Genomic DNA, 144,179 nt, shown 5'->3' with positions numbered 1-144,179 from the left:
TGGGGACCGGTCTGCCTGCCGGCCTGAACCCCGGGGACCGGTCTTCCAGCCTGCTTGAACCCCGGGGACCGGTCTGCCTGCCGGCCTGAACCCCGGGGACCGGTCTGCCTGCTGGCCTGAACCCCGGGGACCTGTCTGTCTGCCTGCCTGAACCCCGGGGACCGGTCTGCCTGCCGGGCTGAACCCCGGGGACCGGTCTTCCAGCCTGCCTGAACCCCGGGGACCGGTCTGCCTGAACCCCGGGGACTGGTCTGCCTGCCTGAACCCCGGGGACCGGTCTGCCTACCTGCCTGAACCCCGGGGACCTGTCTGTCTGCCTGAACCCCGGGGACCGGTCTGCCTACCTGCCTGAACCCCGGGGACCGGTCTTCCAGCCTGCCTGAACCCCGGGGACCGGTCTGCCTGCCGGCCTGAACCCCGGGGACCGGTCTTCCAGCCTGCCTGAACCCCGGGGACCGGTCTGCCTGAACCCCGGGGACTGGTCTGCCTGCCTGAACCCCCGGGACCGGTCTGCCTACCTGCCTGAACCCCGGGGACCTGTCTGTCTGCCTGAACCCCGGGGACTGGTCTGCCTACCTGCCTGAACCCCGGGGACCGGTCTGCCTGCCGGCCAGAACCCTGGGGAACGGTCTACCTGCCTGAACCCCAGAGGACCTGACTGTCTGCCTGAACCCCGGGGACCTGTCTGCCTGCCTGAACGCCGGGGACCGGTCTGCCTGCCTGAACCCCGGGGACGGGTCTGCCTGAACCCCGGGGACCGGTCTGCCTGCCTGCCTGAACCCCGGGGACCTGTCTGTCTGCCTGTCTGAACCCCGGGGACTGGTCTGCCTGAACCCCGGGGACCTGTCTGCCTGCCTGCCTGAACCCGGAGGACCTGTCTGCCTGTCTGCCTGAACCTCGGGGACCGGTCTGTCTACCTGCCTGAACCCCGGTGACCGGTCTGCCTGCCTGCCTGAACCCCGGGGACTGGTCTGCCTGCCTGCCTGAACCCCGAGGACCGGTCTGCCTGCCGGCCTGAACCCCGGGGACCGGTCTGCCTGCCTGAACCCCGGAGGACCTGTCTGCCTACCTGAACCACGGGGACCGGTCTGCCTGCCTGAACCCCGGAGGACCTGTCTGTCTGCCTGAACCCCGGGGACCGGTCTGCCTGCCTGAACCCCGGAGGACCTGTCTGTCTGCCTGAACCCCGGGGACCGGTCTGCCTGCCAGCCTGAACCCCGGGGACCGGTCTGCCTGCCTGAACCCCGGAGGACCTGTCTGCCTACCTGAACCACGGGGACCGGTCTGCCTGCCTGAACCCCGGAGGACCTGTCTGTCTGCCTGAACCCCGGGGACCGGTCTGCCTGCCTGAACCCCGGAGGACCTGTCTGTCTGCCTGAACCCCGGGGACCGGTCTGTCTGAACCCTGGGGACCGGTCTGCCTGCCGGCCTGAACCCCGGGGACCGGTCTGTCTGAACCCCGGGGACCGGTCTTCCAGCCTGCCTGAACCCCGGGGACCGGTCTGCCTGAACCCCGGGGACTGGTCTGCCTGCCTGAACCCCCGGGACCGGTCTGCCTACCTGCCTGAACCCCGGGGACCTGTCGGTCTGCCTGAACCCCGGGGACCGGTCTGCCTACCTGCCTGAACCCCGGGGACCTGTCTGTCTGCCTGCCTGAACCCCGGGGACCGGTCTGTCTACCTGCCTGAACCCCAGGGACCGGTCTGCCTGCCTGAACCTCGGGGACCGGTCTGCCTGAACCCCGGGGACCGGTCTGTCTGAATTCGGGGACCGGTCTGTCTACCTGCCTGAACACCTGGGACCTGTCTGCCTGAACCCCGGGGACCGGTCTGCCTGCCTGAACCCCGGGGACCGGTCTGTCTGCCTGAACCCCGGGGACCGGTCTGCCTGCCTGAACCCCGGAGGACCTGTCTGTCTGCCTGAACCCCGGGGACCGGTCTGTCTGAACCCCGGGGACCGGTCTGCCTGCCTGAACCCCGGGGACCAGTCTGCCAGCCTGCCTGAAACCCGGGGACCGGTCTGTCTACCTGCCTGAACCCCGGGGACCTGTCTGCCTGCCTGAACCCGGAGGACCTGTCTGCCTGCCTGAACCCCGGGGACCGGTCTGCCTGCCTGCCTGAACCCAGGAGGACCTGTCTGTCTGCCTGAACCCCGGGGACCGGTCTGCCTGCCTGCCTGAACCCAGGAGGACCTGTCTGTCTGCCTGAACCCCGGGGATCTGTCTGCCTGCCTGAACCCCGGGGACCGGTCTGCCTGCCGGCCTGAACCCCGGGGACCTGTCTGTCTGCCTGCCTGAACCCCGGGGACCGGTCTGCCTGCTGGCCTGAACCTCGGGGACCGGTCTTCCAGCCTGCCTGAACCCCGGGGACCGGTCTGCCTGCCGGCCTGAACCCCGGGGACCGGTCTCACTGAACCCCGGGGACCGGTCTTCCAGCCTGCCTGAACCCCGGGGACTGGTCTGCCTGCCTGAACCCCGGGGACCGGTCTGCCTACCTGCCTGAACCCCGGGGACCTGTCTGTCTGCCTGAACCCCGGGGACCGGTCTTCCAGCCTGCCTGAACCCCGGGGACCGGTCTGCCTACCTGCCTGAACCCCGGGGACCGGTCTTCCAGCCTGCCTGAACCCCGGGGACCGGTCTGCCTGCCGGCCTGAACCCCGGGGACCGGTCTTCCAGCCTGCCTGAACCCCGGGGACCGGTCTGCCTGCCGGCCTGAACCCCGGGGACCGGTCTGCCTGAACCCCGGGGACCGGTCTTCCAGCCTGCCTGAACCCCGGGAACCGGTCTGCCTGAACCCCGGGGACTGGTCTGCCTGCCTGAACCCCCGGGACCGGTCTGCCTACCTGCCTGAACCCCGGGGACCTGTCGGTCTGCCTGAACCCCGGGGACCGGTCTGCCTACCTGCCTGAACCCCGGGGACCTGTCTGTCTGCCTGCCTGAACCCCGGGGACCGGTCTGTCTACCTGCCTGAACCCCGGGGACCGGTCTGCCTGCCTGAACCTCGGGGACCGGTCTGCCTGAACCCCGGGGACCGGTCTGTCTGAATTCGGGGACCGGTCTGTCTACCTGCCTGAACACCTGGGACCTGTCTGCCTGAACCCCGGGGACCGGTCTGCCTGCCTGCCTGAACCCCGGGGACCTGTCTGCCTGCCTGAACCCAGAGGACCTGTCTGCCTGCCTGAACCCCGGGGACCGGTCTGCCTGCCTGCCTGAACCCAGGAGGACCTGTCTGTCTGCCTGAACCCCGGGGACCGGTCTGCCTGCCTGCCTGAACCCAGGAGGACCTGTCTGTCTGCCTGAACCCCGGGGATCTGTCTGCCTGCCTGAACCCCGGGGACCGGTCTGCCTGCCTGAACCCCGGGGACCTGTCTGTCTGCCTGAACCCCGGGGACCGGTCTGTCTGCCTGAACCCCGGGGACCGGTCTGTTTGCCTGCCTGAACCCCGGGGACCGGTCTGCCTGTCTGCCTGAACCCCGGGGACGGGTCTGCCTGAACCCCGGGGACCGGTCTGCCTGCCTGAACCCCGGGGACCGGTCTGTCTGCCTGAACCCCGGGGACCGGTCTGCCTGCCTGAACCCCGGAGGACCTGTCTGTCTGCCTGAACCCCGGGGACCGGTCTGTCTGAACCCCGGGGACCGGTCTGCCTGCCTGAACCCCGGGGACCAGTCTGCCAGCCTGCCTGTAACCCGGGGACCGGTCTGTCTACCTGCCTGAACCCCGGGGACCGGTCTGCCTGCCGGCCAGAACCCTAGGGAACGGTCTACCTGCCTGAACCCCAGAGGACCTGTCTGTCTGCCTGAACCCCGGGGACCTGTCTGCCTGCCTGAACCCCGGGGACCGGTCTGCCTGCCTGAACCCCGGGGACAGGTCTGCCTGAACCCCGGGGACCTGTCTGCCTGCCTGCCTGAACCCGGAGGACCTGTCTGCCTGTCTGCCTGAACCTCGGGGACCGGTCTGTCTACCTGCCTGAACCCCGGTGACCGGTCTGCCTGCCTGCCTGAACCCTGGGGACCGGTCTGCCTGCCTGCCTGAACCCCGGGGACCGGTCTGCCTGCCGGCCTGAATCCCGGGGACCGGTCTGCCTGCCTGAACCCTGGGGACCAGCCTGCCTGCCTGAACCCCGGAGGACCTGTCTGTCTGCCTGAACCCCAGGGACCGGTCTGCCTGCCTGAACCCCGGGGACCGGTCTGTCTGAACCCTGGGGACCGGTCTGCCTGCCTGCCTGAACCCCGGAGGACCTGTCTGTCTGCCTGAACCCCGGGGACCGGTCTGTCTGCCTGAACCCCGGGGACCGGTCTGTCTGAACCCTGGGGACCGGTCTGCCTGCCGGCCTGAACCCCGGGGACCGGTCTTCCAGCCTGCCTGAACCCCGGGGACCGGTCTGCCTGCCGGCCTGAACCCCGGGGACCGGTCTGCCTGCCGGCCTGAACCCCGGGGACCTGTCTGTCTGCCTGCCTGAACCCCGGGGACCGGTCTGCCTGCCGGCCTGAACCCCGGGGACCGGTCTGCCTGCCAGCCTGCCTGAACCCCGGGGACCGGTCTGTCTGAACCCCGGGGACCGGTCTTCCAGCCTGCCTGAACCCCGGGGACCGGTCTGCCTGAACCCCGGGGACTGGTCTGCCTACCTGCCTGAACCCCGGGGACCTGTCTGTTTGCCTGAACCCCGGGGACCGGTCTGCCTGCCGGCCTGAACCCCGGGGACCTGTCTGTCTGCCTGCCTGAACCCCGGGGACCGGTCTGCCTGCCGGCCTGAACCCCGGGGACCGGTCTTCCAGCCTGACTGAACCCCGGGGACCGGTCTATTTGCCTGAACCCTGGGGACCGGTCTGCCTGCCGGCCTGAACCCCGGGGACCTGTCGGTCTGCCTGCCTGAACCCCGGGGACCGGTCTGCCTGCCGGCCTGAACCCCGGGGACCGGTCTGTCTGAACCCCGGGGACCGGTCTTCCAGCCTGCCTGAACCCCGGGGACCTGTCTGTCTGCCTGCCTGAACCCCGGGGACCGGTCTGCCTGCCGGCCTGAACCCCGGGGACCTGTCTGTCTGCCTGAACCCCGGGGACCGGTCTGCCTTAACCCCGGGGACCGGTCTGCCTGCCTGAACCCCGGGGACCGGTCTGCCTGCCTGCCTGCCTGAACCCCGGGGACCGGTCTGCCTGCCTGCCTGAACCCTGGAGGACCGGTCTGTCTACCTGCCTGAACCCCGGGGACCGGTCTGCCTGAACCCCGGGGACCTGTCTGCCTGAACTCGGGGACCGGTCTGTCTACCTGCCTGAACCCCTGGGACCTGCCTGCCTGAACCCGGAGGACCTGTCTGCCTGCCTGAACCCCGGGGACCGGTCTGCCTGCCTGCCTGAACCCAGGAGGACCTGTCTGTCTGCCTGAACCCCGGGGATCTGTCTGCCTGCCTGCCTGAACCCCGGGGACCGGTCTGTTTGCCTGCCTGAACCCCGGGGACCGGTCTGCCTGCCTGCCTGAACCCCAGGGACCGGTCTGCCTGTCTGCCTGAACCCCGGGGACGGGTCTGCCTGAACACCGGGGACTGGTCTGCCTGCCTGAACCCCGGGGACCGGTCTGTCTGCCTGCCTGAACCCCGGGGACCGGTCTGCCTGCCTGCCTGAACCCCGGAGACCGGTCTGCCTACCTGCCTGAACCCCGTGACCGGTCTGCCTGAACCCCGGGGACCTGTCTGCCTGAACTCGGGGACCGGTCTGTCTACCTGCCTGAACCCCTGGGACCTGCCTGCCTGAACCCGGAGGACATGTCTGCCTGCCTGAACCCCGGGGACCGGTCTGCCTGCCTGCCTGAACCCAGGAGGACCTGTCTGTCTGCCTGAACCCCGGGGATCTGTCTGCCTGCCTGCCTGAACCCCGGGGACCGGTCTGTTTGCCTGCCTGAACCCCGGGGACCGGTCTGCCTGCCTGCCTGAACCCCAGGGACCGGTCTGCCTGTCTGCCTGAACCCCGGGGACGGGTCTGCCTTAACCCCGGGGACCGGTCTGCCTGCCTGAACACCTGGGACCTGTCTGCCTGAACCCCGGGGACCGGTCTGCCTGCCTGCCTGAACCCCGGGGACCTGTCTGCCTGCCTGAACCCGGAGGACCTGTCTGCCTGCCTGAACCCTGGGGACCGGTCTGCCTGCCTGCCTGAACCCAGGAGGACCTGTCTGTCTGCCTGAACCCCGGGGACCGGTCTGCCTGCCTGCCTGAACCCAGGAGGACCTGTCTGTCTGCCTGAACCCCGGGGATCTGTCTGCCTGCCTGAACCCCGGGGACCGGTCTGCCTGCCTGAACCCCGGGGACCTGTCTGTCTGCCTGAACCCCGGGGACCGGTCTGTCTGCCTGAACCCCGGGGACCGGTCTGTTTGCCTGCCTGAACCCCGGGGACCGGTCTGCCTGTCTGCCTGAACCCCGGGGACGGGTCTGCCTGAACCCCGGGGACCGGTCTGCCTGCCTGAACCCCGGGGACCGGTCTGTCTGCCTGAACCCCGGGGACCGGTCTGCCTGCCTGAACCCCGGAGGACCTGTCTGTCTGCCTGAACCCCGGGGACCGGTCTGTCTGAACCCCGGGGACCGGTCTGCCTGCCTGAACCCCGGGGACCAGTCTGCCAGCCTGCCTGTAACCCGGGGACCGGTCTGTCTACCTGCCTGAACCCCGGGGACCGTTCTGCCTGCCGGCCAGAACCCTGGGGAACGGTCTACCTGCCTGAACCCCAGAGGACCTGTCTGTCTGCCTGAACCCCGGGGACCTGTCTGCCTGCCTGAACCCCGGGGACCAGTCTGCCTGCCTGAACCCCGGGGACAGGTCTGCCTGAACCCCGGGGACCGGTCTGCCTGCCTGCCTGAACCCCGGGGACCGGTCTGTCTGCCTGTCTGAACCCCGGGGACTGGTCTGCCTGAACCCCGGGGACCTGTCTGCCTGCCTGCCTGAACCCGGAGGACCTGTCTGCCTGTCTGCCTGAACCTCGGGGACCGGTCTGTCTACCTGCCTGAACCCCGGTGACCGGTCTGCCTGCCTGCCTGAACCCTGGGGACCGGTCTGCCTGCCTGCCTGAACCCCGGGGACCGGTCTGCCTGCCGGCCTGAATCCCGGGGACCGGTCTGCCTGCCTGAACCCTGGGGACCAGCCTGCCTGCCTGAACCCCGGAGGACCTGTCTGTCTGCCTGAACCCCAGGGACCGGTCTGCCTGCCTGAACCCCGAAGACCGGTCTGTCTGAACCCTGGGGACCGGTCTGCCTGCCTGCCTGAACCCCGGAGGACCTGTCTGTCTGCCTGAACCCCGGGGACCGGTCTGTCTGCCTGAACCCCGGGGACCGGTCTGTCTGAACCCTGGGGACCGGTCTGCCTGCCGGCCTGAACCCCGGGGACCGGTCTTCCAGCCTGCCTGAACCCCGGGGACCGGTCTGCCTGCCGGCCTGAACCCCGGGGACCGGTCTGCCTGCCGGCCTGAACCCCGGGGACCTGTCTGTCTGCCTGCCTGAACCCCGGGGACCGGTCTGCCTGCCGGCCTGAACCCCGGGGACCGGTCTTCCAGCCTGCCTGAACCCCGGGGACCGGTCTGCCTGCCGGCCTGAACCCCGGGGACCGGTCTGTCTGAACCCCGGGGACCGGTCTTCCAGCCTGCCTGAACCCCGGGGACCGGTCTGCCTGAACCCCGGGGACTGGTCTGCCTACCTGCCTGAACCCCGGGGACCTGTCTGTTTGCCTGAACCCCGGGGACCGGTCTGCCTGCCGGCCTGAACCCCGGGGACCTGTCTGTCTGCCTGCCTGAACCCCGGGGACCGGTCTGCCTGCCGGCCTGAACCCCGGGGACCGGTCTTCCAGCCTGACTGAACCCCGGGGACCGGTCTATTTGCCTGAACCCCGGGGACCGGTCTGCCTGCCGGCCTGAACCCCGGGGACCTGTCGGTCTGCCTGCCTGAACCCCGGGGACCGGTCTGCCTGCCTGAACCCCGGGGACCGGTCTGTCTGCCTGAACCCCGGGGACCGGTCTGCCTGCCTGAACCCCGGAGGACCTGTCTGTCTGCCTGAACCCCGGGGACCGGTCTGTCTGAACCCCGGGGACCGGTCTGCCTGCCTGAACCCCGGGGACCAGTCTGCCAGCCTGCCTGTAACCCGGGGACCGGTCTGTCTACCTGCCTGAACCCCGGGGACCGGTCTGCCTGCCGGCCAGAACCCTGGGGAACGGTCTACCTGCCTGAACCCCAGAGGACCTGTCTGTCTGCCTGAACCCCGGGGACCTGTCTGCCTGCCTGAACCCCGGGGACCGGTCTGCCTGCCTGAACCCCGGGGACAGGTCTGCCTGAACCCCGGGGACCTGTCTGCCTGCCTGCCTGAACCCGGAGGACCTGTCTGCCTGTCTGCCTGAACCTCGGGGACCGGTCTGTCTACCTGCCTGAACCCCGGTGACCGGTCTGCCTGCCTGCCTGAACCCTGGGGACCGGTCTGCCTGCCTGCCTGAACCCCGGGGACCGGTCTGCCTGCCGGCCTGAATCCCGGGGACCGGTCTGCCTGCCTGAACCCTGGGGACCAGCCTGCCTGCCTGAACCCCGGAGGACCTGTCTGTCTGCCTGAACCCCAGGGACCGGTCTGCCTGCCTGAACCCCGGGGACCGGTCTGTCTGAACCCTGGGGACCGGTCTGCCTGCCTGCCTGAACCCCGGAGGACCTGTCTGTCTGCCTGAACCCCGGGGACCGGTCTGTCTGCCTGAACCCCGGGGACCGGTCTGTCTGAACCCTGGGGACCGGTCTGCCTGCCGGCCTGAACCCCGGGGACCGGTCTTCCAGCCTGCCTGAACCCCGGGGACCGGTCTGCCTGCCGGCCTGAACCCCGGGGACCGGTCTGCCTGCCGGCCTGAACCCCGGGGACCTGTCTGTCTGCCTGCCTGAACCCCGGGGACCGGTCTGCCTGCCGGCCTGAACCCCGGGGACCGGTCTTCCAGCCTGCCTGAACCCCGGGGACCGGTCTGCCTGCCGGCCTGAACCCCGGGGACCGGTCTGTCTGAACCCCGGGGACCGGTCTTCCAGCCTGCCTGAACCCCGGGGACCGGTCTGCCTGAACCCCGGGGACTGGTCTGCCTACCTGCCTGAACCCCGGGGACCTGTCTGTTTGCCTGAACCCCGGGGACCGGTCTGCCTGCCGGCCTGAACCCCGGGGACCTGTCTGTCTGCCTGCCTGAACCCCGGGGACCGGTCTGCCTGCCGGCCTGAACCCCGGGGACCGGTCTTCCAGCCTGACTGAACCCCGGGGACCGGTCTATTTGCCTGAACCCCGGGGACCGGTCTGCCTGCCGGCCTGAACCCCGGGGACCTGTCGGTCTGCCTGCCTGAACCCCGGGGACCGGTCTGCCTGCCGGCCTGAACCCCGGGGACCGGTCTGTCTGAACCCCGGGGACCGGTCTTCCAGCCTGCCTGAACCCCGGGGACCTGTCTGTCTGCCTGCCTGAACCCCGGGGACCGGTCTGCCTGCCGGCCTGAACCCCGGGGACCTGTCTGTCTGCCTGAACCCCGGGGACCGGTCTGCCTTAACCCCGGGGACCGGTCTGCCTGCCTGAACCCCGGGGACCGGTCTGCCTGCCTGCCTGCCTGAACCCCGGGGACCGGTCTGCCTGCCTGCCTGAACCCTGGAGGACCGGTCTGTCTACCTGCCTGAACCCCGGGGACCGGTCTGCCTGAACCCCGGGGACCTGTCTGCCTGAACTCGGGGACCGGTCTGTCTACCTGCCTGAACCCCTGGGACCTGCCTGCCTGAACCCGGAGGACCTGTCTGCCTGCCTGAACCCCGGGGACCGGTCTGCCTGCCTGCCTGAACCCAGGAGGACCTGTCTGTCTGCCTGAACCCCGGGGATCTGTCTGCCTGCCTGCCTGAACCCCGGGGACCGGTCTGTTTGCCTGCCTGAACCCCGGGGACCGGTCTGCCTGCCTGCCTGAACCCCAGGGACCGGTCTGCCTGTCTGCCTGAACCCCGGGGACGGGTCTGCCTGAACACCGGGGACTGGTCTGCCTGCCTGAACCCCGGGGACCGGTCTGTCTGCCTGCCTGAACCCCGGGGACCGGTCTGCCTGCCTGCCTGAACCCCGGAGACCGGTCTGCCTACCTGCCTGAACCCCGTGACCGGTCTGCCTGAACCCCGGGGACCTGTCTGCCTGAACTCGGGGACCGGTCTGTCTACCTGCCTGAACCCCTGGGACCTGCCTGCCTGAACCCGGAGGACCTGTCTGCCTGCCTGAACCCCGGGGACCGGTCTGCCTGCCTGCCTGAACCCAGGAGGACCTGTCTGTCTGCCTGAACCCCGGGGATCTGTCTGCCTGCCTGCCTGAACCCCGGGGACCGGTCTGTTTGCCTGCCTGAACCCCGGGGACCGGTCTGCCTGCCTGCCTGAACCCCAGGGACCGGTCTGCCTGTCTGCCTGAACCCCGGGGACGGGTCTGCCTTAACCCCGGGGACCGGTCTGCCTGCCTGAACACCTGGGACCTGTCTGCCTGAACCCCGGGGACCGGTCTGCCTGCCTGCCTGAACCCCGGGGACCTGTCTGCCTGCCTGAACCCGGAGGACCTGTCTGCCTGCCTGAACCCCGGGGACCGGTCTGCCTGCCTGCCTGAACCCAGGAGGACCTGTCTGTCTGCCTGAACCCCGGGGACCGGTCTGCCTGCCTGCCTGAACCCAGGAGGACCTGTCTGTCTGCCTGAACCCCGGGGATCTGTCTGCCTGCCTGAACCCCGGGGACCGGTCTGCCTGCCTGAACCCCGGGGACCTGTCTGTCTGCCTGAACCCCGGGGACCGGTCTGTCTGCCTGAACCCCGGGGACCGGTCTGTTTGCCTGCCTGAACCCCGGGGACCGGTCTGCCTGTCTGCCTGAACCCCGGGGACGGGTCTGCCTGAACCCCGGGGACCGGTCTGCCTGCCTGAACCCCGGGGACCGGTCTGTCTGCCTGAACCCCGGGGACCGGTCTGCCTGCCTGAACCCCGGAGGACCTGTCTGTCTGCCTGAACCCCGGGGACCGGTCTGTCTGAACCCCGGGGACCGGTCTGCCTGCCTGAACCCCGGGGACCAGTCTGCCAGCCTGCCTGTAACCCGGGGACCGGTCTGTCTACCTGCCTGAACCCCGGGGACCGTTCTGCCTGCCGGCCAGAACCCTGGGGAACGGTCTACCTGCCTGAACCCCAGAGGACCTGTCTGTCTGCCTGAACCCCGGGGACCTGTCTGCCTGCCTGAACCCCGGGGACCAGTCTGCCTGCCTGAACCCCGGGGACAGGTCTGCCTGAACCCCGGGGACCGGTCTGCCTGCCTGCCTGAACCCCGGGGACCGGTCTGTCTGCCTGTCTGAACCCCGGGGACTGGTCTGCCTGAACCCCGGGGACCTGTCTGCCTGCCTGCCTGAACCCGGAGGACCTGTCTGCCTGTCTGCCTGAACCTCGGGGACCGGTCTGTCTACCTGCCTGAACCCCGGTGACCGGTCTGCCTGCCTGCCTGAACCCTGGGGACCGGTCTGCCTGCCTGCCTGAACCCCGGGGACCGGTCTGCCTGCCGGCCTGAATCCCGGGGACCGGTCTGCCTGCCTGAACCCTGGGGACCAGCCTGCCTGCCTGAACCCCGGAGGACCTGTCTGTCTGCCTGAACCCCAGGGACCGGTCTGCCTGCCTGAACCCCGAAGACCGGTCTGTCTGAACCCTGGGGACCGGTCTGCCTGCCTGCCTGAACCCCGGAGGACCTGTCTGTCTGCCTGAACCCCGGGGACCGGTCTGTCTGCCTGAACCCCGGGGACCGGTCTGTCTGAACCCTGGGGACCGGTCTGCCTGCCGGCCTGAACCCCGGGGACCGGTCTTCCAGCCTGCCTGAACCCCGGGGACCGGTCTGCCTGCCGGCCTGAACCCCGGGGACCGGTCTGCCTGCCGGCCTGAACCCCGGGGACCTGTCTGTCTGCCTGCCTGAACCCCGGGGACCGGTCTGCCTGCCGGCCTGAACCCCGGGGACCGGTCTTCCAGCCTGCCTGAACCCCGGGGACCGGTCTGCCTGCCGGCCTGAACCCCGGGGACCGGTCTGTCTGAACCCCGGGGACCGGTCTTCCAGCCTGCCTGAACCCCGGGGACCGGTCTGCCTGAACCCCGGGGACTGGTCTGCCTACCTGCCTGAACCCCGGGGACCTGTCTGTTTGCCTGAACCCCGGGGACCGGTCTGCCTGCCGGCCTGAACCCCGGGGACCTGTCTGTCTGCCTGCCTGAACCCCGGGGACCGGTCTGCCTGCCGGCCTGAACCCCGGGGACCGGTCTTCCAGCCTGACTGAACCCCGGGGACCGGTCTATTTGCCTGAACCCCGGGGACCGGTCTGCCTGCCGGCCTGAACCCCGGGGACCTGTCGGTCTGCCTGCCTGAACCCCGGGGACCGGTCTGCCTGCCGGCCTGAACCCCGGGGACCGGTCTGTCTGAACCCCGGGGACCGGTCTTCCAGCCTGCCTGAACCCCGGGGACCTGTCTGTCTGCCTGCCTGAACCCCGGGGACCGGTCTGCCTGCCGGCCTGAACCCCGGGGACCTGTCTGTCTGCCTGAACCCCGGGGACCGGTCTGCCTTAACCCCGGGGACCGGTCTGCCTGCCTGAACCCCGGGGACCGGTCTGCCTGCCTGCCTGCCTGAACCCCGGGGACCGGTCTGCCTGCCTGCCTGAACCCTGGAGGACCGGTCTGTCTACCTGCCTGAACCCCGGGGACCGGTCTGCCTGAACCCCGGGGACCGGTCTGCCTGCCTGCCTGAACCCTGGAGGACCGGTCTGTCTACCTGCCTGAACCCCTGGGACCTGCCTGCCTGAACCCGGAGGACCTGTCTGCCTGCCTGAACCCCGGGGACCGGTCTGCCTGCCTGCCTGAACCCAGGAGGACCTGTCTGTCTGCCTGAACCCCGGGGATCTGTCTGCCTGCCTGCCTGAACCCCGGGGACCGGTCTGTTTGCCTGCCTGAACCCCGGGGACCGGTCTGCCTGCCTGCCTGAACCCCAGGGACCGGTCTGCCTGTCTGCCTGAACCCCGGGGACGGGTCTGCCTGAACACCGGGGACTGGTCTGCCTGCCTGAACCCCGGGGACCGGTCTGTCTGCCTGCCTGAACCCCGGGGACCGGTCTGCCTGCCTGCCTGAACCCCGGAGACCGGTCTGCCTACCTGCCTGAACCCCGTGACCGGTCTGCCTGAACCCCGGGGACCTGTCTGCCTGAACTCGGGGACCGGTCTGTCTACCTGCCTGAACCCCTGGGACCTGCCTGCCTGAACCCGGAGGACCTGTCTGCCTGCCTGAACCCCGGGGACCGGTCTGCCTGCCTGCCTGAACCCAGGAGGACCTGTCTGTCTGCCTGAACCCCGGGGATCTGTCTGCCTGCCTGCCTGAACCCCGGGGACCGGTCTGTTTGCCTGCCTGAACCCCGGGGACCGGTCTGCCTGCCTGCCTGAACCCCAGGGACCGGTCTGCCTGTCTGCCTGAACCCCGGGGACGGGTCTGCCTTAACCCCGGGGACCGGTCTGCCTGCCTGAACCCCGGGGACCGGTCTGCCTGCCTGCCTGCCTGAACCCCAGGGACCGGTCTGCCTGCCTGCCTGAACCCTGGAGGACCGGTCTGTCTACCTGCCTGAACCCCGGGGACCGGTCTGCCTGAACCCCGGGGACCTGTCTGCCTGAACTCGGGGACCGGTCTGTCTACCTGCCTGAACCCCTGGGACCTGTCTGCCTGAACCCCGGGGACCGGTCTGCCTGCCTGAACCCGGAGGACCTGTCTGCCTGCCTGAACCCCGGGGACCGGTCTGCCTGCCTGCCTGAACCCAGGAGGACCTGTCTGTCTGCCTGAACCCCGGGGATCTGTCTGCCTGCCTGCCTGAACCCCGGGGACCGGTCTGTTTGCCTGCCTGAACCCCGGGGACCGGTCTGCCTGCCTGCCTGAACCCCAGGGACCGGTCTGCCTGTCTGCCTGAACCCCGGGGACGGGTCTGCCTGAACCCCGGGGACTGGTCTGCCTGCCTGAACCCCGGGGACCGGTCTGTCTGCCTGCCTGAACCCCGGGGACCGGTCTGCCTGCCTGCCTGAACCCCGGGGACCGGTCTGCCTACCTGCCTGAAACCCGGGGACCGGTCTGTCTGCCTGCCTGAACCCCGGGGACCGGTCTGCCTACCTGCCTGAAACCCGGGGACCGGTCTGCCTGCCTGCCTGAACCCGGGGACCGGTCTGCCTACCTGCCTGAACCCCGGGGACCGGTCTGCCTGCCTGAACCCCGGGGACCGGTCTGCCTGCCTGCCTGAACCCCGGGGACCGGTCTGTTTGCCTGCCTGAACCCAGGAGGACCTGTCTGTCTGCCTGAACCCCGGGGATCTGTCTGCCTGCCTGCCTGAACCCCGGGGACCGGTCTGTTTGCCTGCCTGAACCCCGGGGACCGGTCTGCCTGCCTGCCTGAACCCCAGGGACCGGTCTGCCTGTCTGCCTGAACCCCGGGGACGGGTCTGCCTTAACCCCGGGGACCGGTCTGCCTGCCTGAACCCCGGGGACCGGTCTGCCTGCCTGCCTGCCTGAACCCCAGGGACCGGTCTGCCTGCCTGCCTGAACCCTGGAGGACCGGTCTGTCTACCTGCCTGAACCCCGGGGACCGGTCTGCCTGAACCCCGGGGACCTGTCTGCCTGAACTCGGGGACCGGTCTGTCTACCTGCCTGAACCCCTGGGACCTGTCTGCCTGAACCCCGGGGACCGGTCTGCCTGCCTGAACCCGGAGGACCTGTCTGCCTGCCTGAACCCCGGGGACCGGTCTGCCTGCCTGCCTGAACCCAGGAGGACCTGTCTGTCTGCCTGAACCCCGGGGATCTGTCTGCCTGCCTGCCTGAACCCCGGGGACCGGTCTGTTTGCCTGCCTGAACCCCGGGGACCGGTCTGCCTGCCTGCCTGAACCCCAGGGACCGGTCTGCCTGTCTGCCTGAACCCCGGGGACGGGTCTGCCTGAACCCCGGGGACTGGTCTGCCTGCCTGAACCCCGGGGACCGGTCTGTCTGCCTGCCTGAACCCCGGGGACCGGTCTGCCTGCCTGCCTGAACCCCGGGGACCGGTCTGCCTACCTGCCTGAAACCCGGGGACCGGTCTGTCTGCCTGCCTGAACCCCGGGGACCGGTCTGCCTACCTGCCTGAAACCCGGGGACCGGTCTGCCTGCCTGCCTGAACCCGGGGACCGGTCTGCCTACCTGCCTGAACTCCGGGGACCGGTCTGCCTGCCTGAACCCCGGGGACCGGTCTGTCTGCCTGCCTGAACACCGGGACCGGTCTGTCTGCCTGAACCCCGGGGACCGGTCTGCCTGCCTGAACCCCGGGGACCGGTCTTCCTGCCTGAACCCCGGGGATCGGTCTGCCTGCCTGAACCCCGGGGACTGGTCTGCCTGTCTGCCTGAACCCCGGGGACCGGTCTGCCTGTCTGCCTGAACCCCGGGGACCGGTCTGTCTACCTGAACCCCGGGGACCAGTCTGCCTGCCTGCCTGATCCCCGGTGACCGCTCTGCCTGTCTGAACTCAGGAGGACCTGCCTGCCTACCTGCCTGAACCCCGGGGACCGGTCTGTCTGCCTGCCTGAACACCGGGACCGGTCTGTCTGCCTGCCTGAACACCGGGACCGGTCTGTCTGCCTGAACCCCGGGGACCGGTCTGCCTGCCTGAACCCCGGGGACCGGTCTTCCTGCCTGAACCCCGGGGATCGGTCTGCCTGCCTGAACCCCGGGGACCGGTCTGCCTGTCTGCCTGAACCCCGGGGACCGGTCTTCCTGCCTGAACCCCGGGGATCGGTCTGCCTGTCTGCCTGAACCCCGGGGACCGGTCTGCCTGTCTGCCTGAACACCGGGGACCGGTCTGTCTACCTGAACCCCGGGGACCGGTCTGCCTGCCTGAACCCCGGGGACCGGTCTGCCTGCCTGCCTGAACCCCGGGGATCTGCCTGCCTGTCTGTCTGACCCCCGGGGACCGGTCTGCCTGTCTGTCTGACCCCCGGGGACCGGTCTGCCTGCCTGAACCCCGGGGACCGGTCTGCCTGTCTGTCTGACCCCCGGGGACCGGTCTGCCTGTCTGTCTGACCCCCGGAGGACCTGTCTGCCTGTCTGCCTGATCCCCGGGGACCGGTCTGCCTGTCTGTCTGACCCCCGGGGACCGGTCTGCCTGCCTGAACCACGGGGACCGGTCTGCCTGCCTGCCTGAACCCCGGGGACCGGTCTGCCTACCTGCCTGAACCCCGGGGACCGGTCTGCCTACCTGCCTGAATCCCGGAGGACCTGTCTGTCTGCCTGCCTGAACACCGGGGACCGGTCTGTCTGCCTGAACCCCGGGGACCGGTCTGCCTGCCTGAACTCCAGGGACCGGTCTGTCTGCCTGAACCCCGGGGGCCGGTCTGCCTGAACCCCGGGGACCAGTCTGCCTGAACCCCGGGGACCGGTCTGCCTGCCTGAACCCCGGGGACCGGTCTGCCTGCCTGAACCCCGGGGATCGGTCTGCCTGTCTGCCTGAACCCCGGGGACTGGTCTGTCTACCTGCCTGAACCCCGGGGACCTGTCTGTCTGCCTGAACCCCGGGGACCGGTCTGCCTGTCTGCCTGAACCCCGGGGACCGGTCTGTCTACCTGAACCCCGGGGATCTGCCTGCCTGAACCCCAGGGACCTGTCTGCCTGCCTGAACCCCGGGGACCGGTCTGCCTGTCTGTCTGACCCCCGGGGACCGGTCTGCCTGCCTGAACCCCGGGGACCGGTCTGCCTGCCTGCCTGAACCCCACGGACCGGTCTGCCTGCCTGAACCCCAGGGACCTGTCTGCCTGCCTGAACCCCGGGGACCTGTCTGCCTGTCTGCCTGAACCCCGGGGACCTGTCTGTCTGCCTGAACCCCGGGGACCTGTCTACCTGTCTGAACCCCGGAGGACCTGTCTGCCTGCCTGCCTGAACCCCGGGGAACTGTCTGTCTGCCTGAACCCCGGGGAACTGTCTGTCTGCCTGAACCCCGGGGACCTGTCTACCTGCCTGAACCCCGGAGGACCTGTCTGCCTGCCTGCCTGAACCCGGAGGACCTGTCTGCCTGCCTGAACCCCGGGGACCTGTCTGTCTGCCTGAACCCCGGGGACCGGTCTGCCTGCCTGAACCCCGGGGACCGGTCTGTCTGCCTGAACCCCGGGGACCTGTCTGCCTGCCTGAACCCCGGGGACCTGTCTGTCTGCCTGAACCCGGAGGACCTGTCTGCCTGCCTGAACCCCGGGGACCTGTCTGTCTGCCTGAACCCCGGGGACCTGTCTGTCTGCCTGCCTGAACCCCGGGGACCTGTCTGCCTGCCTGAACCCCGGGGACCGGTCTGCCTGCCTGCCTGAACCCGGGGACCGGTCTGCCTACCTGCCTGAACCCCGGGGACCGGTCTGCCTGCCTGAACCCCGGGGACCGGTCTGTCTGCCTGAACCCCGGGGACCGGTCTGCCTGAACCCCGGGGACCGGTCTGCCTGCCTGAACCCCGGGGATCGGTCTGCCTGTCTGCCTGAACCCCGGGGACCTGTCTGCCTGCCTGAACCCCGGGGACCGGTCTGCCTGCCTGCCTGAACCCCGGGGACTGGTCTGTCTGCCTGCCTGAACCCCGGGGACTGGTCTGTCTGCCTGAACCCCGGGGACCGGTCTGTCTGCCTGAAACCCGGGGACCGGTCTGCCTGAACCCCGGGGACCTGTCTGCCTGCCTGAACCCCGGGGACCGGTCTTCCTGCCTGAACCCCGGGGACCTGTCTGTCTGCCTGCCTGAACCCCGGGGACCTGTCTGCCTGCCTGAACCCTGGGGACCGGTCTGTCTGCCTGAACCCCGGGGATCGGTCTGTCTGCCTGAACCCCGGGGATCGGTCTGCCTGAATGAACCCCGGGGACCTGTCTGTCTACCTGCCTGAACCTGGGGACCTGTCTGTCTGCCTGAACCCCAGGGACCGGTCTGCCTGTCTGCCTGAACCCCGGGGACCTGTCTGTCTACCTGCCTGAACCTGGGGACCTGTCTGTCTGCCTGAACCCCGGGGACCGGTCTGTCTGCCTGAACCCCGGGGACCGGTCTGCCTACCTGCCTGAACCCCGGGGACCGGTCTGCCTGCCTGAACCCCGGGGACCGGTCTGTCTGCCTGAACCCCGGGGACCGGTCTGCCTGAACCCCGGGGACCGGTCTGCCTGCCTGAACCCCGGGGATCGGTCTGCCTGTCTGCCTGAACCCCGGGGACCTGTCTGCCTGCCTGAACCCTGGGGACCGGTCTGTCTGCCTGAACCCCGGGGATCGGTCTGTCTGCCTGAACCCCGGGGATCGGTCTGCCTGAATGAACCCCGGGGACCTGTCTGTCTACCTGCCTGAACCTGGGGACCTGTCTGTCTGCCTGAACCCCAGGGACCGGTCTGCCTGTCTGCCTGAACCCCGGGGACCTGTCTGTCTACCTGCCTGAACCTGGGGACCTGTCTGTCTGCCTGAACCCCGGGGACCGGTCTGTCTGCCTGAACCCCGGGGACCGGTCTGCCTACCTGCCTGAACCCCGGGGACCGGTCTGCCTGCCTGAACCCCGGGGACCGGTCTGTCTGCCTGAACCCCGGGGACCGGTCTGCCTGAACCCCGGGGACCGGTCTGCCTGCCTGAACCCCGGGGATCGGTCTGCCTGTCTGCCTGAACCCCGGGGACCTGTCTGCCTGCCTGAACCCCGGGGACCGGTCTGCCTGCCTGCCTGAACCCCGGGGACCTGTCTGCCTGCCTGAACCCCGGGGACCGGTCTGCCTGCCTGCCTGAACCCCGGGGACTGGTCTGTCTGCCTGCCTGAACCCCGGGGACTGGTCTGTCTGCCTGAACCCCGGGGACCGGTCTGTCTGCCTGAAACCCGGGGACCGGTCTGCCTGAACCCCGGGGACCTGTCTGCCTGCCTGAACCCCGGGGACCGGTCTTCCTGCCTGAACCCCGGGGACCTGTCTGTCTGCCTGCCTGAACCCCGGGGACCTGTCTGCCTGCCTGCCTGAACCCTGGAGGACCTGTCTGCCTGTCTGCCTGATCCCCGGGGACCTGTCTGCCTGCCTGAACCCCGGGGATCGGTCTGCCTGTCTGCCTGATCCCCGGGGACCGGTCTGCCTGCCTGAACCCCGGGGATCGGTCTGCCTGTCTGCCTGAACCCCGGGGACCGGTCTGCCTGCCTGAACCCCGGGGATCGGTCTGCCTGTCTGCCTGAACCCCGGGGACCTGTCTGCCTGCCTGAACCCCGGGGACCGGTCTGCCTGCCTGCCTGAACCCCGGGGACTGGTCTGTCTGCCTGCCTGAACCCCGGGGACTGGTCTGTCTGCCTGAACCCCGGGGACCGGTCTGTCTGCCTGAAACCCGGGGACCGGTCTGCCTGAACCCCGGGGACCTGTCTGCCTGCCTGAACCCCGGGGACCGGTCTTCCTGCCTGAACCCCGGGGACCTGTCTGTCTGCCTGCCTGAACCCCGGGGACCTGTCTGCCTGCCTGCCTGAACCCTGGAGGACCTGTCTGCCTGTCTGCCTGATCCCCGGGGACCTGTCTGCCTGCCTGAACCCTGGGGACTGGTCTGTCTGCCTGAACCCCGGGGACCTGTCTGCCTGCCTGAACCCTGGGGACCGGTCTGTCTGCCTGAACCCCGGGGACATGTCTGTCTACCTGAACCCCGGGGACCTGTCTGTCTGCCTGAACCCCGGGGACCGGTCTGTCTGCCTACCTGAACCCCGGGGACCTGTCTGTCTGCCTGAACCCCGGGGACCGGTCTGTCTGCCTACCTGAACCCCGGGGACCGGTCTGTCTGCCTGAACCCCGGGGATCGGTCTGTCTGCCTGAACCCCGGGGATCGGTCTGCCTGAATGAACCCCGGGGACCGGTCTGTCTGCCTACCTGAACCCCGGGGACCTGTCTGTCTGCCTGAACCCCGGGGACCGGTCTGTCTGCCTACCTGAACCCCGGGGACCGGTCTGTCTGCCTGAACCCCGGGGACCGGTCTGTCTGCCTGAACCCCGGGGATCGGTCTGTCTGCCTGAACCCCGGGGATCGGTCTGCCTGAATGAACCCCGGGGACCTGTCTGTCTACCTGCCTGAACCTGGGGACCTGTCTGTCTGCCTGAACCCCAGGGACCGGTCTGCCTGTCTGCCTGAACCCCGGGGACCTGTCTGTCTACCTGCCTGAACCTGGGGACCTGTCTGTCTGCCTGAACCCCGGGGACCGGTCTGTCTGCCTGAACCCCGGGGACCTGTCTACCTGTCTGAACCCCGGAGGACCTGTCTGCCTGCCTGCCTGAACCCGGAGGACCTGTCTGCCTGCCTGAACCCCGGGGACCGGTCTGCCTGCCTGAACCCCGTGGACCTGTCTGTCTGCCTGAACCCCGGGGACCGGTCTGCCTGCCTGAACCCCGGGGACCGGTCTGTCTGCCTGAACCCCGGGGACCTGTCTGCCTGCCTGAACCCCGGGGACCTGTCTGTCTGCCTGAACCCGGAGGACCTGTCTGCCTGCCTGAACCCCGGGGACCTGTCTGTCTGCCTGAACCCCGGGGACCTGTCTGTCTGCCTGCCTGAACCCCGGGGACCTGTCTGCCAGCCTGAACCCCGGGGACCTGTCTGTCTGCCTGCCTGAACCCCGGGGACTGGTCTGTCTGCCTGAACCCCGGGGACCGGTCTGTCTGCCTACCTGAACCCCGGGGACCTGTCTGTCTGCCTGAACCCCGGGGACCTGTCTGTCTGCCTGCCTGAACCCCGGGGACCTGTCTGCCTGCCTGAACCCCGGGGACCGGTCTGCCTGCCTGCCTGAACCCGGGGACCGGTCTGCCTACCTGCCTGAACCCCGGGGACCGGTCTGCCTGCCTGAACCCCGGGGACCGGTCTGTCTGCCTGAACCCCGGGGACCGGTCTGCCTGAACCCCGGGGACCGGTCTGCCTGCCTGAACCCCGGGGATCGGTCTGCCTGTCTGCCTGAACCCCGGGGACCTGTCTGCCTGCCTGAACCCCGGGGACCGGTCTGCCTGCCTGCCTGAACCCCGGGGACTGGTCTGTCTGCCTGCCTGAACCCCGGGGACTGGTCTGTCTGCCTGAACCCCGGGGACCGGTCTGTCTGCCTGAAACCCGGGGACCGGTCTGCCTGAACCCCGGGGACCTGTCTGCCTGCCTGAACCCCGGGGACCGGTCTTCCTGCCTGAACCCCGGGGACCTGTCTGTCTGCCTGCCTGAACCCCGGGGACCTGTCTGCCTGCCTGCCTGAACCCTGGAGGACCTGTCTGCCTGTCTGCCTGATCCCCGGGGACCTGTCTGCCTGCCTGAACCCTGGGGACTGGTCTGTCTGCCTGAACCCCGGGGACCTGTCTGCCTGCCTGAACCCTGGGGACCGGTCTGTCTGCCTGAACCCCGGGGACATGTCTGTCTACCTGAACCCCGGGGACCTGTCTGTCTGCCTGAACCCCGGGGACCGGTCTGTCTGCCTACCTGAACCCCGGGGACCTGTCTGTCTGCCTGAACCCCGGGGACCGGTCTGTCTGCCTACCTGAACCCCGGGGACCGGTCTGCCTGCCTGAACCCCGGGGACCGGTCTGTCTGCCTGAACCCCGGGGATCGGTCTGTCTGCCTGAACCCCGGGGATCGGTCTGCCTGAATGAACCCCGGGGACCTGTCTGTCTACCTGCCTGAACCTGGGGACCTGTCTGTCTGCCTGAACCCCAGGGACCGGTCTGCCTGTCTGCCTGAACCCCGGGGACCTGTCTGTCTACCTGCCTGAACCTGGGGACCTGTCTGTCTGCCTGAACCCCGGGGACCGGTCTGTCTGCCTGAACCCCGGGGACCTGTCTACCTGTCTGAACCCCGGAGGACCTGTCTGCCTGCCTGCCTGAACCCGGAGGACCTGTCTGCCTGCCTGAACCCCGGGGACCGGTCTGCCTGCCTGAACCCCGTGGACCTGTCTGTCTGCCTGAACCCCGGGGACCGGTCTGCCTGCCTGAACCCCGGGGACCGGTCTGTCTGCCTGAACCCCGGGGACCTGTCTGCCTGCCTGAACCCCGGGGACCTGTCTGTCTGCCTGAACCCGGAGGACCTGTCTGCCTGCCTGAACCCCGGGGACCTGTCTGTCTGCCTGAACCCCGGGGACCTGTCTGTCTGCCTGAACCCCAGGGACCGGTCTGCCTGCCTGAACCCCGGGAGCCTGTCTACCTGAACTCGAACTCCGGGAGCCCGCTCCGCTCTGCCTGCCTGACACTCTATCTACCTGAACCCCAGCTCTACCCTTAAATGCCATGGCATCCCCATCCTGTCCTCCCCCTAGTACTTCAGTGTCTGTGTCCTGCGTTTGGCTCCATCTGCCCCCGTTCCTGACAGCAGGGCATATTACTTTACAGAGTGCCAAGTGTCTGGAGTGGACTGCCAGGTGTGGGAGAGACATTTAAAAGGCATTCAGACAGGCAGAAGAATCTGCAGGGGATGGAGGGATATGGATCATGTTCAGGCAGAAGAATCTGCAGGGGATGGAGGTATATGGATCGTGTTCAGGCAGAAGAATCTGCAGGGGATGGAGGGATATGGATCCTGTTCAGGCAGAAGAATCTGCAGGGGATGGAGGGATATGGATCGTGTTCAGGCAGAAGAATCTGCAGGGGATGGAGGGATATGGATCATGTTCAGGCAGAAGAATCTGCAGGGGATGGAGGGATATGGATCGTGTTCAGGCAGAAGAATCTGCAGGGGATGGAGGGATATGGATCGTGTTCAGAGAAGAATCTGCGGGGGATGGAGGGATATGGATCGTGTTCAGGCAGAAGAATCTGCAGGGGATGGAGGGATGTGGATCGTGTTCAGACAGAAGAATCTGCAGGGGATGGAGATATATGGATGGTGTTCAGGCAGAAGAATCTGCAGGGGATGGAGGGATATGGATCATGTTCAGACAGAAGAATCTGCAGGGGATGGAGGGATATGGATCGTGTTCAGACAGAAGAATCTGCAGGGGATGGAGGGATATGGATCGTGTTCAGACAGAAGAATCTGCAGGGGATGGAGGGATATGGATCGTGTTCAGGCAGAAGAATCTGCAGGGGATGGAGGGATATGGATCGTGATCAGGCAGAAGAATCTGCAGGGGATGGAGGGACATGGATCGTGTTCAGGCAGAAGAGTCTGCAGGGGATGGAGCGATATGGATCGTGTTCAGACAGAAGAATCTGCAGGGGATGGAGGGTTATGGATCGTGTTCAGGCAGAAGAATCTGCAGGGGATGGAGGGATGTGGATCGTGTTCAGACAGAAGAATCTGCAGCGGATGGAGGGATATGGATCGTGTTCAGGCAGAAGAATCTGCAGGGGATGGAGGGATATGGATCGTGTTCAGGCAGAAGAATCTGCAGGGAATGGAGGGATATTGATCGTGTTCAGGCAGAAGAATCTGCAGGGAATGGAGGGATATGGATCGTGTTCAGGCAGAAGAATCGGCAGGGGATGGAGGGATATGGATCGTGTTCAGGCAGGAGAATCTGCAGGGGATGGAGGGATATGGATCGTGATCAGACAGAAGAATCTGCAGGGGATGGAGGGATATGGATCGTGTTCAGGCAGAAGAATCTGCAGGGGATGGAGGGATATGGATCGTGTTCAGGCAGGAGAATCTGCAGGGGATGGAGGGATATGGATCGTGTTCAGGCAGAAGAATCTGCAGGGGATGGAGGGATATGGATCGTGATCAGACAGAAGAATCTGCAGGGGATGGAGGGATATGGATCGTGTTCAGGCAGAAGAATCTGCAGGGGATGGAGGGATATGGATCGTGTTCAGGCAGGAGAATCTGCAGGGGATGGAGGGATATGGATCGTGTTCAGGCAGAAGAATCTGCAGGGGATGGAGGGATATGGATCGTGTTCAGGCAGAAGGAATGAGTTTGATTTGGTATCATGTTCAGCACAGACACTCTGCCTCAGGGCCGGTTCCTGTGCTGTACTGTTCTACGAGAAAATCCTGAGGGTCTTGACAGAGTGTCAATTGTTCAAAGTTCAAAGTCAATTTTATTATCAAAGTACATAAATATCACCATATACAACCCTGAGATTCACTTTCTTGTGTGCTGCCCTGCAAATCTCTAGAATAGTAACGATAACAGGATCAATGAAAGATCAGCCAGAGTGCAGAAGACAACAACTGCACAAATGCAAATAAACAACAAGTACATGAGATAATGAGACAGAGTCCTTGAAAGTGAGATCATTGGTTGTGGGAACATTTCAAGGATGGGACAAGTGAAGCTGAGTGTAGTTAACCTCTTTTGTTCAAGAGCCTGATGGTTGAGGGATAGTAACTGTTCTTGAACCTGGTGGAGCGAGTCCTGAGGCTCTTTTACCTTCTACCTGATGGCCACAGTGAGAAGAGAGCATGACCTGGTTGGTGGGAATCCCTGATGATGGGTGCTGCTTTCCTACGACAGTGTTTCATGTAGATGTGCTCAATGGTTCAGAGGGCTTTACCCGTGATGTACTGGGATGAATCTGTTACTTTGTGTCAAGTTTTCCATTCAAAGTCATTAGTATTTCCATACCAGGCTATGATGCAGCCAGTCAATATAGTCTCCACTACACATCGATAGAAGTGTAGATGTTAGAAAGTTTGTCAAAGTTTTAGATGTCATGCCGAATCTCTGCCAACTGCTAAGGAAATGGTGCAGGCGCTGCCATGCTTTCTTCAGAATTGCATTTACAGGTAGTCCCCGAGTTACGAACGTCCGACTTACGGACGTCGATCCAGTGACTCCCGTACCATCCGTGCCGGGTTGACGTCGATCCAGTGACTCCCGTACCATCCGTGCCGGGTTGATGTCGATCCAGCGACTCCCGTACTGTCCGTGCCGGGTTGACGTCAATCCAGTGACAGATCACTCCCGTACCGTCCGTGCCGGGTTGACGTGGATCCGGTGACTCCCGTACCGTCCGTGCCGGGTTGATGTCGATCCAGTGACTCCCGTACCATCCGTGCCGGGTTGATGTGGATCCAGTGACTCCCGTACCGTCCGTGCCGGGTTGATGTCGATCCAGTGACTCCCGTACCGTCCGTGCCGGGTTGACGTGGATCTGGTGACTCCCGTACCGTCCGTGCCGGGTTGATGTGGATCCAGTGACTCCCGTACCGTCCGTGCCGGGGTGATGTGGATCCAGTGACTCCCGTACCGTCCGTGCTGGGCTGATGTGGATCCAGTGACTCCTGTACCGTCCGTGCCGGGTTGACGTGGATCCACTGACTCCCGTACTGTCCGTGCTGGGGTGATGTGGATCCAGTGACTCCCGTACCGTCCGTGCCGGGTTGACGTGGATCCGGTGACTCCCGTACCGTCCGTGCCGGGTTGACGTCGATCCGGTGACTCCCGTACCGTCCGTGCCGGGTTGACGTCGATCCGGTGACTCCCGTACCGTCCGTGCCGGGTTGACGTGGATCCGGTGACTCCCGTACCGTCCGCGCCGGGTTGACGTGGATCCGGTGACTCCCGTACCGTCCGCGCCGGGTTGACGTCGATCCGGTGACTCCCGTACCGTCCGTGCAGGGTTGACGTCGATCCGGTGACTCCCGTACCGTCCGCGCCGGGTTGACGTCGATCCGGTGACTCCCGTACCGTCCGCGCCGGGTTGACGTCGATCCGGTGACTCCCGTACCGTCCGTGCCGGGTTGACGTCGATCCGGTGACTCCCGTACCGTCCGTGCCGGGTTGACGTCGATCCGGTGACTCCCGTACCGTCCGTGCAGGGTTGACGTCGATCCGGTGACTCCCGTACCGTCCGTGCCGGGTTGACGTCGATCCAGTGACTCCCGTACCGTCCGTGACAGGTTGACGTCGATCCAGTGACTCCCGTACCGTCCGTGCCGGGTTGACGTCGATCCAGTGACTCCCGTACCGTCCGTGCCGGGTTGACGTCGATCCAGTGACTCCCGTACCGTCCGTGCCGGGTTGATGTAGATCCAGTGACTCCCGTACCGTCCGTGACAGGTTGATGTCGATCCAGTGACTCCCGTACCGTCCGTGCCGGGTTGACGTCGATCCAGTGACTCCCGTACCGTCCGTGACAGGTTGATGTCGATCCAGTGACTCCCGTACCGTCCGTGCCGGGTTGACGTCGATCCAGTGACTCCCGTACCGTCCGTGACAGGTTGATGTCGATCCAGTGACTCCCGTACCGTCCGTGACAGGTTGATGTCGATCCAGTGACTCCCGTACCGTCCGTGCCGGGTTGATGTAGATCCAGTGACTCCCGTACCGTCCGTGCCGGGTTGTTGTCGATCTGGTGACTCCCGTACCGTCCGTGCCGGGTTGATGTCGATCCGGTGACTCCCGTACCGTCCGTGCCGGGTTGATGTGGATCCAGTGACTCCCGTACCGTCCGTGCCAGGTTGATGTGGATCCAGTGACTCCCGTACCGTCCGTGCCGGGTTGACATGGATCCGGTGGCTCCCGTACCGTCCGTGCCGGGTTGACGTCGATCCATTGACTCCCGTACCGTCCGTGCCGGGTTGATGTGGATCCATTGACTCCCGTACCGTCCGTGCCGGGTTGACGTCGATCCGGTGACTCCCGTACCGTCCGTGCCGGGTTGAGGTCGATCCAGTGACTCCCATACCGTCCATGCCGGGTTGACGTCGATCCGTTGACTCCCGTACCGTCCGTGCCGGGTTGACGTCGATCCAGTGACTCCTGTACCGTCCGTGCCGGGTTCATGTCGATCCAGTGACTCCCGTACCGTCCGTGCCGGGGTGACGTCGATCCAGTGACAGATCACTCCCGTACCGTCCGTGCCGGGTTGATGAGGATCAGGTGACTCCCGTACCGTCCGTGCCGGGTTGACGTCGATCCGGTGACTCCCGTACCGTCCGTGCCGGGTTGATGAGGATCCAGTGACTCCCGTACCGTCCGTGCCGGGTTGACGTCGATCCGGTGACTCCCGTACCATCCGTGCCGGGTTGATGTGGATCCAGTGACTCCCGTACCGTCCGTACCGGGTCGACGTCGATCCGGTGACTCCCGTACCGTCCGTGCCGGGTTGACGTGGATCCGGTTACTCCCGTACCTTCCGTGCCGGGTTGATGTCGATCCGGTGACTCCCGTACCGTCCGTGCCGGGTTGACGTCGATCCGGTGACTCCCGTACCGTCCGTGCTGGGTTGATGTGGATCCGGTGACTCCCGTACCGTCCGTGCCGGGTTGACGTCGATCCGGTGACTCCCGTACCGTCCGTGCCGGGTTGATGTGGATCCGGTGACTCCCGTACCGTCTGTACCGGGTCGACGTCGATCCGGTGACTCCCGTACCGTCCGTGCCGGGTTGACGTCGATCCGGTGACTCCTGTACCGTCCGTGCCGGGTCGACGTGGATCCGGTGACTCCCGTACCGTCCGTGCCGGGTTGACGTCGATCCAGTGACTCCCGTACCGTCCGTGCTGGGTTGACGTCGATCCGGTGACTCCCGTACCGTCCGTGCCGAATTGACGTGGATCCGGTGACTCCCGTACCGTCCGTGCCGGGTTGACGTTGATCCGGTGACTCCCGTACCGTCCGTGCCGGGTTGACGTGGATCTGGTGACTCCCGTACCGTCCGTGCCGGGTTGATGTCGAGCTCACAACTCGAACTCGTTAAATAAAACACTGCCACCTCCAGTTTAAATTCCCACGCGGAATATGTGGAGGATCAAATACCCAAGCCCAGCACAGCCCCCACTTGTCCCATTTAGCCTGTCTCAGTGAGGTGGTCCTTAGGACCCAGCGGACCTCAGAAACCGGCGGAGCTCGGGACCCGCCGCCCGCAGTGTTTCTGTTCCATTGATGGGAAGCGATCGCGATCGAAAATAAAGTGGAAATAATAAAGCGTTTGGAAAGAGGTGAAATGCCATCAGTCATTGGAAAAGCGTTAGGCTACAGTCAATGATCAGAACAATTTTAAAGGATAACGGATAAAGTGAGAATAATGGAGCGTGTGAAACGCCCTGCCCCGATGAAAGCTACAATTATTACTAAGCAACGCAGTAGTTTAATTATTGGAATACATATGTTTCTTAAGTGTTTTATACGCACAGAAATGTAAAATATATTCTAAGACAAATGTTTGACTAACTGACGCTAAATAATACCGGTTGTACTTGTTCCGACTTACGTACAAATCCGACTTAAAGACAGACTCAGGAACGGAACTCATAGGGAACTCGGGGACTGCCTGTACATGCTGGACCCAGGACAGGTCCTCTGAAATAGTAGCACCCAGGAATTTAAAACTGATGACCCTCTCCACCTCTGATCCTCTGATGAGGACTGGCTCATGGACCTCTGGTTTCCTTCTCCTGAAGTCTGTAATCAACTCCTTGGTCTTTCTGACATTGAGTGAGAGGTTGTTGTTGTGACACCACTCAGACAGATTTTCAGTCTCCCTCCTGTATGCTGATTCATCAACACTTTGATTTGGCCTGTGACAGTGGTGTTGTCAGCAAACCTGAATGTGGCATTTGAACTGTGCTCAGCCACACAGTCATAAGTGTAAAGCAAGTAGAGCAGGGTCTAAGCTCACAGCCCTGTGGTACACCTGTGCTGATGGAGATCGTGGAGGAGATGTTGCCAATCTGAACCGACTGGGGTTTACAAGTGAGGAAATTCAGGATGCAATCGCACAGGGAGATATTGAGGCCAAGGTCTTGTAACATAGTGATTAGATTTGAGGGGATGATGGTATTGAATGCTGAGCTGTAGATAATAATGAACATCCTGATGAATCTTTGCTGTCCAGATGTTCCCGGATTAAGTGAGGAGCCAATGAAATGGCATCTGTTGTAGACCTGTTGTTCCGGATGTAAATTGGAGTGGATCCAAGTCACCTCTCAGGCAGGAGCTGATATGTTTGAGAATAAGGGGTAGGTCATTTAGGACAGAGTTAAGGAAAAACTTCTTCTTCCAGAGAGTTGTGGGGGTCTGGAATGCACTGCCTCGGAAGGCAGTGGAGGCCAATTTTCTGGATGCTTTCAAGAAGGAGCTAGATAGTTATCTTATGGATAGGGGAATCAAGGGATATGGGGACAAGGCAGGAACCGGGTATTGATAGTGGATGATCAGCCATGAACTCAGAATGGCGGTGCAGGCTCGAAGGGCCGAATGGTCTACTTCTGCACCTATTGTCTATTGTCAAATTGGAGAGGATCCAAGTCGCCTCTCAGGCAGGAGCTGATATGTTTCATCACCAACCTGTTAAAACACGTCATCACTGTCGATGTACCTCAGTGTAACTGGGCGATAGTCACTGAAGCAGGTCACCACGCTCTTCCTGAACACCAATATGAATGAAGCCTGCTTGATGCAGGTGGTACCACACTCTGCCGAAGCAAGAGGTTAAAGATCTCAGTGAACACACCAGACAGTTGATCAGCATTTTAGTACGTGGTCAGTTACCCAGTCCGGTCCAGATGCTTTCCTGGGATTCACCCTCCTGAAGAAAACCCACACTTCAGATCATCGGATCATTGGGGGATGTGGGGGTTTGCGATGGTTCCTCCATGTTCTGATAGTCAACGTGAGCAGAGAAAACATTGAGCTCATCTGGAAGTGAAGCTCTGCTGTCTCCCATGTCACTTCATTTAACTTTATAAGAGGTGATAGCATTCAAACCCTGTCACAGCTGTCGAGGATCCCATCGTTGATTCAGGTTTGGTTTGGAACTTCACATCAGTGTCTTGAGATCTTCTTCTTCCTCCTTGATCTTAGCAATGAGAAGAGGGCATATCCTGGGTGATGGGGGGCCTGAAGGGTCAATGCTGTCTTTCTGAGGCATCGCCTTTAAAAGATGTCCTGGATGCTGGGGAGGCTGGTGCCCATGATGGAGCTGACTGAGTTTACAACTTTCTGCAGCTTATTCCGATCCTGTACAGTGACCCTCACACCAGACGGTGATGCAACCAGTTAGAAAGCTCTTCACAGTGCATCGGCAGAAAGTTGTGAGTGTCTGTGGTGACATCCCAGCTGTCCTCAAGTTCCTCAGGAAATATAGCCGCTGTCGTGCCGCTGCCACTGTAATTGTATCAAGATGTTGGGCCAGGATAGATCCTCAGAGATGTTGACACCCAGCAACTTGAAACTGCTCCCCCTCAGCAAGCTGTTTACTGTTTACCTGTGCTGCACACTACATGCACTCTGAATTATGTTTTATTAATGTATTTGTGGTAATATTTTGTTTTCTGTGCTGTGAGTGATCTGTGTTTTGTGGGTGCACCGTGGTCTGGAGGAATATTTGTTTCATTTGGTTGTATTGTTTACAGTCAGATGACAATAAACTTGAACGTGTCCTATTTAACAGAAGATAATTTTAACTCTTGTATAGTCAGTTCACTCTACAATAAATGTGACATTCTGTTACCTTCTCTGATTACTTGCTGAAGCTGAAATTGTCCCAGTTGCTAATGATACCCAGTGAACCAGCTCCCTCTGCATCTGCAGCCTCTCCCCATTTCAATAATACACTCCTTCGTTTTCCCTGACAAAATGAACAATTCCACATTCTGCCACCTTACACTCCATTTGTCAGATGATTTGCCCATTCTCATCACTTTGGACCCTCCAGACGTCCTTATCACAATTTACTTTCCTCCTTATGCTGGTGTCAAATTTAACCACCATATCATTGGTACCTTCATCTCCCACAGCAAGAACATTACAGAAAATTATGAAAATCTCTGTTCCCAGAACCAAACACAGCAGCATCCACTTTTACATCCAGACAACTAGAAAAGATCCATTTATGCCGACTGTCTTCTTCCGGTTTCACATTCCCCACAATAACCTTTGATATGACACCATAGTAAGTGTTCTCTGGAAATCTAAACACAGCAGATCCACCTTTACCCACAGCACGTTATGACTGTAAAAAGAGGCCAATAAATAGATCAAACATGATATCCCTCTCACAAAACCATGTTGATGTTTAGTGATTCAGGGATGTTTGTTTTAGGTGTCCTGTTATTATGCCAAATGATTAAAATCTCATTGATACAGTTTAAAGTTGTGCACAGGGCTCATATGTCCAAGGATAAATTGGCTCGTTTTTATTCCCATATAAATCCTATATGTGACAAATGTCATTCTGAGATAGCTTCTTTAACTCGTATGTTTTGGTCATGTCCGCTTTTGAAAAAATATTGGAAAGACATTTTCGATATTATTTCCATGGTATTGAACATTGATTTACAACCTCATCCTATTACTGCAATCTTTGGTTTACCAATGATGGAGTCAATTCATTTATCTTCTTCTGCTTGTCAGATGATTGCATTTCTTACATTAATGGCTAGAAGATCTATTTTGTTGAATTGGAAAGAAATTAATCCCCCTACCATATTTCATTGATTTTCTCAAACCATGTTATGTCTAAATTTGGAAACAATTAGAAGTGTCGTATACGACAGTTCTATTAAATTTGAAAAGATTTGGAGGCCATTTATTCAATATTTTCACATGATGTAATTTGATCCTGTTCCCTCTTTCAATCTTTTTATTAATATTTAAAATATTATGAATGAGATAATATGAGGATCCTGTTCCAATCCTATTTGTTTTTCCGATTTTGATTATATATATGTTGAGAGGATCGAAGTTGGGGACACTGATGATTTTTTATCTTTTTATAGATACTATAAACAGTCCTTTTTTTCTTTATTAGTTAGTTAGTTTGTTAGATTAGTTTTTCTTAGGGTAATAATCTTTTTTTTCTTTTTCTCTTTTCTGCTTTTTTTCAACATGCTATACCTAGTTTTTTTTGTGTTTCGTTTATATGATATTTGTATCATTCATAATTTGCGAATACTTAACTATATTGTACTTATTGCTTGAGTATCCTTTTATGTTCATTTCAATTTTGTAAGTTTGTAATCCCAATATCTATGTATTAATCTTATCATGCTGATATTAATAAAAAGATTGAAAAAATCTCATCTGTGCTCTCAGAACCTGCTGAATCTGTATACCTCACATTCCCTGACCCAGTTCTACAACAGTTTTGTCCAGATGCATTTGAAATTCCTTCACTTCTCTAACTCTCTTCTCCTGTGAACTCCTGATCTTCATCTCTCCACCACTGGTGTGTGTGCTTTGATTTACCACAAAGACCAAACTCTGACTTTCCCTGTCTGAAACTCTGCACTTATGCTCCTCCTTTCAAACCGAACTCTATGTTCAGTCCAGGGTCACCTGCATCATTATTGTTCCCTGTGACTTGCTGACATATTATTGTGCAATTTGCCTCTGAAGCTTCACAGTACTTTTCATAGAAACTTAGAAAACCTACAGCACAATACAGGCCCTTCGGCCCACAAAGTTGTGCCGAACATGTCCCTACCTTAGAAATTACTAGGCTTACCTATAGCCCTCTATTTTACTAAGCTCCATGTACCTATCCAAAAGTCTCTTAAAATACCCTATCATATCCGCCTCCACCACCATTGCCAGCAGCCCATTCCATGCACCCACCACTCTCTGAGTAAAACACTTACCCCTGACGTCTCCTCTGTACCTACTCCCCAGCACCTTAAACCTGTGCCCTCTTGTGGAAACCATTTCAGCCCTGGGAAAAAGCCTCTGACTATCCACACAATCAATGCCTCTCATCATCTTATACACCTCTATCAGGTCACCTCTCATCCTCTGTTGCTCCAAGGAGAAAAGGCCGAGTTCACTCAACCTATTCTCATAAGGCATGCTCCCCCATCCAGGCAACATCCTTTTAAATCTCCTCTGCACCCTTTCTATGGCTTCTACATCCTTCCTGTAGTGAGGAGACTAGAACTGAGCACAGTACTCCAAGTGGGGTCTGACCAGGGTCCTATATAGCTACAACATTACTTCTCGGCTCCTAAATTCAATTCTACGATTGATGAAGGCCAATACACCGTACGCCTTCTTAAACACAGAGTCAACCTGCGCAGCTGCTTTGAGCATCTTATGGACTCGGACCCCAAGATCACTCTGATCCTCCATACTGCCAAGAGTCTTACCATTAATACTATATTCTGACATCATATTTGACCTACCAAAATAAACCACTTCACACTTATCTGGGTTGAACTTCATCTGCCACTTCTCAGCCCAGTTTTGCATCCTATCAATGTCCCGCTGTAACCTCTGACAGCCCTCCACACTATCCACAACACCTCCAACTTTTGTGTCATCAGCAAACTTACTAATCCCTCCACTTCCTCATCCAGGTCATTTATAAAAAATTACAAAGAGTAAGGGTCTCAGAACAGATCCCTGAGGCACTCCACTGGTCACCGGCCTCCATACAGACTATGAGTCATCTACAACCACTCTTTGCCTTCTGTGGACAAGCCAGTTCTGGATCTACAAAGCAATGTCCCCTTGGATCCCATGCTTCCTTACTTTCTCAATAAGCCTTGCATGGGGTACCTTATCAAATGCCTTGCTGAAGTCCATATATACTACATCTACTACTCTTCCTTCATCAATGTGTTTAGTCACATGTTCAAAAAATTCCAATCAGGCTCGTAAGGCAAACCTTACGAATTAATACAATTCATTATATTAATACCAGGAGCTGGAGGTTTTGCTACTAATCTTGAACTATAATCTGTGTTGAAAGTTTATTTGTGAAGTGGACTTGGCCAGGAAGTTCCTGAATGAGGACATGAGGAAGGAATAACAATATTTTGAACTCTGATGTTTTATAAGCTGGAAAGGAACTTGGGGGTAAAAGCCACAGAGCTGAAAGCTGCTGTTGAATGAAAATGTTGTTGTAAGTATCCAAGAGAGACACAAGGGAGACAGTCCTACTCCTTCCCAACTTTGCCACTGTCTGGATCATGGGAGGAACCTTTCCCTCGATCCTCAGCTCCAAACTGATTTTGTGTTACATTGAAGTTCAACACAATGTGAAACACAAATGAATTGAGTCAGCCCCTCTCAGGGCCCCTTCTGTTAAAGACCCCTTTGGAGTCAGTTCAGAGACAATTCCCAAATATTTCCAGGCATTCTGTGTCACTGCAAAACATCAGCTCATAACTGGAATGAACAGGACAACTTTACCTAAATGTAGAGGACTGGAAGAATTGGGATAAGGTGTTGTTAATCCAGACAAGATTTAATTTGATACCCTTTTCTTTTTGAAGATATGTCACATTTTACTTGCTTGGAAATTTATATGCAAGTGTGTATTAAACATTGACAGATACCTTTCAGTAATTCCCAGATCTTGGTCACATCCAGAAGTGCATTGATATAAGATGAAGAAAGCTGCAATCCTACGATCAACACACAAATCACAACAAAGTCCAACGGTGAAAGGCCTGCAATTAAAAATAAATCAAATAAGCAAACATGTAACAAAGCTCCAGAGAAATGTCAATGAAAACTTCCAGAGGTTGCAACAACCAAACTCTTACACTGATGTCTCAGTGAAGGGAAGATGCCAATTCCCACCCAGTGTGCCAACCTGTGACCCAGACCTGCACCAGCAGACCCTGTAGTAGATTAACAAGACACTGAACTGCAGTGTCAGGCAAGAATGAATAATTCATGGTGCCCACTCTATTTTCCACGTGGGTCTCCAGCCCAGTGTTTACATGTCACCTGCTGTCAATTTCTGCACTGGCTGCTCCTTCTGGTTCCAATGGCCAGACCTTAAGGAGTTCATTAAGGTCCGTAGTTTCTTCCTCCCAACATCCACAACAACTGATTATGAAGAAAACATAAATTTCACAGAAAGTTGCTGAAATTTCCATTCTAATTCTGACCAGTGTTACGTACCCCGTAACTGGGTCACTTACCAGCAAAGATAGAGAGGTCCGGTGAAGTCTGATGGTACTATTTTTAAAAGTCTTTATTTATAAAGGGGCACAAAAGTAAGGTTAATACAAACATTCAGATAATATACGTCGTCAATACTCAATCTAAAGCGCGGGTATATTAATAATCATCAATAAGAAATAGCTCTATCATTTGTCTAGGGGGAAATATATTGTCCGTTGGAAATATAAGAGTCACTCAGTTCCTGCAGGCTTCTGGTTTTTGAGGACCGCTGGGTTTTCACTTGTTGGAGAGAGAGAGAGATTTGTGAGGAAAAGAAACTTGCCCGGGTCTTTTGATGATGCCAATCCGTTGGGTCGGGGGAGTTGGTTCCCCGTTGTTAGTTCAAGAAAATCGTTTCTGTGATACCTGCCACCGGCTCCCAGGCAAAGGAACCGAACGCACGTGGCTTCCTTCAAATGGCTGCCCGCTATTACGGGATCGCTAGCGTGTCTTCTGGTGCGTCTGAAGGGGTTGTTCCCCAGACCTTCTTTTATCCTTACTCACGGGGTCTCAGATGTCAATCAGGTTGGGATGATGCAATCTCTCCCCGTCACCCAGCCCACGTTGCCCTGAGCGCTTGCACGTAGCCCAGTCCCCAATCCACAAAGGTGTCTCCAAGAGACAATGGCCGTTATCCGTGGCTTTGTCTTGCTGAGGGGCCAGGACACATTCCAAAACCTTGAGGATTCTCTCTCATTTCCTGGGTCCAAGACCCGAATTAATAGCGATCTTGCGATTCTCAAGAAGGAGGGGGCTGCAGTCATAACACCTCCCCTCTTAAAAGCGTTTTTTACCAGCGGTTAAAAATGGGGTGGTACAGAGTCTTACAGGATTTTAGAATCTAACACAATACAAAAGCTTTTCTTTTCACTACAGGGCAATACACTTATAAGTTTAATTCAGCATCTAAACAGTTAACGATTACAGTGTCACTTCCTTTACTAGCTTAACATCTTGCACCTTACTAAAGTCTTATAACATCAGACTTCAACTTAATAACCACCTATTTTTTTTCTTCAGCAAACAAAACTAACGAGTTGTGATCCCTGACGGGGAGCCAGGCCGGCTTCCAAGGGGTTTGTCTTTATTATTCACATGCTTTGCTGAAATCCCGTACAACCGGCTGGGCTATTTAAAAATGGCGACCTTCATTAACCGTCGTCTCTTTTCCAGTGAGTTCCTACGGGAGGAACTCGGGTAGTTTGGCGAGGTAAACTCCCGCCCGCCTCGTTCATAGGGGTTATTTTATCAACACCGTGTCCCAAACTTAGACCATTTCCACCCAATTCTTTAATTTTACACAGGTGGCCAGCCCTCTCGTCAGGACCCTTCAGGCTATTGGTTTTTAATTCAAACTCTTTGTTCAAGCAGCATTTCAGATTCTGCCTCATCACACCCCATTCTGGAATAACAATAGGGTGGGGGGCCCCGGCATCTCCCAGCTTAATCTGTAAGCGATCTGCAGGGTTTAAAATTTCTTCATTCGATTTGGGAACTGCAGATTTCCCGTTTCCTTCACTAATAATATTTATCTCCCCAGTTTGGAGCTCCGCATTAAGTTTCACCATCCCTTCGAGCACAAACCTCGGGGAACTCTCACTTCCCACGATTACCAGGGTTAACCCCTTTTCCACTGAACCAAGTCTATCTGACCCAAAAGGACGGCCGTCTCGTTCAGCTGAATCAAATACCTCAGACTTTTTCTGAGCTCCGTGACTAGGTTCAGGACCACGTGCATCCCCATCTTGGACACACTCAAACGGGACATTGACCTCTTCCAGGCTTTCAATACCCGTACCTTTTTCAAATTCTAAATTCCCCTGATCCTCCCAGTTACTCTCTGGGCAACTCACTTCCGGAGTAAACTCACCCCCACGGGCTGAAGCAACCTCATCTGCCAACCCAGCAGACTTCTTCAAGGCAAGGGCACCCTTTTCATCTCGGACTGCCCTCATTTCATTGTCGGGAACACCTTTAGAATTTTCAACTTCGTCAAACAGGTCTGCCACACCAGACAGATCATCCATGTCCAACTCTGGACCTCTTAACCACTCTAACGGTTCCTCATCTTTATTTTCTGCCTCTAGAACCTTGCCCCTCTTTAAGGGCAGATCTACCTCCTCTCCCTTACCCTCTTGCACTTTTTTACTCTTGGCTTTACCACCCTCTAAACCCTCATGGCACAGAGTCGGTAAAGACATCTCAGCCAAATCGAAACTGGCCAGATTTAAACTGCTCTTGTTCTCAGCTGCCACTCTCGACAGGCTGCGAGTGACCGCGCATGCGGGATAGCTCTTGGGAGCTAGGGGCGGAGCCTCAACACGCATAGGGGGTTTGATCAGCGTCATGGCGGCCCAAACCTTACCCCCGGCTAAATCGTTACCAAGGAGGACGTCCACGTCAGTTCTCGGGAATTCTGATGGCACCCCTATTTCAACTGGTCCATCCACCAGCTCACAATCCATAACAACCTTATGTAAGGACACCATTTCTATCCTTTTATTTATCCCCTTCACCACTACCATGCCCGTTTTTCGACTACCCTCGAGTACCTTACGGCTGATCAACGACAGCTCAGCCCCCGTGTCTCTCCAGATTCGTACGGGAATTGGTGGGTCCCCCTTCCTCAAAGACACGGTCCCGTGTGACAGACAAGTCTCAGACCCTTCTCGTACTCTGTCCACCCGGGGCTCTCTTGTCGATTTACTGATTACCACGGCACATCCTATAGGGACTGCTGCTTTGCCTTTTCCCGTCTGCCCCCTCGGAGCAAAGCACCGAGACGCAACATGCCCGCTCTTCCCACAATTAAAACAGGTCAAGCCCGGAAATCTCTGGCCATCTGGCCTTTCCCCCTCAACTTTGCCACTAGCTCCCGGCAGGACCTCTGCCTCAGCCGGCGGACTTTCTCGATCGTTCCCACGGTCCCTCGGGGAACTTGAGTATTCGAGGAAAACTTTGCCTTGTGGGTTAGGGCATATCCATCTGCGAATCTAGCAAATTCTGATATGGATTTATTCGGCTTCTCATTCAAATACATCCGGATCTCCTCTGGAACACAACCTTTAAATTCCTCAATGAAAATTAACTCCCTGAGACGCCCATGATCCTCGCCCACCATTTCTGCAGTGCACCAACGGTCCAAGAGCACCCCCTTCTCATGGGCAAACTCGCTATACGTCTGATTCCACCCTTTCCGTAAATTTCTGAACTTTTGTCTATATGCTTCAGGTACTAGCTCGTAACCCCGGAGAATGGCCGCCTTTACTTGGTCATAATTCTCTTCCCCTTCCGTGGACAACGCCGCATATACCCGCTGTGCCTTCCCTCTTAACACACTTTGTAACAACGCCACCCACTGTGCTCTGGGCCACTTCTGATTCACTGCCACCTTTTCAAAAAGCAAGAAATAACTATCAACATCCGTCTCCTCGAACGGGGGTACCAACCTTAACGCCCGACTAACATCAAACCGCTCCTCTCGGTCCGACCCCTGACTTCATTGCTCTTGCTTTAACTTCTCCATCTCGAAGGCATGTTTCCTCTCTCTCTCTGCCTCCCTCTCCTTCTCGGCCCTTTCCTTCTCCTTCTCAGCTGCTTCCAGCTTCTTTAGCTGAAGTTCATGCTTTCTTTACTTCTCAGCTCTTTCCTGCTCCCTTTTCACCTCTAACTCCTTTAGCTGGCGCGCATGCTCCCTTTCTTTCTCGGCTGCTTCCAGCTCCTTTAACTTAATTTCATGTTCCCACCTTAATTTCTCCAACTCTAACTGAGCCGTTCCACTAGCTGGTACCTTTGCAGGGATATTTTCCAATACCTCAACTGCAAACACCTTTTTCGCAATGTAATACTGAGTTATGGCCCTTCGCACCTCCCGCTTTTTCATTGACGACCTCACCTCTGCGAGGCTTAACCCCTTCACCAAATTTACCAAGTCTGATTTGGTGGCCGCCTCTACAGTCCCCCAGAGTCGGGTTTTCCATAAATTCATCCACGTCCATCTTTGCTGGTTTCCCGTCTGGCTACCCGCGTACCAGATCCAAGTTTGGACTTACAATCCCGATTCACTGGCCCTCAATTTCTTTTTTTGGTATCAAATCCTGAGACGAGATCCCCAAGTTGTTACGTACCCCATAACTGGGTCACTTACCAGCAAAGATAGAGAGGTCCGTTGAAGTCTGATGGTACTATTTTTAAAAGTCTTTATTTATAAAGGGGCACAAAAGTAAGGTTAATACAAACATTCAGATAATATACGTCGTCAATACTCAATCTAAAGCGCGGGTATAGTAATAATCATCAATAAGAAATAGCTCTATCATTTGTCTAGGGGGAAATATATTGTCCGTTGGAAATATAAGAGTCACTCAGTTCCTGCAGGCTTCTGGTTTTTGAGGACCGCTGGGTTTTCACTTGTTGGAGAGAGAGAGAGATTTGTGAGGAAAAGAAACTTGCCCGGGTCTTTTGATGATGCCAATCCGTTGGGTCGGGGGAGTTGGTTCCCTGTTGTTAGTTCAAGAAAATCGTTTCTGTGATACCCGCCACCGGCTCCCAGGCAAGGGAACCGAACGCACGTGGCTTCCTTCAAATGGCTGCCCGCTATTACGGGATCACTAGCGTGTCTTCTGGTGCGTCTGAAGAGGTTGTTCCCCAGACCTTCTTTTATCCTTACTCACGGGGTCTCAGATATCAATCAGGTTGGGATGATGCAATCTCTCCCCGTCACCCAGCCCACGTTGTCCTGAGCGCTTGCACGTAGCCCAGTCCCCAATCCACAAAGGTGTCTCCAAGAGACAATGGCCATTATCCGTGGCTTTGTCTTGCTGAGGGGCCAGGACACATTCCAAAACCTTGAGGATTCTCTCTCATTTCCTGGGTCCAAGACCCGAATTAATAGCGATCTTGCGATTCTCAAGAAGGAGGGGGCTGCAGTCATAACACCAGTTTCCATAGTGTCTGCTATTCATAACTGGAGCTCAATGCCAGTTCTTCACTGGTGGAAATTTCTCACTGGCTTCATTCAATGTAATTGCAACCTAATTTCCCTCATTTCATGATGTGGTCAACAGTCCATCGGAGAAGAAAAAGCTGTACATAGCATTCATCGATCACTCAGACATGTCAGTCACTGTCACCAGCTCCATCACTCCAGATGTCTGTGTTGGAATGTCAGATGGTGAACAGAGGAAGGAAACAGGAGTGTTTCTGACAGCTGCTTTGACTCTGCATATCTATTCACTGATGTAGGTAGATTGAACAATTCAGACAAATTCTGTGAATGGGAGCCACAGTGAAAAATCTGCTTTAACTCTGCCCACCATCTTGGTGAATCTTTTCTGCACTCTTTCTAGTCTAATCACATTCTGAGGCTGCATCACTGTCTGGTGTGGGGGGTGGGGGTCGGATACTGCACAGGACCGAGAGAAACCTCAGAGGGTTTTAAGTTTAGTCGGCTCCATCCTGGGTACAAACCTACAAAGTACCCAGGACATCTTCAAGAAGCAGTGTCTCAGAAAGGCAGCGTCCATTATTAAGTAACCCCAGCACCCAGGCCATGCCCTTTTCTCACTGTTACCATCAGGTAGGAGGTACAGAAGCCTGAAAGCACACACTCAGTGATTCAGGAACAGCTTCTTCCCCTCTGCCATCTGATTCCTAAATGGACAGTAAGCCCTTGAACACTACCTCACTTTCATTTTTTTTACACAATATTTAATCTATTCAATATACATACGCTGTAATTGATTTACTTAATTATTTACTAATATTATTTTCTTCTATATTATGTATTGCATTGAACTACCACTGCTAAGTTAACAAATTTCACGACACATGCTGGTGCTAATAAACCTAATTCTGATTATATAATATTCATTTATGATTACATTTATGTAATATTTATTTATGTCTGCAAGATTGAAACAGTATGCTCCAGGTGTGGCCTGACTAAAGATGGTACAGTTGTAACGTGACATCTTAACCCTGTACTCGATGCCCTACTGATGAAGGCAAGCACACCACGCACCTTCTTTACAATCCTGTCTGTCTGTGTCACCACTTCCAGGGAACAATGTACTTGTCCTAAGTTAATTACCATCTGCCATTCCTATGCCCACTGACACAGATGATCTTGTTGTACACTTCTTCACTTTCTTCACTGAGACAACTTTCTTCACTGCCCACTATCGCACCAATTTTGCTGTTGTCCACGGATTTACTGATCATGTCACCTACATTTTTGTCCAAATCGTTAACGTCAATGACAAACAACAGGGGACCGAGCACCAATCACTGCAGTACACTATTTGTCATCCATTGCCACCTCTGCCTCTGACAACCAAGCTAAATCTGCTTTAGTGATGCTGGTTGGGAGAATTATTTTCTTGGATACTGGTGAGAACTTTGTTTCTCTTTAGGAAATAGCACCAGGTGATCCGTTACATTCTCCCAGGGAACATAAATGGTTCCTTGGTTTCATGTCTCATCCAAAGGCAGAGGTGTACTGGAGTGTTAAATTATCAGAGATTACACAGACCAGGACTGCATTCCCTGCAGTTTACTCAAGTGTAATTGGAGTTTTCAAGATATTAATGGTAGATGGAAGCTATTTCCACATGTTGGGACTGAGAAACGTTACCACAGAAATTCCCTTACAAAGCACCGTTTTGATTCAGTGTTTTACAGTTGGGATTTACTTTTCCAGAGTGGAAATGCCCTCCACAGAAATTCAATAGTGTGCTGTGTACAGTGGTCATCCTCACACCCTAATGGGGTTTCCACATCCGGAACACTGGTGATGTCATTTCCTGTGCAACATCCTCCTGTCGGGAAACTGCAGTGTCATTAGACTGGAACTTGGAGATGCTCCTGACTACCTGCCATGGTCTCCTCTCAGTGAGTAAATGTAGCCTCAGTAACACCGTCTGAAGTCCCCATCACTTGTTTAAATGGCCAAGACCAGACTTCTGAAAATGCAACACTTCCCTCGCACTGGTTTGGGGGATGTGGGTCCTGTAGTTACTCCCCTCAGCTTGTCCTGAGAGGCTGATATTGAGCAACCCACTGGAATCTCTCATGATGGGAACTGGGTAGAGACTCCAGGAAACTAACCCAGAGACAATAAACTACTGGTCTCTGTGTGCTGACACTGTGATATCATTGTATGAACACAATTAAACCTCAATCAAATCCGGCACATCAGCAGCCCCTCAGGATTAGGGTTGATCTGTTTCCACCTCAGTACCATGGGTTCTGAAGTGAAAGTTATTATTATTATTTAAATATTATGATTTAGCTGCAACATTCCAGAATAATAATTATTTTGCTCTCCTTAACATTTGTGTACAAGGAAACAACATTAAAAAATTCTGAATTAAACAATTGTGAATGATAAGAGTATTGGTCACGTACCTCCAACCACAGACCAATACACTAACACAATGTACATGGCGATAAGTGACAAAGTATTACAGATCCACAGGATTAGAAAATAAAATCTGTATCCCAGACGTACTGTGGAGAAATAAAAAAAAGCATGTGAAAGCCGTTAACAATCTATGCAGACAGATTATGACACTGGAGGCCATTCTGGACATCAATCAATGCTAGCCCCCCAGGAAGCAATCACAATCCCACCCTTGACCCCATTTTAACTGTTACTCTCTCACCCCAGTTGTTACCAATGGCAAACCCTCCATCTCATCTCCCCAAACGTAAAATACATAACAGTAAATGTCCTTGTTGAGAACTGTTTTAAACCATCAGATCCAGCTGCACCTGATTCAGCATCATCGGTCTTCCTCCCCATCACTAAATATTTGTTCAAAGATTAACCTGAAGTGCAAGAATAATCCCTGATTTGCTCTTGTCTCTGTAATTTTGCTCCAACAACATGTTAGATGCCCATCGATGGGTGTGACTGAGACTGTCCACCTGTCTCTGTGGTTCCCTCCCATCCCTTTGCCCCCTGGATCAATGTTCCCAAATGTTCCTGTTGCCCTGGTGTTGAAATTGCATCTCTCTCTCACTGGATTCTATCCCATCTCAGTTCTAATTTCAGTTTCTCTACACAGCCACCGTGTGTCTGTGTCAGGCTTCGTGTCTGTGGACTCACTTTCATCAACTTCAGTTCTGAATGTTATCTGTTTAATTTTATTGTTTGCATTTTTTTCTACACATCGGGTATTTGACTGTTTTCTTTTTAATGGGTTCTATTGTGTGTCTTTGTTTTGTGGCTGCCTGTAAGGAGACGGATCTCAATGTTGTATATCGTACACATACTTTGATAATAAATGTACTTTGAACTTTGATGTACCATCCCCGTTCTAATCCTGCCCTTTCTTGTTCAATTGATCCTCTTCACTGCCAACTTCTCTTCCAGGGCAAATGTTAACTGACATTGTTAATGGTTCCTTCTCCTCAGATATTGATCCTCCTACTTTGAAATCTCCCATCGTCACCTCTCTGTATTTAAATAAAAGCAAAATCCTGCAGCTCAGCCATGGCAACATCACTGTCTGGTCATTCAAATCCATCCGGTTGCCTGGTGACTGGAGCTGAACACAATGTGTCCAAAACAATATAGTGACTGGAAAACCCCACGTGTTGAGAATCTGAAATACACTCAGTGGCCACTTTATTAGGTACACCTGTACACCTGCTCGTTAATGTGAATATCCAATCAGCCAATCATGTGGCAGCAACTCAATGCATAAAAGCATTCAAACGTTGTCATGAGGTTCAATTGTTGTTCAGACTAAACACTAGAATGGGGCAGAAATGTGATCTAAGTGACTTTGACTGTGGAATGATTGTTGGTGCCAGATGTGGTGGTTTGAGAATCTCAGAAACTGCTGATCTACTGAGATTGTCATGCACAACAGTCTCTAGAGTTCACAGAGAATGGTCCAAAAAGCAAAATAAAACATCCAGTGAGTGACAGTTCTGTGGCTGAAAATGTTTTGTCAGAGAATGGCCAGACTGTATCAAGCTGACAGGAAGGTGACAGTAATTCAAATAACCACGTGTTACAACAGTGGTGTGCAGCAGAACATCTTTGACAGACAACATATCGAACCTTGAAGTGGATGGGCTACAGCAGCAGAAGACCATGAACACACACTCAGTGGCCACTTTATTAGGTACAGGAGGGAGCTGATAAAGTGGTCACTGAGTGTATCAGAGAAAATGCTGGAGGTACTCAGCAGTAGAAGCAGCATTTGTGCAGAGATCTGATGTTTCTAGTCACAGAGAAGAGAGAGAAACCCTGAGAAATACAAGAGAAAGGAAAACAATGGAGTACGATACACTGCAGTTGCTGGAAATTTGGAATAAAAAAGAATTCCGTATTTCCATTTCTGCAACTGTGGAGAGTGGAAACAGAGTTATGGTTACACACTCTGATCTTGTATCAGAAGTGGTCAGTTCGAACATAAACTGTAATGGCTGGTTATCTGAAATTGATGAATTCATTATTGCAGCTCCTGGGACTCAATGTGGAATAAGGGATGCTGCTCCTCAATGGGCTTTGCTGGAACTGGGGAAGAGGTTAAAGATGGGAAATCAGAGAGAAAACTAAAGTGATCGGCAACTGGAAGCTCACTGTTACCCTCGGTGTTCTGCAAAGTGGTCACGCAACCTGTAATGGTTTCTCCAATGTGCAGGAAACTGCTGTGAGGACACAGAATTGGAAGTACAAGTCACTCACTGCTTTACCTGGAGGGGTTATATGTGTGCCAGGAATGGGGAGAGGGAAGAGGTAATAAAGCAGGTGTTGCATCTTTTTTGGTTCTGGGAGACAGAGGTGTCCCATGTGGAAAACTGCATTGGAAAGAGAGGTTCTTTCAAAATAAACTTTTGCAAACACCCAAGAGAAATTGCCACCAAGTCTGAAAGAAAGAGCCACATGTACTGTACGCTCACCAGCAGGTCTGAGAGACAACTGCTCAAACCCCTGACACTAGATGGGGAGTAGAACTCCCTTCACAACTCTGCCCTCTGTGTGAATGAGGCCCCCATTTCCAAAGGCACAGCCACCATCAGGATGAAAGGGCATCTTTCCCTCAGTCCCACCTCTAAACAGACTTGGTGACACAGTGAGATGAGACAACACAATGCAGCAAACACGAGTGAATGAAGACGGCTCCTCTCATGGCCACTTCTCCCAAATATCTTCTGCAGTTTGGTCAGAGGTGACTCCAGGACTGTTTCAGGTATTCCGTGTCACAGCAAAGCACCTCAAAACTGGGAAAAAATGGGCAATTGCATCCCACAGGTCACAGATCAGAGGGGAAGTGGGGGGAGGTGTCAAAGGTGTAATCGACTACCCACATTTTCCCTTGATTATGTTAAAGTTCATTCAGGTTTACTGGGTGGTGACTGAAAGTTCATGCAGGAGCAAATTAATCAATGACAGATACCTCCGAGGGTTTTCCACCTCCACTGGTCCGGTAACATGGCTGAAAGAAGAGATGGTCCAGAAATCACATGTCCTGCAGTCAATACAGCGATCAGTATAACATCCTTGAGGGAAAGCCCTGAAATTAAAATTAAATTCAAATCATTAAACATCTCACGGGCAGTGGATGACAAATGATGCAACAACCATAATGTTCCATCATTTCCTGCCGAGAAGGGAATGTTCCAACCCCCGTCTAATCTCACTGATCTGTGACCCAGGCTGACACCAACTGACTCTACTCTGAGAATCATTAATCACAATGCATCGTTATACCCGTCAAGAATGGATTATTCAGATTCATTTATTTATCAGATGTACATCACAACATACAATGAAATGTAAAGGCAACACGAGTGAATCTGCAGATGCTGGAAATAAATAAAAAAACACGAAATGCTGGCAGAACTCAGCAGGCCAGACAGCATCTATGGGAGGAGGTAGTGACGACGGTTTGGGCCAAAACCCTTCATCAGGAGTGAAGTAACATGGGATGGTCAAGGGGGGATAAGAAGTGGGGGGACGGATAAAGCAGAGAGCTGGGAAGTGATAGGCTGGAGGTAAATGGGCTAGCGGGAAGGTGGAGAATTATGGGAAATAAAAGAGAAAGAAAGGTAGGGCTGGGGGGAGAGATTATAGTGAGGGGGGAAAAAGAGAAAGAGAACCAGACTAAAATAATAGATAGGGATGGGGGTAAGGTTGGGGGGCAGGGGTATCAATGGAGGTCTGTGAGTTGGATGTTCATGCCAGCAGGAAGGAGGCTCCCTAGGCGGGAGTTAAGGTATTGCTCCATCGACCTGCGTGTGGCCTCATCTTGACGGTAGAGGAGGCCATGGACAGACATGTCGGAGTGGGAGTGGTCTGTGGAATTGAAGAGTGTGGCCACAGGGAGATCCCGCCACTGCTGGAGGACTGAGCGCCGGTGTTCGGCGAAACGGTCTCCCAGTCTGCGGCGGGTCTCCCCAATGTATAAATGGCCACATCGGGAGCACCGGATACAGTATATCACTCCAGTTGACTCGCAGGTGAAGTGGTGCCTCACCTGAAAGGACTGTCTGGGGCCTGGGATGGTGGTGAGGGAAGAAGTGTGGGGGCAGGTGTAGCACTTCTTCCGTTTGCAAGGATGAGTGCCCGGAGGGAGGTCCGTGGGGAGGGATGGGGGGGATGAATGGACAAGGGAGTCGCGTAGGGAGCAATCCCTGCAGAAAGACGAGAGTGGGGGGGGGGGGAGGGGAAGATGTGGCTGGTGGTGGGATCACGTAGGAAGTGGCGGAAGTTACGATTATACTTTGGATCTGTAGGCTGGTAGGGTGATAGGTGAGGACCAGGGGGACTCTATCCCTGGTGGGCTGGCGGGCGGATGGGGTGAGGGCAGAGGTGCGTGAAATACGGGAGACGCGATGGAGTGCAGAGTTGATAGTGGATGAAGGGAAGCCCCTTTCTTTAAAAAAGGAAGACATCTCCTTTGTCCTAGAATGAAAGGCCTCATCCTGAGAGCAGATGTGGCGGAGGCGGAGGAATTGAGAGAAAGGGATAGCATTTTTGCAGGAGACAGGGTGGGAGGAGGAATAATCTAGGATCGCTCCCTACACGACTCCCTTGTCCATTCATCCCCCCCATCCCTCCCCACGGACCTCCCTCCGGGCACTCATCCCTGCAAATGGAAGAAGTGCTACACCTGCCCCCACACTTCTTCCCTCACCACCATCCCAGGCCCCAGACAGTCCTTTCAGGTGAGGCACCACTTCACCTGCGAGCCAACTGGGGTGATGTACAGTATCCGGTGCTCCCGATGTGGCCATTTATACACTGGGGAGACCCGCTGCAGACTGGGAGACTGTTTCGCCGAACACCGGCGCTCAGTCCTCCAGCAGTGGCGGGATCTCCCTGTGGCCACACACTTCAATTCCACAGACCACTCCCACTCCGACATGTCTGTCCATGGCCTCCTCTACCGTCAAGATGAGGCCACACGCAGGTCGATGGAGCAATTCCTTATCTCCCGCCTAGGTAGCCTCCTTCCTGCCGGCATGAACATCCAACTCACTGACCTCCGTTGATACCCCTGCCCCCCACCCTTACCCCCATCCCTATCTATTATTTTAGTCTGGTTCTCTTTCTCTTTTTCCCCCTCACTATAATCTCTCCCCCCAGCCCTACCTTTCTTTCTCTTTTATTTCCCATAATTCTCCACCTTCCCCCTAGCCCATTTCCCTCCAGCCTATCACTTCCCAGCTCTCTACTTTATCCCTCCCCCCACTTCTTATCCCCCCTCGACCATCCCATGTTACTTCACTCCTGATGAAGGGTTTCGGCCCGAAATGTCGTTATTACCTCCTCCCATAGATGCTGTCTGGCCTGCTGAGTTCTGCCAGCATTTTGTGTTTTTTTATACAATGAAATGTATTGTTTGCATTGACAACCAACACAAGCTGAGGATGTGCTGAGGGCAGGGCAGCCTGCAAGTGTCACCACACACTCTGGCGCTACTTTCCACCTGATGTCAGGGGCTGCTACACAAATGCACATGTGGGCAGTTTGTTCTCATTGATCGGTGAAGTGCATTATCTGCCGATTGATCCATCCCAAGAGTAGGAAGAATGAGAAGAGCATACAAACTCAAGGACCAATTCTAAAAGTGTTACATCAACAAGACATTTGTTGAAAGGGTTAAGAAAGTAGCTTAACAAAGTTAGGATCTTTGCCTTCATGAATAGAGGCATAAAGTGGAAGAAGATCATTGTGAAACTTTCTAAAACCAGTCGTGATTGGGAATGAAGGTGATTGGGAGAAGGGCAGAAAATATCTTGGGGATTCTCTTTATGCAAAGTAGTGGACAGGGTCTAGAATTCATCATCAGGAATAGTGAAGGGATATTCAACTGTAATTTCATATGAGGGCTGGATAATTATCTGAAAGAAAGAATTTACAGAGCTGTGGGGAGAGGACAGAACAATAGGATTCAGTTGTTTGCTCAGTGATAGAACCAATCCATTCTTTTTTTTAAAAAAACTTTTTTTTATTGTTTTCAAATAGTTACAGAATAAATGTGTATGAAAAAAAAATGTGTTACCCAGCCCACCTCCCCTTAACCCCTCCCCCCTAACATCCCTATTAAAAAAAAGAAAGAAAAAAAAAGGGAATGCCTGGATATTGGAGAGTCCCCACATGCATTCTTAAAGGGCTTCCTTCTCTCCGATAACTGTTCTGGGATTCTGTGAACCCAATTAATTCAGCTTTTGCCTCTCTCTGCTGCAGCACTGATTTGCATCGGCTGCATTCAATAGCCCACCAATATGGGCTAAATGTTAACTGCAAAATGTCATTCATAAATGAAGCTCACCTCGCAACATTAAGGTGTAGTTTGTCTGGATGGAGCTGACAGGATTGGTTGTGATGCAGGTGTACACTCCACAGTCTTCAGATGAAGCGCTTGGGATAACAAGTGTTCTGTTTTCATCTGTTAGTTGGTGACGCTGGGAGATTTCCCCTCCATTCTTTTGCCACTGATACACAATCGAATCTCCAAAGACTTCACAGGTGAGCTCGACCGTGAAACCCAGTGATTCGATGTTGGTAAATATGGAACCTTCTGACAGCTCATCTGAAGGAGAGAATATGAAACCATGATATTCCTATCTTGATGTAGAATGCAATCTTACCGTGTGACATTATACCAGATATGTACAAAGGAACGAAAGCACAGTCGGTTCTACACACCAAATATATACACAACAATGGAAATAAAAGCCATTTAACCCCTCAGCACTGCTCTGTCATTGCACAAGATCACAGCTAACCTGATGGTAGATATTCCCATCTCCCACAATAACAGTTCACCTCTCTGCTTATCCAGGATCTATCTACCTCTGCCTCAAAAATATTCAGATTCCAAACTATCTTCTTCAGAGCTGTGGAAGCAAAAACTCAAAACTGTTTCATCTCTGTCTTAGATGTTCATTTGCAAGTTCATAGACGTGCCAGTCAGAGCAGGAATAGGATGATGGTACAGATGAATGAGTGGCTCAGGAAGTGATGTTTGAACCTTTTCCCCGTTCAGATAATAGTCCACACTATTGTTCCTTTTACCAAAAAGCATTATCTTATATTTCCCAACACTATTCCATTTGCCACTTTTGTGCCCATTCTTCCAATTTGTCAAAGTCCTGCTGCAATCACATTGCTTCTTCAGCACTACCAACCCCTCCAACTATCTTCATATCATCTGCAAACTTTGTCACAAAGCCATCAATCCCATTATCTAAATCACTGACAAACAATGTGAAAAGCAGCGGTCCCAATACCGACACCTCCCCGCTCCCCCAGGAACACCACTCATCACCGGCAGCCAACCAGAAAAGGCCCCTTTTTCCCTCACTCACTGCCTCCTTCCTGCCAGCCGTTCTGCTATCCATTGCTGAATCTTTCCTGTAGCACCATAGGATTTTATCATGTTAAACAGCCTCATTTCTGGTACCTTATCAAATATATTCTGAAAATCCAAGCAAATGACTTCCACTGCCTCTCATTTGCCCACATTGCTTGTTACTTCCTCGAAGAACTCTAACAAAATTGTCAGGGAAGATTTCCCTTCACAGAAACCATGCTGACTTATTTTACTATTAGTCTCCAAATACCTTGAAACCTCATCCTTAATAATAGACTCCAACACGTCCCCAACCACTGGGGTTAGACAAACTGGACTACAATATCCTTTCTTTTGCCTTCTTCCTCCCTTCTTAAGGGGAACTGGCCAAAATTGACTGGAAAGGGACACTAGCACGAAGGACAGCAGAGCAGCAATGGCTGGAGTTTCTGTGAAAAATGAGGGAAGTGCAAGGCAGATATATTCCAAATCAGAATGGATGAAGGACACTACCGTAGCTGACAAGTGAAGTCAGAGGCAAAGTAAAAGCAAAAGAGAGGACATACAAGGAAGCCAAAGCTAGTGGGAAGATAGAGGATTGGGAAGCTCTTAAAAACCTGCAGAAGGAAACTAAGAAGTTTCTTAGAAGTAACTAAGAAGGAAAAGATGAATTATGAAAGGAAGCTGGGGACTAATATCAATGAAGATATTAAAAGCTATTTTAAGTATATAGAAGGGTAAAGGGGAGTGGAGGGGAGATATAGGACCAATAGAAAATGACCCTGGAGGTATTGTAAGGAGAGACGCTGAGATGGCAGAGGAACTGAATACATGTTTTGCATCGGGCTTCACGGTAGAAGACATCTGCAGTATACCGGACATTGAAGAGTGTCAGTGAAGTGAAATATGTGCAGTGAAAATTACAACTGAGAAGGTGCTCAGGAAGCTTAATGGTCTGAGGGTGGATAGAACTCCTGCACCTGATGGAATCGATAGATTCTGGCATCGTGCTGGATGACTGGAAAATTGCAAATGTTACTCTGCTATTTTAGAAGGGTGGCAGGCAGCGGAATGGAAACTATAGACCTGTTAGTCTGACATCAGTGGTTGGGAGGTTGTTGGAATCGATTGTGAGGAATGAGATTACAGAGTGTCTGGAGGCACATGACAAGATAGACAAAAGCCAGCATGGTTTTCTGAAAGGAAAATCCTCCCTGACAAACCTGCTGCAATTTTTTGAGGAAATTACAAGCAGGGTAGACAAAGGAGATGAAGTGGACGTGGTGTACTTGGATTTTCAGAAGACCTTTGACAAGGTGCCACACATGAGGCTGCTGAGCAAGATTATATCCCATGGAATTACAGGGAGGTTACTAGCATGGGTGGAGCATTGGCCGATCGGCAGAAAACAGAGAGTGGGAATAAAGGGATCCTATTCTGACTGGCTGCCGGTTACCAGTGGACTTCCACGGGGATCGGTGTTGGGATCGCTGCTTTTTACGATGGATGTCAATGATTTGGACAATGGGATAATGGATTTGTGGTTAAATTTGCCGATGATACAAAGATAGGTGAGGAGCGAGTACTGTTGAGGAAACAGAGAGCCTGCAGAGAAACTTAGATAGTTTAGGGGAATGGGCAAATGAAATACAATGTTGGAAAGTGTATGATCATCAATTTTGGTGGAAGAAATAAACAGGCAGACTATTATTTAGATGGGGAGAGAATTCAAAATGCAGAGATACAAAGAGACTTGGGAGTTCTTGTGCAGGATACCCTAAAGGTTAACCTCCAGGTTGAGTCGGTGGTGAAGAAAACAATTGCAATATTGGCATTGATTTCTGGAGGTAGAGAATATTACAGCAGGGATTTGATGTTGAGGCTCTATAAGGCATTCGTGATTTGACACTTGGGAGTATCCTGTGCAGTTTTGGGCTCCTTATTTTAGAAAGGATATACTGATGTTGGAGAAGGTTCAGAGAAGATTCACGAGAATGATTCCAGGAATGAAAGAATGAAAGAAACGTCTGGCAGCTCTTGAGCTGTATTCCCTGGAGTTCAGGAGAATGAAGGGGGATCTCATAGAAACATTCCAAATGTTAAAAGGCCTGAACAGATTAGATATGGCAAAGTTATTTCCCATGGTAGGGGAGTCTAGGACAAAGGGCAGGAATTCAGGTTTGAAGGACGTCCATTTATAAGAGAGATGCGAAGAAATTACTTGAGTCAGAGAGTGGTAAATCTATTTTTTTAAACTTTTTTTATTGTTTTTAAATAGTTACAGAATAAATGTGTATGAAAAAAAAGTGTTACCCAGCCCCCCTCCCTTTAACCCCTCCCCCCTAAACCCCTCCCCCCTAACATACCTATTAAAAAAATAAGAAAGAAAAAAAAAAGGGAATGCCTGGATGTTGGAAGATCCCCACATGCTCCACAGAGTTCTCATTTTTTTAATATATGTTAAAATTCTTTTTCTTTTTACTGGCCCATTAAGCCCATTAACATTAAAATTTAAAAAATTTAGTAGATTAGTCATTATTTTTTTATTATATTACTCCAATCTATAATAATACCTAATCTTTCCACTTTCGTGGTATCCTGGGAAATCTTTATAAAAATCTCCGTGTTGCTATGTGTGTCCCCACCAATCATCCAGGCAAAAAGATAGAAAAAAATTAAAATATAAAGGAAAAAAACCAAAATACCCCCCTACTAATGTTGTGGAAAAAAAAAAACACAACATTACCCCCCTCTGCTGTACGGGTCATGGCAACCGCCATAATTACACACGTGAATCCCGCAGTAACCGATCCACAGCCTCCCAGCCCCCCCGCAACATAAAAAAGTATATGTATAAGAAGAGAAAAAAAAATACTGTTCTCATTTAGAATTTCTAAAATTTTGCCTTTCTCTTCTATAATATCCATAAATGTCCATCACTTCTGTTCCTTGGGTCTATTTTCATCTTTAATCCATTACGTTTGGAAGCCTCTGTGTGTAATTAGCGAATAGATGGAAGTTCTTGTACAAACTCCTCCGCTTTTCGATAATCGGAAAGAAATTTTTTTCCCTCCTCCAAAAAAATTATCAGTGTTGCTGGATGACACATTGTAAATTTATAACCCTTTTCCCATAAGGCTTTTTTCACTGGGTTAAATTCCTTCTTTCTCTTCAACAGGTTGTAACTTATATCCGGATAAAAAAGAACTGGTTTCCCTGCTATCATCAATGGCCCGTTTCTATTTTTGGCACTTTGGGCAGCGGCCTTCAGGATCTTTTCTTTGTCTTGGTATCGTAAGCATTTTATCAAAATTGATCGTGGGTTTTGATCAGCTCGAGGTCTTGACCTTAAAGATCTATGTGCCCTTTCAATCTCAATTGGAGTTTCTCTTTCCATTTTCAATTTTTCAGGGATCCATTTTTGAAAAAAAATTATTGGATCTTCTCCTTCTATATCTTCTTTAAGTCCAACAATTTTAATATTATTTCGTCTACTGAAATTTTCAAGCTTATCAATTTTTTCCATAAATTGTTTTCTTTCTGATGTCCAAGCCGTATTTTCCTTTTCCATTTTGTCCATTCTTTCAACCATGTCTTCCATTGTAGTTTCCAAGTCCGTAATTCTTTTTTCCATTTTTTCCTGTCTCTTTGCCATTTTATCAAGCATAGTCTCCATAATTGGTCATTTTTTTCGAGTATTTTTTGATTATTTTTAATTACTTTTAATGTGTCTAATTTACGCATTATTTGCCTCAAAGTCTTTTCTATATTTCTAGAAGGACTTTTGCCTCCTTCTTCAGCTGATCCTTCCGAGAGATTTGACTCTCCCTCCGATTCGCTATCACTTTCAGTTGCAGTGGTAGCTGGGCTTTGTAGTTCTTGTTGCTCCCGTTTGCGCATGCTCCGTCCTTCGCGTTTACGCAGCTCACGGTGGTCTTTTCCTGTGGCCAATGTTGCCACAGTCTTCTGTTCTGTATCGCCGGTGATATAATGTACCTGAGACCGCGGTTCCTCGGTAGACGTGGGCCTTGTTCTTGTTCCAACTTGCGTAGTCTTCCCGGTATTAGTTTTCTTCATCTTCCTTCTTTGAGGCATAGCTTGACACAGTCCGGAGTCGTTTATAAGTAACTTTTAGAAAGTATTGACTAACTTTTCTTCATTTAAACATTAATTTATTAACTTTTTACGGGAGAGCTGGGTCCCTGCGTCTCGATCCTACGTCATCACGTAATGTCCCCCCAGAGGGTGGTAAATCTATGGAATTTTGTGCCACGAGCAACTGTGGAGGCCAAGTCACTGGGTGTATTTAAGGCAGAGATAGATATGTTCTTTATTAGTCAGGGCATCAAAGGGATGGGGAGAAGATGGGGAATGGGGATAACTGGACAAATTGTATCAGCATATAATTGAATGTTAGAGCAGACTCAAGGGGCCAAATGGCCTACTTCTGCTCCTATATCTTATGGTCTTAGAGAGTGGAGTGACATTTGAAATCTTCTAGTCCTCCGGAACCATGCCAGAATCAAGTGATTCTTGAAAGATCATGACCAATGCATCCGTTATCTCTTCAGCTACCTCTCTCAGAGATCTGGGATGTAGTCCATCTGTCCCAGGTGACTTATCCACCTTAAGACCTTTCACTTTGCCGCGCACTTTTTCCTTTGTAATAGCTATGACACTCACAGACCTCTGACACACTGCTAGTGTCTTCCACAGTGAAGACAGATACAAAGTACCGATTAAGTTCATCCGCTATTTCTTTGTCTCCCATTACTACTTCAACAGCATCACTTTCCAGTGGACCAATATCAACAGTCACCTCCCTTTTACTCCTTATATAACAGAAAAAGCTTTTGGTATCCTGCTTTATATTATTGGCTAGTCTACGCTCATATTTCATCTTTTCCCTTCATATAGCTTTTCAGTTGCCTTTTGCTGGATTTTAAAAGCTTCCCAATCATCCATCTTCCCACTCACTCTGTTTTGATTCAAGTGTCTGATGGTTGAGGGTCAAAAACTTGTTTCTGAATGAATGGTGGGGGTCCCTGATGATGGAGGCTGCAACAACTCTCCATGTAGATGTGCTCAATGGTGGGGAGGGCTTTACCCATGATGGACTGGGCCGTATCCACTACTCCTTGTAGGATTTTCTGTTGAAGGGCATTGGTGGTTCCAATGATGCAGCCAGTCAATATACTCTCCAGCACACATCTACAGAAGTCTGTCAGATTTTCAGGTGTCACGCCGAATCTCCGCAAATTTCACAGGGAGCAGAGGCACTGCTGTGCCTTCTTCATTTTGTTCTTAACTGCTGCGCCCAGCACAAGTCCTCTGTAATGATACACCAAGGAATTTAAAGTTGCCGACCCTCTCCGACTCTGATCCTCTGATGGGAATGGCTCATGGACCTCTGGTTTCCTCCTGAAGTCAGTAATCAGGTCCTTGGTCTTGCTGACACTGAGGAAGAGGTTATTGCTGTGGCACCACTCAGACAGATATTCAGTCTCCCTCCTATATGTTGATTCATCACCACCTTTCATCCCAGAATCACCACCAGCTCCAAGAACTCTTGCTGTTTTCCCAGTGGGACAGAGCAGCCTCACACATGGAAATGCTTTCCTGACTTTTGTCATGAGGAACAGACATTGAAATCAATGAAACAGGCACTGCCGTGGAAACCATCAGACTCGGCACCTCAGGAGGAAGGGGAAGGTGTACATTTAATAGGCTGTGGAATTACCCCTCCCTCACACTCCATTAGTGCATTTTGACCCACCGGTGACCCATCTGCACAGGGAACATCGATACCCAGATATCTCAGCCTTTTCAATAAGATTCTGGTCTTGTTATTTCAGAGAACATCCTCAGGTTTGTTGCCTTTTTGTCAGCCAGGCTTGAAATATTTCTCACAGATCACCAGGGGCTGAATGTTTATGTCAGAAGCAGGGTTTAAACAATAAGATTAATGTGATCATTGTGAGCATTGTATGGATTTCAAAAACATAAACAGAGACTCCAATCTTAATTCTTTTTATATCCTCCATCTTCCTCCCTGGTCAGTTTCCCAAAATTCTAGTCCTTATCTCAGTACCTGGAATTACCAAACAGAATCAAAAAGTTTATTACAATACATTGCTGACTTCACAGTGCAGAGAATGGCTTTATCCCACATAAATACGCCAATAAAAATTTGGTGGGGTGAAATTTGGCAGCTCCAGGAGCTTTCAGTATCTTTTAAAATTAATATTAATCTTGTCTTCCCTGTTTTTAAAACTCTTAGTGGTTTGTGACCAGAGTACATCACAGAATCACTTTCCTTTCATCATCCTGCTCAGGCTCTCAGGTTTTCTGCCACCGGTCTCTTAAATTAAAAAAAAATCTCCCTCAGAAGAAAATAGGCAGGTCAGCTTTTCTGAACTGCGCTCCTCAATTGTTGAATTCAATACTAAAACCATAGGGGATGCAGACTCAGTTAACACCTTTAACTGAGAGCTTAAAGTCTATTTATTTAATCTTGCTTTTTAATGAGCATCGTTTTGCCTTTTATTTACATTTTATTTTATTTTACATATTTGTACTTTTATCCCATTGCAAACAACTTTGAACTACGTCATCTATGTGAAAAGTGCTCGATAAATAGATTTCATCTTCTTTCATTTATCATTGTTATTGATGTTTCTTTCACCATCATGTCACACCCCTTTCCCCATTTCCCACACTAATCTAATGCATTTTTTCCCTTCCCCCCCTCCCATCCCTTCTCTTGCTACTTTTTCCATTTCTCCACCTTTTCCATCCATCCACACTTTCACTTCACAACCATTTCCTTCTGTTCTCTCCAACAGAAAACCCAAGCCTCAGGTTTGACAAACAGTTCTCCTTCTCTCATCCCACCAGTGCAGCAATGAGTGTTGGATCAAATCCCGAACGGGCTCCTCCTTGGGATGGCAGGTACTCACAGAGATGGGGGTTGAATGACGGCTGCATTCAATATCTGACACCTCAGTGTTTATTCTATCAGGTGAGTCACCCAACTTAGCCTCGACTGGAAAATACAACCACAAAAACTATGGCGATTTCTGTACCCAATCACATCCTGTATAAACACAGGGATGAAAGAAAAATGGTTGTCTATGAGGGAAGGAAGGATTAGATTTATCTTGGAATAGGTTAAAAAGTCAGCATAACATTGTGGGTCAAATGGCCTGAACTATGTTGTACTGTTCTACGTTCTATGAAACATAAAACTACCTACCAACAAGGCGTAGTTGTATTATTCTCAGCTCTTGTCCATCCACAATGAAGGTGTAATCTCCTTGGTCACCATGTTCTGCTCCATTCACAGTCAGAGCACCATTAGAAGTATCAAAGTGCAGGCGAAACTCGAACTGCTCACTCGGTTCCACTAAGCTGTGACCTGGGACATGACGCAAAATGCTCCTGTCGAAGAACACCCAAACTATTTCACTCTTGCTGGGATCAACTTTGAGTTCAGGATCCAGTAGAACTGATGAGCCAAGGAGACCAACCTCTTCTTTAACTTTATCTGTTAATAAAAATATTTGTACTCATTTAAAATGTGGTGGCTGTGAAACACTTATACAGAGAACTTTGTGAAACTCCAGCAAATGAGAAAATACTACTGAATAGATATTGAGCCACTCTTTACTGGGGTTACAGGAACTTGTCTTTCAGACAAGAATGTTGTGGAAATTCTTTCTGGCCCAGCCTCCCACCTCAAACCCCTCATCAACTTTGGCTGATCCAAGACTCTCACACTGTACGTGTTCAAGCCAGACCCCAGTGCTTCTGATCTATCCTGGCTCCAAAACTGGCAATTCACTGGCTTCCAATTTTTCTATTCTCCATCTCTCAGAAAGTTGAATTGCCTCACCTTCAGATTTCTCTGGGTTTCATTCATCCCCTTTTCAGAAACATCCCTCAGTTTCAACACCTTGGCAACACAGGGGACAGGCAGAATCTCAGCACGTAGTGGTACCTGGTGCCCATGTATTTAGATTCCACACACAGCCTGATGCAGCCACACATGAAGTTGGCCATCAGGGTGAGGGACACATTGGGTAAATTGTTGTGCCCGTCATAGAGGGATTTGTGCATTGTGATCTGCACCTCACCCACTCCATCTCGGACCCCCAGATGAACCTGAAAACAGCTCGGGTGATTCTCAAGCTGGAGGAGCGGGGCATGGGCAACACTTGCACCAAGTACAGCAGCCTGAGAGAACCTCACACTTGTTGACCAGGTTCTTCCCAGATATCGATAGGGAGCATCCTCCCCACAGTCCCAATTTCAGTTTTATCTTCTCAGTCCAGTCCAGGCAATTATTCAAAGTTCAAAATACAAAGTAAATTTATTATCAAAGTACATATATGTAACCATATACAACAATAAGATTTATTCTCTTGCGGGCATTCACAGTAACTACAAGAAACACAAATGACCCACCCCATCAAATGTGCAAAAGACAACAAACTGTGCAAATACAAATAAAATAATAGTAGTAATAGCTAAACAATAAATATCAAGAACATGAGATGAACAGTCTTTCTTTTCTTTTTAAATCTTTTTATTAATTTTTTAACCAAACATAAATGCACCATGAATACAAAGTGTTTGAGAGTACATAATTAATAGTTTAGGTAGACATTCAAATATATAATAATCAGTATATATAGCCTCCCAAACTCAAAGTATTTATGAACAAAAGAGACAAAAAGAAAAAAAAATAACCCAAAAAAAAAGAGAAAGAAAAAAAAACTAACCAACATGGGCCATTGCATAATGTTAAGTACATACAGTAGTGCCAATAACTCCGAACCTCCATCCAAATAATTAAGGATAATCAGAGTGAGGTTTAGGAAAAGACAATTTAACTCATATGAAAATGTTGAATAAATGATCTCCAAGTTTCTTCAAATTTAACTGAAGGATCAAAAACAACACTTCTAATTTTTTCTAAACTCAAACAAGAGATAGTTTGAGAGAACCACTGAAATATAGTTGGAGGATTAATTTCTTTCCAGTTCAATAAAATAGATCTTCTAGCCATTAATGTAACAAACGCAATCAATCGTCGAGGTGAAGAGGATAAACGACTATTATCCACCATTGGTAAACCAAAAATTGCAGTAAAAGGATGTGGTTGGAAATTGATATTCAGAACTCTTGAAATAATACTAAAAATATCTTTCCAGTAATTTTGTAAACAAGGGCAAGACCAAAACATATGGGTCAATGAAGCAACATCAGAATGACATCTGTCACAGGTTGGATTAACATAACAGTAAAATCTAGCAAGTTTATCCTTAGACATATGAGCTCTATGTACAACCTTAAATTGTATTAGGGCATGTTTAGCACAAATAGAGGACGAATTGACTAATAGTAAAATTTTCTCCCACTGTTCAGCGGATATAAGACAATGAAGTTCTTCTTCCCATTCCTTCTTAATTTTTTCTGATGCTTCTGGCTGTATTTTCATGATCATATTATAAATAATAGCTACTAAACCCTTTTGGCAAGGGTTCAGAGCTAAAATTCTTTTGGTAATGTCCAATGGACATAATTTCGGGATAGTTGTTCAAAGGACATAACACTATCATCTAAAAACAAATCACGAAAACATGTTATACCTTTTGTTTTCCATAAGAGAAAAGCTTGATCCATAAAAGAGGGCCGAAAAGAATAGTTAGATATTATAGGGCATGATAAAATAAACTTATTCAAACCAAAAAATTTACGAAATTGAAACCAAATTTGCAATGTATATTTGACTATAGGATTTGTTATTTGTTTATTCAATTTAGATAAATAAAAAGGAAGCGAAGATCCTAAGATTGAAAACAATGAAAAGTCTTGTACAGATTTACATTCCAAATTTACCCATTGTGGGCAGGCAACTGTAGTCAATTCTTGTGTCCAAAATATTAAATATCGTATATTAACTGCCCAATAGTAAAATCTCAAGTTTGGCAAGGCCAAACCACCCTCCTTCTTAGGCTTCTGTAAATATTTTTTACCTAGTCTAGGATTTTTATTCTGCCATAGATAAGAAGATATTTTAGAGTCAATAATATCAAAAAAAGATTTAGGAATAAAAATTGGTAATGCTTGAAATAGATATAGAAATTTGGGTAATACCATCATCTTAATAGCATTAATTCTACCAACCAATGACAAAGATAACGGCGACCACCTGATAGCAAGTTGCTTAACTTGGTCAATTAAGGGTAGAAAGTTAACTTTAAATAAATCTTTATGTTTTTTAGTAATTTTAATGCCTAAATAAGTAAAATAATCTGTAACCATTTTAAATGGTAAATGTTTATAAATTGGAACTTGCATATCTAATAAATCACTCTTATTAAAATTCAATTTATAACCAGACAAGTTACTAAACTGAGTAAGCAAAGACGAAATAGCAGGAATAGATCTTTCAGGGTCGGATATGTATAGTAACAAATCATCAGCATATAATGATAATTTATACGTCCCCTCCCCACGAGTAATACCCAAAATATTAGGTGATTCACGAATGGCTATAGCCAAAGGTTCTAAAGCGATGTCAAATAGTAAAGGACTTAAAGGACAGCCTTGCCTTGTACCACGAAATAACTGAAAAAAAGGAGATCTTTGATTATTGGTAAAAACCGAAGCCAAAGGTTTATAAGTATATTAACTTAATCCATGATATAAATTTTGAACTAAAATTAAAATGCTGCATCGTATTAAATAAATATGGCCATTCAACTCTATCAAATGCTTTTTCAGCATCTAAAGAAATGACACATTCTGGTATTTTGGATGAAGGGGTATAAATAATGTTAATTAATTTTCTAATGTTAAAAGATGAATAACGATTTTTAATAAATCCAGTCTGATCTTCAGAAATGATTTGAGGCAATATATTTTCTAATCTAGTAGCCAAAATTTTACTAAAAATCTTAAAATCTGTATTCAGCAAGGATATAGGCCGATAGGATGCACATTCAATAGGGTCTTTATCTTTCTTAAGGATTAAAGAAATAGAAGCTTCATAAAAAGATTGTGGCAATTTACCTATAATTAACGCATCTTTAAAAATGTTACAAAGCCAAGGAGAAAGTATAGAAGAAAAAGATTTTAAAAATTCTGCAGAATAACCATCTGGACCAGAAGCTTTACCGGAATTCATTGAAAAAAATAGCCTTTTTTATTTCAGTTTCCGTGATAGGTGTATCTAAGAATACACTATCCTCTACTGTTAATTTTGGAATATTCAATTTCCTTAAAAATTCATCTATTATAGAAGAATCCTCAGCAAATTCTGACTGATATAAGGAATTATAAAAATCTTGAAAGGCTTTATTTATCTCTTTATGGTCGATCATCAGAGTGCCATCTTGTTTACGAATCCTAGTAATCTGTCGTTTAATCGAAGCAGTTTTCAATTGATTAGCCAATAATTTACCAGACTTATCTCCATATACATAAAACTGGGTTCTAGATTTAATTAACTGATTTTCAATCGAAGAGGATAATAACAAGCTATGCTCCATTTGAAGTTCCACTCTTTCTTTATAAAGTTTTTTGCTGGGAGTCACTGAATAAATCTTATCAATTGCTTTGATTTTGTCAACCAATGTTAATATTTTAGAATTAGTTTGCTTCCTAACTCCAGCAGAATATGAAATAATCTGTCCACGAATAAATGCTTTAAAAGTGTCCCATAAAATTCCACTAGAGATCTCTGCTGTAGAATTTGTTGAGAAAAACAAATCAATTTGTTGTTTAATAAAATTAACAAAGTCTAAGTCCTGCAATAAAATAGAGTTGAACCTCCAAGATTTAGTATTAATAGATGAATCCATTGTCTTAATAGATAACTTCAAAGGTGCATGATCAGAAATGGTAATAGAGTCATATTTACAATCTATAACATCTGTAAGTAAACGGTGATCAATGAAAAAGTAATCAATTCTTGAATAATTATGATAAACATGAGAAAAGTAAGAAAACTCTTTGTCATTGGGGTGTAAAAAACACCAAATTTCACAAATTGCTGAATCAGTCATAAAGGAGTTGATAAGAGAGGCTGATTTATTTGGAAGAACTTGCGTGGACTTGGATCTGTCCATCGAAGGGTTTAAACAACAGTTAAAATCCCCACCCATTATCAGTCTATACTGATTCAAATTGGGAAAAGATGTAAATAGACACTTAAAAAATTCAGGACAATCAGTATTTGGAGCATAAACATTAACTAAAACTACATTTTGATTAAAAAGTAGACCAGTAATAAGCAAAAATCTACCTTGTGGGTCTGAATTTGTTTCATGATGTATAAAGGAGGTTGAAGAATCTATAAAAATAGAAACACCTCTTACTTTGGCTTGAGAATTTGAGTGATATTGTTGGCCTTTCCAAAACCTAAAAAAGCGTTGACTATCCACCTTCCTTACATGAGTCTCTTGTACAAAGATAACATTAGCATTCATTCTATGGAATACTTTGAATATTTTTTTCCGTTTGATCGGATGATTTAAACCATTAGTATTCCAAGAAACAAAATTAATAACCTTATCCATATTGACAATATTTATTACAATTAACACATAAGGTTGAAAAAAAGATGAACTCATGAATCCAGAAGAGGAAAGTAAGTTCAAGGGGGAACCAGAAGTCTCGACACTGCAACCATTTTTGTAGTTTCATATAAGCCCATGAAGTAAAACTAATCACAAAGCAAGCAAAAAGAAAAGAAAAAAGAAAAAAAAACCCTCCCTCCACCCTCAAAACCCCAGGAAAAAAGCCAAAAAGAGGCAAGCAAGCAATCTAACACTAAAATTACCCCCATGTCTCAAGACGGCAACTCAAACAAAAAAAAGTTGAATAAAAGATACAAACCACCCATATTATAAGAGAGGGTGGGTATAACAAAAATTAAAATATAAAGTTAGTATTATATATATAAAACATAAGGATTTAAAAAAAAGAATTAAAATAATAAAACCCATAAATGAATTATACTAAATTAGTGTTTTAAAAGAAAGTTTAAAACTTATTCAAACACATCAAAACGGATATGACGTTCCAAGCACTAAAGCCTTTCGGGAAGAAGAAACGACATTTTATTTTTAAAAAAATCTTAATATTTAAATGTTAAAATATATAAAAAAAAGTGTGTATGAACTTAAAAGAAAACTCTAATAAATTACTTTCAAAACTAACAGATTAATAATATGAAAAAATAACAAATTCAAAATAAACCAAAAACGAACTTTTACCATGTGTAAAAATACATGTAAGCCATGCATTAAAAAAAACATCATTTTATAGTGGATCCAAATCTATAGACTAATTATTACATTAGTCAACCCAATAAAATGTTATTCTTCCAGAAATTTTTGAGCATCCGCTGGAGATTTGAACAACCGATAAGTTCCGTCATCGAGAGAAACTCTCAAATGTGCTGGAAATAACAGCGCTTGCTTGTAGCCTTTCTGATGAATTTCCGACATAACCGATTTAAAAGCTATTCTTGCCCTTAGAACTTCGGGACTGTAATCTTCCAGAATACGGAATTTAAAATCTTGAAAGCTCATCATACCCTTTTTCCGTGCAGCCCGAATCAAACGCTCTTTGGTATGAGGATAATGGATCTGGAGAATTACTTGTCGTGGTTTCAAACTTGAATCTGAATGAGAACGAGAGATGCAATGTGCACGGTCGATTGTTGGAGGAGAATCCAGTACTTCTGAGCCAAAGACATCCATTAAAAATTTGGAGGAAAAAACAGTGAGATCGCCATTCTTAAATTTTTCCGCAATCCCGATTAACCGAAGATTTTGTCTTCGAGAGCGGTTTTCAAGATCAGTAATTTTAAATTTATAACGATCCATCTGTAAAGAAGTCGAAGTTTGCTGTTGCTGCAAAGTTTCAATTATACGATCTCTCTGGCGAGCGGCTTCTTCAAGAACTAAAATACTTGCTTGTTGTTTTTGTGACTCCAGTGTAAGTGCTTGAAGTTTTGCATCAAATGACTTTAAAGTTTCATCGAACATAGAAAGCTTTGCGGTTAATTTACTCTCCAGTTTTCCAAGTCTGTCATCCATAAGATTCGCAATTGTTTCTAAAGTTAACGGTTCTTTCGTCTGTTTCGATTCCTTTGCTTTAGACATTTCAGCGAGTTGAAGATGTTTCAAACAGTTGAAAAAAATTTCATATGTTTAAACCCCTTTAGAATAGGTATAAAAAGATCAATTAGGGGGTGTTTGTAGGTTAAAAAAAAGTAAAAGGTTTGGAGCAAAGCCTAAATCCGCTTCACTCCATAAGCGCCATCTTGAGACCTCCTCGAGACGAACAGTCTTTGAAAGCGAGTCCATTGGTTGTGGGAGCATTACAGTGATGGGGCAAGTGAAGTTGAGTGAAGTTATCCCCTTTGGTTCAAGAGCCTGATGACGGTTGAGGGGTAATAACTGTTCCTGAACCTGGTGGTGTGAGTCCTGAGGCTCCTGTAATTCTTCCTGATGACAGCAGTGAGAAGAGGGCACAACCTGGGTGGTGGGAGTCCCTGATGATGAATGCTACTTTGCTGCTACATTACTCTGTGTAGATGTGCTCAGTGGTTGGGAGGGCTTTCCTTGATGATGGACTGGACCATATCCGATACTTTTTGGAGGATTTACCATTCAAAGGCATTGGTGTTTCCAGACCAGGCTGTGACACAACCAGTCAATACACCCTCCACCACACATCTATAGAGGTTTGTCAGAGTTTTAGATGTCATGCTGAATCTTTGCAAACTCCACACTTCCAGTCCCACGTAGCCGAGTACAACTCAGTCAGTGAACCATCACCATCCTTCTGAAGGGGAGCTGAAGGCATTGTGCAGCTTGTCTATTTTAACTGTTTCCATCAGGAATCTGGAGGTGCTGTCCAGCCTGTTGTCGACACTACTGGCTGCATCGATGATGTCACCAACCAGAATGACCAGCTGTGACATCACCGGCAGTGGTGGGAGCGGCTCGAGGATGGCCAGCCGCTCGCTCCGCACGGGTGAGGTGTACGTGTTAATTAACCAGAGCAGAGTGTTTCAGTACATTATGTATGCTACAAGGAGCCACACCCCAACCACCTCTCTGACTTGGGTGATTGAGAAGTTGTCACCCTGTAACAGAATTCCCGGCCAGAAGGATGACAATCGTTGCCCCCAACCACACAGATGGACCATGGGGCCACCATCACAACCAACTCTGGTAGTTGCAGAGTGTGTTAGCCCACACTCCTGTAAAAAACTCACATCAGCCTTGACCTTGGCCAGTAATTGTAAGGCGTTGACACATCACACCGTTCTCTTTACACTGATCACATTCAAAGATGCCAATTTTGTGTCTATGATTAGTTCCTGTATTACATTTCTTGTCCAGGTCACTCAGCCTCAGCCAACATGGACATCTCTCTCTGTTTCGGCTATGCCCTCTGGTCCTCGATTCGTCACGAAAGCAAACATCCTCATCACATCCACTCTATCTTGGCCTTTCAACCATCAAAAGGTTTCAATGAGATCGCCTTCATTCTTCTAAATTCCTCTGAGTTCAGGCCCAGAAACTTCAATCACTACTCATATGATAACTCTTTCATTCCAGCAATCATCCCTGTGAACCTCCTCTGAACCCTCTCCAATGTCAGCACATCCTTTCTTAAATAAGGGGCCCAAAACTAATCACAATACTCCAAGTGAGGCCTCACCAGTAATTTATACAGCATCAGCATTACATCCTTGTGTTTATGTTCTAGTCCTCTTGAAATGAATGTGAACATCTCATTCATTTTCCTCACCACCAATTCAACCTACAAATTAACCTTTCAGGAATCCTCGAGGACTCCCAAATCCCTCCGCACTTCAGATTTTTGATTTTTTCCCCCCATTTAGAACATAATCTATGTTTTCAATCCTTCTACCAAAGTGCATGACCATACAATTCCTGACACTGTATTCCATCTGACACCTCTCCAAATCTGTCAAAGTCCTTCCGCAGCCTCTCTGCTTCCTCAACACGACCGGCCCCTCCACCTTCAACTGACAGTTTAAGGCGACTGAAACTAATCATTGAATCAGAATCAGAATCAGGTTCAATATCACCGACAAAGGTCATGAAATTTGTTCTTTTACAGCAGCAGTACACTGTAACACATAATAATAAAAAGCAATGAATTACAAAAAGTGTATATTAAAAAATAAATTAAATAAATAATGCAATAAGAGAGCAAAAAAAAAGTGAGGTTGTGTTGATGGGTTTATTGTCCATTGTGGAATGTAATGGCAGATGGGAAGAAACAGTTCCTGAAATGCTGAGTGTGTGTCTTCAGCCTCCTGTACCTCCTCCTTGATGGTAACATTGAGAAGAGGGCACATCCTAGATGATAGGGCTCCTTAATGATGGATACCATCTTTTTGAAGCATCACCTTTTGAAGGTGTCCTTGATACTAGGTTAGTGCCCATGATGGAGCTGGCTGAGTTTCCAAATTTCTGCTGCTTTTTCTGATCCTGTGTTCTCCACGTACATTTGTAGAAACTTGCATGAGTTTTTGATGACATACCAAGACTCCATAAACTCGTAATGAAACATAGCCGATGTTGTGCCTGTTTTGTAATTGTATCAATATGTGCGGCCCAGGACAGATCTTCAGTGGCGTTGACATCGAGGAACTTGAAACTGCTCACCCTTTTCTACAGCTGATCCATTGATGAGGACTGAGGAGTGTTCTCTATTGACTTCACCTTCCTGAAGTCCACAATCAATTCCTTGGCCTTACTTACGTTGAGTGTAAGGTTGTTCTTGTCACACCACTCAACCAGCTGATCTCCCTCACTCTTGTACGCCTCCTTGTTGCCAACAGTGGGCTAAGCATTCATCCGAGACGTGTTCCAGTGTTGATTGTCAGCAAGGTGGAGATGTTATTTCTGATCCGCCCTGACTGGTCTCCCAGTGAGGATGTCAAGAAGGGAGGGATGGACCCCAGGTTTTGAAGCTTTTTGAACATTCTGATTCTGCCCCAGGGGAAGACAATACATGAATGTTCATGTTGATTGGTAGTCATTTAAATCCTCAGGGTGTGATCAGGGAAGTCGTTAAGTGGTCATTGTGTGCATTAGTACAATGTCAAAGTGTATCCCTGTCACAATGCATCGTTCAGGACGGGTCTGTTTTGTCAGAGTCAGAATCAGGTTTATTATCACCGGCATGTGATGTGAAATTTGTTAACTTAGCAGCAGCAATGCAATACATAGTTAATATTCTGGCCAGTTCTGTATTCAGAGAGCCATCCTTTAGCACTTTAACAAAAGAGATGTATTTTGGGTGTTTGGAGTTTGTGCTCTGAAGCTTTCAAAAGGATTCTACTAGCTGGGAAGTACGACTATTGTAAATATGTAATTCTACAAATATTCAAAATGTTAGAGGTCGGTAGGAAATTATACCTATTGAAATTGTGGTGACTCATTTTTCACTTTAGTTATGTTTGAAAAATGTAAGACTGTGTGTGATGAGAGCAGAATCAGATTCTCTGCAGAAATTCTGCTGTTTTTATATCACCGGCTTCAATGTCTCTCCAATGACTCAGTTGATGAGTCACAGCAGAGGTTATCCTGCTTAGACTTTGATGGAAATAAAAATCACAGATCATAGTTTCTATGGCAGATTCTGCCATTAATAAATCACACACTACATCACAAATATCTGAAACTTCTTACCAATGACAAGCAACGCCATTATTTTCAACTCTTTCTCATCAACAGTGAAGGTGTAATCTCCTTGGTCACGGGCATTTAATCTGCTTATCGTCAGTGCACCACTCAAAGCGTTGAATTGTAAACGGTCCTTGAACTGTTCACTCGGTTCCAATGTGGCAATACCTGGGACGTGATCCAAAATAACATATTGGCTTTTGTTGCTGGCTTTGAAAGTCCAAAGGATATCATTCTTGCTGGAATCAACGGTGATTTCAGGATCCAGTAAAACTGATGAACCAGGGACACCAACCACTTCTTCCCTTTCAGCTGATTAGAATAGAAAGAAAATATAATCATTTAAACTGTAGAGCAGGTGAGAGTGAGACAACTACAGCACAGGAGTAATATTACATGATCAAATGTTATTGGACATTTTACTGCCGCTTCAGGACCAAGCTGTGTAGGGCGACTTGATCTGTAGCCTTGGTCACCTGGACAATACTAATACTTACGTCAGGATGTTGTTTATTGACCTCGGCTCAGCGTTTAATACAATCATTCCCACGGTTCTAACTGGAAACATTACAAGCTTGCTTTTATATTCTAGTCCTCTCAAAATGAATGCTAACATCACATTTGCCTTTCTCACCACAGACTCAACCTGCAAATTAAACTTCAGTGAATCCTACACAAGGTCTCTCAAATCCCTGTGTGCCTCAGATTTTTGTATTTTCTCTCCAATTAGAAAATCGTCAACCCTTTCATTTTTTCTACCGAAGTGCATGACCATACACTTCCCAACACCACATTCCATCTGCCATTTCTTTCCCCATTTCCCTAACCTGTCCAAGTCCTTCTGTAGTCTCCTTATTTCCTCAAAACTACCTGCACTCCACATCTACACTCACCACTGTCCGCATCACTCACTGCGGAGTCCTGCGATTGAGGGAAGTACAGTTCCCATAACAGTGATGCAGCCGGTCAGGATGCTCTCAATTGTGCCCCTGTAGAAAGTCCTTTGGTTTTGGGGATCCATAACAAATTTAATCATGTATTGAAGGAAAATGAGCAGGAATTTCTTCAGCCAGAGAGTGGTGAATCCAAGGAATTCTTTGCCCCAGGACGCAGAAAAAAACAAAGATGGTAGTTTGCCTCCAATGTGCCAGGATCCAGGATGTTTCTGATCGCATCCACGATATCCTGAAGTGGGATGGTGAACAGCCAGAGGTCATGGTACATATTGGTACCAATGACATAGGTAGGAAAAGGGAGGAGGTCCTGAAAACAGAATACAGGGAGTTAAGAAAGAAGCTGAGAAGCAGGACCACAAGGGTAGTAATCTCAGGATTTCTGCCTGTGCCACATGATAGTGAGTATAGGAATAGAATGAGGTGGAGGATAAATGCGTGGCTCAGGGATTGGAGCAGGGTACCGGGATTCAGATTTCTGGATCATTGGGACCTCTTTTGGGGCAGGCGTGACCTGTACAAAAAGGACAGGTTGCACTTGAATCTGAAGGGGACCAATATCCTGGATGGGAAGGTTTCGAAGGCTATTGGGGAGAGTTTAAACAGGAATTGCTGAGGGTGTGGGAACCGAACTGAAGAGACAGAGGAGGTGGCTCAGAAATTGAGAAAGCTTGTAGGCAGTGTGAGAGGGAGGATAGGGAGGTGATAGAGAAGGGATGCATTCAGACTGATGGTTTGAGATGTGTCTATTTTAATGCAAGGAGTATCATGAACTTAGAGCTTAAAGCGTGGATCACTACTATAATGTTGTGGCCGTTACAGAGACTTGGATGGTTCAGGGGCAGGAATGGCTACTTAGAAAGCCAGGCTTTAGATGTTTCAGAAAGAACAGAGAGGGAGGCTACAGAGGTGTGGACGTGGTACAGTTGATCAGTGATAGTGCTACGGCTGCAGAAAAGGAGGAAGTCACGGGTGGAATTTAGAATCAGGAAGGGGTCAATAAATCTACTGGGTGTATAGTAACAGAGACATCGAAGAGCTGATAGGGAGACAGATTCTGGAATGATCCAGTGATAACAGTTTTGAATCTTAAAAGGCTGCCTGACAGATTAGATATGGCAAAGTGATTTCCCATGGTAGGGGAGTCTAGGACAAAAGGTCACGACTTCAGGATTGAAGGACGTCTATTTAGAACAGAGATGTTCTAGTCAGACGATGGTAAATCTGTGGAATTTGTTGCCACGAGAGGCTGTGGAGGCCAAGTCATTGGGTGTATTTAAGACAGAGATATATAGGTTCTTGATTAGCCAGGGCATCAAGGGGTGTGGGGAGAAGGCAGGGGAGTGGGGATTGGATCAGCCCATGAATGAATGGCAGAGCAGACTCGATGGGATGAATGGCCTACTTCTGCTCCTATATCTTATGGTCTTATGATCTAACAGGGTTGTCGTGATGGGAGATTTTAATTTCCCAGACATTGATTGGAATCTCCCTGGAGCAAGGAGTTTAGATGAGGTGGAGTTCATTAGGTGTGTTCAGGAAAATTTCCTGACATAGTATGTACATCAGCCTACAAGAGGAGAGGCTATAGGTGATCTGGTATTGGGAAATGTACCTGGTCCGGTGTCAGGTCTCTCAGTGGGAGAGCATTTTGGAGATAGTGATCACAAATCTATCTCCTTTACCATAGTGTTGGACAAGGATAGGAACAGACAAGTTAGGAAAGCGTTTAATTGGAGTAAGGGGAAATATGAAGCTACCAGGCAGGAACTTGGACGCATAAATTGGGAACAGTTATTCTTAGAGAAATATACAGCAGAAATGTGGCAAATGTTCACGGGATATTTGTGTGGTGTTCTGCACAGGTACATTCCAATGAGGCAGGGAAAGGATGGTAGAGTACAGAAACCATGGTGTACAAAGGCTGTGAAAATCTTGTCAAGAAAAGTTCAAAAAAGTAGGTAATGATAGAGATTTAGAAAATTATAAGGTGAGCAGGAAGGAGCTTAATAAAGAAGTATGTGAAGAGCAAGAGGATAAGACGTGAGAGAATAGGACCAATCAAGCGTAACAGTGAAAAAGTGTGTATGGAACCGGAGGAGGTAGTGGATATACTTAATCAATACCTTGCTTCAGTATTCGCTACGGAAAAGGACTTTGGCATTGTAGTGATGACTTACAGTGGACTGAAAAATTTGAGCATATAGATATTAAGAAAGAAGATGTGCTGAGCTTTTGGAAAGCATCAAGTTAGTTAAGTCACAGGCACCGGACAAGATATACGCCAGGCTACTGTGGGAGGTGAGGAAGGATATTGCTGAGCCTCTGGCAATGATCTTTGCATCATCAATGGGGACGGGAGAGGTTCCGGAGGATTGGAGGGTTGCAGATGTTGTTCTCTTATTCAAGTAAGGAAGTAGAGATAGTCCAGGAAATTATAGACCAATGGGTCTTACCACAGTGGTTGGTAAGTTGATGGAGAAGATCCTGAGAGGCAGGATTTATGAATATTTGGAGAGGCATAATATGATTTGGAATAGTTAGCATTGCTTTGTCAAAGGTAGGTCGTGCCTTATGAGCCTGATTGAATTTTTTGAGGATGTGACTAAACACATTGATGAAGGTAGAGCAGTAGATGTAGTATATATGGATTTCAGCAAGGCATCTGATAAGTTAACCCATGCAAGGCTTATTGAGAAAGTAAGGAGGCATGGGATGCAAGCAGACCTCACTTTGTGGATCCAGAATTGGCCTGCACACAGAAGGCAAAGAGTGGCTGTAGATGGGTCATATTTTGCATGGGGGTCAGTGACCAGTGGAGTTCCCCAGGGATCTGTTCTGGGACCCCTGCTCTTTGTGGTTTTTAAAAATTACCTGGATGAGGAAGTGGAGGGATGGGTTAGTAAATTTGCTGATGACACAAAGGTTGAGGTGTTGTGGATAGTGTGGAGGACTGGAGAGGTTACAGTGGTACATCGATAGGATGCAAAACTGGGCTGAGAAGTGGCAGATGGAGTTCAACCCAGGTAAGTGTGAGGTGGTTCCTTTTGGTAGATCAAATATGATGGCAGAATATAGTATTAATGGTGAGACTCTTGGCAGTGTGGAGGATCAGAGGGATCTTGGGGATAGAGTCCATAGGACACTCAAAGCTGCTGCGCAGGTTGACTCTGTGGTTAAGAAGGTAAATGGTGCACTGGCCTCCATCAACAGTGGGATTGTGTTCAAGAGTCGAGTGGTAATGCTACAGCTACATAGGACCCTTGTCAAACCCCACTTGGAGTACTGTGCTCAGTTATGGTCAGCTCACTACAGCAAGGATGTGGAAACTATAGAAAGGGTGCAGCGGAGATTTACAAGGATCGTGTGGATAGTCAGAGTCTTTTTCCTGGGACTGAAATCACTAACACGAGAGGGCACAGATTTAATGTGTTTGGAAGTGAGTACAGAGGAGGTGTTTGCGGTACGTTTTTTGACGCAGAGAGTGGTGAGTGCGTGGAATGTGCTGCCCTCGATGGTGGTGGAGGCGGATACAGTAGGGTCTTTTAAGAGACCCTGTATAGGTGCATGGGGCTTAGAAAAATGGAGGGCTATGGGTAACTCTGGGTACTTCCTAAAGTAAGGACATGCTCAGCACAGCATTGTGGGCCGAAGGGCCTATATGGTGCTGTAGGTTTTCTATGTTTCTCTGCTTCTATGAAGCTGTGAAGGGCAAGTATTTATGTACGGTATACTTGAGGAAGAGGTTGATAGAGTCTTGATTGATCAGAGTATGAAGGGATATGGGGAGAAGTCAGAGATTGGGGCTGAGAGAGAATTGGATCAGCCATGATGAAATGGTGGAGCAGACTTGATGGGCCAAATTCTGCTCCTATCTCTTATGGGAATAACCACAACTGGACACAATACTCCAAATTATGACCACCAAAGGTTTATACAATTTCAATATAGAATCTCAACTCCTGTGCTCAAAATGTGCCAAAAGCTTTCTTTACGACCATATCTACATGTCATGCCACATTCATGGAATTATGCATCTGCATTCCCAGATCTCTCTGTTCTACAAACACTCCTCTGTGCCCGACCCCTCATCTTGCAAGCCCTAGCCTGGATGATCCTGCCAAGTGCAACACCTCACACTTGTCTACACTAAATTCCATCTGCTATTTTTGAGCCCATTTTTCCAGCTGCTCCAGATCCTGCTGCAAACTTTGAAAGTCTTCCTCACTATCCACCAGACCCTCAATCTTAGTGTTATCCACAAATCTGCTGATCCAGAATACGACATTATCATCCAGATCATTGATATAGATGACAAACAACTAATGGACCCAGCAGTGATCCCTGTGACACACCATTAGTCATGGCTCTCCAGTCAGAGAGATAACTATCTACTTCCACTCTTTGGCTTCTCCCTTCTCCAGTGAAGCCAATGTCCAATCCAAATTACTACCTCATTTTGAATGCCATGCAACTGAACCTTCTTGAGCAGCCTCCCATGTGGGACCATTTCAAAGGCCTTGCTAAAGTCTATGTAAACAACATCCACGCCTTGTCTTCAACATTCCTGGTGCAACAATGGCCACGTGACTCAGCGGTGAGAAGCCACCTTTCATAAACAATATACATCTGGGGTCGGTATGATTTTGGGTTCAAACCAAACAGGAACATCATGATGTTCTGATTAAAGAAACCTCAATTTGAGCGAATGCTTTGTAAATTCTGCCTAAACCCAATTATCAATTGGCAAGAAATAACAGATTATACACCACATAATATTATAAAGAAAGCATATTTACCAATTTCAGATTCATCAAATAGTTATTAAAGAAAAGAAAGAAGTTAAAAAAGGGCTTATTACAGTTAAACCTGTCTAAATATTGGAGTTCATCTTTTCCAAAGCTGGGTATAACCATTACTCATGGTGCTGAACCCCCAGTCTCCTTGAAAGTACCCACCACAGTCCTAACTTCCCTTGAAGGCCACCTTCAGCAAGCTGGCTTTCTCTCATGAGTATTGGCACTCATCCTTGGAGATATCCACCCGCACAAAGCACCTCTTGCAATAGGGACTCTCCTTCCCATGGCATTCTGTGCAGGACACAGGTAAATAAACCATATAAACTATATAACTATATAACAATTTCAGCACGGAATCAGGCCATCTCGGCCCTTCTAGTACGTGCCGAACGCTTACTCTCACCTAGTCCCACTGGCCCGCACCTAGACCATAGCCCTCCATTCCTTTCCTGTCCATATACCTATCCAATTTTACTTTAAATGACAATACCGAACCTGCCTCTACCACTTCTACTGGAAGCTTATTCCACACAGCTACTACTCTCTGAGTAAAGAAATTCCCCTGCGTGTTACCCTTAAACTTTTGCCCCGTAACTCTCAACTCATGTCCTCTTGTTTGAATCTCCCCTACACTCAATGGAAAAAGCCTATCCACGTCAACTCTATCTATCCCCCTCATAATTTTAAATACCTCTATCAAGTCCCCCCTCAACCTCCTACACTCCACAGAATAAAGACCTAATTTATTCAACCTTTCCCTGTAACTTAGATGGTGAAACCCAGGTAACATTCTAGTAAACCTTCTCTGTACTCTCTCTATTTTGTTGTCATCTTTCCTATAATTCGGTGAACAGAACTGTACACAATACTCCAAATTCAGCCTTACCTATGCCTTGTAAAATTTTAACATTACATCCCAACTCCAATACTCAATGCTCTGATTTATAAAGGCCAGCATACCAAAAGCTTTCTTCACCACCCTATCCACATGAGATTCCACCTTCAGGGAACTATGCACCATTATTCCTAGATCACTCTGTTCTACTGCATTCTTCAATGCCCTACCACATAGGTGTCAAACACAAGGCCCGCGGGCCATATCCGGCCCGGCGTACAATTATATCCGGCCCGGCGTACAATTATATCCGGCCCGCGAGATCATTTTAGATAGATCAATTATTTTAATTATCAATGGCCCGGCGATATGAAGCGCTGATAACACGCAAACTACAGATCCCATAATGCAGCGCAACAGCTGCCGATAGGCTACCCGGGAACAGTCCTGCGTCAAGCGTCTGTTGCTGTATACAACGCTATTCTGAAGTCAAAGCTGCTGTGTAATGGGACGCTAAAGGCAAAGTACGACACTGCAGGGCCCGTACAGTTTATTCGCTCCATTCCTGAAGCAATGCCTCAGCTCCGTCTACATGCATGAACCTTGTGCATGGTTGGTAGCACATACCTGTGTGAGAAGCTTTTCTCAGTGATGAAGATTAACAAAACATCACACAGGAGTCGTCTCACTGATGAACACCTGCAGTCCATCCTGAGAATCTCCACAACACAGAACCTTACACCAAACCTAAACGAACTTATTGCCAAGAAAAGATGCCAAGCATCCAGCTCTGACAAAACGGCATAAGAGCAAAGAAAACTGAGTGTTTTGATTTGTTGTTGTTTTAACCTTTGCTGAAAAGCACAAATTTTATTTATATTTTCAGGGTTTTTTTGCAGCATGCTCATATTTCTAACTTGTATAATACTGACAGGAGATATTTTATGGAGAGCAAAATATTTAAGTTATTTAAAGTTTTAGTTTACTTTTTCTGGAATAATATTCCTGTCTGTTTTTATTCATATTTATGTTCAAAAAATGTTTAGTTTTAGTGTGTTCAATAAATGTTTATCCTGTTCAGCCCGCGACCTAAAGTGTGCTTTGAGTTTTGGCCCCATGTGCAATTGAGTTCGACACCTCTGCCCTACCATTTACTATGTATGTCCTGTTTGGATTATTCCTACCAAAATGTATCACCTCACACTTACCAGCATTAAACTCCATCTGCCATCGTTCAGCCCACTCTTCTAACTGGCCTAAATCTCTCTGCAAGCTTTGAAAACCTACTTCATTATCCACATTGCCACCTACCTTAGTATCATCTGCATACTTACTAATCCAATTTACCACCCCATCATCCAGATCATTAATGTATATAGCAAACAACACTGGACCCAATACAGATCCCTGAGGCACACCACTAGTCACCAACCTCCAACCTGACAAACAGTTATCCACCACTACTCTCTGGCATCTCCCATCCAGCCACTGTTGAATCCGTTTTACTACTTCAATATTAATACCTAACGATTGAACCTTCCTAACTAACCTTCCGTGTGGAACCTTGTCAAAGGCCTTACTGAAGTCCATATAGACAACATCCACTGCTTTACCCTCATCAACTTTCCTCGTAACCTCTTCAAGAAATTCAATAAGATTTGTCAAACATGACCTTCCATGCACAAATTCATGCTGACTGTTCCTAATCAGACCCTGTCTATCCAGATAATTATATATACCGTCTCTAAGAATACTTTCCATTAATTTATCCATCACTGACATCAAACTGACAGGCCTATAATTGCTAGGTTTACTCTTAAAACCCTTTTAAACAATGGAACCACATGGGCAATATGCCAATCTTCCAGCACCATCCCCATTTAAAACGACATTTGAAATATTTCTGTCAGAGCCCCTGCTATTTCTACACTAACTTCCTTCAAGGTCCTAGGGAATATCCTGTCACGACCTGGAGATTTATTCACTTTTATATTCCTTAAAAGCGCCAGTACTTCCTCTTCTTTAATCATCATAATTTCCATAACTTCCCTACTTGTTTCCCTTACCTTACACAACACAATACCCTCCTCCTTAGTGAATACCGAAGAAATCGTTCAAAATCTCCCTCATCTCTTTCGGCTCCACACATAGCTGTCCACTCTGATTCTCTAAGGGACCAATTTTATCCCTCATTATACTTTTGCTATTAATGTTACTGTAGAAACCCTTCGGATTTATTTTCACCTTACTTGCCAAAGCAACCTCGTATCTTCTTTGAGCTTTTCTAATTTCTTTTTTAAGATTCTTCTTTACATTCTTTATATTGTTCTCTTCTATTCCTTGTACTGCTCAAGTATCTCATTTGTTCCTACCTGCCTATACTGTTATGCATCTCCTTCTACCTAACCAGGGCATCAATATCTCTCAAAAATCAAGATTACCAAAATCTATTATCATTGTCTTAAATTCTGACGGGAATATACAAATTCTGTATTCTCAAAATTTCGCTTTTGAAGGCCTCCCACTTCCCAAGTATACCTTTCCCAGAAAACAACCTGTCCCAATCCACATTTGCCATATCCTGGCTGATACCGTCAAATTTAGCCTTTCTGCAATTTATCATCTTAACCCAAACACATCAATCCTTTTCCATAACTACCATAAAACTAATGGCATTATCATCACATACTTTTGTCTCCTGCCCTCTCTCATTTCCTAATAGGAGATGTAGTATCACATTCTCTCTAGTTGAGATTTCTGTACACTGATTAAGGAAACTTTACTGAACACATTTGACAAACTCTTTCCCATCCACCTCTTTTACAGCATGGGAGTCCTTGTCAATATGTGGAAAGATAAAATTGACTATTATCACAACCTTGAGTTCCTTTTGCTACAGTCTGCAATCTCTACAAATTTGCTCCTCCAAATTCCGTGGACTGCTGATGGTTGATGATATTATCCCATTAACTTGGCCACACCTTTCTTATTCCTCAGTTCTACCCAAAAAGCCTCACGAGATGAGCTCTCCCATCTGTCCTGACTGAGCACGGCCATGATATTTTTCCTTACTGGTAATGCCACCCCTCCTGCTCCATCATGTCTAAAACAACGGAACCCCAGAACATTGAGCTGCCAGTCCTCCCTCCTGCAAACAAATCTCAGTAATGGCTACAATGTCATATTCCACAGGCTGATCCATGCCCTAAGCTCACCCACCTCTCCTACAATACTCCTTACATTGAAATATACACAGCTCAGGAAATTTGCCCCACTATGCTCAATCTTTCAATTACCTGACTTTGTACATGGGCTGAACAACACCTTTCTCTACAACCACTCCATGATCTGTTTGGGCATTCTGGTTCACATCCCCCTGCAACTCGAGCTTAAACTCCACCACCACTCAACCCCCTCCCCCTCCCCACCTGTGCAGCACTAGTAACCCTTCCCACTAGGATATTAGTCCCCCAGTTCGGGTACAAACCATACCTTCTGTACAAGTCTCACTTTCCAGAAAGAAAGCACAATGATCAAAAAATCTGAAACCCTCCATCCTGCACCATCTCCTCAGCCACATGTTAAACTGTATGATCTTCCTATTTCTGGCCTCACTAGCACATGGTCTGGGTAGCAATCCTGAGATCACAGCCCTGGAGATCCTGCCCTTTAACTGGGCACCTAATTCCCTGGACTCACTTTGCTGGATCTCATCACCCTCCTACCCATGTCATTGGTACTGACGTAGGCCACGACCTCTGGCCTCTCACCCATCCACTTAACAATACTGTGGACTTCATCTGAGATGTCCCTGATCCTGGCACCCAGGAGGCAACACATCATCTGGGAATCTCACTTTCAGCCACAGAAGCTCCTTTCTGTTTCCCTCATCAATCTGAATCCCCTGTCACTGCCGCTTGCCTTTTCTCCCTCTTCCCTTCTGAGGCACAGAGCCAGACTCAGTACCAGATACCCGACTGCTGTGGCTTTCCTCTGCTAGGTGATACCCCACCTCAACAGTATCAAACACATCCTACCTGCTGTTGAGGGGAAAGACCACAGGGGTACTCTGCACTGACTGCCTCTCAACTTCTCCACCTGACAGTCACCCATTTACCCGTGTCCTGCACAGTGTGTGGAACTACCTGACTGTGTGTGCTGTCTATCAAATGATCTCAGCCTCCTGAATGATCCAGAGTTCATCCAGTTCCAGCTCCAACTCCATCACACAGTCTATTAGAAGCTGCAGCTGGATGCACTTCTTGTAGGTTTTGTCGTCAGGGACACTGAAGGTCTCCCTGCCTTCCCACATCCTGCAAGAAGAGAATTCCACTGCCCTGTATGGCACCCCCACTGCTCTAAATTTTCAAAAAGAAAGAATGAAAGAATAAATGGCAAAGAAAAATCTGCCTACGGACTAATCCTCCCCTAAGCCTCGATGAGCCAAACCCTCAAATTCCACTCTAACACTGGCCCACTCACACAATGGCCACTCTGCTGAAACCTAACTTCCAATCAGATTTTCCCAATCTCCGGAATATTTAAGTATCCCATGATTATCACAACGTTGCCCTTTTTAGATGCCTGTTCTATCTCCCTCTGTAATTTGCAGCCCACTTCCTGCCTACTGTTTGGAGGCCTGTATATAATTCCCATCAGGATCTTTTTACCCTTCCAGTTCCTTAACTCTACCCACAAGGTTTCTACATCTTCTGATGTCGATCGCTTTCCAAGGATTTAATTGAATATTTACCAATAGAGCCACCCCTACCCCTCTGCCTACCTGCCTATTTGTTCCATACAATGTGTACACTTGGATATTAAGCTCCCAACTCTAATCTTCTTTCAGCCACAGCTCAGATGCCCACAACATCATACCTGCCAATCTCTAACTGAGCCACAGGATCAACTCCCTTATTCCATCTACTGTGCACATTGAAATATAACACCTTCATCACCCTTTTTGTTTCTGGCCTCCTGTTACAATTTAACTCTTCCTACTGACTGCAATTTTGCCCTATCGTTTGTCTGTCTGTCCTCACAGCCTCACTGTACACTGCAACTAGTTGTATACCAACTGTCCATCCTCAGCCCTATCACTGCGGTTCCCATCCCGCTGCCAGATTACTTTAAACCCTCCCCAGCAACTCTAGCAAACCTGCCTGCAGGAATATTGGACCCTCAGGTTCAGGTGTAACCTGTCCTTTTGTACAGGTGGTTCCTTCCCCAGAAGAGATCCCAATGATCCAGAAATCTGAAACCCTGCCCCCTGCACCAATTCCTCAGCCAGATCATCCTATTCTTACCCTCACTGGCCCATGGTACAAGTGATAATCCAGTGATTACTACCCTGATGGTCCAGCTTTTCAGCTTACTGTCTAACTCCCTAGATTCTCTCTTCAGGAGCTCCTCCCTTTTCCTACCTATGTCATTGGTACCAATATGAACCACATCTTACAGCTGTTCACCCTCCCCTTTAGAATGCCGTGGACTCGATCCAAAACTACTCTAACCCTGGGATCTGGGAGGCAACAGACCATCCGTGTTTCTCTTTCACGTCCACAGAATCTGCTTCCTGATCCTCTAATCATGGAATCCCCTGTCATTACGGACTCCTCTTCTCCTCATTCCCTTCGAAGCTGCAGAGCCAGACTTAGTGACAGAGACCCAGCCGCTGCTCAACAGTATCCAAAGTGTTATACTTATTATTGTGGGAAACGGCCACAGGGGTACTCTGCACTGGCTGCCTATTCCCTTTCCCTTTCCCGACAGTCACCCAGGTACCTGCATCCTGTACCTGAGGGGTGACTATCTCCCTGTATCTCCTGTCTGTCACCTCCTCATTTTAATATCACTGGCATTTGTCATGAAATTTTTGTTACGCAGCAGCAGTACATTGCAACATATAATAAAATAACTACATGACAGTAACTATATACAGTCATTACAGTATATATAGTTAAATTAAATAAATAGTGCTAAAAGAGCAAAAAGTGTAGTGAGGTTGTGTTCATGGGATCAATGTCCATTCAAAAATCTGATGACAGAGGGGAAGAAGCTGTTCCTGAATCGTTGAGTGTGAGCCTTCAGTTTCCTGTACCTTCTCCCTGATGGTAGCAATGAGAAGAGGACATGTCCTGGGTGATGCCGACAGTAAGGAGCAAGGCCATAGGTTAAGGGTGAAAGGTGAAATATTGAAGTGGAACCTGAAAGGGAACTTCTTCACTCAGTGGGTGGTGTGAGCATGGGACGAGCTGCCAGCAGAAGTGGTGGATGAGGGTTTGACTGGAACGTTTAAGACAGGTTTGGATATGTACATGGATTGGAGGGGTATGGAGGGAGGGCTGTGTTCTAGGTGCAGGTCAATGGGACTGGACAGAATACCAGTTCAGCACAGACTAGATGTGCTGGAGATCCTGTTTCTGTGGTGTAGTGCTCAATGATTCTATGACTCCCCAATTATTCTGAATCACTAACTGTCCATGTCACAGTCACTAATTCAGTGTGTTGTGCGCTCGTGGTTTCTGATAGTTTGAGCTGCTGTCATAATCTCTGGTCTGCTGTCATCCTGAACAGGGGCCAGCAGGTGGCGCAATGGCATCAGCACCGGACTCCGGAGCGAAGGCTCCCGAGTTCGAATCCAAGTCAGGCCACCCCCCGAGCACGGTTTCCATCCGTGCCGGTGAGCGTCGAGCTAGCCACTCGGCCTTGTTAAAGAAAAAAGGGTCGAGTCAGGAACGTTCATATCGTGACCTGGTTAATCCAAAAGGAGACCAATCCTGACACCACACGCCAGACAAGAACGGCTGACTTGCTACAGGAGCAGTCCAGACAGGTATATGTAGTTCACCACAGACACATCACACTGTTCTCTTTACACTGATCACATTCAAAGATGCCAATTTTGCAGCTACTGATTAGATATTGAGTTACATTTCTTGTCCAGGTCACTCAGCCTCAGCCAACACGGACATCCCTCTCTTTTGAGGCTGTGCCCTCTGGTCCTCGATTCGCCCACAAACGCAAACACCCTCATCACATCCACTCCATCTTGGCCTTTCAACCTTCAAAAGGTTTCAATGAGATCACCCTCATTCTTCTAAATGCCTCTGAGTTCAGGCCCAGAAACTTCAATCACTACTCATATGATAACTCTTTCATTCCAGCAATCATCCCTGTGAACCTCCTCTGAACCCTCTCCAATGTCAGCACATCCTTTCTTAAATAAGGGGCCCAAAACTAATCACAATACTCCAAGTGAGGCCTCACCAGTAATTTATACAGCATCAGCATTACATCCTTGTGTTTATGTTCTAGTCCTCTTGAAATGAATGTGAACATCTCATTCACTTTCCTCACCACCAATTCAACCTACAAATTAACCTTTCAGGAATCTTCGAAGACTCCCAAATCCCTCTGAACTTCAGATTTTTCATTTTTTTCCCCATTTAGAACATAATCTATGTTTTTAATCCTTCTACCGAAGCGCATGACCATACAATTCCTGACACTGTATTCCATCTGACACCTCTCCAAATCTGTCAAAGTCCTTCCGCAGCCTCTCTGCTTCCTCAACACGACCGGCCCCTCCACCTTCAACTGACAGTTTAAGGCGACTGAAACTAATCATTGAATCAGAATCAGAATCAGGTTCAATATCACCGACAAAGGTCATGAAATTTGTTCTTTTACAGCAGCAGTACACTGTAACACATAATAATAAAAAGCAATGAATTACAAAAAGTGTATATTAAAAAATAAATTAAATAAATAATGCAATAAGAGAGCAAAAAAAAAGTGAGGTTGTGTTGATGGGTTTATTGTCCATTGTGGAATGTAATGGCAGATGGGAAGAAACAGTTCCTGAAATGCTGAGTGTGTGTCTTCAGCCTCCTGTACCTCCTCCTTGATGGTAACATTGAGAAGAGGGCACATCCTAGATGATAGGGCTCCTTAATGATGGATACCATCTTTTTGAAGCATCACCTTTTGAAGGTGTCCTTGATACTAGGTTAGTGCCCATGATGGAGCTGGCTGAGTTTCCAACTTTCTGCTGCTTTTTCTGATCCTGTGTTCTCCACGTACATTTGTAGAAATTTGCATGAATCTTTGATGACATACCAAGACTCCATAAACTTGTAATGAAACATAGCCGATGTTGTGCCTTCTTTGTAATTGCATCAATATGTTCGGCCCAGGACAGATCTTCAATGGTGTTGACATCGAGGAACTTGAAACTGCTCACCTTTTCCATGGCTGATCCATTGATGAGGACCGGGGAGTATTCTCTATTGATTTTGCCTTCCTGAAGTCCACAATCAATTCCTTGGCCTTACTTACGTTGAGTGTAATGTTGTTGTTGTCACACCACTCAACCAGCTGATCTACCTCACTCTTGTACACCTCCTTGTCGCCAACAGTGGGCTAAGCATTCATCCTAGATGTTCCAGTGTTGATTGTCAGCAAGGTGGAGATGTTATTTCTGATCTGCTCTGACTGGTCTTCCAGTGAGGAAATCAAGAAGGGAGGGACAGACCCCAGGTTTTGAAGCTTTTTGAACATTCTGATTCTCCCCCAGGGGAAGACAATACATGAATGTTCATATTGATTGGTGGTCATTTAAATCCTCAGGGTGTGATCAGGGAAGTCGTTAAGTGGCCATTGTCTGCATTAGTACAATGCCAACGTGTATCCCTGTCACAATTGGACAGGTCTTTGTCAGAATCAGAATCAGGTTTATTATCACCGGCATGTGACGTGAAATTTGTTAATTTAGCAGCAGCAGTTCAATGCAATACATAGTTAATATTCTGGCCAGTTCTGTATTCAGAGAGCCATCCTTCAGCAGTTTCACAAAAGAGATGTATTTTGCGTGTTTGGAGTCTGTGCTCTAAAGCTTTCAAAAGGATTCTACTAGCTGGGATGTATGACTATTGTAAATATGTAATTCTACAAATATTCAAAATTTTAGAGGTCAGTAGGAAATCATAGCTATTGAAATTGTGGTGACTCATTATTCACTTTATTTATGTTTAAAAAATGTAAGACTGTGTGTAATGAGAGGAGAATCAGATTCTCTGCAGAAATTCTGCTGTTTTTATATCACCAGCTTCAATGTCTCTCTGATGACTCAGTTGATGAGTGACAGCAGAGGTTATCTTGTTTGGACTTTGATGGAAATAAAAATCACAGATTATAGTTTCAATAGTAGATTCTGCCATTGATAAATCACACACTACATCACAAATATCTGAAACTTCTTACTAATGACAAGCAATTCCATTATTTTCAACTCTTTCCCATCAACAGTGAAGGTGTAAACTCCTTGGTCACTGGCATTTAATCTGCTTATTGTCAGTGCACCACTCAAAGCGTTGAATTGTAAACGGTTCTTGAACTGTTCACTTTTTTCCAATGTGGTGACACCTGGGATGTGATCCAAAATAACATCATGGCTTTTGTTGCTGGCTTTGAAAGTCCAAAGGATTTCATTCTTGCTGGAATCAATGGTGATTTCAGGATCCAGTAAAACTGATGAACCAAGGACACCAACCACTTCTTCCCTTTCAGCTGATTAGAATAAAAGGAAAATATAATCATTCAAACTGTAGAGCAGGTGAAAGTGAGACAACTACAGCACAGGAGTGATATTACATGAACAGATGTTATTGGACATTTTACTGCAGTTTCAGGACCAAGCTGTGTAGGGCAACTTGATCTGTAGCCTTGGTCACCTGGACAATACTAATACTTACATCAGGATGTTGTTTATTGGCCTCAGCTCAGTGTTTAATACAATCATTCCCACGGTTCTGACTGGAAACATTACAAGCTTGCTTTTATATACTAGTCCTTTCAAAATGAATGCTAACATCACATTTGCCTTTCTCACCACAGACTCAACCTGCAAATTAAACTTTAGGGAATCCTGCACAAGGTCTCTCAAATCCCTGTCTGTCTCAGAATTTTGTATTTTCTCTCCATTTAGAAAATCGTCAACCCTTTCATTTCTTCTACTGAAGTGCATGACCATACACTTCCCAACACCACATTCCATCTGCCATTTCTTTCCCCATTTTCCTAACTTGTCTAAGTCCTTCTGTAGCCTCCTTATTTCCTCAAAACTACCTGCACTCCACATCTACACTCACCACTGTCCGCATCACTCACTGCGGAGTCCTGTGATTGAGGGAAGGACAGTTCCCATAACTAGGCAGTGATGCAGCCAGTCAGGATGTTCTCAATTGTGCCCCTGTAGAAAGTCCTGAGGTTTTGGGGATCCATAACAAACTTTAACCATGTATTGAAGGAAAATGAGGAGGAATTTCTTCAGCTAGAGAGTGGTGAATCCAAAGTATTCTTTGCCCCAGGATGCAGAAAAAAACAAAGATGGTAGTTTGCCTCTCAGGTGCCAGGGTCCAGGATGTTTCTGATCGCATCCACGATATCCTGAAGTGGGATGGTGAACAGACAGAGGTCATGGTACATATTGGTACCAATGACATAGGTAGGAAAAGGGAGGAGGTTCTGAAAACAGACTACAGGGAGTTAAGAAAGAAGCTGAGAAGCAGGACCACAAGGGTAGTGATTTCAGGATTACTGCCTGTGCCACACAATAGTGAGTATAGGAATAGAATGAGGTGGAGGATAAATGCGTGGCTCAGGGATTGGAGCAGGGTACAGGGATTCAGATTTCTGGATCACTGGGACCTCTTTTGGGGCAGGTGTGACCAGTACAAAAAGGACAGGTTGCACTTGAATCTGAAGGGGACCAATATCCTGGCTGGGAAGTTTTCGAAGGCTATTGGGGAGAGTTTAAACTGGAATTGCTGGGGGGGTGGGAACCGAACTGAAGAGACAGAGGAAGTGGCTCAGAAGTAGAGAAAGCTTGTAGGCAGTGTGAGAGGGAGGATAGGGAGGTGATAGAGAAAGGATGCACTCAGACTGATGGTTTGAGATGTGTCTATTTTAATGCAAGGAGTATCATGAACAAAGCGGATGAGTTTAGAGCGTGGATCACTACTATGATGTTGTGACCATTACTGAGACTTGGATGGCTCAGGGGCAGGAATGACTACTTAGAATGCCAGGCTTTAGATGTTTCAGAAAGAACAGAGAGGGAGGCTACAGAGGTGTGGACGTGGCACAGTTGATCAGAGATAGTGTTACGGCTGCAGAAAAGGAGGAAGTCACAGGTGGAACTTAGAATCAGGAAGGGGTCAATAAATCTACTGGGTGTTTTTTTATAGACCACCCAATAGTAACAGGGACATCGAAGAGCTGATAGGGAGACAGATTCTGGAACAATACAATAATAACAGTTTTGAATGTTAAAAGGCAGCCTGAGAGATTAGATATGGCAAAGTGATTTCCCATGGTAGGGGAGTCTAGGACAAGAGGTCACGACTTCAGGATTGAAGGATGTCTATTTAGAACAGAGATGTTCTAGTCAGACGATGATAAATCTGTGGAATTTGTTGCCATGAGCAGCTGTGGAGGCCAAGTCATTGGGTGCATTTAAGGCAGAGATAGATAGGTTCTTGATTAGCCAGGGCATCAAGGGGTGTGGGGAGGAGTGGGGATTGGACCAGCCCATGAATGAATGGCAGAGCAGACTCGATGGGACGAATGGCCTACTTCTGCTTCTATATCTTATGGTCTTATGGTCTAATAGGGTTGTTGTGATGGGAGATTTTAATTTCCCAGACATTGATTGGAATCTCCCTAGAGCAAAGAGTTTAGATGGGGTGAAGTTTGTTAGGGGTGTTCAGGAAGATTTCCTGACACAGTATGTACATCACCCTACAAGAGGAGAGGCTGTACTTGATCTGGTATTGGGAAATGAACCTGGTCAGGTGTCAGGTCTCTCAGTGGGAGAGCATTTTGGAGATAGTGATCACAAATCTATTCCCTTTACCATAGTGTTGGACAAGGATAGGAACAGACAAGTTAGGAAAGCGTTTAATTGGAGTAAGGGGAAATAGGAAGCTACCAGTCAGGAACTTGGAAGCATAAATTGGGAACAGCTGTTCTCAGACAAATATACGGCAGAAATGCGGCAAATGTTCAGGGGATATTTGTGTGGTGTTCTGCACAGGTACATTCCAATGAGACAGGGAAAGGATGGTAGGGTACAAACACCATGGTGTACAAAGGCTGTGAAAATCTTGTCAAGAAAAGTTCAAAAAAGTAGGTAATGATAGAGAATTAGAAAATTATAAGGCTAGCAAGAAGTAGCTTAAGAAAGAAATTAGGAGAGCTAGAAGGGGCCATGAGAAGGCTTTGGTGAGCAGGATTAAGGAAAATACCAAGATATTCTACAGGTATGTGAAGAGCAAGAGGATAAGACGTGAGAGAATAGGACCAACCAAGACTAACAGTGAAAAAGTGTGTATGAAACCGGAGGAAGTAGTGGAGGTACTTAATCAATACCTTGCTTCAGTATTCGCTACGGAAAAGGACTTTGGCATTGTAGGGATGACTTTCAGTGGACTGAAAAATTTGAGCATATAGATATTAAGAAAGAGGATGTGCTGAGCTTTTGGAAAGCATCAAGTTAATTAAGTCACAGGCACCAGACAAGATACACCCCAGGCTTCTGTGGGAGGCGAGGGAGGAGATTGCTGAGCCTCTGGAAACGATCTCTGCATCATCAATGGGGATGGGAGAGGTTCCGGAGGATTGGAGTGTTCCAGATGTTGTTCTCTTATTCAAGTAAGGAAGTAGAGATAGCCCAGGAAATTATAGACCAATGGGTCTTACCTCAGTGGTTGGTAAGTTGATGGAGAAGATCCTGAGAGGCAGGATTTATGAACATTTGGAGAGGCATAATATGATTTGGAATAGTTAGCATTGCTTTGTCAAAGGCGCGTTGTGCCTTATGAGCCTGATTGAATTTTTTGAGGATGTGACTAAACACATTGATGAAGGTAGAGCAGTAGATGTAGTGTATATGGATTTCAGCAAGGCATTTGATAAGTTAACCCATGCAAGTCTTTTTGAGAAAGTAAGGAGGCATGGGATGCAAGCGGACCTCAGAAGGTTGTGTTTCGGATAATATCCGGACATACCTGAATGAGAAGAAGAATAAGTCTATATCAGAATCTGCCAAGTTAGCAGATGAATACGCCTTAACCCATAAGATAAAGTTTCCCCCAAATAAGAGCTACCCCAGGAATAGTAGTGACGGTAGGGAAAGCCCACCAGCTAAGTCAGAGAATAAGCCGGGAACTAGTGGAAAAGGCAGGGAGGAGGAAAAGCAGGCTGGCAGGAAGGTTCCTAGCTTTACGTGTTATAACTGTGGGAAAGCTGGTCATATAGCATCTAAGTGCATGGCTCCAAAGAAGGAGACAGGAACAGGGAAAACAACAATTCTGACTGGTTGCATTGAGCCGGTCAACAGATCGATGAGGAAGGCGAGGTTAGATAGAGCCCAAGAGGGGTGTGAGAGGTTTATTTCAGAAGGGACGGTGTCTGTGAAGGAAGGAGAAACCCCAGTTCCAGTGAGGATCTGGAGAGATACTGGGGCTGATCAGTCATTGATCCTAAGGGAGGTGTTAGACTTCGGTGATGAGACTGAGACTGGGGAGGTTGTGTTAAGAGTTATCGGAAAAGGGACCGAGGCCGTACCTTTGCACAGGATGTTTCTGAAATGTGACCTGGTATCTGGACCAGACGAAATAGGGGTGCGGTCGAAACTACCGATGGAGGGTGTGGACGTCCTGCTTGGTAGCGATCTGGCGGGTGGTGACGTGTATTCAGCAGTGAAATTAACAAGCAAGCCTGTAAGTGCTGAGGACCCGCCCATAGATTCCAAGATTTATCCCGCATGCGCAATCACTCGCAGCATGTCTAGAAAGGCGGCTGAGAAAGGAGACAGTTTAAATGAGTCCAGTGTTGATTTAGCGGAGACGTTTTTACTGACCTTGTATAAAAAGGGGTTACCGGATGAGGAGGAAAAGGATAGTGGGGTTAAGGAGAGTAAAGGAGAAGAGGTGGATCTACCATTAGCAAGGAGGGTATTTATAAAGGAGCAGAGACGTGATGAGGAGCTTGTGGCGTTGAAAGAGTCAGCTCTTTCTGAAGTAGAAATTGATAAGGAACCAGAGGGCTACTACCTGAAGGAGGGAGTGTTAATGAGAAAGTGGAGGCTGACCACGGTGCCAGTCGATGAGGACTGGGCGGTGGTAAACCAGCTGGTGGTTCCGAATGTTTATCGGGACGAAATTTTGAACTTGGCTCCTGAGATACCCCTAGGTGGACACTTAGGAGTGAGGAAGACTGTAGATAGAGTTATGAAAGACTTTTACTGGCCAAATATGAGGAAGGATATTATTGACTATTGTAAAAGGTGTCACACCTGACAGGTGGTAGGAAAGCCAAATCAGGTTATCCCAAAGGCACCACTCAGACCGATACCCACCTTTGAGGAGCCTTTTTCCCCAGTCATCGTGGATTTTGTGGGTCCCCTGCCTAGAACTGCGAGTGGGCGGCAGTACGTGATGCCACTAGATTCCCAGAGGTTGTGCCCCTGGGGAACATTTAAACTCCTGCGGTGGTAAAGGGACTCATTAAATTTTTCACCACGGTAGGGTTATCTAGAGAGATACAGTCAGATCAGGGGAGTACCTTTATGACCCATGCATTTCAGCAAATGTTGACGCAGATGGGAGTTAAACAAATTCTAGCCTCTGCATACCACCCGGAATCTCAAGGAACGTTGGAAAGATTCCACGCAACTTTAAAGACCATGATTAAAACTTACTGTCAGGAAAACACTCGAGACTGGGATGATGCATTACCATTTCTGTTATTTGCAGTGAGGGTTATGGTTCAGGAATCTCTGAGGTTCAGTCCATTTGAGCTTGTTTTTGGTCATAGGCCCAGAGGACCTTTAACCTTACTCAAAGAGAAATGGTCTAGTCCAAACGTGCAAGTCAATGTGATTGACTGTGTTTTGAAGTTCCGTGAAAGGCTCCACTAGGTTTGCGACCTGGCAAAGCAAAATCTTAAAGACTCCCAGACAAAAAAGAAACAATGGTACGATAAACGAGCCCGAGAGCAAGAATTTCAAGTGGGCGATAAGGTTTTCGTCCTGTTCCCTGTAGTTACCAACCCCCTACAGGCAAGATTTCAAGGGCCGTACAAAGTGATCAAGAAAATAGACTCACTGAATTATGTGATCGAAACACCTGATAGATGAAAGCCGAACCAGTTGGTTCACGTTAACATGCTAAAGGGTTATCATGACACGACCCCCACGCCGGTCGGTACTGTCACGAAAACTGATGAGGCAAAAATGATTGATAAGGAGGGGCCTGAACGTTTTGAAAAGATAAACATAGTACCCACCAGACTAGAGAACTCTGTTACTTTGGCCAACTTTGCTGATAAAGTTGGTCATTTGGAGCCTGAACAAGGAGAGCAGCTGACACAGCTCATTAACCGGCATGCAGATTTATGCCCAGATGTTCCCAGGAGCTGTAAAACAACTGTGCATGATGTTATTGTTACCTCAGCCCAGCCTATTAAGCAGTCCCCTTATTGGATGAATTTGGAAAAGAGCAAGCTAGTGGAAAAAGAAATTGAGCATATGCTAGCTGCTGGTATTATCCAGGAATCTTCCTCCGCATGGGCATCTCCATGCGTGGTTGTACCAAAGCCGGACGGTAGTATAAGATTCTGTACAGATTACAGAAAGGTGAATGCCATCACACAAACAGATGCTTACCCCATCCCCAGGGTGGATGATTGTATTGATAAAGTGGGTAAGGCTAGATACATCACCAAGATTGACTTGATAAAGGGATATTGGTGTGTTCCTTTGGCTGACAGGGCACGAGAAATTTCAGCATTTGTCACACCATCAGGACTCTATGAATACAATGTTTTGCCGTTTGGAATGAAAAACGCTCCAGGGACATTTCAGAGAATGATTGACGCAGTGATCAAAGGGTTAACAAACACAAAGGCTTACATTGACAATGTAGTGGTTTGGAGTGATGCGTGGGATGAGCACATTGAGGCTGTAGAGAAGCTGTTTAAATGAATGTCTGCAACCAATCTCACAGTGAACCTCGCAAAGAGTGAGTTTGGCCACGCCACAATCACATACCTGGGGTATGTGGTAGGACAGGGGCAGTTGGTTCCTGTGCAGGCTAACGTACAGGCTATTTCTGAGGTTCCTGTCCCAACAAATAAGAGGGCACTGAGAAGGTTTCTGGGAATGGTGGAGTACTATTGTAAATCTTGTAAGAACTTTGCAGATATTTCCCTCCTGCTTACAAAACTCCTGCAGAAGGATGAAAAGTTTGTGTGGAGCAATTCTTGCCAAGAAGCTTTAGAGAGGTTGAAAACCATACCGTGTTACCACCCTGTGTTAAAAGCACCGGACTTTACGAAACCCTTCTCCCTGGCAACCGATGCAAGTGATGAAGCTGCAGGAGTAGTCCTACTGCAGAGAGCTGGGGATGAAATTGAACACCCAGTGGCGTATTTCTCTCGAAAGTTCAATGTGCACCAGAGAAATTACTCCACTGTGGAAAAAGAATTGTTGGCACTTATCCTGGCGATACAGCATTTTGAGGTCTACATTTGTTCGGCACAGAGACCTTTAATTGGTTATACTGATCACAACCCCTTGGTATTTTTGGCTAACATGAAAAATAAAAATAGACGGTTATTAAGTTGGAGTCTGTTATTACAAGAATTTGATATTAAAATACAACATATAAAGGGGAGTGACAATGTAATAGCTGATTGTTTATCCGGATGTTATTTTGAGAGTATATCTGTATTATTCTTGTAGTTAAGATCACTTCTGTATTCTGTTAAACTCTGTAATTCTGTAATGTGCTTTATTAGTTAATTTTCACCCTGGTGAAAATTCCCAGAAGGATGGGGGTGTTATGAGTGCTGAACAGACCTGATGAAAATGGGGTGCAGAGTTAACCATTTCCCCTCCCCAAGAACTATGAACTATTGCTGTTTCTATGCTGCTAATGAGAGAGAGAGATGAAGCACAAAGGTAGGAACATCTGTTACAGATAAGAGGGAGAGAGAGACTGTTGATTTATTGTATTTTGGCTCTTCCTGGATTATTTGCCTTCCACTACAAGGACGTTACTTTGCTCGTTAACATTCCTCAGGAGACAGCAGGAGTGGCCTGATTTGATGGACACAGTCATTCAGAGTTGATGGATAGCTGAGACCCCGTTAGTAGGGATAAAAGACAGGACTGGGAAGACACCACTCAGACACACCAGTGGGCACTGACCGAGTGTTGTGAACCCACAGGAAGGTGGGGGCTTCGAGGACCGAATCAGGCGATCAGTCAATAAAGCCCTCATTGTGACAGCAGGGCCGGTGGGGACTTGTGTGTGTGTCCACTCATGCCAGAGTGACGAGTCCACCACAGAAGAACGGTCCAGCTGAAGGACGGAGGGGTCATAGCTGAATGACCACAACAGTGCAACGGAATCAAAAGGCAACAGGAAGGTTTGCTGACTGCAGCTGCTCAATCTCTCTCTCTCTCTCTCTCCAATGATTACAATGCAACAACCATAACTACCTCAGCACTCATGAACTGAACTGAACTTTACACTCTTCCATGACAATTCATTTACCCCTAGACATCGATAGAGCTTGTATATTATTGTTTATTATTATTCCTACACTTTTAGGTTTATTACTGCTAACTTGTGTTATATGTATATTTGTATTATTGGTATTGTTTTGCTTATTTTACTAATAAACACCTTTGGTTATAGTACCATCAGACTCCAACGTATCCTTCCATTTCTGCTGGTCTGACACCCAGTTATGGGGTACGTAACAAGGCATTTGATAAGTTAACCCATGCAAGGCTTATTGAGAAAGTAAGGAGGCATGGGATGCAAGGGGACCTCACTTTGTGGATCCAGAATTGGCCTGCACACAGAAGGCAAAGAGTGGCTGTAGATGGGTCATATTTTGCATGGGAGTCAGTGACCAGTGGAGTGCTAAATGACCTGGATGAGGAAGTGGAGTGATTGGTCAGTAAATTTGCTGATGACACACTAAGGTTGAGGTGTTGTGGATATTGTGGAGGACTGGAGAGGTTACAGCGGTACATCGATAGGATGCAAAACTGGGCTGAGAAGTGGCAGATGGAGTTCAACCCAGGTAAGTGTGAAGTGGTTCCTTTTGGTAGGTCAAATATGATGGCAGAATATAGTATTAATGGTAAGACTCTTGGCAGTGTGGAGGATCAGAGGGATCTTGGGGACCGAGTCCAAAGGACACTCAAAGCTGCTGCGCAGGTTGACTCTGTGGTTAAGTAAGCAAATGGTGCACTGGCCTCCATCAACAGTGGGGTTGTGTTCAAGAGCCGAGTGGTAATGCTACAGCTACATAGGACCCTTGTCAGACCCCACTTAGAGTACTGTGCTCAGTTATGGTCACCTCACTACAGGAAGAATGTGGAAACCATAGAAAGGGTGCAGAGGAGATTTACAAGGATCGTGTGGATAGTCAGAGTCTTTTTCCCGGGGCTGAAATGGCTAACACAAGAGGGCACAGATTTAATGTGTTTGGAAGTGAGTACAGAGGAGGTGTTTGCGGTACGTTTTTTGATGCAGAGAGTGGTGAGTGCATGAAATGTGCTGCCCTCAATGTTGTTGGAGGCGGATACAGTAGGGTCTTTTAAGAGACTCCTGTATAGGTGCATGGGGCTTAGAAAAATGGAGGGCTATGGGTAACTCTGGGTAATTTCTAAAGTAAGGACATGCTCAGCACAGCATTGTGGGCCGAAGGGCCTGTATGGTGCTGTAGGTTTTCTATGTTTCTCTGCTTCTATGAAGCTGTGAAGGGCAAGTATTTATGTATGGTATACTTGAGGAAGAGGTTGATAGAGTCTTGATTGATCAGAGTATGAAGGGATATGGGGAGAGGGCAGAGATTGGGGCCGAGAGAGAATTGGGTCAGCCATGATGAAATGGTGGAGCAGACTTGATGGGCCAAATTCTGCTCCTATATCTTATGGGAATGACCACAACTGGACACAATACTCCAAATTATGACCACCAATGGTTTATACAATTTCAATTTAGAATCTCAACTCCTGTGCTCAAAATGTGCCAAAAGCTTTCTTTACGACCATATCTACATGTCATGTCACATTCACGGAATTATGCATCTGCATTCCCAGATCTCTCTGTTCTACAAACACTCCTCTGTGCCCGACCCCTCATCTTGCAAGCCCTAGCCTGGATGATCCTGCCAAATGCAACACCTCCCACTTGTCTACACTAAATTCCATCTGCCATTTTGAGTCCATTTTTCCAGCTGCTGCAGATCCTGCTGCAAGCTTTGAAAGTCTTCCTCACGATCCACCAGACCCTCAATCTTAGTGTTATCCACAAATCTGCTGATCCAGAATACGACATTATCATCCAGATCATTGATATGGATGACAAACAACTAATGGACCCAGCAGTGATCCCTGTGGCACACCATTAGTCATGGCTCTCCAGTCAGAGAGGTAACTATCTACTTCCACTCTTCGGCTTCTCTCTTCTCCAGTGAAGCCAATGTCCAATCCAAATTACTACCTCATTTTGAATGCCAAGCAACTGAACCTTCTTGAGCAGCCTCCCATGTGGGACCATTTCAAAGGCCTTGCTAAAGTCTATGTAAACAACATCCACGCCTAGTCTTCAACATTCCTGGTGCAACAACAGCCACGTGACTCAGCGGTGAGAAGCCACCTTTCATAATCAATATGCATCTGGGGTCGGTATGATTTCGGGTTCAAACCAAACAGGAACGTTATGATGTTCTCATTAAAGAAACCTCAATTTGAGCAAATGCTTTGTAAATTCTGCCCAAACCCAATCATCAATTGGCAAGAAATAACAGATTATATACCACATAATATTATAAAGAAAGTATATTTACCAATTTCAGTTTCATCAAATAGTTATTAAAGAAAAGAAAGAAGTTAAAAAAGGGCTTATTACAGTTAAACCTGTCTAAATATTGGAGTTCATCTTTTCCAAAGCTGGGTATAACCGTTACTCACGGTGCTGAACCCCCGGTCTCCCTGAAAGCACCCACCACAGTCCTAACTTCCCTTGAAGGCCATCTTCAGCAAGCTGGCTTTCTCTCATGAGTATTGGCACTCATCCTTGGAGATATCCACCCGCACAAAGCAACTCTTGCAATGGAGACTCTCCTTCCCATGGCATTCTGTGCAGGACACGGGTAAATAAACCATATAACCATATAACAATTACAGCAGGGAAACAGGCCATCTTGGCCCTTCTAGTCTGTGCTGAATGCTTACTCTCACCTAGTCCCACTGGCCGCATTCAGACCATAATCCTCCATTCCTTTCCTGTCCATATACCTATCTAATTTTACTTTAAATGACAATACCGAACCTGCCTCTGCCACTTCTACTGGAAGCTCGTTCCACATAGCTACCACTCTCTGAGTAAAGAAATTCCCCCTCGTGTTACCCTTAAACTTTTGCCCCCTAACTTTCAACTCATGTCCTCTTGTTTGAAGCTTCCCTACTCTCAATGGAAAAAGCCTATCCATATCAACCCTATCTACCTCCCTCATAATTTTAAATACCTCTATCAAGTCCCCCCTCAACCTCCTACACTCCAAAGAATAAAGACCTAACTTGTTCAACCTTTCCCTGTAACTTAGGTGCTGAAACCCAGGTAACATTCTAGTAAATCTTCTCTGTACTCTCTCTATTTTGTTGACATCTTTCCTATAATTCGCTGACCAGAACTGTACACAATACTCCAAATTCGGCCTTACCAATGCCTTGTACAATTTTAACATTACATCCCAACTCCTATACTCAATGCTCTGATTTATATAGGCCAGCATACCAAAAGCTTTCTTCACCACCGTATCCACATGAGATTCCACCTTCAGGGAACTATGCACCATTATTCCTAGATCACTCTGTTCTACTGCATTCTTCAATGCCCTACCATTTACCATGCATGTCCTATTTCGATTATTCTTACCAAAATGTAGCACTTCACAATTATCAGCATTAAACTCCATCTGCCATCGTTCAGCCCACTCTTCTAACTGGCCTAAATCTCTCTGCAAACTTTGAAAACCTACTTCATTATCCACAACGCCACCTATCTTACTTACTAAGCTGCATACTTACTAATCCAATTTACCACCCCATCATCCAGATCATTAATGTATATAACAAACAACACTAGACCCAGTACAGATCCCTGAGGCACACCACTAGTCACTGGCCTCCAACCTGACAAACAGTTATCCACCACTACTCTCTGGCATCTCCCATCTAGCCACTGTTGAATCCATTTTACTACTTCAATATTAATACATAACGATTGAACCTTCCTAACTAACCTTCCGTGCGTAACCTTGTCAAAGGCCTTACTGAAGTCAATATAGACAACATCCACTGCTTTACCCTCATCAACTTTCCTCGTAAACTCTTCAAAAAATTCAATAAGATTTGCCAAACATGACCTTCCACGTACAAATCCATGCTGACTATTCCTAATCAGACCCTGTCTATCCAGATAATTATATATACCATCTCTAAGAATACTTTCCATTAATTTACCCACCACTGACGTCAAAGGAACAGGCCTATAATTGCTAGGTTTACTCTTAGAACCCTTTTTAACCAATGGAACCACATGAGCAATAGGCCAATTCTCCGGCACCATCTCCGTTTCTAATGACATTTGAAATATTTCTGTCAGAGCCCCTGCTATTTCTGCACCAACTTCCCTCAAGGTCCTAGGGAATATCCTGGCAGGATCTAGAGATTTATCCACTTTTATATTCCTTAAAAGCACCAGTACTTCCTCCTCTTTAATCGTCATAATTTCCATAACTTCCCTACTTGTTTCCCTTACCTTACACAATTCAATATCCTTCTCCTTAGTGAATACCAAAGAAATGAAATTGTTCAAAATCTCCCCCATCTCATTCGGCTCCACACATAGCTGTCCACTCTGATTCTCTAAGGGACCAATTTTATCCCTTACTATCCTTTTGCTATTAATATAACTGTAGAAACCCTTCGGATTTATTTTCACCTTACTTGCCAAAGCAACCTCGTATCTTCTTTTAGCTTTTCAAATTTCTAATTTCTTTCATAAGATTCTTCTTACATTCTTCACATTCTTTATATTGTTCTCTTCCATTTCTTGTACTGCTCAAGTATCTCATTTGTTCCTACCTGCCTATACTGTTATGCATCTCCTTCTACCTAAGCAGGACATCAATATCTCTCAAAAATCAAGATAACCAAAATCTATTATACGTGTCTTAAATTCTGACAGGAATATACAAATTCTGTATTCTCAAAATTTCACTTTTCAAGGCCTCCCACTTCCCAAGTATACCTTTCACAGAAAGCAACCTGTCCCAATCCACATTTGCCATATCCTTTCTGATACCATCAAATTTAGCCTTTCTGCAATTTAACATCTTAACCCAACCACATCTACCCTTTTCCATAACTACCATAAAACTAATGGCATTATGATCACATACTTTTGTCTCCTGCCCTCTCATTCCCTAATAGGAGATGAAGTATCCACATTCTCTCCCGTTGAGATTTCTATGCACTGATTAAGGAAACTCGACTGAACACATTTGACAAACTCTTTCCCATCCAGCTCTTTTACAGCATGGGAGTCCTTGTCAATATGTGGAAAGATAAAATCGACTATTATCACAACCTTGAGTTCTTTTTGCCACAGTCTGCAATCTCTACCAATTTGCTCCTCCAAATCCCGTGGACTGCTGATGGTCGATGATATTAACATGGCCATACCTTTCTTGTTCCTCAGTTCTACCCAAAAAGCCTCACGAGATGAGCTCTCCCATCTGTCCTGACCGAGCACGGCCACGACATTTTTCCTTACTGGTAATGCCACCCCTCCTGCTCCATCATGTCTAAAACAATGGAACCCCAGAACATTGAGCTGCCAGTCCTCCCTCCTGCAAACAAATCTCAGTAATGGCAACAATGTCATATTCCACAGGCTGATCCATGCCCCAAGCTCACCCACCTCTCCTACAATACTACTTACATTGAAATATACACAGCTCAGGACATTTGCCCCACTATACTCAATCTTTCAATTACCTGACTTTGTACATGGGCTGAACAACACCTTTCTCTACAACCACTCCATGATCTGTTTGGGCACTCTGGTTCACATCCTCCTGCAACTCGAGTTTAAACTCCACCACCACTCAACCCCCTCCCCCTCCCCACCTGTGCAGCACTAGTAACCCTTCCCACTAGGATATTAGTCCCCCAGTTCGGGTATAAACCATACCTTCTGTACAAGTCTCACTTTCCAGAAAGAAAGCACAATGATCAAAAACTCTGAAACCCTCCATCCTGCACCATCTCCTCAGCCATATGTTAAACTGTATGATCTTCCTATTTCTGGCCTCACTAGCACATGGTCTGGGTAGCAATCCTGAGATCACAGCCCTGGAGATCCTGTCCTTTAACTGGGCACCTAATTCCCTGGACTCACTTTGCTGGATCTCGTCACCCTCCTACCCATGTCATTGGTACTGACGTAGGCCACGACCTCTGGCCTCTCACCCACCCACTTAACAATACTGTGGACTTCATCTGAGATGTCCCTGATCCTGGCACCCAGGAGGCAACATATCATCTGGGAATCTCACTCTCAGCCACAGAAGCTCCTTTCTGTTACCCTCATCAATTTGATTTGACAGTCACCCATTTTCCCAATCTCCTGCATATTTAAATACCCCATAATTATCAAAATATTGCCCTTTTTACATGCCTTTTCTATTTCCCTCTGTAATTTGCAGCCCACTTCCTGCCTACTGTTTGGAGGCCTGTATATAATTCCCATCAGGATTTTTTTTACCCTTGTAGTTTCTTAACTCTACCCACAAGGTTTCTACATCTTCTGATGTCGATCTCTTTCCAAGGATTTAATTGAGTATTTACCAATAGAGCCACCCCAACCCCTCTGCCTACCTGCCTATCTTTTCCATACAATGTGTACACTTGGATATTAAGCTCCCAACTCTAATCTTCTTTCAGCCACAACTCAGATGCCCACAACATCATACCTGCCAATCTCTAACTGAGCCACAGGATCAACTACCTTATTCCATCTACTGTGTACATTGAAATATAACACCTTCATCACCCTTTTTGTTTCTGGCCCCCTGTTACAATTTAACTCATCCCACTGACTGCAATTTTGCCCTATCGTTTGCCTGTCTGTCCTCACAGCCTCACTGTACACTGCAACTAGTTGTATACCAACTGCCCATCCTCAGCCCTATCACTGCGGTTCCCATCCCGCTGCCAAATTACTTTAAACCCTCCCCAACAACTCTAGCAAACATGCCTGCAAGAATATTGGACCCTCAGGTTCAGGTGTAACCTGTCCTTTTGTACAGGCGGTTCCTTCCCCAGAAGAGATCCCAATGATCCAGAAATCTGAAACCCTGCCCCTGCACCAATTCCTCAGCCAGATCATCCTATTCTTACCCTCACTGGCCCGTGGAACAGGTAATAATCCAGTGATTACTACCCTGATGATCCAGCTTTTCAGCTGACTGCCTAACTCCCTAGATTCTCTCTTCAGGAGCTCCTCCCTTTTCCTACCTATGTCATTGGTTCCAATATGTGCCACATCTTACAGCTGTTCACCCTCCCCTTTAGAATGCCATGGACTCGATCCAAGACAACTCTAACCCTGGGATCTGGGAGGCAACAGACCATCCGGGTTTCTCTTTCACGTCCACAGATCTGCTTTCTGATCCTCTAATCATGGAATCCCCTGTCATTACGGACTCCTCTTCTCCTCATTCCCTTCGAAGCTGCAGAGCCAGACTCAGTGCCAGAGACTCAGCCGCTGCTCAACAGTATCCAAAGTGTTATACTTATTATTGAGGGAAACGGCCACAGGGGTACTCTGCACTGGCTGCCTATTCCCTTTCCCTCTCCTGACAGTCACCCAGGTACCTGCATCCTGTACCTGAGGGGTGACTATCTCCCTGTATCTCCTGTCTGTCACCTCCTCATTCTCCCGTATGAGCTGAAGGTCATCCAGCTGCAGCTCCAGTTCTTTAACACAGTGTCTGAGGAAATGTAACTCGGTGCACTCCATGCAGATGTCGTTATCAGTGAGACTGCAGGTCTCCCAGAGTTCCCACATCTCTACAAGTAACACACACTAACTCCGGACCCATTCTCAGCACACAAGCTATGTACTAAACGAAAAAATATTACCAGAAACTTCCTTGCTTACCTACTTACTCCGTTAGGATCTCCCAGATGCCACCCACTTCAACTCTGCTTCGCACTCCCATTCGGATATGTCCATACATGGCCTCTTCTACTGCCATGATGAGGCCAAACTCAGGTTGGAGGAGCAACACCTCATATATTGTCTAGGTAGTCTCCAGCCCCTTGGTATGTACATTGAATTCTCCAACTTCTGGTAATTCCCTCCCTCTCCCTTCCCCATCCCAGTTTCACTCTACCTCCTCCTCCAGCTGCCTATCACCTCCCTCATGGTTCCACCTCCTTCTACTACCCACAGTGCTTTCCCCTTACATTCCTTATTCACCTTTCCTGCCTATTCCCCTCCCTGCTTCCCCTCCCCGCCCCTTGATCTTTCCCCTTACTGGTTTTTCACCTGACACCTACCAGCCCTCTCCTTCCCACCCTCCCCCCACCTTCTCTACAGGGCCCCTGCCCCCTCCCTCTTCAGTCCTGACGAAGGGTCTCAGCCCGAAACGTCGACTGTTCGTTTCCACGGATGCTGCCCGATCTGCTGAGTTCCTCCAGCGTGTTGTACGTGTTGCTTTGACCCCAGAATCTGCAGAGTATTTTGTGATCACAGAGGAGAAGCAGTGAGAGAGGGTTTCACTGAACTCCCACTGAAAAGCAGATTTAACACCAGAGCAATTCATCACAATAACAATGCCGAATAATTTGTTACGTGACAAACAAAGTGAAGAGCAGAATCAGAGTCAGGTTTAATATCACTGGCATTTGTCATGAAACTTTTGTTATGCGGCAGCAGTACATTGCAATATATAATAATAAAATAACTACATGACAGTAAATATATACAGTCATTACAGTATATATAGTTAAATTAAATAAATAGTGCTAAAAGAGCAAAAATGTAGTGAGGTTGTGTTCATGGGATCAATGTCCATTCAGAAATCTGATGACAGAGGGGAAGAAGCTGTTCCTGAATCGTTGAGTGTGAGCCTTCAGTTTCCTGTACCTTCTCCCTGATGGTAGCAATGAGAAGAGGACATGTCCTGGGTGATGCAGACAGTAAGGAGCAAGGCCATAGGTTAAGGGTGAAAGGTGAAATATTGAAGTGGAATCTGAAAGGGAACTTCTTCACTCAGTGGGTGGTGTGAGCATGGGACGAGCTGCCAGCAGAAGTGGTGGATGAAGTTCTGGAAGTGGTGGATGAGGGTTTGACTGGAACGTTTAAGACAGGTTTGGATACGTACATGGATTGGAGGGGTATGGAGGGAGGGCTGTGTTCTAGGTGCAGGTCAATGGGACTGGACAGAATACCAGTTCAGCACAGACTAGATGTGCTGGAGATCCTGTTTCTGTGGTGTAGTGCTCAATGATTCTATGACTCCCCAATTATTCTGAATCACTAACTGTCCATGTCACAGTCACTAATTCAGTGTGTTGTGCACTCGTGGTTTCTGATGGTTTGAGCTGCTGTCATAATCTCTGGTCTGCTGTCGTCCTGAACAGGGGCCAGCAGGTGGCGCAATGGCATCAGCACCGGACTCCAGAGCGAAGGCTCCCGAGTTCGAATCCTAGTCAGGCCACCCCCCAAGCACTGTTTCCATCCGTGCCGGTGAGCGTTGAGCTAGCCACTCGGCCTCGTTAAAGAAAAAAGGGTCGAGTCAGGACCGTTCATATCGTGATCTGGTTAATCCGAAAGGAGACCAATCCTGACACCATGCGCCAGACACGAATGGCTGACTGTCTGGTGTGACACGCTAATAAAAAATCCTCAACAGAAACACTGAACCCTGTTTTCCTCTCAACTTCCACCATGGATGATCCATAGAACATGGAACAGTACAGTACAGAAACAGGCCCTTCGGCCCGCTATGTTGTGCTGAACCAATTCAATCGTAATCAAATGGCTAATAAACTAATCTCCATACACTGTCCATATCCTTCCATTTTCCTCACATTCATGAGCCTATCGAAATGTCCCTTAAAAGTCTTTAATGTTTCTGCCTCTACCACCACCCCAGGCAGCCACCATTCTGTGTAAAAACCTTCCCTTTCATCTCCTTTGAAATGATCCCCTTGCACCTTAAATCCATGCCCTCTGGTATTAGACATTCCTACCCTGGGGAACATATGCTGTCTGTTTACTCTATCTATGCCTCTGATATTCTTATAAACTCTAACAGATTTCCCCTCGGCCTCCATTGCTCCAGAGAAAACAACCCAAGTTTAACCAGCCGCTCGTTACAGCAGATGCCCTCTAATCCAGACAGCGTCCCGGTAAACCTCCTCTGTACCGTCTCCAAAGCCTGGACTCCCTTCCTATAGAACTATTTCCATTACTCCAGATGCGGCCTAACTAGAGTTTTATAAAGCTGCAACACAACTTCCTGACTTTTGAACTCAATGCCTCGACTAATAAAGGCAAGCATGCCAAACACCTTCTTAACCACCCATCAATCTGTCGAGCCGTTTTCAATGAGCTATGAACTTGGACTCCAAGATCCCTCTGCTCATCAAAAATGTCAAGGATCTTGTCCTTAACAGTACTCGGTTTCTTTACATTTGATCTACCAAGGTACAACACTTCACGTTTGGCTGGGTTCAATCTATGTCCCATTGTAATCTCTGATTACACAGCAGTATTAGTCTTCGTATCATTAGCAAAATTATTAACCCACACATCTACACTTTCATCCCGGTCACTTATCCACTTCACAGATCATCCATCTGTGGAACTTTTAAAAGGGGTCTGTTTTCCTGACTGTGAACATCTCCCATATAGTTTTGGTACAAACGATACCTTCAAAACATTTGTTACTCATACTATGGAATTTGTGTATTCCTACACTTTTCCAGCCAGTACTTCCTGCCCTGAATGCAGGGGCATCCCCCCTACCCCCTACCTCCACCTGCCCCAGGTAGGAATGCTCTGGAGAATGTGAAATCAGATAGGGGAGATGATTTGTTTCCTTTCCATTCTGGCAAAAAGCAGTGGATCAGCAGGTTTTCTTTTTCGAGAGGTGGAGTTGGTTAGATAAGTTCCTGAATTTTGCAAACATTTATTTAGTATGCATCTAGTTTCACAAACTTTTTGTAGAGTGTATTTTTTTAATCTCTGCTGTCTTCTCTTATTCACACATCAGGCACTTTAGTAGATAGACCCCTATACTTGACCATTAAAGCAAAAATCTGATCAGCCAATCATGTGGCAGCAACTCAATGCACAAAAGCATGCAGACATGGTCAAGAGGTTGACTGGTTGTCCAGACCCAACTCCAGGATGGGGAAGAAACGTAATGACTTTGACTGTGGAATAATCACTGGTGATGGTGAGAGTATCTCAGAAACTGCTGATCTCCTGTTTTTTTCATGCACAGCATCTCTCGAGTTGACAGAGAGTGGTGTGAACAACAAAAACATCCAGTGGACGGCAGTTCTGTGAGTGAAAACACCTTGTTAATGAGAGCGGTCAGGGGAGAATGGTCAGACTGGTTAAAACTGACAGGAAGGCAACAGTAACACAAATAACCACACGTACAATAGTGGTGTGCAGAACAGCATCTCAGAAAGCACAACACGTCAAACCTAGCAGCAGATTGTCTATAGCAGCAGAAGACCACAAACACACACACAACACCCCCTTTATGAGTTTCATTAGGTATCACCAGTGACCACTGAGTGTATGATCAGTCTCGTTCACTTACTGATTTGTTTGCTCAATTTTAAATTACCCCATAGTTTTATTTATGAGACCACCCATGAACAATGTGGAAGCAGAGACTTTTCTCTTCACAAGAGTGACCGGAAACTCTACAGATCTCTAGTTAGGCTGCATCTGGAGTATTGCGTAAAGCTGCAACATAACTCCTGACTTTGGTCTCAATGCCTTGAATAATAAAGGCCAGTGTGCCATATGCCTTCTTAATCGTCCCATCAACCTGTGTAGCCATTCTCAATGAGCTATGAACTTGGACCCTGAGATCCCTCTGTTCGTCAACACTGTTAAAGATCTTGCCAGTGTTACGAACCCCGTAACTGGGTCACTTACCAGCAAAGATAGAGAGGTCCGTTGAAGTCTGATGGTACTATTTTTAACAGTATTTATTAGTAAAAATGCACAAAAATAATATCAATGCAAACATACAGATAATATATGTCGTCAATACTAAATCTAAAAGTGCGGGTATAATAATAATCAATAAGAAATAGCTCTATCGTTGTCTAGGGGATAATGTATTGTCCGATGGAAATATAAAAGTCACTCAGTTCATTCAGTTCATACAGGCTTCAGCCTTTGGGGACCGCTGGGTTTTCAATTGCTGGAGAGAGAGAGAGATTTTAGAAACTTGCCAGCTTTTCCTTTTTCCGATCTTGATCCGTATTCGTCCTTTAGCGAGGCCGTTCCATGGAAGACTCGTCATCCGGGCAAGGATGGACACACACACACGAGTCATACGTTTCTCCTGATGCGTCTAAAGGGGTGTTCCCCAGACCCTCTTTTATCCTTACTCACGGGGTCTCAGATGTGGCCTCTAGTTCTGGACTCACCCATCAGCGGGAACATGCTTCCTGCCGCCAGCGTGTCTAATCCCTTAATAAACTTATATGTTTCAATCAGATCCCCTCTCATCCTTCTAAATTCCAGTGTATACAAGCCCAGCCACTCCAATCTTTCAACATATGACAGTCCCACCATTCCGGGAATTAACCTTGTGAACCTACGCTGCACTCCCTCAATAGCAAGAATGTCCTTCCTCAAATTTGGAGACCAAAACTGCACACAATACTCCAGGCGGGGCCTCACCAGGGCCCTGTACAGCTGCAGAAGGACCTCTTTACTCCTATACTCAATTCCTCTTGTTATAAAGATAGATAGCTAGATAGATAGATAGATAGATACTTTATTCATCCCCATGGGGAAATTCAACTTTTTTCCAATGTCCCAAACACTTGTTGTAGCAAAACTAATTACATACAATACTTAACTCAGTAAGAACATATGATATGCATCTAAATCACTATCTCAAAATGCATTAATAATAGCTTTTAAAAAGTTCTTAAGTCCTGGCGGTAGAATTGTAAAGCCTAATGGCATTAGGGAGTATTGACCTCTTCATCCTGTCTGAGGAGCATTGCATTGATAGTAACCTGTCACTGAAACTGCTTCTCTGTCTCTGGACAGCATGCCACTAGCTTTCTTCACTGCCTATTGTACCTGCATGCTTGCTTTCATTGACTGATGTACAAGAACACCTAGATCTCATTGTACTTCCCCTTTTCCTAACTTGACTCCATTTAGATAGTAATCTGCCTTTCTGTTCCTGCCACCAAAGTAGATAACCTCACATTTATCCACATTAAACTGCATCTGCCAAACATTTGCCCATTCAGCCAACCTGTCCAAGTCACCCTGCATTCTCATAACATCTTCCTGTCATTTCACACTGCCACCCAGCTTTGTGTCATCAGCAAATTTGCTAATGTTACTTTTAATCCCTTCATCTAAATCATTAATGTATATTGTAAACAGCTGCAGTCCCAGCACCAAACCTTGTGGTACCCCACTGGTCACAGCCTGCCATTCCGAAAGGGACCCGTTAATCACTACTCTTTGTTTCCTGTCAGTCAGCCAATTTTCAATCCATGTCAGTTCTCTGCCCCCAATACCACGTGCCCTAATTTTGTCCAATAATCTCCTATGTGGAACTTTATCAAAAGCTTTCTGGAAGTCCAGATACACTACATCCACTGGCTCTCCCTTGTCCATTTTCATAGCTATATCCTCAAAAAACTCCAGAAGATTAGTCAAGCATGATTTTCCCTTCATAAATCCATGCTGACTCGGACTGATCCTTCTACTGCTATCCAAATGTGTTGTAATTTCATCTTTTATAATTGACTCCAGCATCTTTCCCACCACTGACGTCAGGCTAACTGGTCTATAATTCCCTGTTTTCTCTCTCCCTCCTTTCTTGAAAAGTGGGACAACATTAGCCACCCTCCAGTCAGCAGGAACTGTTCCTGAATCTATAGAACATTGGAAAATGATTACCAATGCATCCATGATTTCTAGAGCCACCTCTTTAAGTACCCTGGGATGCAGACCATCAGGTCCCGGGGACTTATCAGCCTTTAGACTCAACAGTCTATCCAACACCGCTTCTTGCCTAATATAAATTTCCTTCAGTTCATCCTTTACCCTAGTTCCTTTGACCACTATTACATCTGGGAGATTGTTTGTGTCTTCCCTAGTGAAGGCAGATCCAAAGTACTTGTTCAACTCATCTGCCATTTCCTTGTTCCCCATAATAAATTCACCCGTTTCTGTCTTCAATGGTCCAATTTTGGTCTTAACTATTTTTTTGCTATTCACATACCTAAAGAAGCTTTTTCTATCCTCCTTTATATTCTTGGCTAGTTTACCTTCGTACCTCATTTTTTCTTGGCGTGTTGCCTTTTTTGTTACCTTCTGTTGCTCATTAAAAGCTTCTCAGTCCTCTGGTTTCCCGCTCATCTTTGCTATGTTATACTTCTCTTTTATTTTTATTCTGCCCTTTACTTCCCTCGTCAGCCACGGCCACCCTTTACTCCCCTTAGGACCTTTCTTCCTCTTTGGAATGAACTGATCCTGCACCTTCTGCATTATTCCCAGAAATACCTGCCATTGATGCTCCACTGTCTTCCCTGCCAGGGTATTGTTCCATTGAACTTTGGCCAGCTCCTCCCTCATAGCTTCATAGTTCCCTTGGTTCAACTGTAATACTGACACATCTGATTTTCCCTTCTCCTTCTCAAATTGTAGGTTAAAACATATCATATTATGGTCACTACCTCCTAATGGTTCCTTTACCTCCAGGTCCCTGATCAAATCCGGTTCATTGCACAACACTAAATCTAGAATCGCCTTCTCCCTGGTAGGCTCCAGTACAAGCTGTTCTAAGAATCCATCTCGGAGGCACTCCACAAACTCCCTTTCTTGGGGTCCAGTACCATTCTGATTCTCCCAGTCTACCTGCATGTTGAAATCCCCCATGACAACTGTATCATTACCTTTGCGACATACCAATTTTAACTCTTCATTCAACTTACACCCTACATCCAGACTGCTGTTTGGGGGCCTGTAGATAACTCCCATTGGGGTCTTTCTACCCTTAGAATTGCTCAGTTCTATCCATACTGACTTTACATCCCCTGATTCTATGTCCCCCCTCACAAGGGACTGAATATCATTCCTCACCAACAGAGCCACCCCACCCCCTCTGCCAGTCAGTCTGTCCTTTCGATAAGATGTATATCCTTGAATATTCATTTCCCAGGCCCTGTCCACTTGAAGCCATGTCTCTGTTATTCCCACAACATCGTACTTGCCAATTTCCAACTGAGCCTCAAGCTCATCTACTTTATTCCTTATACTTCGTGCATTCATATATAATACTTTTAATTCGTTACTCCCCTCTCCTTTCATATCAATTCCTATTTCACTTGGCCATACTGTATGATCTCTTCTTGAGCTTTCTACTCCATTGATTCTGTTGTCCTTTTTAACTTTTCTTATTTTCACTTTCCCTTTAACTCCATCCTTATATTTCCAGTTCATCCCCTGCCCCCACTACTTAGTTTAAACACATCCGTGTTGCAGTGGCAAACCTGTCTGCCAGAATGCTGGTCCCCCGCCTATTAAGGTGCAACCCATCCCTTTTGTAAAATTCATCCCTACCCCAAAACAGAGCCCAGTGGTCCAAGAATGTAAATCCTTGCTTCCTGCACCAGTTCCTCAGCCAATCATTCAGATCCATTATCTCCCTGTTCCTGCCCTCTCCAGCACGAGGAACTGGAAGCAAACCAGAGATAACCACCCTGGAAGTCCTGCTTTTCAGCCTTCTTCCGAGTTCTCTGAAGTCCCGCTGCAGAATGTCCTTCCTCTTCTTCCCGATGTCATTTGTGCCGACATGCACCACCACTTCCGGCTGTTCACCTTCACCCTCGAGGATTCCCTGCAATCGGTCCTTGATGTCCTGGATCCTAGCACCAGGGAGGCAACATACCATCCTTAAATCTCGCCTGTTGCCACAAAAACCCCTTTCCGTACCTCTCACTATGGAGTCCCCTACTACCACGGCTCTTCCTGATGTCTGACTCCTCAGCTCTGCTTCTGCACCAATTTTCGGCTCGCAGAAGTGTCCGCTTCTCAGACTGGCAGTATCTTCTGTCCTGACAGCTTCCAAGAGGGTGAACTTGTTTACGAGAGGTACATCCCCTGGGGTCTCCTGTATTTCAAGCATCCTTTCCGTCCTCATCGTCGCCCCCTTTCTCTCTTCTGGTACTCTTGGTGTAACAACCTCACTGTAGGTCCTGTCCAGAAAACTCTCGTTTTCGCGGATAAACCTGAGTCATCCAGTTCTTTCTTCAGTGCTGCAACATGCTCCTTCAAAAGCTGAATCTGGACACATTTTCCACAGCTGTAGCAGCCGGGGGCACCATCAGTGTCCCTGACCTCCCACATCATGCACGTAGCACACTGAATCAGCTTAGCGGTCATGTCTTCACCCTCTCCAATTGTGCCTGACTTAGTCTCCTCCCTCAGCCTCCTCACCGAAGACTCTCGAGCCAAAGACTAGCACTTCTCACACCAGATACTTCCCTCAACCAGGCCACTCCACTAGAGGTCTCCCTCTTTTTATTTGCTTGAGCTTTGCTAGCTGCAAGGTCACCTGACCTCGATTGCCCAATCAGCTGTTTTCTGCTGAGTCTGAACTATTCAAATCTTGATTGCCAATCAATTGCTAATCAATTCTTGATTGCGCTATCCAACTGCCAAAACTGCCAGAATCTCTCGAGCCAAAGACTAGCACTTCTCACACCAGGCACTCACATCAACCAGGCAGCTTTCACTACCCGACGTCACACGCCTGCGCAGTCCCGCCTCTCTCAACACCGATGAGAATAAGAAAAATTCAAGATGGCTCCTGCCGCACTCCCGCTCTGATCCACCAACTTTCTTCTCCAAACGAAAACGAAACCTCAATCAACACTTCCGTATAAGGTACTTCCCCATACAACCACAGGAAATGCAATGCCAAAATGGAACACAGAAAATGCTGGATATACTGAACAGTTACTGATGATGGTTTGCAGACAGAAACAATGACTATTTCTCTTTCCTCAGGTACTGCCTGAACTGTTGGAGCTTTTCTGGAATTTCTTGTTTATCTTTAACATTTTCAGCATCTGCAGTTTTCAAGTGTAACACCTGTCCTTTAACCTCTCGCCTTCCCACCACACACGTAACCAAACTGTCTTTCCAGGTGAAGCAGTGACTAATTTGCACTTCTTGCAAATTCATGTCCTGCATTCGGAGTTCACAATGTGATCACAGTTAGTCATTGTCAGAGAGAGACACAGCATTGACCTTCAGACCACCAAGTCTCCACCAACAACCCACCACCCATTTACACCAATTCTACATTCATCTCATTGATTGTTCATCTCAACGTCCCATCAACTCTCCCAAATCCCAGCACTCAACTACACACTGGGGGCAATTCACAGGAGTCAAGTGTATTTGTATCATCCCTCTCACCATTCCTTTCGTTCACCATCATTACCAGGGAGATGTTTGTATCTTCATTGTAATGGCAGAAGCGAAAATAAATCTAATTGGACCATTTCTTTGTTCTTCACTTTTCATTTCCCTGTTTCTGCCCACAAGGATGTACATTGACCTTCTCTCATCCTTTTCTCTTCACACATTTATAGCAGCTTTTACACTCCGTTTATGTAACCCGCAAGCTCGATCTTGTGCTATTTCCCCCTTCCCATTGTATTTTTCCCCTCAGTTGCTAAAACCACCCCCAATCCTCAGGTTTGCTATTTTTTCTGCCTTTTTATGTTTCTCGCCAGTGGATTGACCATAGAAGATGTCATTAGCAAACAACGTGACCAACAGCAACGCCCTTCAAATGGTTCACAAAACTAATTCATTGGTGGTGATTAGTGTATCTCAGAAACTGCTGATCTCCTGTTTTTTTCATGCACAAATATCTCTAGCGTTGACAGAGAAGATGTGAACAACAAAAACATCCAGTGGACGGCAGTTCTGTGGGTGAAAACACCTTGTTAATGAGAGCGGTCAGTGGAGAATGGTCAGACTGGTTATAAAGAAGGGATGCGCTCAGACAGACAGTTTGAGATGTGTCTATTTTAATGCAAGGAGTATTGCAAGGAGATCCTCGAATGGTTCCCTAGTACGATTTTACAATAACATGGAGATTTGACCTGACAATTGACCTCATCATGCCCTTTCACCTCACAGTCTGCTTGCACTGAGCTTTCTGGGGAACTGTAACACTTCATACCTCATTCCGTTGTTGTACATATTCCTTTGTACCACCTCAATGTACTGATGTCGCGGGAGTTCTGTATGACATGCAAAAGAAAAGTTTTACATGTCCCTCCAATTTACCATTACAGTCAGGGTCTGGAATTGAACTGAAAACCCCGAACACTACCTCCTTCTCTCTCTCAGCTGGCACCGGTGTGTTGTGTTTATTTGTTCATGTAAATTGTGTCTAATTTCAGTCACGTGAACAAATGATCTTTGTCATGTTTGTAATGTATTGTGCTGTTAAAAAAGCGAATGGCCGTGTCATTTATTTCTACTCTGTATACTTATGCCTCGGACAACAGACTTCAGCTTGCAAAGCTGCAGTTCCCCGAAAGAAAAAGCTTGTTCAGTCAGCAATCTGTTGTGGTGACAGCACAGTCTCCGAGCGCGGAAATGGAGACTGTGGCTCTCGGATTCACATCTGAAGTCATTCCCTTACCTTCGGCACCGACCACACCAAGCTGGAGCAGAAGCGAGAAAAGGTGAACGAGTGAAAATATCCGGAGACTGAGAAGCGACATAAACTTCTCAACCCGGGGTTGACGATTCTTGGGTCCGACGCTCATCCGATCCACGCCTCTTCCCGACCGATCGGTGCCGGACCTGCTCCGGGATACTGACCCCGTTCGCTGGCGGACAGGGAGCAGAGGAGGGTCCACACACCGGGTCACGGAGCTTCCCAGCGGGAAGTGGAGGAGAGTGATGTGGAATGAACTCATAACGATTGGTAAACAGTAAAGCTGAACACGGGCAGAACGATTCCAGGTGAACACACAGCGATTAAACTGTTAACGATTACAAGTTCCTGGTTCGCTCGGTCCAGTTCAATTTTCCTGCTTTGTGATCGACAAGGAGGAGGAGCCAGAGTTTGCACAGACAAGTAAAACTTGGTTGTTTCAGGGGTTCCTTTTTTTAATGTCACATATGATCTTTGTTCATAATAAAATAGACACAAAAAGAGAAAAAAAAACATTTACATCCTATTCATCATTTGGTCAATATATTCAGCAGTGTTAACTCTGTTAAAAAAACAATTGCCGTCAGTGTTTCCCTCAGATGACACACTATGACCCGAGCCGATTCAGGCCCTCCACGTCCAGGAGCAGAAGGATCCCAGACTGTGGTCCTTCCCCACCGAGTCTTTACACTGGCTGCACTGAGCTTCAGTGTGTCCCCGGCACATCCTCATACAGCCTGAGTGTGCCGGCACATCCCTTACAGGCGCCTCACTGTGATGGAAGATCAACAGGTTTCAGACACGTCTAAGGGAGTCCTTCATTGATCTCCTAGCAGCACCGGATGTTTGTCTCGCGTGGGTATGTGTCCGGAGAACAGGGCAAACCCATCGGCCACAACACGAGTGACGGGTCGAACCTCAGCACATTGACACTCGGTGTCCACGTGCTTCAGATCCACGCACAACTAGATGCAGCCACGCACAAAGGTGGTCATTGGGATGAAGGGAACATTTGGTGCAATTTTCTCTGGGAATTGTGCACGGCAACCTGTCGGACTCGCTCCATCTTGCAAATCTAGATGAACTGGAGGATAGCCCAGGTGTTTACAATGGAAGGGGAGAAATCCTGATCAAAAACTCACGAGATCTCTGTGGCCAATCACTCAGGACATCATCTGCTAACGCAGGGTGGATCATAATAGAAATACTCTCCAAAATGGGTTGGGGTAGTCAGGATTTGCATCAAACCGCTCCACACAGATATCTGTAGTGCACTCCAAATCAATCGGTGGGAAACAGAGAGCTTCCCGATCGATTCTGGTGTCAGACACGGGTGCTCACTCTCCCCTGCTTGTGTGCTGTGTAGAAACCTTTGGCAACAGTCAGGAAGAATAAAGGGAAAAGAGAGGTGGTGTTGTCAGGCGATGGAGGTACCCAGGTCTAAACCTCATTCAACATGCATGATGTCACTGTATTGTGCTCAGACCCATGGTCAGTTCACAAACCCATCGGCATCTATGACCATTTGAATCACCATCATTGGTCAGAGCGACGTCACTGGACCGATCTAATGTCACAATCACCATCAGGTCTGACAACCTGAAGGAGCCGGACATCGTGTTTGGAGTTGCTGAAGCATGTAACAAAATGGCTGGAGCAGACTGGGACGGTAAAACAAAAACTGTCTTTGTGGAAATGGCGTTCTCTGTCAGTAACTTCAAAGAAATTAGCCTTCAGCGTCTGATGTTCTGTCAGCTCTGTGGTACTTGGCAGAGGTGTAACCTGTTCCCTTCTGTGGCTGCATCAGGGTGCGTGTAGAAGCAAATTACATGGACACCAGGTGCTGAGGTTTTATTTGTCCATAATGTTGCAGAGAACTGGTCTGGTCCCGTTGATGTACAACGTCACAGTCAGCTGGACGTTGCCGCATGGCCTGTCCTTTGTGAAAGAGTTCTTCCAGGGAAACACTTCTGAGCACAAGTCCATCAGGCGGTGGTCAGTATGGAATGTCCTACAGACACTACAGGGCAGGGATTTGTGGGTCGGTTTCCCAAGCACCATCTCACAGAATGCCTCATCACCAGAACTCCCCACGTACTGAGACACTGTTGGCTGGTACATGATATCTAAACCCCATGGGACACTGCCCTCAGAACAGCTGTGGTGGGGAAGAGATGGTCTTCCACCTCTTTAACCACTGCGTGTCACAACCACGGATTGGGCAGCACTGCAGATACGGAGATTAATTATTATTTAATCGTGATAGTATTTAACTGCATACTTGTCGTCGTGGTGCTTGTCGAGATAGGACACAGCAGCACTTTGCATCCTCCATTCCGCCTTGTTGAGTCAACTGAATCTAATGACTAACAGTATTTGTTTAATTCTCAGTTGTTCTTTTCTGCCACAGTTTTGGCTTCGTTTTCCATTTGAGAGTTTTATTTAATGGCCCTGTTTGGTCTAGCGTTTATTGTTTTCTTTCCCTTTAACTCTGCTGGTATTAAAGTCTGTGGACTATCAATCTTGCTTTAGTGTCTCTTACTCCGCACTTGGGCCATATCTGAACAGTGCGATATCAGTGCGATATCTAAAGATGGAGGGATCCTTGTCTTTGGTCTGAACAAAATACGTTGGTCTCCAGCACCGCGAGATGTTCAAGTTTACTATCATCTGACAGTACATAAATCTTACAATCAATAAGTTAATAAAACACGATTGAAAATGCAGTTAGTACGCAGCTGAGGTAAACAGTAAAAAGCTGTTCATGGTGGCAGGTATTCAGTAGTCTCACAACCTGAAGGGAGAAGCTGTTAACGAATTTAGTTCCGGTCAAACACAAAGTAGGCAAAGATTTGTTATGACCTTTATTTCTTAAATCCACAGGGAGCCGTTCCTCACAACGTCTCTGCCAACTGAAGTTTACAATTCAAATTTGTACAGTACATATTCAGAATATTCAGGATTAGTGACATCAGGCCCCATCTGGAACAAAACACAAAGTGAATATTCAAGCACAACAATTAGAAAAGCAAAAATGTTGCTACCTTCAACATATGAAGGAAGGAGTACAAAAGTAGGGTGGACTTGCTACAACTGTGCAATGTTTTGGTTGGATCTGTGTGAAGTGTTGCATGTGTTTTGGAAAAAAGAAAAATCAATTCCAATGAAATTTTCATATCCAACAGTGAAACCAGAAATAAACAGAATGACAAAATACCTCATTGATTTACAAATAGCATGTAATATTCGCAGTGAGAAGTAGACAATAATGAATGATAGTATGATTACACATACAATCGGTCCCAACACTGACCCCTGTGGAACTCCACTGGTAACCGGCAGCCAGTCAGAATAGGATCCCTTTATTCCCACTCTCTGTTTACTGTCGATCAGCCAATGTTCCACACATGTTAGTAATCTCCTGTAATTCCATGGGATATAAGCTTGCTCAGCAACCTCATGTGCGACACCTTGTCAAAGGCTTTCTGAAAATCCAAGTACACCACATCTACTGCATCTCCTTTCTCTACCCTGCTTGTAATTTCCTCAAAAAATTGCAGTATGTTACTGAGGCAGGGTTTTTCTTTCAGGAAACCATGCTGGCTTTGGCCTACCTTGTCATGTGCTTCCAGGTACGTATTCCGTAATTGATGCACCATCAATAACTCACGCTGAGACTTTGGAAGTGAGATATCGGCTTTTATTGACTGGAAGAATAAACAACACTACATCCTGGGGAAAATGAGGGAGAGCAGCAGCCCACAGTCGCCTTTATACAGGGGTCTGTGGGAGGAGCCACAGGAGCAGTCAGCAGGGTCTGTGGGAGGAGCCACAGGAGCAGTCAGACAGGTATATCTAGTTCACCACATTCACCCCCCCTTTGTTTAAAAAAAAATCCCAAGCATATTTACAGGTTAAGTCTATCAGGTGGTCGAATCGTTCGCTGTGATCTACGTAGCTCCGGCTGCAATTGCACAGGTGCCGGAGGTGGTGATGGCATAGGTGCCGGAGGTGGTGTTTGCACCGGAGGCGGAGAGTGGGTTGGTTCTGTCCCAACAGGAGGTGTCAGGGATCCCTCGCGTGTGTGCGAATAGAGCGGATAGAGTGGAGTGCCTCAGGGAGGACCTCCTGCCATCGGGAGACCGGCAACCCTTTTGACTTAAGGGCTAAAAGTGTGGCCTTCCACACTGTGGCATTCTCCCTCTCCACCTGGCCATTCCCCCGGGGATTATAACTCGTGGTTCGACTAGTAGCAATGCCCCTAGCCAGCAGGAACCGGCGCAACTCGTCACTCATAAAGGAGGACCCTCTATCACTGTGGACATAGCAGGGATATCCGAACAGAGTGAAGAGCTGGCGCAGGGCTTTTATGACCGACTTGGTAGTAGTGTCGGGCAGGGAACGGCAAAGGGGAATCGCGAGTACTCGTCAATAATACTGAGAAAATAGACATTGCGATCGGTGGAGGGAAGGGGGCCCTTAAAGTCAACACTCAGTCGCTCAAAAGGGCGGGTGGCCTTGACAAGCTGCGCAGTGTCAGGACGGTAGAAGTGCGGTTTGCACTCAGCGCAGATCTGGCAGTCCCTGGTCATCGTCCTGATGTCCTCCAGGGAGTACGGCAGGTTCCGGGCTTTAATGAAATGGTAAAATCGGGTGACCCCTGGATGGCAAAGATGGGCATGAAGGGCATACAGCTGGTCGAGCTGTGCACTAGCACACGTTCCCCGGGATAGGGCATCAGAGGGTTCATTGAGCCTGCCAGGCCAGTACAGGATATCATAATTGTAGGTGGAGAGTTCTATTCTCCATCGCAAAATTTTATCATTTTTGATTTTGCCCCGCTGTTGGTTGCAGAACATGAACGCAACCGAGCGCTGGTCGGTCAGCAAGGTGAACCTTTTGCCGGCGAGATAGTGCCTCCAGTGCCTAATAGCTTCCACTATGGCCTGGGCTTCTTTCTCCACCGCGGAGTGCCGAAGTTCAGAGCCTTGAAGGGTACGAGAAAAAAACGCCACTGGTCTGCCTTCCTGATTGAGGGTAGCAGCCAGCGCGACGTCAGAGGCGTCACTCTCTACTTGGAAGGGAATGGTCTCGTCCACCGCATGCATCGTTGCTTTGGCAATGTCCCCTTTAATGCAGCTGAAGGCCGCGCGGGCCTCGGCAGAGAGGGGAAAAGTGGTAGGCCTGACCAGGGGGCGGGCCTTGTCTGCGTAATGGGGGACCCATTGGGCGTAATAGGAAAAAAAAACCCAGGCACTGCCGGAGGGCTTTGAGAGTGGTGGGAAGAGGGAGTTTTAACAGGGGGCGCATACGGTTGGGGTCAGGGCCACTGACCCCATTCTCCACGACATACCCAAGGATAGTGAGTCGTGTGGTTCTGAACACACACTTGTCCTTGTTATAAGTGAGGTTCAAAGCTTCGGCCACTTGGAAAAATCGTTGGAGGTTGGCGTCGTGATCCGACCAGTCGTGACCACAGATGGTGATGTTATCTAGATAGGGAAATGTGGCCTTCAGTTTGTACTGGTCCACCATCCGGTCCATCTCCCTCTGGAAGACTGAGACCATTCCCTTCCAAGTAGAGAGTGACGCCTCTGACGTCGCGCTGGCTGCTACCCTCAATCAGGAAGGCAGACCAGTGGCGTTTTTTTCTCGTGCCCTTCAAGGCTCTGAACTTCGGCACTCCGCGGTGGAGAAAGAAGCCCAGGCCATAGTGGAAGCTATTAGGCACTGGAGGCACTATCTCGCCGGCAAAAGGTTCACCTTGCTGACCGACCAGCGCTCGGTTGCGTTCATGTTCAGCAACCAACAGCGGGGCAAAATCAAAAATGATAAAATTTTGCGATGGAGAATAGAACTCTCCACCTACAATTATGATATCCTGTACTGGCCTGGCAGGCTCAATGAACCCTCTGATGCCCTATCCCGGGGAACGTGTGCTAGTGCACAGCTCGACCAGCTGTATGCCCTTCATGCCCATCTTTGCCATCCGGGGGTCACCCGATTTTACCACTTCATTAAAGCCCGGAACCTGCCATACTCCCTGGAGGACATCAGGACGATGACCAGGGACTGCCAGATCTGCGCTGAGTCGGTGGCACGAACCTCCTCCAAGTATGATTGGAAGCACACAAGCCAGTGTTCAAAGGCAAGAGCTGCTTCAGGGTCTTGGGGGTCCAAATCTAAGCGTTCTGGGAGTAAAACGGTTTCCATGTTTTAACTTCCAGTCAATAAAATTGATGCACCATCAATAACTCACGCTGAGACTTAGGAAGCGAGATATCGGCTTTTATTGACTGGAAGAATAAACAGCACTACATCCTGGGGAAAATGAGGGAGAGCAGCAGCCCACAGTCGCCTTTATACAGGGGTCTGTGGGCGGAGCCACAGGAGCAGTCAGCAGGGTCTGTGGGAGGAGCCACAGGAGCAGTCAGACAGGTATATCTAGTTCACCACAGTAATCTCATCCCTAACAATGGATTCCAACAACTTCTGAACCACTGATGTCATTCTGTAGGTTCCTTTCTGCTGCCTAGCATAGCAGAGTAACATCTGAATTTTTCCAGTCATCTGGTACAATGCCAGGATCTATCAATTCTTGAAAGATCATTGTTAATGCCTCCGCAATCGTACCAGCTACTTCCTTCAGAACCCGAGGGTGCATTCCGTCAGGTCCAGGAGTTTTATCCACCCTCTGACCATTAAGCTTCCTGAGCACCTTTCAGTCGTAATTTACACAGTACATACTTCACTCCCCTGACACTCTTGAATGTCTGATATACTGCACTGTGAAGACTGATGCAAAATACACATTCAGTTCCTCTGCCATCTCTGTGTCTCTCATTACAATATCTCCAGCACCATTTTCTATTGGTCCTATATCTACCCTCAACTCACTTACCCTTTAAAAACTTTAAAAAAAAGCTTTAAGTATCTTCTTTGATATTAGTAGCCAGCTTCCTTTCATAATTCATCTTTTCCTTCCTAATGACCTTCTTTTTTCCTTCTGCAAGTTTTTAAAACATTCCCAATCCTCTGTCTTCCCACTAGCTTTGGCTTCCTTGTATGCCCTCTCTTTTGCATTTACTTTGGCTCTGACTTCACTTGTCAGCCACGGTAGTGTCCTTCATCCATTCTGATTTGGAATATATCTGCCTTGCACTTCCCTCATTTTTCACAGAAACTCCAGCCATTGCTGCTCTGCTGTCCTTCCTGCTAGTGTCCCTTTCCAGTCAACCTTGGCCAGTTCGCCTCTCATGCCATTGTAATTTCTTTTATTTCACTGAAATACTGACACATTGGAATTTAGTTTCTCCTTCTCAAATTTCAAAGTGAACTCGACCATATTGTGATTACTGTTTCCTAAGGCTTATCTAACCTTAAACTCTCTTATCACATCCAGATCGATGCACAACACCTAATCCAGCACAGCTGATCCCTCGGTGGACTCAGCAAAAAGCTGTTCTGAAAAGCCATCCCTTAGATATTCTAGAAATTCTCTTTGAGGTCTGGTACTGGCTTGATTTTCCCATTCTACTTTCATGTTGAAATCCCGAACGATTATCATGACATTGCCCTTCTGATGTGCTTTTTCTATCTTCTGCTGTACTTTGTAATACGCATCCCGGCTGCTGTTTGGAGGCCCGTATACAACTGCCATTCGGGTCCTTTTATCCTTGCCACTTCTTAACTCTACCCAAAGAGAGTCTACACCTTCCAATCCTATGTCACCCTTTCTGACGATTTAATATTATTTCTTATATACAGGGCCACACCACCCCCTCTGCCTACAACCTATCCTTCCAATACACCTTGGACATTCACCTCCCAATGGCTGCCATCCTTTAGCCAAGTTTCAGAGATGGCCACAACATCATACTTGCCAATCTGCAGTTGAATTTCAAGATCATCCATCCTATTTCTTATGCTGCATGTATTCAAATGTAACACTTTTAGTCCAGTATTTATTGCTTTCTGTTTTAAATGCACCTTGTCCTACTGCACTGTAAATTATCCCACTGGCTGTGATTATGCCACATCTCCTGCCTGTCCTTTCTATCATCTCTGTTACATGCTAGATTTGGTCTATTTCTGTTTTCCCTTCCTCAGCCCTATCACTCTGGTTCCCATCTCTGTAACAGCTCTATTAAACCTGCCTGCTGGGATATTGGACCCCGTTGGGATCAGGTGTAACCTGTCCTTTTTGTACAGGTCATACCTCCCCCAGAAGAGGCCTCTGTGATCCAGGAACCCGAAGCCCTGCCCCCTACACCAGTCTTTCAACCACGCATTAATATGCCTGATCATGCTATTGTTGTACCCTTCAGCACATGGCACAGGCAGCAATCCTGTGATTACTACCAGGGAGGTCTGCTCTTTAGCTTTCTACCCAGCTCCCTTATGCACTTCTGAATCCTGTTATTTGCATATTTAAGTTCCAATCATAATACATATTTCAGATGCTAATAACTAGTAAAATGTATGAGTTAAAGACCAATAATACATTAGAATTAGTAAAATCACTGTCCAATTGCTAGTGTGCCTTCGTTTACATTCTTATCTTGTCTTGGTATGCCCGGTGGCCTTGGGTCCCAGTGTGGCAAAGAAGCTGAGCAAAGAGGAGCTGGGCTCTCAGGGATTGAGTTTTGCTTGGGGAACCATGTTCAGCTCAGTAACTGAACAATGTCTGCACACTGTTCTATCAGCACCTCATCTTAACCCTTCCCTTGCTGCAACTTTTATAGGTACAGTTGTTAAAACATAAATAAAAATGATTCACTTATGGTAAATAAGGCAGAGTTAGAGCGAAATTGGAGAGGATGTTTCCTGTCTAGGAGTCAGAGGGAATCTAGGAGCAGAAGGCACAGACTCAGAATAAAAAGACAAACATTTAGAATGGAGATGAGGAATTCCTTTAGCCAGAGGGTGGGGAATCTGTGGAGTTTGTTGCCACAGAAGGCCATGTCATTGGGTGTATTTAAAGCAGATATGGATCGGGTCTTAATTTCTCAGGGCATAAAAGATTATGGGGAGAAGGCAGGAAGATGGGGTTGAGAGCAAAATGGATCAGCCGGGATGAATTGGCAGAGCCGACTTGATGGCCAAATGGCCTAATTCTGCTCCTATGTTTTATGATCTTATGGTCTGAACAAGAATTTAAATTATTTTATATTTTTCCTGGACTAAGAACAGCAACTAAACAACTCCTTATCAGAAGTGGCCCAAAATATAACCGGTAATCAATACTTCATAATTATTTCCAAACTTTTTCATTTCACCTTTATAATTCCATATTCTTTCCTCTTCTGCAAATATATGCCGTAACAGATCAGCAGAATGGGAGGGGCTTTCATCCCTCCCCACTGAACGCCCTCCTGGCACTTATCCTTGCAAATGGAATGCCACAGCTACCCCTACACCACCTCCATCACTACCATTCACCTATGCCTTGTCTGCAAGAAAAATCAGTTTCTCTCAGTGGCCGCCCATTTCAATTTAACTTCCCATTCCCATTCTTACATGTCAGACAATGGCCTCCTCTACTGCTGAGATGAGGTGACACGCAGGTTGGAGAAACAACTTATATTACATCTGGGTAGCCACCAAAATTATGGCATTAACATTGATTTCCTCCCCCTTTCTCTTTCTTCCATGGTTTTCCATCCTCTCATCAGTTTCTCCCTTCTCCAGCCTTTTATCTCTTTCACCAATCGACTTTCCAGCTCTTTATGTCACCCTTCTGATTTTCAGAAGGCATTTGCTAAGGTCCCACATAGGAGATTGGTGGGTAAAATCAGAGCTCATGGCATTGGGGAGAAGATATTGACATGGATAGAAAACTGGTTGGCAGATAGAAAGCAAAGGGTAACGGTGAATGGGTGTTTCTCGGAATGGCAGGTGGTGACTAGTGGGGTGCCACAGGGCTCGGTATTGGGACCACAGCTGTTTACGATTTACATCAACAATTTAGATGAAGGCATTGAGAATAACATCAGCAAGTTTGCTGATGATACTAAACTGGGTGGCAGTGTGATGTGATGAGGATATTAGGAGAATTCAGGGTGACTTGGATAGGCTGGGTGAGTGGGCAGATACTTGGCAGATGACGTTTAATGTGAATAAGTGTGAGGTTATCCACTTTGGGAGTAAGAACAGGAAGGCAGATTATTATCTGAACGGTGCAGAGTTAGGTAAGGGAGAAATACAAAGAGATCTAGGAGTCCTTGTTCATCAGTCACTGAAGGTGAATGAGCAAGTGCAGCAGGCAGTGAAGAAGGCTAATGGAATGTTGGCCTTTATTACAAAGGAAATTGAGTACAAGAGCAAGGAAATCTTCTTGCATTTATAGAGGGCCCTGGTGAGACCACACCTGGAGTATTGTGTACAGTTTTGGTCTCCAGGGTTAAGGAAGGACATCCTGGCTGTAGAGGAAGTGGAGCGTCGATTCACAAGGTTAATTCCTGGGATGTCTGGACTGTCTTACGCAGAGAGGTTAGAGAGACTGAGCTTGTACACGCTGGAATTAAGGAGATTGAGAGGGGATCTGATTGCAACATGTAAGATTATTAAGGGATTGGACAAGATAGAGGCAGGAAATATGTTCCAGATGCTGGGAGAGTCCAGTACCAGAGGGTATGGTTTGAGAATGAGGGGTAGGTCATTTAGGACAGAGTTAAGGAAAAACTTCTTCTCCCAGAGAGTTGTGGGGGTCTGGAATGCACTGTCTCGGAAGGTAGTGGAGGCCAATTCTCTGGATGCTTTCAAGAAGGAGCTAGATAGGTATCTTATGGATAGGGGAATCAAGGGATATGGGGACAAGGCAGGAACCGGGTATTGATAGTAGATGATCAGCCATGATCTCAGAACGGCGGTGCAGGCTCGAAGGGCCGAATGGTCTACTTCTGCACCTATTGTCTATTGTCTATTGTCTAAACCCTTCCCCCTCTCCCTGTTTCACCCGTCACCTGCTACAGTATCTTGTATTTCCTCCTCCATTCCCCTCACCTTCTTACTCTGACTTCTCATCTCTTTTTTCCAGTCCTGAAGTTGGGTCTCTGCCTGAAACATCGACTGATGCTGCCTGGCCTGTTGAGTTCCTCCAGCATTTTGTGTGTATTACTTTGATTTCTGGCGTCTGCAGATATTCTTATTTATTGAATTGCTCCCCAAATATTCCAATCTTTCCAAGATGTTAAATTCTAATTCCAAATTTAACTGTCCATTCATCAACAGTTTTCCTGAATGCCCATTTCCCTCTGAAATATGGGCATCTCATATCGAGAATCCATGGTTGTACTCTTCGTCCCTCAGAAGCTTTGCTAGTAACTGCAAATCTTAGAATAAGCAGTTAATTCTCTCTGTAGTGTTCTCGCACAGGTGTAAAAGAACTCTGAACTAAACACCAAGCATAAACCAGTCAATGAGGCGGTCCCAGTAAGATTAACCGTTTACTGTTCACTCTTCCACATTAACGTATGGTGAAAACCGTTGATAAAACAATACAAAATACATACAGTATTTGTTTCCATCTTGACATCACATTTACATCATAAATACTTGCAAAAGTAAAACTACAACAACAATATTACATTGAAGTGCAACATACAGTCAGAATCTACCTAAGCCATTGACTGGCTTTAAATACATCAACACAAACTATCCGCAACTCTTTAAATAACAAAAAAAACATAAACTTTATCAACCGTCATTACTTTTAACAGAATCAGCGTTAACATTTTTAACTCAACATATCGATTATCTCATGAACTTACGGCATTGATTCTCTAATGTTTCTAGTGCGTAGAAAAAAAACTTTTCTCGCGCTGATCCTGCACATATAAGCCCCCTCCTTCTCATTTCTCCAAACCGGTATTTTCCCACAAGACGCGGCGTAACCGGGTGTGACGTCATCGCATGCCGCGATATATCACAGACAACGAATTTACTTTAAACAACCTTAACTTTAACTAGAAAACGATAACAAATGAATCATTAAAGCGAAAATATAATAAACTAAACAAATGCCTTAAAGGCAACACACTCTCCATGAAAAGTTTTCACACATTTTTCAAAGAGGAAAGGGGGAAAAACTGCTGGGTGGGTGCCCCTGTCATATACCACATTGATGCAAACTCTTAAAGGCACAGCCTCTTCAAAACAGCCTTTACATTCTCTCTCCCATAGATGCACTTTCTTGCTCCCTCTCTCTATCCCCCTCTCTCCCTACCTCACAAATGAATTCACCTGTGACTACACTACACATAATTAAAACATGCAAACAATTCCGAGATTAAACCATTTCTGAAAATCTATTGTTACTGACGATAAAACCATTACCAAAAATATTCAAACATGAGGAAATCATGCTGGAAATTCAAGCAACACACACAAAATGCTGGTGCACCGCAGCAGGTGAGGCAGCATCTATAGGAAGAAGTACAGTCGACGTTTCGGGCTGAGACCCTTCGTCAGGACTAACTGAAAGAAAAGATAGGAAAAGATTTGAATGTGGGGGGGGGAACTCAGAATGAGAGGAGAAGACAGAAGGGAGAGGGATGAAGCTAAGAGCTAGAAAGTGGATTAGCAAAAGGGATACACAGCTGAAGAAGGGAAAGGATCAAGGCATGGGAGGCCGAGGGAGAGAAAAAGGGGGAGGGGAGCACTGGTGGGAGACGGAGGCAGGCAAAGAGTGAATGTTCTGTTACAATCCAACAATATTGAGTAACTGTGTTAGTCTAAGACTTTGAAACAAATAAATCCTTCCATTCCCTTTGTAGTGTATGTTATATCCCTCAGCAATAACCCTCAGATGCTGTACCCCGAGAGGTGTAGTGTATGTTATATCCCTCAGCTGCTGTACCCCGAGCGGTATAGTGTATGTTATATCCCTCAGCTGCTGTACCCCGAGCAGTGTAGTGTATGTTATATCCCTCAGCTACTGTACCCGAGCGGTATAGTGTATGTTATATCCTCAGAAATATCCCTCAGCTGCTGTACCCCGAGGGGTGCAGTGTATGTTATATCCCTCAGCTGCTGTTTCCCGAGCGGTGCAGTATATGTTATATCCCTCAGCTGCTGTACCCCGAGCGGTGTAGTGTCTGTTATATCCCTCAGCTGCTGTACCCCGAGCGGTGTAGTGTCTGTTATATCCCTCAGCTGCTGTACCCCGAGTGGTGTAGTGTCTGTTTTATCCCTCAGCTGCTGTACCCCGAGCGGTGTAGTGTATGTTATATCCTCAGCAATATCCCTCAGCTACTGTACCCCGAGCGGTGTAGTGTATGTTATATCCTCAGCAATATCCCTCAGCTGCTGTACCCCGAGCGGTGTAGTGTATGTTATATCCTCAGCAATATCCCTCAGCTGCTGTACCCCGAGTGGTGTAGTGTATGTTATATCCTCAGGAATGTCCCTCAGCTGCTGTACCCCTAGCGGTGTAGTGTATGTTATATCCTCAGCAATATCCATCAGATGCTGTACCCCGAGCGGTGTGGTGTAGGTTATATCCTCATCTGCTGTACCCCGAGCGGTGTAGTGTATGTTATATCCTCAGCAATATCCCTCAGCTGCTGTACCCCGATCAGTGTAGTGTCTGTTATATCCTCAGCTGCTGTACCCCGAGCGGTGAAGTGTCTGTTATATCCCTCAGCTGCTGTACCCCGAGCGGTGTCGTGTCTGTTATATCCCTCAGCTGCTGTACCCCAAGCGGTGTAGTGTCTGTTATATCCCTCAGCTGCTGTACCCCGATTGGTGTAGTGTCTGTTATACCCTCAGCAATATCCCTCAGCTGCTGTACCCCGAGCAGAGTAGTGTATGTTATATACTCAGCAATATCCCTCAGCTGTTGTATCCCGAGCAGTGTAGTGTCTGTTATATCCCTCAGCTGCTGTACCCCGAGCAGTGTAGTGTATGTTATATCCTCAGCAAAATCCCTCAGCTGCTGTACCCGAGTGGTGTAGTGTCTGTTATATCCCTCAGCTGCTGTACGCCGAGAGGTGTAGTGTACGTTATATCCTCAGCAATATCCCTCAGCTGCTGTACCCCGAGTGGGGTAGTGTATGTTATATCCTCATCTGCTGCACCCCGAGCGGTGTAGTGTCTGTTATATCCCTCAGCTGCAGTACCCCGAGCGGTGTCGTGTCTGTTATATCCCTCAGCTGCTGTACCCCAAGCGGTGTAGTGTCTGTTATATCCCTCAGCTGCTGTAACCCGATTGGTGTAGTGTCTGTTATACCCTCAGCAATATCCCTCAGCTGCTGTACCCCGAGCGGAGTAGTGTATGTTATATACTCAGCAATATCCCTCAGCTGTTGTATCCCGAGCGGTGTAGTGTCTGTTATATCCCTCAGCTGCTGTACCCCGAGCAGTGTAGTGTATGTTATATCCTCAGCAAAATCCCTCAGCTGCTGTACCCGAGCGGTGTAGTGTCGGTTATATCCCTCAGCTGCTGTACCCTGAGCGGTGTAGTGTATGTTATATCCTCAGCAATATCCCTCAGCTGCTGTACCCCGAGCGGTGTAGTGTATGTTATTTCCTCAGCAATATCACTCTGCTGCTGTACCCTGAGCTGTGTCGTATATGTTATATCCTCAGCAATATCCCTCAGCTGCTGTACCCCGAGCGGTGAAGTGTATGTTATATCCTCAGCAATATCCATCAGATGCTGTACCCCGAGCGGTGTAGTGTATGTTATATCCTTATCTGCTGTACGCCGAGCGGTGTAGTATATGTTATATCCTCAGCAATATCCCGCAGCTGCTGTACCCCGAGCGGTGTAGTGTCTGTTACATCCCTCAGCTGCTGTACCCCGAGCGGTGTAGTGTCTGTTATATCCCTCAGCTGCTGTACCCCGAGCGGTGTAGTGTCTGTTATATCCCTCAGCTGCAGTACCCCGAGCGGTGTAGTGTCTGTTATATCCCTCAGCTGCTGTACCCCGAGCGGTGTAGTGTATGTTATATCCTCAGCAATATCCCTCAGCTGCTGTACCCCGAGCGGTGTAGTGTCTGTTATATCCTCAGCAATATCCCTCAGCTGCTGTACCCCGAGTGGTGTAGTGTATGTTATATCCTCAGTAATATCCCTCAGCTGCTGTACCCCGAGCGGTGTAGTGTATGTTATATCCTCAGCAATATCCCTCAGCTGCTGTACCCCGAGCGGTGTAGTGTATTTTATATCCTCAGTAATATCACTCAGCTGCTGTACCCAAAGTGGTGTAGTTTATGTTATATCCTCAGGAATGTCCCTCAGCTGCTGTACCCCGAGCGGTGTAGTGTATGTTATATCCTCAGGAATGTCCCTCGGCTGCTGTACCCCGAGCGGTGTAGTGTATGTTATATCCTCAGCAATATACATCAGATGCTGTACCCCGAGCGGTGTGGTGTATGTTACATCCTCATCTGCTGTACCCCGAGCGGTGTAGTGTATGTTATATCCTCAGCAATATCCCTCAGCTGTTGTATCCCGAGCGGTATAGAGTCTGTTATATCCCTCAGCTGCTGTACCCCGAGCGGTGTAGTGTATGTTATATCCTCAGCAATATCCGTCAGCTGCTGTACCCCGAGCGGTGTAGTATATGTTATATCCTCAGCAATATCCCTCAGCTGCTGTACCCCGAGCGGTGTAGTGTATGTTATTTCCTCAGCAATATCACTCTGCTGCTGTACCCTGAGCTGTGTCGTATATGTTATATCCTCAGCAATATCCCTCAGCTGCTGTACCCCGAGCGGTGAAGTGTATGTTATATCCTCAGCAATATCCATCAGATGCTGTACCCCGAGCGGTGTAGTGTGTGTTATATCCTTATCTGCTGTACGCCGAGCGGTGTAGTGTCTGTTATATCCCTCAGCTGCTGTACACCGAGCGGTGTAGTGTCTGTTATATCCCTCAGCTGCTGTACCCCGAGCGGTGTAGTGTCTGTTATTTCCCTCAGCTGCTGTACCCCGAGTGGTGTAGTGTCTGTTATATCCCTCAGCTGCTGTACCCAGAGTGGTGTAGTGTATGTTATATCCTCAGCAATATCCCTCAGCTGCTGTACCCCGAGCGGTGTAGTGTATGTTATATCCTCAGCAATATTCCTCAGCTGCTGTACCCCGAGAGGTGTAGTGTATGTTATATCCTCAGCAATATCCCTCAGCTGCTGTACCCCGAGCGGTGTAGTGTCTGTTATATCCCTCAGCTGCTGTACCCCGAGCGGTGTAGTGTATGTTATATCCTCAGCAATATCCCTCAGCTGCTGTACCCCGAGCGGTGTAGTGTATGTTATATCCTCAGTAATATCCCACAGCTGCTGTACCCCGAGCGGTGTAGTGTATGTTATATCCTCAGCATTATCCCTCAGCTGCTGTACCCCGAGAGGTGTAGTGTATGTTATATCCTCAGCAATATACCTTAGCTGCTGTACCCCAAGTGGTGTAGTGTCTGTTATATCCATCAGCTGCTGTACCCCAAGCGGTGTAGTGTATGTTATATCCCTCAGCTGCTGTACCCCGAGCGGTGTAGTGTATGTTATATCCTCAGCAATATCCCTCAGCTGCTGTACCCTGAGAGGTGTAGTGTATGTTATATCCTCAGTAATATCACTCAGCTGCTGTACCCCGAGCGGTGTAGTGTATGTTATATCCTCAGCAATATCCCTCAGCTGCTGTACCCCGAGCGGTGTAGTGTATGTTATATCCTCAGTAATATCCCTCAGCTGCTGTACCCCGAGCGGTGTAGTGTATGTTATATCCTCAGCAATATCCCTCAGCTGCTGTACCCCGAGTGGTGTAGTGTATGTTATATCCTCAGCAATATCCCTCAGCTGCTGTACCCCGAGCGGTGTAGTGTATGTTATTTCCTCAGCAATATCACTCTGCTGCTGTACCCTGAGCTGTGTCGTATATGTTATATCCTCAGCAATATCCCTCAGCTGCTGTACCCCGAGCGGTGAAGTGTATGTTATATCCTCAGCAATATCCATCAGATGCTGTACCCCGAGCGGTGTAGTGTATGTTATATCACTCAGCTGCTGTACGCCGAGCGGTGTAGTATATGTTATATCCTCAGCAATATCCCGCAGCTGCTGTACCCCGATCGGTGTAGTGTCTGTTATATCCTCAGCTGCAGTACCCCGAGCGGTGTAGTGTCTGTTATATCCCTCAGCTGCTGTACACCGAGCGGTGTAGTGTCTGTTATATCCCTCAGCTGCTGTACCCCGAGCGGTGTAGTGTATTTTATATCCTCAGTAATATCACTCAGCTGCTGTACCCAAAGTGGTGTAGTTTATGTTATATCCTCAGGAATGTCCCACAGCTGCTGTACCCCGAGCGGTGTAGTGTGTGTTATATCCTTATCTGCTGTACCCCGAGCGGTGTAGTATATGTTATATCCTCAGCAATATCCCTCAGCTGCTGTACCCCGAGCGGTGTAGTGTCTGTTATATCCTCAGCAATATCCCTCAGCTGCTGTACCCTGAGCGGTGTAGTGTATGTTATTTCCTCAGCAATATCACTCTGCTGCTGTACCCTGAGCTGTGTCGTATATGTTATATCCTCAGCAATATCCCTCAGCTGCTGTACCCCGAGCGGTGAAGTGTATGTTATATCCTCAGCAATATCCATCAGATGCTGTACCCCGAGCGGTGTAGTGTATGTTATATCCTCAGCAATATCCCTCAGCTGCTGTACCCCGAGCGGTGTAGTGTATGTTATATCCTCAGTAATATCCCTCAGCTGCTGTACCCCGAGCGGTGTAGTATATGTTATATCCTCAGCAATATCCCTCAGCTGCTGTACCCCGAGCGGTGCAGTGTCTGTTATATCCTCAGCTGCAGTACCCCGAGCGGTGTAGTGTCTGTTATATCCCTCAGCTGCTGTACACCGAGCGGTGTAGTGTCTGTTATATCCCTCAGCTGCTGTACCCCGTGCGGTGTAGTGTATGTTATATCCTCAGCAATATACATCAGATGCTGTACCCCGAGCGGTGTGGTGTATGTTACATCCTCATCTGCTGTACCCCGAGCGGTGTAGTGTATGTTATATCCTCAGCAATATCCGTCAGCTGCTGTACCCCGAGCGGTGTAGTATATGTTATATCCTCAGCAATATCCCTCAGCTGCTGTACCCTGAGCGGTGTAGTGTATGTTATTTCCTCAGCAATATCACTCTGCTGCTGTACCCTGAGCTGTGTCGTATATGTTATATCCTCAGCAATATCCCTCAGCTGCTGTACCCCGAGCGGTGAAGTGTATGTTATATCCTCAGCAATATCCCGCAGCTGCTGTACCCCGATCGGTGTAGTGTCTGTTATATCCTCAGCTGCAGTACCCCGAGCGGTGTAGTGTCTGTTATATCCCTCAGCTGCTGTACACCGAGCGGTGTAGTGTCTGTTATATCCCTCAGCTGCTGTACCCCGAGCGGTGTAGTGTCTGTTATATCCCTCAGCTGCAGTACCCCGAGCGGTGTAGTGTCTGTTATATCCCTCAGCTGCAGTACCCCGAGCGGTGTTGTGTCTGTTATATCCCTCAGCTGCTGTACCCCGAGCGGTGTAGTGTCTGTTATATCCCTCAGCTGCTGTACCCCGAGCGGTGTAGTGTCTGTTATATCCCTCAGCTGCTGTACCCAGAGCGGTGTAGTGTATTTTATATCCTCAGTAATATCACTCAGCTGCTGTACCCAAAGTGGTGTAGTTTATGTTATATCCTCAGGAATGTCCCTCAGCTGCTGTACCCCGAGCGGAGTAGTGTATGTTATATCCTCAGCTGCTGTACCCCGAGCGGTGTAGTGTATGTTATATCCTCAGCTGCTGTACCCCGAGCGGTGTAGTGTATGTTATATCCTCAGCTGCTGTACCCCGAGCGGTGTAGTGTATGTTATATCCTCAGCAATATTCCTCAGCTGCTGTACCCCGAGCGGAGTAGTGTATGTTATATCCTCAGCTGCTGTACCCCGAGCGGTGTAGTGTATGTTATATCCTCAGCAATATTCCTCAGCTGCTGTACCCCGAGAGGTGTAGTGTATGTTATATCCTCAGCAATATCCCTCAGCTGTTGTATCCCGAGCGGTATAGAGTCTGTTATATCCCTCAGCTGCTGTACCCCGAGCGGTGTAGTGTATGTTATATCCTCAGCAATATCCGTCAGCTGCTGTACCCCGAGCGGTGTAGTATATGTTATATCCTCAGCAATATCCCTCAGCTGCTGTACCCCGAGCGGTGTAGTGTATGTTATATCCTCAGCAATATCCCTCAGCTGCTGTACCCCGAGCGGTGTAGTGTATGTTATTTCCTCAGCAATATCACTCTGCTGCTGTACCCTGAGCTGTGTCGTATATGTTATATCCTCAGCAATATCCCTCAGCTGCTGTACCCCGAGCGGTGAAGTGTATGTTATATCCTCAGCAATATCCATCAGATGCTGTACCCCGAGCGGTGTAGTATATGTTATATCCTCAGCAATATCCCGCAGCTGCTGTACCCCGAGTGGTGTAGTGTATGTTATATCCTCAGCAATATCCCGCAGCTGCTGTACCCCGATCGGTGTAGTGTCTGTTATATCCTCAGCTGCAGTACCCCGAGCGGTGTAGTGTCTGTTATATCCCTCAGCTGCTGTACACCGAGCGGTGTAGTGTCTGTTATATCCCTCAGCTGCTGTACCCCGAGCGGTGTAGTGTCTGTTATTTCCCTCAGCTGCTGTACCCCGAGTGGTGTAGTGTCTGTTATATCCCTCAGCTGCTGTACCCAGAGTGGTGTAGTGTATGTTATATCCTCAGCAATATCCCTCAGCTGCTGTACCCCGAGCGGTGTAGTGTATGTTATATCCTCAGCAATATTCCTCAGCTGCTGTACCCCGAGAGGTGTAGTGTATGTTATATCCTCAGCAATATCCCTCAGCTGCTGTACCCCGAGCCGTGTAGTGTCTGTTATATCCCTCAGCTGCTGTACCCCGAGCGGTGTAGTGTATGTTATATCCTCAGCAATATCCCTCAGCTGCTGTACCCCGAGCGGTGTAGTGTATGTTATATCCTCAGTAATATCCCACAGCTGCTGTACCCCGAGCGGTGTAGTGTATGTTATATCCTCAGCATTATCCCTCAGCTGCTGTACCCCGAGCAGTGTAGTGTCTGTTATATCCTCAGCAATATCCCTCAGCTGCTGTACCCCGAGCGGTGTAGTGTATGTTATATCCTCAGTAATATCCCTCAGCTGCTGTACCCCGAGAGGTGTAGTGTATGTTATTTCCTCAGCAATATCACTCTGCTGCTGTACCCTGAGCTGTGTCGTATATGTTATATCCTCAGCAATATCCCTCAGCTGCTGTACCCCGAGCGGTGAAGTGTATGTTATATCCTCAGCATTATCCATCAGATGCTGTACCCCGAGCGGTGTAGTGTATGTTATATCCTCAGCAATATCGCTCAGCTGCTGTACCCCGAGCGGTGTAGTGTATGTTATATCCTCAGCAATATCCCTCAGCTGCTGTACCCTGAGAGGTGTAGTGTATGTTATATCCTCAGTAATATCCCTCAGCTGCTGTACCCCGAGCGGTGTAGTGTATGTTATTTCCTCAGCAATATCACTCTGCTGCTGTACCCTGAGCTGTGTCGTATATGTTATATCCTAAGCAATATCCCTCAGCTGCTGTACCCCGAGCGGTGAAGTGTATGTTATATCCTCAGCAATATCCATCAGATGCTGTACCCCGAGCGGTGTAGTATATGTTATATCCTCAGCAATATCCCGCAGCTGCTGTACCCCGAGTGGTGTAGTGTATGTTATATCCTCAGCAATATCCCGCAGCTGCTGTACCCCGATCGGTGTAGTGTCTGTTATATCCTCAGCTGCAGTACCCCGAGCGGTGTAGTGTCTGTTATATCCCTCAGCTGCTGTACACCGAGCGGTGTAGTGTCTGTTATATCCCTCAGCTGCTGTACCCCGAGCGGTGTAGTGTCTGTTATTTCCCTCAGCTGCTGTACCCCGAGTGGTGTAGTGTCTGTTATATCCCTCAGCTGCTGTACCCAGAGTGGTGTAGTGTATGTTATATCCTCAGCAATATCCCTCAGCTGCTGTACCCCGAGCGGTGTAGTGTATGTTATATCCTCAGCAATATTCCTCAGCTGCTGTACCCCGAGAGGTGTAGTGTATGTTATATCCTCAGCAATATCCCTCAGCTGCTGTACCCCGAGCGGTGTAGTGTCTGTTATATCCCTCAGCTGCTGTACCCCGAGCGGTGTAGTGTATGTTATATCCTCAGCAATATCCCTCAGCTGCTGTACCCCGAGCGGTGTAGTGTATGTTATATCCTCAGTAATATCCCACAGCTGCTGTACCCCGAGCGGTGTAGTGTATGTTATATCCTCAGCATTATCCCTCAGCTGCTGTACCCCGAGCAGTGTAGTGTCTGTTATATCCTCAGCAATATCCCTCAGCTGCTGTACCCCGAGCGGTGTAGTGTATGTTATATCCTCAGTAATATCCCTCAGCTGCTGTACCCCGAGAGGTGTAGTGTATGTTATATCCTCAGCAATATCCCTCAGCTGCTGTACCCCGAGCGGTGTAGTGTATTTTATATCCTCAGTAATATCACTCAGCTGCTGTACCCAAAGTGGTGTAGTGTATGTTATATCCTCAGGAATGTCCCTCAGCTGCTGTACCCCGAACGGTGTAGTGTATGTTATATCCTCAGGAATGTCCCTCGGCTGCTGTACCCCGAGCGGTGTAGTGTATGTTATATCCTCAGCAATATACCTTAGCTGCTGTACCCCAAGTGGTGTAGTGTCTGTTATATCCATCAGCTGCTGTACCCCAAGCGGTGTAGTGTATGTTATACCCCTCAGCTGCTGTACCCCGAGCGGTGTAGTGTATGTTATATCCTCAGCAATATCCCTCAGCTGCTGTACCCTGAGAGGTGTAGTGTATGTTATATCCTCAGTAATATCCCTCAGCTGCTGTACCCCGAGCGGTGTAGTGTATGTTATATCCTCAGCAATATCCCTCAGCTGCTGTACCCCGAGCGGTGTAGTGTATGTTATATCCTCAGTAATATCCCTCAGCTGCTGTACCCCGAGCGGTGTAGTGTATGTTATATCCTCAGCAATATCCCTCAGCTGCTGTACCCCGAGCGGTGTAGTGTCTGTTATATCCTCAGCAATATCCCTCATCTGCTGTACCCCGAGCGGTGTAGTGTATGTTATATCCTCAGTAATATCCCTCAGCTGCTGTACCCCGAGCGGTGTAGTGTATGTTATATCCTCAGCAATATCCCTCAGCTGCTGTACCCCGAGCGGTGTAGTGTATTTTATATCCTCAGTAATATCACTCAGCTGCTGTACCCAAAGTGGTGTAGTTTATGTTATATCCTCAGGAATGTCCCTCAGCTGCTGTACCCCGAGCGGTGTAGTGTATGTTATATCCTCAGGAATGTCCCTCGGCTGCTGTACCCCGAGCGGTGTAGTGTATGTTATATCCTCAGCAATATACATCAGATGCTGTACCCCGAGCGGTGTGGTGTATGTTACATCCTCATCTGCTGTACCCCGAGCGGTGTGGTGTATGTTACATCCTCATCTGCTGTACCCCGAGCGGTGTAGTGTATGTTATATCCTCAGCAATATCCCTCAGCTGTTGTATCCCGAGCGGTATAGAGTCTGTTATATCCCTCAGCTGCTGTACCCCGAGCGGTGTAGTGTATGTTATATCCTCAGCAATATCCGTCAGCTGCTGTACCACGAGCGGTGTAGTATATGTTATATCCTCAGCAATATCCCTCAGCTGCTGTACCCTGAGCGGTGTAGTGTATGTTATTTCCTCAGCAATATCACTCTGCTGCTGTACCCTGAGCTGTGTCGTATATGTTATATCCTCAGCAATATCCCTCAGCTGCTGTACCCCGAGCGGTGAAGTGTATGTTATATCCTCAGCATTATCCATCAGATGCTGTACCCCGAGCGGTGTAGTGTATGTTATATCCTCAGCAATATCGCTCAGCTGCTGTACCCCGAGCGGTGAAGTGTATGTTATATCCTCAGCAATATCCATCAGATGCTGTACCCCGAGCGGTGTAGTGTGTGTTATATCCTTATCTGCTGTACGCCGAGCGGTGTAGTATATGTTATATCCTCAGCAATATCCCGCAGCTGCTGTACCCCGATCGGTGTAGTGTCTGTTATATCCTCAGCTGCAGTACCCCGAGCGGTGTAGTGTCTGTTATATCCCTCAGCTGCTGTACACCGAGCGGTGTAGTGTCTGTTATATCCCTCAGCTGCTGTACCACGAGTGGTGTAGTGTCTGTTTTATCCCTCAGCTGCTGTACCCCGAGCGGTGTAGTGTATGTTATATCCTCAGCAATATCCCTCAGCTGCTGTACCCCGAGCGGTGTAGTGTATGTTATATCCTCAGCAATATCCCTCAGCTGCTGTACCCCGAGCGGTGTAGTGTATGTTATATCCTCAGCAATATCCCTCAGCTGCTGTACCCCGAGTGGTGTAGTGTATGTTATATCCTCAGGAATGTCCCTCAGCTGCTGTACCCCTAGCGGTGTAGTGTATGTTATATCCTCAGCAATATCCATCAGATGCTGTACCCCGAGCGGTGTGGTGTAGGTTATATCCTCATCTGCTGTACCCCGAGCGGTGTAGTGTATGTTATATCCTCAGCAATATCCCTCAGCTGCTGTACCCCGATCAGTGTAGTGTCTGTTATATCCTCAGCTGCTGTACCCCGAGCGGTGAAGTGTCTGTTATATCCCTCAGCTGCTGTACCCCGAGCGGTGTCGTGTCTGTTATATCCCTCAGCTGCTGTACCCCAAGTGGTGTAGTGTCTGTTATATCCCTCAGCTGCTGTACCCCGATTGGTGTAGTGTCTGTTATACCCTCAGCAATATCCCTCAGCTGCTGTACCCCGAGCAGAGTAGTGTATGTTATATACTCAGCAATATCCCTCAGCTGTTGTATCCCGAGCAGTGTAGTGTCTGTTATATCCCTCAGCTGCTGTACCCTGAGCGGTGTAGTGTATGTTATATCCTCAGCAAAATCCCTCAGCTGCTGTACCCGAGCGGTGTAGTGTCTGTTATATCCCTCAGCTGCTGTACCCTGAGCGGTGTAGTGTATGTTATATCCTCAGCAATATCCCTCAGCTGCTGTACCCCGAGCCGTGCAGTGTCTGATATATATCCCTCAGCTGCTGTATCCCGAGCGGTGTAGTGTATGTTATATCCTCAGAAATATCCCTCAGCTGCTGTACCCCAAGCGGTGTAGTGTATGTTATATCCTCAGCAATGTCTCTCAGCTGCTGTACGCCGAGAGGTGTAGTGTATGTTATATCCTCAGCAATATCCCTCAGCTGCTGTACCCCGAGTGGGGTAGTGTATGTTATATCCTCATCTGCTGCACCCCGAGCGGTGTAGTGTCTGTTATATCCCTCAGCTGCTGTACCCCGAGCGGTGTCGTGTCTGTTATATCCCTCAGCTGCTGTACCCCAAGCGGTGTAGTGTCTGTTATATCCCTCAGCTGCTGTAACCCGATTGGTGTAGTGTCTGTTATACCCTCAGCAATATCCCTCAGCTGCTGTACCCCGAGCGGAGTAGTGTATGTTATATACTCAGCAATATCCCTCAGCTGTTGTATCCCGAGCGGTGTAGTGTCTGTTATATCCCTCAGCTGCTGTACCCCGAGCAGTGTAGTGTATGTTATATCCTCAGCAAAATCCCTCAGCTGCTGTACCACGAGCGGTGTAGTGTATGTTATATCCTCAGCAATATCCCTCAGCTGTTGTATCCCGAGCGGTGCAGTGTATGTTATATCCTCAGCAATATCCCTCAGCTGCTGTACCCCGAGCGGTGCAGTGTATGTTATATCCTCAGCAATATCCCTCAGCTGCTGTAACCCGAGCGGTGTAGTGTATGTTATATCCTCAGCAATATCCCTCAGCTGTTGTATCCCGAGCGGTGTAGTATATGTTATATCCTCAGCAATATCCCTCAGCTGCTGTACCCCGAGCGGTGAAGTGTATGTTATATCCTCAGCAATATCCATCAGATGCTGTACCCCGAGCGGTGTAGTGTATGTTATATCCTTATCTGCTGTACGCCGAGCGGTGTAGTATATGTTTTATCCTCAGCAATATCCCGCAGCTGCTGTACCCCGATCGGTGTAGTGTCTGTTATATCCTCAGCTGCAGTACCCCGAGCGGTGTAGTGTCTGTTATATCCCTCAGCTGCTGTACCCCGAGCGGTGTAGTGTATGTTATATCCTCAGCAATATCCCTCAGCTGCTGTACCCCGAGCGGTGTAATGTCTGTTATATCCTCAGCAATATCCCTCATCTGCTGTACCCCGAGCGGTGTAGTGTATGTTATATCCTCAGTAATATCCCTCAGCTGCTGTACCCCGAGCGGTGTAGTGTATGTTATATCCTCAGCAATATCCCTCAGCTGCTGTACCCCGAGCGGTGTAGTGTATTTTATATCCTCAGTAATATCACTCAGCTGCTGTACCCAAAGTGGTGTAGTTTATGTTATATCCTCAGGAATGTCCCTCAGCTGCTGTACCCCGAGCGGTGTAGTGTATGTTATATCCTCAGGAATGTCCCTCGGCTGCTGTACCCCGAGCGGTGTAGTGTATGTTATATCCTCAGCAATATACATCAGATGCTGTACCCCGAGCGGTGTAGTGTATGTTATATCCTCAGTAATATCCCTCAGATGCTGTACCCCGAGCGGTGTGGTGTATGTTACATCCTCATCTGCTGTACCCCGAGCGGTGTAGTGTATGTAATATCCACAGCAATATCCCTCAGCTGCTGAACCCCGAGTGGTGTAGTGTATGTTATATCGCTCAGCTGCTGTACCCCGATCGGTGTAGTGTATGTTATATCCTCAGCAATAACCCTCAGCTGCTGTACCCCGAGCGGTGTAGTGTATGTTATATCCCTCAGCAATAACCCTCAGCTGGTATACCCCAAGCGGTGTAGTGTATGTTATATCCCTCAGCAATATCCCTCAGCTGCTGTAACCCGAGCGGTGCAGTGTATGTTATATCCTCAGCAATATCCCTCAGCTGCTGTAACCCGAGCGGAGTAGTGTATGTTATATCCTCAGCTGCTGTACCCCGAGCGGTGTAGTGTATGTTATATCCCTCAGCTGCTGTACCCCGAGCGGTGTAGTGTATGTTATATCCCTCAGCTGCTGTACCCCGAGCGGTGTAGTGTATGTAATATCACTCAGCTGCTGTACCCCGAGCGGTGTAGTGTATGTTATATACTCAGCAATATCCCTCATCTGCTGTACCCAGAGCGGAGTAGTGTATGTTATATCCTCAGCTGCTGTACCCCGAGCGGTGTAGTGTATGTTATATCCCTCAGCTGCTGTACCCCGAGCGGTGTAGTGTATGTTATATCCCTCAGCTGCTGTACCCCGAGCGGTGTAGTGTATGTAATATCACTCAGCTGCTGTACCCCGAGCGGTGTAGTGTATGTTATATCCTCAGTAATATCCCTCAGCTGCTGTACCCCGAGCGCTGCAGTGTATGTTATATACTCAGCAATATCCCTCAGCTGCTGAACCCCGAGTGGTGTAGTGTATGTTATATCGCTCAGCTGCTGTACCCCGAGCTGTGTAGTGTATGTTATATCCTCAGCAATATCCCTCAGCGGCTGTACCCCGAGCGGTGTAGTGTATGTTATATCCTCAGCAATAACCCTCAGCTGCTGTACCCCGAGCGGTGTAGTGTATGTTATATCCCTCAGCAATAACCCTCAGATGCTGTACCCCGAACGGTGTAGTGTATGTTATATCCCTCAGCAATAACCCACAGCTGCTATACCCCAAGCGGTGCAGTGTATGTTATATCCTCAGGAATGTCCCTCAGCTGCTGTACCCCGAGCGGTGTAGTGTATGTTATATCCTCAGGAAGGTCCCTCAGCTGCTGTACCCCGAGCGGTGTGGTGTATGTTAAATCCTCAGCAATATCCCTCAGCTACTGTACCCTGATCGGTGTAGTGTCTGTTATACCCTCAGCTGCTGTACCCCGAGTTGTGTAGTGTCTGTTATATCCCTCAGCTGCTGTACCCCGAGCGATGTAGTGTATGTTATATCCTCAGCAATATCGCTCAGCTGCTGTACACCGAGCGATGTAGTGTATGTTATATCCTCAGCAATATCCCTCAGCTGCTGTACACGAGCGGTGTAGTGTATGTTATATCCTCAGTAATATCCCTCAGCTGCTGTACCCCGAGCGGTGTAGTGTCTGTTATATCCCTCAACTTCTGTACCCCGAGCGGTGTTGTGTCTGTTATATCCCTCAGCTGCTGTACCCCGAACGGTGTAGTGTATGTTATATCCTCAGCAATATCCCTCATCTGCTGTACCCCGAGCGGAGTAGTGTATGTTATATCCTCAGCTGCTGTACCCCGAGCGGTGTAGTGTATGTTATATCCCTCAGCAATAACCCTCAGCTGGTATACCCCAAGCGGTGTAGTGTTTGTTATATCCCTCAGCAATATCCCTCAGCTGCTGTAACCCGAGCGGAGTAGTGTATGTTATATCCTCAGCAATATCCCTCAGCTGCTGTACCCCGAGCGGTGCAGTGTATGTTATATCCCTCAGCTGCTGTACCCCGAGCGGTGTAGTGTATGTTATATCCTCAGCAATATCCCTCATCTGCTGTACCCCGAGCGGAGTAGTGTATGTTATATCCTCAGCTGCTGTACCCCGAGCGGTGTAGTGTATGTTATATCCCTCAGCTGCTGTACCCCGAACGGTGTAGTGTATGTTATATCCTCAGCAATATCCCTCATCTGCTGTACCCCGAGCGGAGTAGTGTATGTTATATCCTCAGCTGCTGTACCCCGAGCGGTGTAGTGTATGTTATATCCCTCAGCTGCTGTACCCCGAGCGGTGTAGTGTATGTTATATCCCTCAGCTGCTGTACCCCGAGCGGTGTAGTGTATGTTATATCCTCAGCTGCTGTACCCCGAGCGGTGTAGTGTATGTTATATCCCTCAGCTGCTGTACCCCGAACGGTGTAGTGTATGTTATATCCTCAGCAATATCCCTCAGCTGCTGTAACCCGAGCGGTGCAGTGTATGTTATATCCTCAGCAATATCCCTCAGCTGCTGTAACCCGAGCGGAGTAGTGTATGTTATATCCTCAGCTGCTGTACCCTGAGCGGTGTAGTGTATGTTATATCCCTCAGCTGCTGTACCCCGAGCGGTGTAGTGTATGTTATATCCCTCAGCTGCTGTACCCCGAGCGGTGTAGTGTATGTAATATCACTCAGCTGCTGTACCCCGAGCGGTGTAGTGTATGTTATATCCTCAGCAATATCCCTCATCTGCTGTACCCAGAGCGGAGTAGTGTATGTTATATCCTCAGCTGCTGTACCCCGAGCGGTGTAGTGTATGTTATATCCCTCAGCTGCTGTACCCCGAACGGTGTAGTGTATGTTATATCCTCAGCAATATCCCTCATCTGCTGTACCCCGAGCGGAGTAGTGTATGTTATATCCTCAGCTGCTGTACCCCGAGCGGTGTAGTGTATGTTATATCCCTCAGCTGCTGTACCCCGAGCGGTGTAGTGTATGTTATATCCCTCAGCTGCTGTACCCCGAGCGGTGTAGTGTATGTTATATCCTCAGCAATATCCCTCATCTGCTGTACCCCGAGCGGAGTAGTGTATGTTATATCCTCAGCTGCTGTACCCCGAGCGGTGTAGTGTATGTTATATCCCTCAGCTGCTGTACCCCGAGCGGTGTAGTGTATGTAATATCACTCAGCTGCTGTACCCCGAGCGGTGTAGTGTATGTTATATCCTCAGCAATATCCCTCATCTGCTGTACCCCGAGCGGAGTAGTGTATGTTATATCCTCAGCTGCTGTACCCCGAGCGGTGTAGTGTATGTTATATCCCTCAGCTGCTGTACCCCGAGCGGTGTAGTGTATGTAATATCACTCAGCTGCTGTACCCCGAGCGGTGTAGTGTATGTTATATCCTCAGTAATATCCCTCAGCTGCTGTACCCCGAGCGGTGTAGTGTATGTTATATCCCTCAGCAATATCCCTCAGCTGCTGTACCCCGAGCGGTGTAGTGTATGTTATATCCCTCAGCTATATCCCTCAGCTGCTGTACCCCGAGCGGTGTAGTGTATGTTATATCCTCAGTAATATCCCTCAGCTGCTGTACCCCGAGCGCTGCAGTGTATGTTATATACTCAGCAATATCCCTCAGCTGCTGTACCCCGAGCGGTGTAGTGTATGTTATATCCACAGCAATATCCCTCAGCTGCTGAACCCCGAGTGGTGTAGTGTATGTTATATCGCTCAGCTGCTGTACCCCGAGCGGAGTAGTGTATGTTATATCCTCAGCTGCTGTACCCCGAGCGGTGTAGTGTATGTTATATCCCTCAGCTGCTGTACCCCGAGCGGTGTAGTGTATGTTATATCCCTCAGCTGCTGTACCCCGAGCGGTGAAGTGTATGTAATATCACTCAGCTGCTGTACCCCGAGCGGTGTAGTGTATGTTATATCCTCAGTAATATCCCTCAGCTGCTGTACCCCGAGCGCTGCAGTGTATGTTATATACTCAGCAATATCCCTCAGCTGCTGTACCCCAAGCGGTGTAGTGTATGTTATATCCTCAGCAATATCCCTCAGCTGCTGTAACCCGAGCGGTGTAGTGTATGTTATATCCTCAGGAATGTCCCTCGGCTGCTGTACCCCGAGCGGTGTAGTGTATGTTATATCCTCAGCAATATACATCAGATGCTGTACCCCGAGCGGTGTGGTGTATGTTACATCCTCATCTGCTGTACCCCGAGCGGTGTAGTGTATGTAATATACACAGCAATATCCCTCAGCTGCTGAACCCCGAGTGGTGTAGTGTATGTTATATCGCTCAGCTGCTGTACCCCGATCGGTGTAGTGTATGTTATATCCTCAGCAATAACCCTCAGCTGCTGTACCCCGAGCGGTGTAGTGTATGTTATATCCCTCAGCAATAACCCTCAGCTGGTATGCCCCAAGCGGTGTAGTGTATGTTATATCCCTCAGCAATATCCCTCAGCTGCTGTACCCCGAGCGCTGCAGTGTATGTTATATACTCAGCAATATCCCTCAGCTGCAGTACCCCAAGCGGTGTAGTGTATGTTATATCCTCAGCAATATCCCTCAGCTGCTGTAACCCGAGCGGTGTAGTGTATGTTATATCCTCAGGAATGTCCCTCGGCTGCTGTACCCCGAGCGGTGTAGTGTATGTTATATCCTCAGCAATATACATCAGATGCTGTACCCCGAGCGGTGTGGTGTATGTTACATCCTCATCTGCTGTACCCCGAGCGGTGTAGTGTATGTAATATACACAGCAATATCCCTCAGCTGCTGAACCCCGAGTGGTGTAGTGTATGTTATATCGCTCAGCTGCTGTACCCCGATCGGTGTAGTGTATGTTATATCCTCAGCAATAACCCTCAGCTGCTGTACCCCGAGCGGTGTAGTGTATGTTATATCCCTCAGCAATAACCCTCAGCTGGTATACCCCAAGCGGTGTAGTGTATGTTATATCCCTCAGCAATATCCCTCAGCTGCTGTAACCCGAGCGGTGCAGTGTATGTTATATCCTCAGCAATATCCCTCAGCTGCTGTAACCCGAGCGGAGTAGTGTATGTTATATCCTCAGCTGCTGTACCCCGAGCGCTGTAGTGTATGTTATATCCCTCAGCTGCTGTACCCCGAGCGGTGTAGTGTATGTTATATCCCTCAGCTGCTGTACCCCGAGCGGTGTAGTGTATGTAATATCACTCAGCTGCTGTACCCCGAGCGGTGTAGTGTATGTTATATCTTCAGCAATATCCCTCATCTGCTGTACCCAGAGCGGAGTAGTGTATGTTATATCCTCAGCTGATGTACCCCGAGCGGTGTAGTGTATGTTATATCCCTCAGCTGCTGTACCCCGAACGGTGTAGTGTATGTTATATCCTCAGCAATATCCCTCATCTGCTGTACCCCGAGCGGAGTAGTGTATGTTATATCCTCAGCTGCTGTACCCCGAGCCGTGTAGTGTATGTTATATCCCTCAGCTGCTGTACCCCGAGCGGTGTAGTGTATGTTATATCCCTCAGCTGCTGTACCCCGAGCGGTGTAGTGTATGTAATATCACTCAGCTGCTGTACCACGAGCGGTGTAGTGTATGTTATATCCTCAGCAATATCCCTCATCTGCTGTACCCCGAGCGGAGTAGTGTATGTTATATCCTCAGCTGCTGTACCCCGAGCGGTGTAGTGTATGTTATATCCCTCAGCTGCTGTACCCCGAGCGGTGTAGTGTATGTAATATAACTCAGCTGCTGTACCCCGAGCGGTGTAGTGTATGTTATATCCTCAGCAATATCCCTCATCTGCTGTACCCCGAGCGGAGTAGTGTATGTTATATCCTCAGCTGCTGTACCCCGAGCGGTGTAGTGTATGTTATATCCCTCAGCTGCTGTACCCCGAGCGGTGTAGTGTATGTAATATCACTCAGCTGCTGTACCCCGAGCGGTGTAGTGTATGTTATATCCTCAGTAATATCCCTCAGCTGCTGTACCCCGAGCGCTGCAGTGTATGTTATATACTCAGCAATATCCCTCAGCTGCTGTACCCCGAGCGGTGTAGTGTATGTTATATCCCTCAGCTGCTGTACCCCGAGCGGTGTAGTGTATGTTATATCCTCAGCAATATCCCTCAGCTGCTGTACCCCGAGCGGTGTAGTGTATGTTATATCCACAGCAATATCCCTCAGCTGCTGAACCCCGAGTGGTGTAGTGTATGTTATATCCCTCAGCAATAACCCTCAGATGCTGTACCCCGAGCGGTGTAGTGTATGTTATATCCCTCAGCAATAACCCTCAGCTGCTATACCCCAAGCGGTGTAGTGTATGTTATATCCCTCAGCAATATCCCTCAGCTGCTGTAACCCGTGCGGTGTAGTGTATGTTATATCCTCAGCAATATCCATCAGCTGCTGTACCCCAAGTGGTGTAGTGTATGTTATATCCTCAGGAATGTCCCTCAGCTGCTGTACCCCGAGCGGTGTAGTGTATGTTATATCCTCAGGAAGGTCCCTCAGCTGCTGTACCCCGAGCGGTGTGGTATATGTTATATCCTCAGCAATATCCCTCAGCTACTGTACCCTGATCGGTGTAGTGTCTGTTATACCCTCAGCTGCTGTACCCCGAGTTGTGTAGTGTCTGTTATATCCCTCAGCTGCTGTACCCCGAGCGGTGTAGTATATGTTATATCCTCAGCAATATCCCTCAGCTGCTGTACCCCGAGCGGTGTAGTGTATGTTATTTCCTCAGCAATATCCCTCAGCTGCTGTACCCCGAGCGGTGTAGTATATGTTATATCCTCAGCAATATCCCTCAGCTGCTGTACCCCGAGCGGTGTAGTGTATGTTATTTCCTCAGCAATATCACTCTGCTGCTGTACCCTGAGCTGTGTCGTATATGTTATATCCTCAGCAATATCCCTCAGCTGCTGTACCCCGAGCGGTGAAGTGTATGTTATATCCTCAGCAATATCCATCAGATGCTGTACCCCGAGCGGTGTAGTGTATGTTATATCCTTATCTGCTGTACGCCGAGCGGTGTAGTATATGTTATATCCTCAGCAATATCCCGCAGCTGCTGTACCCCGATCGGTGTAGTGTCTGTTATATCCTCAGCTGCAGTACCCCGAGCGGTGTAGTGTCTGTTATATCCCTCAGCTGCTGTACCCCGAGCGGTGTAGTGTATGTTATATCCTCAGCAATATCCCTCAGCTGCTGTACCCCGAGCGGTGTAGTGTCTGTTATATCCTCAGCAATATCCCTCATCTGCTGTACCCCGAGCGGTGTAGTGTATGTTATATCCTCAGTAATATCCCTCAGCTGCTGTACCCCGAGCGGTGTAGTGTATGTTATATCCTCAGCAATATCCCTCAGCTGCTGTACCCCGAGCGGTGTAGTGTATTTTATATCCTCAGTAATATCACTCAGCTGCTGTACCCAAAGTGGTGTAGTTTATGTTATATCCTCAGGAATGTCCCTCAGCTGCTGTACCCCGAGCGGTGTAGTGTATGTTATATCCTCAGGAATGTCCCTCGGCTGCTGTACCCCGAGCGGTGTAGTGTATGTTATATCCTCAGCAATATACATCAGATGCTGTACCCCGAGCGGTGTGGTGTATGTTACATCCTCATCTGCTGTACCCCGAGCGGTGTAATGTATGTAATATCCACAGCAATATCCCTCAGCTGCTGAACCCCGAGTGGTGTAGTGTATGTTATATCGCTCAGCTGCTGTACCCCGATCGGTGTAGTGTATGTTATATCCTCAGCAATAACCCTCAGCTGCTGTACCCCGAGCGGTGTAGTGTATGTTATATCCCTCAGCAATAACCCTCAGCTGGTATACCCCAAGCGGTGTAGTGTATGTTATATCCCTCAGCAATATCCCTCAGCTGCTGTAACCCGAGCGGTGCAGTGTATGTTATATCCTCAGCAATATCCCTCAGCTGCTGTAACCCGAGCGGAGTAGTGTATGTTATATCCTCAGCTGCTGTACCCCGAGCGATGTAGTGTATGTTATATCCCTCAGCTGCTGTACCCCGAGCGGTGTAGTGTATGTTATATCCCTCAGCTGCTGTACCCCGAGCGGTGTAGTGTATGTTATATCCCTCAGCTGCTGTACCCCGAGCGGTGTAGTGTATGTAATATCACTCAGCTGCTGTACCCCGAGCGGTGTAGTGTATGTTATATCCTCCGCAATATCCCTCATCTGCTGTACCCAGAGCGGAGTAGTGTATGTTATATCCTCAGCTGCTGTACCCCGAGTGGTGTAGTGTATGTTATATCCCTCAGCTGCTGTACCCCGAGCGGTGTAGTGTATGTTATATCCCTCAGCTGCTGTACCCCGAGCGGTGTAGTGTATGTAATATCACTCAGCTGCTGTACCCCGAGCGGTGTAGTGTATGTTATATCCTCAGTAATATCCCTCAGCTGCTGTACCCCGAGCGCTGCAGTGTATGTTATATACTCAGCAATATCCCTCAGCTGCTGAACCCCGAGTGGTGTAGTGTATGTTATATCGCTCAGCTGCTGTACCCCGAGCTGTGTAGT

General features: G+C 48.8%; 1 protein-coding gene across 1 annotated transcript; it reads right to left on the bottom strand.

Moving 5' to 3' along the window:
* Nucleotides 1–29,188: 29,188 nt before the first annotated feature.
* LOC140721461 (uncharacterized) lies at nt 29,189–110,438 on the bottom strand. The gene is made up of 8 exons (XM_073036284.1): nt 110,069–110,438; nt 67,365–67,670; nt 56,864–57,154; nt 48,586–48,846; nt 45,205–45,321; nt 42,197–42,298; nt 34,174–34,287; nt 29,189–29,313 (listed from the first exon to the last, which is right to left on the bottom strand). Exons 1-8 carry the CDS (start codon nt 110,346–110,348, stop codon nt 29,189–29,191), a joined length of 1,596 nt encoding a protein of 531 aa, XP_072892385.1. The 5' UTR covers nt 110,349–110,438.
* Between the last annotated feature and the right edge of the window lie 33,741 nt (nt 110,439–144,179).

Source organism: Hemitrygon akajei, chromosome 2, assembly GCF_048418815.1.
Source record: "Hemitrygon akajei chromosome 2, sHemAka1.3, whole genome shotgun sequence".
NCBI classification, from domain to species: Eukaryota; Metazoa; Chordata; class Chondrichthyes; order Myliobatiformes; family Dasyatidae; genus Hemitrygon; species Hemitrygon akajei.
Note: the sequence above shows the minus strand (reverse complement) of the source record. Positions and strands in the feature narration are given on the sequence as shown.

Coding starts and splice junctions, on each gene's coding strand:
- LOC140721461 (XM_073036284.1), bottom strand. CDS start 110,348: ATGAGTTCATTCCACATCACTCTCCTCCACTTCCCGCTGGGAAGCTCC. Junction 45,322..48,585: donor CTACACCTTAATGTTGCGAG/GTGAGCTTCATT, acceptor TTTTAATTTCAG/GGCTTTCCCTCAAGGATGTT. Junction 42,299..45,204: donor GAGGTGGAAAACCCTCGGAG/GTATCTGTCATT, acceptor ATTTCTCCACAG/TACGTCTGGGATACAGATTT.